Source organism: Ammospiza caudacuta, chromosome 1 (genome assembly GCF_027887145.1).
Source record: "Ammospiza caudacuta isolate bAmmCau1 chromosome 1, bAmmCau1.pri, whole genome shotgun sequence".
Taxonomy (NCBI): Eukaryota; Metazoa; Chordata; class Aves; order Passeriformes; family Passerellidae; genus Ammospiza; species Ammospiza caudacuta.
Window position 1 is genome coordinate 42,513,110 of NC_080593.1, and position 144,179 is coordinate 42,657,288.

A 144,179-nucleotide genomic window follows, 5' to 3' on the forward strand; every position below is an offset into this window, starting at 1 on the left:
CTCTCCTCGTACCTCGCTGCTGCCGGGCTGGCTGCTGCGGGGAGGTGGGAGTATTTTTGGTATCAAGGTGTAGCTGTCCCGTTCTCCCTCAGTAAATGGATCCTCTCGTCCCTCTCATGTACTTAACCCCCGGTCCCCCGTTGCATTAGACAAATTGTATCGATTCCCCGATCGGTCAATACCTCACACAGTCTTCTCATCTCCCCCTCGGGTCAGCAGTTTGACAACGTGGTTTGGTTACTTGTCCTCTTCCTCAACGGAAAGTGCATGGGCGCCGACGGCCCGATCCCCGCCGCATCCAGCGGGGACCGAACTCTGTCCGCCGGGGCTCGGCTCTGGTTCCCACGGCCTCAGAACCGGGTCGGGGCGGCAGTGCAAGTCCCTCTCGGCCGGCGGGGCAGGGGGCAGCAGGGGCTTAACTCAAGTTTCGCTCTTTCTTCTTGGGGCGTTGGGTTTTTTCCTCTTTTCCTTTAAACCTGTGCTTGTCGGGGGGCAAGGGGAAATTTCGTTTCAGTTCCCCCCTCCACTTTTGCAATCCAGAGCAGCTCTAGGAGAGAGAGAGGCACTGAAATACAGTGGCCAGGCAGACTTCTCCGGCTCCAGTCTTCCCCCGCCGACGCCTGCTCCACCACCGCATGACTGGGGGGTGGGGATGGAGGGCGGCGTTGGTGCCCACCCCACCGGCACAGACTCGCGCTGGCGGGACGCGGAGGAGGAGATGGGAAGAATAAAAGGGCTCCGAGGACGGCCGAGAAGGGCAGTCCTCTCTCTCGCCTCTCCGAGTCCCGGCTCCCGCCGGACGCCTTCCTTTGCGCGGGGCTTCCCGCGGAGGGCAGCGCCGAGCCCGCAGCAGCCCCGCACACGCGGTACCCGGCGGCTCGGGCGGCCGGTCAGTGCCGCGGGCTCGGCGCGGCTCGCACAGGCTGCGGCGGCCGGGCAGAGGAGCAGCGGCAGGTCCCCGCCGGCCGCCCTGAATTATTCATGGGGGGTGTATTATATTCGCTGGCACAAATTGGAGCCGCTGTGCAATGCTATCCGAGAGCGCTACGCTCGCCCCCTCCTCCTCCTCTCCGGTTCTCTCTCGCTCTGAGCCCCTGCAGCGCCTAGGATCACATTTCCTTTGTCATCTCGCCTCTTCGCGTGGTGTTTTATTGAGAAAACAAAAATAATATAAAACCCGAAGAAGAGGCGAGAGGAGGGGGGGCGGCGGGAGGAAAGCAGCGAAAACCAAAACGCCCGCCTCCCCCGCGATCTGCCGAGCCGGAGCCCACCGGCCTCGGGGGGTAAATTAGCAGGAATTACTCACTGATGCGGCAGCACCGTCCCAGGCGGCGTGGGATCCGGGGAGAGCCATCGCGCCGGGCGCCTTCCCCACCGGGCGGGGTGCGGAGGGCGGCCCCGGGGGGGGCGCGGGGCTGGCGGCGGCGCTGGCTCCGGCCCCGCTGCGGCCGCCGGCACTGGGGCGGCGCGGCGTGCGGGAGCCTTTTAAGCTCCGACGGCGCGGGCTGACTTCCGCCCGGCTGCGGGGGGCGGCCGGGGGGCGGCGGCGGCGGGCAGGAAACATTCGCCCTCCTCCGGCCCGACCTGCCCCCATCCGCCCGCATCCAGCCCCCTTGGCCCACCCCCCATCTTGTAACGCCGCCGGTTTCAGCGCCGGGGACCCCCCGAGCACCGCGGGTGTGACGCGCCGCCGCTCGGGCGGTCCGCCAGACCCTCGCGCCCTTTTTGGGTTTGGGATGCGAGCGGGGCTTCGGGGCCGTTCTTTGAAAGCACCGAGGCGTTAATGCAGCTTTAAACATTAAGTCTCTCGAGTAATCGAGCATTTTCCCTTTTTCTGACGCCCAGTCTAGGGGTGACGGGCTCCTCTCCGCGCTCTTGCGGTTGCCGCCGGGTGTGCCGTGCCCGGGGGGGTTTGCTTGTTGGCAGGGGCAAGCGCTTCCTCTCCTTCAAAGCGACGCATTGAAGTTAGCGAAGATTAGCTGGAATGCCATTTGCGCACTTAAAAATCCGCAACAATTATTTTGGTTTTAATGAAGCGCCCCGCCACCAGCAACGCGTGGGTGGAAAGTTTCGGCTCTGCAGCACGACCGAGTGGCCACCCTTTTGGTTAGCGGGGCTTGCGGTAGCAAGAGAGGATGCGTGGCATTGCACCCTTAACAAGGAAACTGGAGATCTGAGAAATTTTAAAACGTGGAACTGGCTTAGAGATTGGAGAGTCAAAAACACAGGAAAAGAGATAAAAATGGGCAAATGTACAGATTAGTGAATGGAAGCATCTGTAAATAACCAAAATAAACTCAAAACTAATTATTGTTCAGCAATGATAATAAATTCTCAGAACCATCACAGAACAGGAAAAGTGGTTATTAAAACATATTCAGTTATGTTTCTCCTTTGTTTAGCCCTTAGATGCACAAACAACTAATGCTATTTAGGCCTTAGATGCTCAAATAACACTGACTTAAACTGTCTACTCAAAAATGCCTTTTGTCTTCTGCTGGCAGGTACTAAACACAGCTCAAGCCATATCTCAAAAAGCCCTTCAGAGAACTCAGAAACTCAGGAGTGCTAACACCCTTATGCAAGACCAAGCAATGGGAATCATTGATGAAGTCCATGGGGCAAGACAGGTGCATTAAGGTGTAAACAAGCATGAATATTTATTATGCCCCTCAGTAGTATATTCTGCTGAGAACTTGCCTTATGTATCAATAAAGGATTTGGCTCTGGGGCTGTGTTCTTTATATTACGTATCTGTATGTTCACATTTGAGCATGCAGGTGAAATCCACCACAGCTTTGACTATCCAGAGGTTAAAAAATCATTGAGCCTTGCCTCAGCTCTGTTTATTTGTCTTGTGGTTGCTGCAGAGAGTTATGATGCTGCAGAGCTTGTCCTTTCCCTGATGAAGTCAGTTGTGAAGAGCAGGAATTCCCTGAACAACAAGCTCATGGTTGATCTGTTTGAGTTTCCCAGCTAACGCTTTGCTCCAGCTCCCTCAATGGAAACTGTCATCTTTTGTGTTCAGAAATATTTTAATTGGGCAGAAATTCCCAGATGTGTGTCTCCAGGCATATCTGACACTCCTGTCTCCCTCAGTGACAGCTGTTTGCTTTCCAGCAAGCTGGCTGAAGGGGGCAATTCTGCACATCGATGCTTCAAATGGTCCTTAGCGGGCTCACGATGCTACCTATGTGCTGTGGAAGGTCCTTTTTGCTGACAGGATCCTCTGTGTTTGTGCCAAGGCTCCTGAAGCTCGTTTACATCTTACACCCTCCCTGAGCTTGTAAAAGGCTATAAGCAATTCACTGTCCCTGAACAGAGGGTCCTTATTCTCCAGCTGTCACCTTCATATGGGAGCACCTCTGCCTTGCTGAATCACAGTCCTCCTTTTCTTCTCACCCCACTTCCACCACTGAAGGAATGAAACATTTTGAGGCTTCCTCTAATTATGGATGGCTTTCTGTCTTCACTATGAAACATGCTGAAATAAAGCTAAAGGGAACACACCAGCATTATAATCCTCCTGAAGCATTGGCTGTTGGAGCACTTGTGCACGCAACGGCACAGCAGATAGCACCGTGCATTTTTCTGCTTAATGCATTGACTCAGTGGTTTTCGATTCAATTAAGTTGTTGTGCTATAACAACGCCCTCAGCTCTCCTCAGAGTGAGGCCTCAATATATTTCATTTGTTTTCTAAGCCGACAAACACCATGAGGGAGTAACAGCGTGGGGGCGATAGGTGAAGTGCGGGAGGCTTCTCGTTCCTTGTTGGACAGCAGGATGAGAACTTATTTTTATGATTTTTCCCTGGGAAGCTAGTGCTTTGCATTTTCCCTTTTTGTTTGTTAAAAACAAAAGAACAATAGCTATCCTGGTTAGCAGGGCTATTGTCCCTCTGTGCCAAATAAATGAAATCTCCCTGCTTACGTGAGCGTCTGAGACATTTCTCTGCATTCTGCTAGTTCTCCTTTGTGTCACTCTGGTGAGGTTTCTCGCACTTTATCCCCCTTTTCCCAGTCTTTTTCAAACCATTTCTCTCATCTTTCTTTTGTCCTCCATTCATACATGGTTGCTGGTCTGAATTTGAAATGATGTGGTTTGTACTAAAGGCTTTTAAACTGTGTTGAAATCATAACTGTGTCATGATCATGTCAGAACTGTGTTAAAACATTAACCATTAAAACATTCTAACAACACTGAAACCTAGGCATGAATGGTCAGATTATCAGAGACACTTAACAAGAATTGAAATAGCTCTGATGACCTGGGCCAGCTTCTACCTAGTTGAAAAATCTCTATTTGGCAACTTTTGTCTGTCCTTGACTAACTGCCCAGCCACTGCAGCTAAAGGATGCATTAAAAATGCTTTTTTTTTTTGCTTTTTTCCCTTAAATTTTAGTGGAAAATAGACTGCACCTGAGTCATTCTCTGGCATCTGCTTAGAATACCAGGATGTGCTTTCTACTTGGAAGCTCCGTTTTCTTGAAGGAAAGCATCTGCTTTCTGCCAGCAGCACTACAGGACAAACAGAATGGTGTTCCTGCCAAAAGCAATACAGCTGGAAAACCCAGGGGTCTGGAGGTTAAAAGCTTTGTTAAATAGAACCAGGTAGAGTAATTGTGACTTTGGGGATATTTTACTGTAATTTTAGAGGCAAACATTTTCAGAAAGAGCTCTCCCCTATGCCACCTGCATGAAGTGGTCCAGCAGCCTGATGTGGTTCGCCCTTATGTGCTGAGCTCCAAGGCAGTGTTGTGAGCTCAGAAGCCCCTTGTGAGCAGGGGCTGGTGCAAGTCCCCAAATATGCACAGGTAATGTAAACAGAGGGGTCTGAACTCCTGTTGTCATTGTTGCTGTTTTGCACCTGAGGACCCAGAAAACAACTCCAACTCCAATATTGCTATACCACAGCCATTAAAAGCCAATTCAGTGGTTCATAGCTTCAAATTCTGCACAGTCTTTCCTAGGGATTACCAAGATCTAAAAGTTTCCCTGTCCTGCTGCCCCTGAGAAACCTCTTCCTTGTTTATCTGCTAACAAAGAGGCAAGAGACTCAGCATTACAACCTGCTTGGATCTTTGCCTCTCCTGCTCAAGAATTCATCTAGTAAATCAGTGTACAAAAACATCACTTACAACAGGCCTACTCACAAAGAAAGTCATTAGCAAGATCTTGATGCTGGTGTAGCCTTCTGAGATTTGGCATTTGTCAAATAGTGGCAGACAAATGAAAGAGGAAGGTTTTGTTGTTAGTTTTTAGCTAGCTGTTACTGACTTATTCATTATGCTCAGAGGAATATCTATCTTTTTTTAGGTTTTCACCACAACTGTGCTCCATGGACAACTGTGCCACTTAAGTTCAGCCACTTTAGGTCTGATTTGTGCTGGGTTTTTTTTCTTCTTTCCTCATTTTTCATCTTGTGAGCACAAACTTCTAAATTTGCCTCAGATTCCAAATTTGCCATGCCTGCTCCTGCACACTGACTCTGGCTCAACCATATATCTGTCATTGGATCCATTAGTAAGTACAGTAGTAAGCTCAACTTTCTGCATGTGTTGCTGAGCTTCCTGTAGGATATGCTGGATCTTGAGCAGGGTGGAGGGTTGGGGAGCAAAGAAGCAGTAAGTGTTGTCCCCATGGTATAAATCATTGGAAACTGGCTTGCTCAGCATATTAATTCAAGCTCTTGACACCCCCTCCTCCACCCATACATCTCCCCTAGAGCAGGGTCACCTTGAGTTTAAAGATGTGCTTGTTAGGGTGTGATGGGATCCAGAAAGGAAGAGAGAGCCTCCTCTGTGCACATGTAAAAGTGATCTATAGATCTTGTTGGTGTGCATCTTTGCCTCTGTACAGTCTTCAAGGGCTGGCTTTGGGAAACAGGGATCTTGCACTCCCAGCAGCTGACATTACTTTTAACCCCAGAGACACTGCCAGGTTTAGGCATCAGTCCTCTGTTCCCACAAAGAAGCAAGCACTTACTGTCTTGCTTTACAGCACTAAGCTCTGCAGGCAGCTGATGCAAAGATGTCATTTTTCAATGTGCTTTCGGGTTTTTTTCACTTCTATTACCATGTCTCCAAGAGCACCTTTATGCTTAGGCCTTGCTCTCTTTCCCACTGCACAGTATGCATTTGAGACAAAACTAAATTACCTTTTTTTTTTCCCCCTGTGCATTCTGATAAATTCCTTCATCTTTTCAGAAATTCTGGTTGAAAATCATCAATTTCTAACCACATAATGGGATTTAGCATCACAAGGACTTTTAGCACTTTTACCTCCCAATGACTGTATCTCTAAAGCCAGTTTTCTCTTCCAGACTTCTCAAATCTCTCCCTATTCACCATCTGTTCAATCAGATTTCTTGTTAGGCTAAGTACCTATGTTGGCTTTAATCTTTGATGATGACAGCTCAACTATTGCCCCCCAAGGATGGGCTCAAGGCCAGAAGATGCAAATGTCTGGTTCTTCTCACCCCGATTCTGTTCTAAACAGCTTTCAAATGCGATGCCTACCATTAAGAATGGTCTAAATCTATGTCTCAATCACAAGAAGTGACTTCTCTGACTGGGAGTGAAAACTGATGCTGGAGTAGTCTTGAAGGTTCTCAAACTCACCTTCAACAAAATGTCCTTTCAGATCACTTTTCCCTTTCAGGAAAAGCTTGGCAAAATAGACATACCTGGCAAACATGCTCTGCAGGTCATGAAATGCAAGCTCTGAGCAGGTGGAGATAGAAAGCAGGTGCCAGCATAATGGGCTAATAACTGCAAAAGTTTTGTTATTAGCCTCCTGCTTCCTGACACTGCTTCTGCTCCCATACCTCACTCCACATTTATCCTCTCTGCACAGTTGGCTGGGCTGTAACTCAGAAGTTCTCCTTGCCTTCGCTCTTATTCACATCTGCAAGATCCTTTTACTGGCTGGGGGAGTGCCCCTAGCAGGGAGAGGTGGTGTATGCTGACACTTAAGGGAGAGTGGCTTGTCAGCTGCTAACGCTTCCCCACAGCTGTGTAAACTCTGGGCACAGGCAGCTGTTCCCCTCCAGATCTGGAGGCAGGAGCTGGGAAGCCTGGCACCCTCAGCTATCCATTACCAGCCCCCAAACCGGGAGGTGGGAGTGTCCCCTAACAGGCTGCAGCACTGCAGTGCCTGACCTTGTGCTGGGAAGGGTGAAGTGCTTGTGCAGCGTGTTCCGAGGGACAATAGTGTCTCCCATCTCTCTGAATGGTTGTGAAGGTCACCTGCATCTTTGTACGTCTTAGGACTGCCTGCATCCAACACTGCCTCTCCCCTCCTGCCTCCTCATCATTATTCCCTGGGGGGTGTGGGCAGATGCTTCTCCCTCAGGGCCATGCAGTGTAATTCCCTGAGCACTGGCAAACCATGAATCTCAGCCAGTGGCAGGCTGCCTCAGGTGATTCCATGTAACATACAGCACTGGTCCTGACCCACATTCAGGTGCTGCTCTCTCCTGCGCCTGCTCTGATCAAGACAGGTCAGTTCCAAAGGTATAAATGGAATGCTGAGAGGGAAAGGCAGTGGTATTTCTGCATTGTCCTTAGCAGGAAACATGCTTGGAGCTAATTTGGAGCTGAAATGTTTAGGGTTTTATGTGTTAAAACCAGCACTGGTCAGGGACAGTGCATACAAAGGTAATGTGCTCCTTTACGAGAGTGAATGAACAAGCAAGCAGCCAGGCAAGGTGCTAATCAAACTTTCTGGTTCATGTGAGTATTTATTGCAGTTATAATTGTGTTTCCTGTAGGGAAAGCTGTAAGGTGGACACAGAGGAAGCTTCTGCTACCTTGCAGTATGCTATTCCTCCAGGCTCAGGTTACAGGTTGAGGCTTTTTGTGTACTCACAGACATGCAAGAGGTTGGAGTCTCCCGTCTTGGCTTCTCTGCAAAGACTCTGGGGCCATCAAGTGACCTGTGAAGAGGCCTTTCCCCTCCTCACTGCTCCACCAGGGAGCCTAGGAGGAAGAAGTTCTTGGCCTGGCCAGCTCTCTCTGGCAGTGGGAGAAGGCAGCTGCCTCCTCTCCTCCATGAGACCCCAATGGCATCCCTACAGTCCTTCATAAAAGCAGACCCACAAAAACAGCCGGTGAGTCACGTCACAGCCCAAAGCCCCCGTGGCATGCCACTGGGAAAAAAGGCCACTAAAACCCTTTGGGTGGGAGTCTTCTCCCAGAAAATGAGCCCCAAGGAGCCACAGGTTTCTTGGAGGCTATTAAATGTCCCTCCTTGCTGAGCACGGAAGGGCCCTGTGCCTGCTGGTGTAAAGCCTTCCCAGTATACCTCCACCACAGCAGCTATAAATAGGCTGGGGGATAAGACAAAGGGAAGCTTTCTTAAAATGGAGGATACCACAGGTCCTGTTTGCAGGAGCAGGAGCTTTATAGGGAAGTTTTAAAGCTGTTGATTTGGCTGACACTGTAGGTCTTAGCAAGGGCAACGCTGTCACTGAGGATCTTTTCCCCTTTTTGCTGTACTAAGGGAGGGTGCTGTCTCTTCTTTCACATAGAACCCACGTACATTTACGGTGATGGATGTCTGTGGGAAGAGAAGTTTGTATATCTTGAGTTCTCTGCTAGCTGCAGAGCAGTGGAGTTGTGCTGAGCCTGACAGCCCCTTCTGTGAACCACTGCCCGGCACTACAGATGCTCCTTTATTTAAATGAAAGCAGCCAGGGGGCTTGTGTGGCCTTTGCATGCAGACCCTGCCCTTCCAGCGTGTTTCACAACTACAGGCCTTTGGATGCTACTGCAAGCTGGAGAAGTAAAAATAAGGAAGGAGGGAGCGAGCCTCAGGAAGCCAAATCAAATGGCGGTAGCAGCATCTCAGGAAGCTTGCCCAGGGTGGTGGGGTGCAGGGCAGGTGAAGAAGATCAGAAGAGTAGGAAATCAGGGAAACAGATGTGGCGATGCCAGGCTTTGGGGAGGGAGCTCCTGAGATGCAGGGCCAGCATTCCCATCTGGCAGTGAAGGAAAGGAAATTATGTAAAGTGGAGGGGCCAGGGGCCCCCTTTCTTATTTTTTTTTTCTTCCAATTATTTTCTCCCTTCACTTCCCATGATGCAATTAAAGAGCCATTGCTGACATCATCATGTATGCACGCTGAATGCAGGCATTGTGTCTCAGCTGCAGTGCTGTACTATATATAGATTAGTTGCCAATCTCTGCTATGTATCAGCAGGGAAGACACCCAAGGAATTAAGAGAGCAGTTGCACTATAGGACTCCTGACTTTTGTCCCATGGCCTCAAGACATGGTGGACTATACAATGAAACTAGAAATAATCAAAGGTAAGTTATTTGGAGACCAAGGCAGGAAACTTTTGACTGATTGATTTGCAGCAGTGGTAGGGAACAGTCTTCTGGGTTGTGATGCACAAAGAAGAAAGACAATCTGACCCATGCATGTTGCTAGTTTCTTTTATGTAAAAATTAGTGGTTAGTCAGTAATCTGCTCTCACCAGACCCTATGCCAGGCAGTATGAGATAGCCTGCTTCCTTGGCCTTGGGTAGATGAAGACAAAGCATCCACCTGGGAATTGTCTTGGCCCTGTGGGCACTTGAGGGGACAGAGACAGTGACCTCCCCTCTGAAAGTGGCAAATGCACCCTGCAATCCTCTGTGCAGACACCAAGCAGAGCAGCCAATGTCTGCCCTGCCATTGCCAGTGGCACTCTGAGAGGACCACTGCTCTGTCTGCTGCCACTACATCCCAGGGAACCTCATCCACAATGAGCCTGCTCAAGTGACCTTGCCAGCACTAGGTTAAGGAAATTTGTTCTTGTGTATTTCCAGCAGTAGCATTTTCTTTTGCAGCCAGACAGCTCCGTCAGCTCCTTCTCCCTCCCACCCAGCCCTTTGGCAGGAGGTGACAGGAGGTGGCTGAGCCGATCTAACAGCTCAACACATCAGAAAGGGGCAAGTCCTGCTCCTTCCCTGCAGCTCCTGCTCCTTGCTGCTCATCAGTGGACACCCCAGGCAGCTGACAGCAGGGTCTGATGAGTGCTCGAGCAGAGGAGGTGATGGGATGGGGAGCTGGAGCACCAGGAGGTCGGGGGTCCTTGGAGGTAAGTAAACCTTCCCTGTTAAGCAGCGAGCTGTTAGATTGACTCAGACAACAGACAATTTGAGGGTGTAAATTGACCCTGAAAGAAAAGCTTTGATGTTAGAGGCTTTTTTCTTTCTTGTTGACTTCACTCCAGGCCAAATTCCAGCTAAACTGTGACCATAGCAGCTTTTTCAATCATTCCATGGAGTCCCATACCAAGGTGATGAGACCGAGTGTTGCTGCAGCCCCAGGCACTCACCTTCCTGCCCTTACACTGCCCATGGGCCAGTCACAGCATCTCTGTTCCTAAAAGGCATTCAGGTCTTCACTGAGTAAATGGTACTTTTTGTCACTCTTTTGGAAGGAATTTGAAAATAAGTCAGGTAAAGGTGTATTTCTTGTAGCGCCTGTGAGAGTGACTGTTGCATTGGTGGCAGGCACAGAAAATGCTGCCAGGGTGGTTTTGAAAATCTTCAGGGGTGGAGGTTCCCCAGCCTCTCCTGCTCCTGTGTCTGACCCACCCCTCACAACAAAGGCTTTTCCTTTCATCCAGGTGGGATTTTCCTTGCTGCAATTCCTGACTGCTGCCTCTTGTCCTCCCAGTCTTCTCAGGCTAAATTAACCCAGTTCTCTTAGGTTTTCTTTACACATCACACCCCAGTCTTCCAGCCATCTTAGTGTTCCTCTCCAGCATTTCCTTCATCATATTCATAACTCTCTTGCACTGGGAAGCCCACTCGGGACCCAGAAACACAGGTGCAATTTCACTGCTGCTGAAAACAAGGAAAGGATCACTTTCCCTCACCTGCTGGTTATGCACTTGGTGAGCAAACCCAGTTTGGAATTAGCCTTCACTCTGCAGTCTCACATTCAGGCCATTGCTCACAGGGACCCTCAGGTCCTTTTCTGCAGAGCTGCTCCCAGGTAGGTCCCCACTCATTCAGAGAGTTATTCTAGATGAGGTGCAGGACTTTCCATCTGCCTGTGCTGAACTTCATGAGGCGCCCATTGCCCCATTTCTCCATCTTGAACAGCAGCCCTGCTCTCCAGGGTATTGACCTCCTCCTGTTTTGACATTGTCCTGACATTGTCTCTCAGCTTGTTGAGGAGGTGTTATCCCTCAGTGTGCAGGTTGTGTATGACATTGGTGTAAATCAATCACAGCCTCAGTATTGACCCCAAAACTCACTTACAGACTGCCTGATGGACTCTGAATCTGTGACCATTCCCTCCAGAACCTAAGCATCCAGACAGTTTTTCACCTGCTTTCTAGTCCATCCATGCAGCCCATATCACCTCAGTTTGGCTACAAGGATGATGTGGGATACCATGGTGGAAACCTTGCTAAAGCCAAGGAAAGAGGCATCCACTGCCCTCCTCATCCCTGCAGATCAGGGCCCATATTCCATCAGCAGGGCAGGCAGGCTGGTCAGGCCCACTCTACCTTTGGAGAACCTGTGCTGGCTATTCATACTCACTCTCCTGTCCTTCATCATGAGATGGACATAGAGTCCCTCAGGACTTGCTTCATAATTTTCCCAGGCACTGAATTGAGTCTCACCATCTGGTCCTTCCCCAGATTCTCCTTTCAGCCTTGAGCCTTGGGTTTTTGTTTGTTTGGGGTTTTTTGTTTGTTTGTTTTTTGTTTAGTTTTGTTTTTCTTTTTTTGAAGGCAGATCTCATGTTGAGCATCGATCCGCAGATCAAACACAGACTTGGCTGAGGCTGATGGATGTACAAGGCAGCCTTCAAGTATGATAAAAGCAGCAAGTGAAGATCTCTGTGCAGAGTGAGAGCTGCTGCAGAAGCCACCACGCTCAGCGCCTCAGCAAGCATTGTGCAGCCTGGAAAACACAGCCCCCTGTTGTCTCCTCCTGGGGGACAACACAGGACAGTCAAAGTTAATAACTGCAATTAAAATTGTAGAACTTTTGACTAATAAATACTCCATGGTGTTACAGTCTATTTTCAAACAATTGAAAAACTCACTATATTGAGTTCCTCGGGTTGAAGAACTACAGTTAGTCCTCTGAAGTGTTTCCATTTCTGCTGGTACTGGTTAATCCTTTCAATTGCATGTATATTGCAGAGTTGAATGAGAGGCACAAATTTGGATATGAGAATCTGGTCCAGTTCAAGCCTTTGTGATGTGGCTATTTCAACAGTGAAGACAAAGGCAGTATCAGAGCTGTTGAGGAATACTTTGTCTTTTCTGGAGGTATGAGGGAATTCTTTGTATTTCCTGGATGCAAGCAGTATTTCTACTCAGTAATGCTGCATCATTTTCACTCATTTTCTTTTAAATCCCAGACATGAAAAAACTCTATTTTAAAAACTGATTTTATATCTTTCCTTGATGTAGCTATATACAGCACCATAAAACCTTCCACCTAACTGGCTAATAATATTTTGTTATCAAGAGAGAAATGTTTTGAACTTCCCTTAATATTAAACAGCTCCTAAAGATGCTTTGAATATTGACCAAAGGCATGACATGGGGATGATTGATTCCATGACTGTCAAAACAAAACTTCCAGAACTCCACTAGGAAACTGGGCATCTCAGGGTGCCTGACAGCAGGAGCTGAGGGCTGAGGCAGCATCTACACTGCCTTGATTGCCCTTGGGCACCCTGCCACACTGGCCCTAGCAGGTAGCTGCTCTGAACCAAAAGCATAAATTTGTCTTTTAGGATGAAGTTTTGAGCTTTTATTCTCTGATCATGCAGATCTCAAAATTATGTGAAAAAAACTGCTAAAACTGTAGTTCCCCACCGGCAAAACAGCAAAGCTTTTACCTTTGTGCAAAGCCTGAAGTGCTGACTCTGTCAGACCTGAGGGTGTCTCCAAAAGCCAGTGAGGAGCTATCTGATGCTGCCAGCAGAGATCTGCAGAGCTATGAAGCCCTCTCTGCTTTTCAGGTTTCTGATGCAAGCGCCTTGCGTAACACCACAGGCTTCCAGGTACAGGGAGCGTGGCCAGCCCACAGAGTGAGTGCATATCTTAGCCACCTTGGGGCCAAAATAACCTGACCTCTAGATGATCTCAGGAGGATGATGAATAATGTATTGCATCTCCCAGAAGGCTGATTTCTGCCCGTCCAGCAACTGACAGTTTTCCTGACATGCACCAACTCTGTCAGCTTGTATATTTTCAAAAAGGGTTCTGAGGTTATTGAGGGGGAAAACCTGTAAGGCATAGGAAAGATTGCTTGAAAAAGAAGTCAAAAACTTTTGGATCATCAAATGGGTGTGACTTTTGGAACACACGTTGGGATTCCCCTGAGCACAAAAATCTATCAAAGAAGAAATAGCAGGGCTGAAGAAAGCGGGAACTGAGAGCTAGGAGAGAACTTCCAAGGAGTTAAGTAGTGCTGTGTTAGTGTTTGTGGGCAAGCAGATGCAGTAAGTAAGGACATACATTTGTGAGGTCATTTAGAAATTCCCAAAGAAGCTCTCTTTGTTGGCAAATGCCATACTACCCACTATGAGAGATAATTTACATGTCATTCATTATGGAAAAGGCATTACAGGGTAAAAGTCCGAATCCTTTGGTTCAAAGAAATCCCCAGGACTGCTTCAGATTAGCTGCCTGCCATCTACAGCTGTTTCCTGCTTGGCTGGGCTTGTTTATGGGAGCCATTGGATCTCCAGGATCAGCTGGGTCAGGGCAGAATAATCTCCTGGTGAGGGAACTCCCTACAGTGGACAAGAGCTCTCCCATGCAAGGAAAGGCTTGTCTGCCTCGGCTCTCCCTCATCCTGGAGTTGCCACAAAAAAAGTTCAGAAACGGCAGCTTCATGTCACGAGTCACAAAAGTGACTTTTAATGCCCAGAGGGAATTTTTAGAGTGATTTAATGTTTAGAAGTTTACACTTGTTTGGAGATGGGTAAAGCTCCTAAGTCCTGCTTTGGTGCTTTTAAAAATGTGCCATGCCAATTACCTGCAGATGGGTTTTCAGGGTAAAGAAGGGTGCTACTAGACATTCCCCTGCTTTTTTCAGCTGGACCATTTCCTGTGAGCAAGCTCTGCAAAATGTCTGAGCTCTCACCCTCATGGATGGCAGGAATGGGCTGCACTTCCTTCTGGTGTGGTTTTTGGGCAGTGCTGCCCTTCAATGCTCTGTCCTGCTCCTCTTGCCATCCTTTTCCCAGTGCTCCACTGAGCTGGATGCTCACTGCAAAGCTGCGGCTGTCTTAAACACTTTTAACAGTGGGGTGGCCTTCTGTTCTTAAATGAAAATATAAACATAGACACAGCAAATGCTCTAGCTTTTGGGCAACAGCTAATTTTCAGGGTACCACATTTTCTGCCAGGATAACTTCAATGGAGTCAATGCAACATCTTTTCCAATAAAGCCTGTATGCAGGGGATGGCATCCATTATCAGGATTGGAGCTGCTTGCAAATAACAGCACAGATTTCTTTTGAAACATAATAAAAAAGAATGCTTCTGTATGATTTATTATATATTCATTATGCTCAGGCTGACAGCACTTGTGCTCCTTATGTGCTTTTCTCAATTACATTCTTAAGCACTTGTATAATTTCAAGCACCTGGAGGCCTTGGCCTGCTTTGCTGGATGCTACTTCTGTTCAGCCTGATGCTAGAGCTGTGCTGCAGTGTGTGCTACAGTCTAAACAGGTAAAACTGCTGGTTTTGACTTGTGTTTTGTCTCTTATTTCTCTTGGGGTTTTATCTTCTGAAGTGGTTCTCTGGACTAAGCACAGCTCCAAGGTCTTCTCCATGCTTTTGGAAGATAACATCCTCCTTGTTGGGACTTGCTGATTAAACAGTGTGGGAATGAAGGGCCATTTGCCTCCCCAGCTGCCTTAGGCCTGCTGTGATCCTTTAACAGCCCGGGTGACACAGCAGGAGCTGCCACTTCCAGGGTCTGCGCTGTAGTGCAGAGAAGCTGGATGCTTAACTGGAAGAAAGCAGGGATACATGAGATGGGAATTGGGTGTCTCAGCACCAAGGGCAGTGGGTAGGAAAGCAGCTCCACAAACACAACTCTGAGTATGGACAACCAGTACAGGAGAGGGTGTGTGGCTCCCCCTGTTCCTCTGACCAGCTGGTCGGTGCTCACCCCTCCCTGAGGTCAGGGTAGGCTCCCGTTGCTCCCCTGCAGGCTGCACCCACCTGGCTGAGCTCAGGCAGGGGCAAAGCTCACTCCTGGGGAGGGCTGAGGTGGACACAAAACCTTGCTCAGCCTTTTTCCAGCCAGCATCTTCTATCACAAGGAAAGATGACAAATTTTTTGTTAAATTATTTAAGCTATTACTGACTGGTCATGAATTATTAAAGTGTTTATTACTTACCATTTGGATGGCAACTCGGGGCAGAAAATCACAAGCCTTTCAGGAAACCTGAGGCCAGCCTTTGCGTGCCAGACATGCCGGGGACTCGGGGCTGAGCCGAGGTGGTGGGCGCAGCAGCATCTGGTGTGAGAAAAGGCACGGCTGGAGCCTGGAGCCTGCACTGCTGCAGATGGCTTTGCCACTGCTGCTGCAGTCTCACAACCTCCTGCCACTCCTCCCAGTGCTATTTTTGTTTAATATTTGCATGATGGCCGTGCTGGAACCCCTTTATACCAGGTGCCATAAAACCTACAACAGAGACAATCCTTATCCTGGTAGTTTGCTCCCCGTGACTGCAATTTTCTTATAGATTAAACTATCTTTAGGTACACTAGGAAGCAAGAGTGTGCTAATTCTCATCAGCAAATGTATGTTTGTTTATGGTATTGGTCTGTTGAAGATATTTGAAATTTTTTATATTGGCCTTATTTCTCCCTCCTTTTCAGTCTCCCTCATGTTTAGTGGGTTTTTTTGTTTGTTTGGGTTTTTTTGTTTGTTTGTTGGTTTGGGGTTTTTTGGGGGGGTTTGGTTTTTGTTTTTTCCTTTTTGTTTTAATTTTCCCATTCCTTGAAACTGTAACCACGTGCTGATCATTAGGACTTCTGTTCAATACATACTTATCCTTTGTGGTCAGCATTCACCAGTTGGAGGTTAGTGATCAAAGAAAGAGCATGCCTTATCTTCCAGTGTTATTTTGAGGAAGACAAAGCAAGGAGATAAGCATAGTTTGGACATGCAACTCTGCCTAACAGTGTTAGACTGCCTCCACATCAGAGTCAAGACAGCGAGGATTGGGCAGTGGTTAAAATACAACTACTTGGAGCAAAAATTCTGCTGGTGGGTTCTGACCAAATAACATGGCTGCTCAAAATTGAGAAGAAGCTCACAATTACCCTTTGGGCTGTGAGATGAGTTTGGCTTGCAGGCATAGACATATCACAGCATTCAGAATCCACAGGGTAGCCAGCAATTGCTGGAAATCTCTGAAAGTGTTTGTGAAAACAGTCAGCTGAATATGTTTGTCCTTGAAATGCACTGTTTCTTATTTAGTATCCTGTGCTCATTTTTCCTCCCTTGCAAACATTTCAGTCATTCAGCCCAGGAACTGATTAAACCACCCAGTAAACACAGTACAGATGTCAAAGTGAAAAATTCACAAGCTATTCATAACAAGCCATCTGCTGAAAATAATTTGTCTAAACTATTTGGGGAAAATTTATGAAGTAATGAAAATGCTCAGAGATATTTGGGAAGATTCTGTCTACCAAAAACCATGAAAGGGCCTAATGATATGTTTTGGATACAACTGAAACCTTCACAGCTTGCTGCAGGATTTGGGATACTAAATTCTCTTTGGCTGCTCAGTTTGGAACCACGTAAGCCTTTTTCACGTTCATGATTACCCTGCAAGAACGTGCAGTTTGGGCATAGTCCATGGTCTGATTGATATTCCCAGGGTGATAAATGGCCAAACTCCCACTCAGGCTGTATTTGGACTATATTGGGAGCTCAGCCTTTAGAAATTCAATTCATCCAAACAATACCAAGTCATACCCAACCTTTGCAGACCTTGCTCAAGAAAAGACATACCTAACTTTCAACAGTTTTTCATTCAGGTAAAATGCTGCTTTTCCTTGGCTGTTCAAATAGTTTCAGAGCTTGTGCTGAGTTCTGAAGATGGTCTCTTCAGTGTGCTACGGCTCCAGGAGCATGTTTCTCCATTCTCTGCATCTTCTCTTTGCCTTGGTTTACACACTGGTGCTTTGACAGACACCTGAGCTAGCTAAAGTGGGTTTTGTGTGTGAAATGCAGATTTGGGCCCCTGGGAGATGTATTTGCTGGTACATCAGAGATCTCCGTTTTGAACCACAAGCAATTTCCTGAAGAAGGCTTAAAGTGAAATAAGAAAGAAGTGGAAAAGATTAGTATCTCCAGGGGACGTTTTCCAGCACATCACTTAAATCCTCCTCCCAGCCTACAGGCTGAGTAAAGGTTAATCCTATAGCAACTAAAATCCCATACAATCCACACTCCCTCAATGTACACATTTCCAGGAGGAATTCCTCTGACTGAGTGTAGTTGGCAGCCTCACAGAAAGGTATCTCAGCTTAATGGCCACAAGTCAGTGGATATCTGGATCCATCAATCTCCAATGGATATAAAAGTCACACAGGGACATTGCTGCTGTGCATGTGCAGGATGGGGGCTTCCTTTGTGAGGAAACCATGTGGACCAAGAAGAAAGACCTCTCTGAAAGCCCACACCCTCTTGGGTTGTCAGACCTTTCACTCTGGGATTAATGGGCCTGTGGTCAAACAGATAGGTAGGTACTTAATGAATTTTTCAGTAGATGTTACATCTGAAGTCTGTGTTTACGGAGTTGTTCTCATGGCCTGTTTCTTCTTTTCTTTGGAAACTGTCAGTATAAATATTCCAAACAGCCTGAAAAGTCCATAAGTAAAGCTGGTTACTGAACTTCACCAGTGATGAACGCAGGGAAATTTGTTCTATGTTTGTAGTCAGAACTTCCATTTTTAAATGACTTCTGATATTGAAGTCCTAATTAGGTATTTTTAAATAGAAATGAGCTCATGCATTGTCCAGCTGCTCTTGCCACTATCCTGTGCTTGTTGATAGTTGCCCATCTGCTCTTTGCCAGCTTAAAAATAAACTAAAATGATGTTCATTTAGAGTATTATCCTCATGATACACAATCCAGTGTTTTCCATCAAAAAGCTCATTCTGTTCAACAAAAAACACCAAAAGTATGCAATAGCTTGTGTTACCAGAGGGACAAACTGAACTCACTTTATGAAAATATGTCATAAAATGTAGTTGCCAAACGAAAAATCTCCAAAACCCGCGTTAGCCTACTTCCCTCGATCTTTCGCCTTCTAACACCCCGATCCCCGAAGTTGTTTGAGTGTCGGACTCCCGTTGAGCGTGGCTGGAGTGAAGCGCCTGGGTGCTATCACAAAACTTTGTTCTGGGTCTGCAGCCTTGCCCTGCGCGCAGCCCTGACGGAGCTCCGGCACGTGCCGCCGCCTGCGCTCCCGATGGGAAACGCCGGGAAACCCGGGATCCCGGCTGCGGCTCCTTGGGCAGAGCCCCCCGTGTGTTTCCCCGGCGGTGGGGCTGGCAGATCGCGGCCCCCGCCACGGAACAGGCGATTGCGGGGAGCTCGGGCTCGCTCCGGAGGCAGGAGCAGCGGGCACTCGGCGCGGTCCCGGAGATGCTCCCGGGCAGCGCCGCTCCCGCCGGGCGCGTCCGGACACCCTGGGCGCGTCCGGACACGTCCGGGCCGAGGGCAGCGCGGCCCGAGGGGAACGGAGGGGAGGGCAGCGGCGCCGAGGGGAACGGGGCCGAGGGGAACGGGGCCGAGGGCAGCGGGACCGAGGGACAGCGGGGCCGAGTGGAGCGTGGCTGAGGGGAGCGTGGCTGAGGGGAGCGGGGCCGAGTGCAGCGGGGTCGAGGGGAACGGGGCCAAAGGCAGCGGGGCCTCGGGCTCCCAAGGCGGCGGGGCTGGCGGCGGAGCAGCGGCGGGGCTCGGGGTCCCGGCGGAGCGGCCGCCCCGGGCTGGGCGGGTTCGGCGGGGCGAGAGCGGCACCCAGCGGCACCCGGCGGCACCGGGCCAGGGCCAGGGACAGCGCCGCGGGCTCTGTGACACCGGGCACGCCGGAGGGACGGGGGCGCCGAGTTAGCAGCGCAGCGGGTGATGGGTGCAAAGCGAGGGAGGGACGGCTGGGATTGAGTGTAAGGAAAAAATTAAGGTTTTTTACAGTGAGGGTGGTGAGATGCTGGCACAGGCGGCCCAGAGATGTGCCATCCCTGGAAACATCCAGGGTCAGGGCTGGATGGGGCTCTGAAAAACCCGATCTAGCTGAAGATGTCCCTGATCATTTCAGGGGGTTTGGAACTCGATGATGATAAAGGTCTCTTCCAATCCAAGCCATTAAATGAATTTATGATTTTATGATACTGTGAGTCTGTGTCTTGGTGAGTCTGTTATTCTGTGACTCCCAGCTCCGGGAAGGCCTTGAAAACTGGTGTGGCTTTCTGCTTTTGTATTTGTTTTAATAAAAATGACACACACATGGAGGAGTGGCAGAAGCCTGAGGAAGGCAGGAAGAAGTTCTGAGCTTGCTGCTGCTGTGCTGGGGCAGGAAGGGAAAGGGAGCTACAGGCTTTGGGACCTTACAAATATTAGGGATCATGGTTTCTCTACCCTCCAGCTTTGTCCTGAGGGAATCCTACCAAGAGGGAGCCAGAGGTGCTTCAGGGCTGGACTGCATGTAGGAAACCTGACCTTTCTCTGCCAATAGCAGAAATGGAAGAGGAGATGAAAATCTGTCAGATTTAACTGTAATCCCAGCCAGTGACATTTCAGTGGAGCTGCTGTGGGCTGGAAGTACTGCACTTAAGAACAAATTTTTTGGCAAAAAGAACTTAATCCACTGCCTTAGAGTACCAAACGCCACATTAATCATGTCTAGAATGGTCTGCATGCTTGTGTGAACCAGCCACAAAGCCCACAGCCCATCCCTCACCTTCCTCCCCTGAGTCTGATCCAGAAACTGTGCCAGTTCTGCCACATTTTGCTCCAGCAGAACTCCTAAGGCAAGTGAATCTTAATCCTACCCCTGTTTAAGGTGTTGAACTTTGCTGTCTTTGTAAGAAGGGATTGTTGATAAGGATGATCCAACTGTGGGTTTGGAAATATGATAGATAAATAGATAGTGCTCAAATGGCTGCATTTCAATAGAAGTGGTGTTTGGAAAAAATGGTGTTGGAAAAAATATTTTAGGAAAAAGGCCTGTTTTTATTATTGGTTTAAATCTTTTTAGTGTGATTACAGAATGGGCAGACAATCTACTTTTCATGTGGTGTAAAAGAATCCTCCTAAATGAATAAAATATGGGATATGTTAGGAGCTCAGTTTAAAACCTAGCAAAAAAGAGGAAAGAAAAAAAGCAGAGAGAACACAGGCAAGTCCCTGTCTCAGCTCTCATTGCCATCTGAGAATTTGTGGTTGGGATCCTATGAAAGAACAACCCCTGGTGGGACAAGAATTAAAATTAGAAGAAGAAGAAAAAAACCCTAAAATACAGAGTGACCCATGAAACCTAGTCTAGAAAGAAGGAGGGCCACAAGAGGAAATGAAGTTAAGGATATGTTTGGAAGGAGTTTGTTTTCTCAAAGCCTTCTGTTTCACTGCAACTGATTTAAAACCAGGGTTGTGTTTCAGCAGCAGCAGTTGTAGGAGTGCAAGAGGGGAGTCTGCCACCTCATCCTCTGCCAGCATGCCTCACATTGAGTTGTTTCTGAAATTGGATTCAGAAGCTGTTCATGGGACCAGACCTGGAGGAAAAGCTGCCCTTTCCTTCTGGTGGCCCAAGTGATGCTGCACAGAGGCACAAAAGGTGTCCCTTAGCCTGGCTGGAGACAAACCCAGGAGTTTGTTGTCCAGCAGTTTTCCTCACTTGCAGGAATGGTCAGCAGTGATGCAGGGCTGTGCCCACCAACACAGGGATTTGTGCAGTGCTGGAACTGAACCAGATTTTTCTGAGGAGCCAGTGCAATGCCATTGTGGAGCCATCATTCCCCCATCAGCCCAGCTTCTTCCCTCTCACATCAATGGCTTCACAAGTATGCCCACTTACTTACTTTATTTACTTCTTGCCTATGTTGTGCAGACAGCAAATCACTGCATAATATAATTTTAGGGGTTTTTTTTTTTCAGGACAATTTGTCTATTCAGCTCACTCACTTTAAAACAGCACTGGAGGAGACCTGAGCAAGAAAGTCACAGAGCAGAGCTCACCCTGAAGAGCTGTGTCAGAAAGTTAGCCCCAAAATAGTGTTCACAGCAAATTCCCAGAAGGAGATTGGGAATGGATACAGAGCAGAGAAGGGGTTTATTCCAAAGGACATGGCCCTCAGGGAAGAAAGCCAAGCATGTTGTGTGGGGCTGGTGAGACAGCCTTACTCCTGGTAGTGACTTCAGTGCAGTGAGATTTCCATGTTGTAGCTACACATGGGAATTTCCTCATGGCCAAGTGTTGGTTAAAGCAATGCCCTGCTTGCCTGTTGCCTGCCTCTCCTAAACACACGGGGCAATGGGAGGGGCAGGACATCAAGCCAGGCTGAAAAACAATGTCATAGCAATTTCAGTGAAAATGTCACTCCTCCTGCAAGTGTACCTGGTTACACAACACACTCCATTCCCCCAGGGCGGCTGTTTTCCAAAGGCTGGGCTGTCACAAACTGCTAACAGCAGCGCTTTTCATCTGCAGTGCTGCTCCAGGTGGGCCACACGTGGGCTGTTCTCACCTCTGGGTACAGACCTGTTCTCCTCAGTGCAATCCCGCTACAGCCAGCATAGCCTTGCTTCTCCGCACACTCCCACTGTTACATTCTCCTTAACCACAAAACGCTTCTCTTCTCTCCCCACACTGGGAAACTCTGTGGGGACCATGGCAAAAACAGCTGACCCCTAGGGATATTGTAGCTCCTTTCTGAGTCAGGATTGTCCTGCAGTGCCAGGTGGTGCCTGCTGTTGCATCTTTCCCAGCTGATGGCAGGCATGTTTCCCAGATGTTCTTTCCGGGGGCCCAGGTTCCAGCCCCCTCAGGATGTGGTGGGTGTCCGTGATGTCCAGTGATGTCAGCTGGGGGTTGCTGACACCATGGAGCAAACACATTTCAAGGGATGGTTCAAATAAGAGATAAATTATGGGGAAGTTTCTGCTTAGCAAGGATCTTTACACCTGAAATCCTTGTACTAACCACATCTGAAAACAGCGGTGTGGACAGAGAAATATAAATTACACAGTCAAAAGCTGAGCTGAGTAAATGCTGCAGCAGGGATCTTTCAAGTCCATTAGCTCTTTACAAAGCCATGTTTATATTGCTTTGGATAGACAAGTGTCTCCAGAGAAGGGGTGCAAATCTGCCATCATGGTCCAGGGACTGAAGAGCCTGGTTGTCCCTTGGCACAGCACAGGTGCCTGGGCGCTGAGCCGCACTTGGGAACACAACATCTCACTGCTTGTCATGGCTGAGGACACTTTATTGCTTTCTGTCAACACCCCAGCACTGAGCTAGGAAGTAATATGTGCTTCTAGTGATGTGATCCCTCAGACAGCATTTTAAATCACGCTTCTGTCTGTGGGGAGGCATGAGAGATCCCGTGACACCATTTTTATTTCAGGAAGAATAAAGGCATTCATCTCTGCAACATTGGATAGATTCACTGCCTTATCCCAATAGGGCATCTTCACATAAACAGCTGAATTAAACTGCAGTCTGGAATAGCAGTCAGGGGTTGGAAACTCAGGCACTAATTTTACTTCTTCACTGAAACTATCTGTGTTTTATTGCTCTGAAGGAAGGTAGCCAGCAGTTTGTGCCATAGCTTCCAAATAATGGCACTATTTTTCCTCCAAGTCATTTTTGTTTGAATGCTGATAACTGGTGTTTAAATTTTCAAGCCCAGTCATGGCCAGGACTCTGAGAAGAAAATCAAAAGCAAGTTCCAACCTTTATTTTCATGGAATCTGGCTGACCTGTGGAGGTCAAACTGCAGTTCAAATCTTTAAAATGCGGTTTTAGTGCTAGGACAATTGCTCTAAGACAGCCAAAAGAGGAATGGTGATAACAATTTTAATACCAATGGGGACAGCTGATTCGAATTAAGCCTTTTCTCTCGAGTGAGAGACAACAGCCCTTATAAGGACCACAAGTCTGCTGTGGTGGAGCTTTTCATGACCATTCATAGTCACAACCTTCCTGAATGCCATGTAAGCTTTGAAAAAATTATCCCAATTTTACACATGTGGGACTGTGGCCCAAGCCTTGGCCTGGGACCTCCCCTGAGAACACTGAGAAATCTTGCAGTTGAGCTGTAACTTGTGAGAATCAATCCCGTGCCTTTCTCAATTTCCTTGCCCTACACCAGCATCCTCCAGGCTGGATCTCACCCTCTGCCCCTTGGGCTGATGACAGCCCTTAGATGGATGTCCATGCACTGCCCAGCTGCTTTGAGGGAGGACAGAAGAACCAGCAACCTCCTCTGGTCCTTGGACTGATTTCCTTCTCCAAGCAGTAGAAAATAAAGATAAGGAGACAAAAAAAAAAAATCAGTGTGCAGGATAGAAAGCAAAGCTGATGAAAGTTATAGGTTTGTATGCTCAGCACAGCCTATGGTGTACTTAAATAACATAGCAAGGATTTAAAAAATCCAATCTTTTAATTTTAAAAGTAAGCACCACTTGTGAATATACAGGTGTGTGAGTTACTAATTTGGTGTTATTTTTAGTTCTTTGATTTGTTTATGCATTTTGAAAGCTGCTTCAGCCTCAGTGAGTCTAACAACCCAAGAGGACAGGAAAATGTGAAGTGTGTTATCCTTGTATCTTTCCTCCTTTTTAGGTTTTGCATCAATCTGATTTTTTTTCATGTCAGTTTGCATTACATTTGGATCTGAGTGTGTCCATCACCACATTGTAAAGATGCAAAGCTGCAAAGCCACAAATGCACAGAAGGTTGCTGCCTTACCTCACCTTTTCACAGACCCGGCAATTTTCCTTATCATTGGCAGCAACTGGGGATAAAATCTGCATGTGAACTGCCTCCAGCAGGACCTGCCCTACTCACCCCATGGGACAGGACTTCCCTGCCTTCCCTCTGCCTGCCCTCTGCAGAGTTTCCAACAGTCCTGGCTCCCAGCAGCTCAGACTATGGGGGTAAGGGGAGAGCTCTGCTCCAGGCAGCCACTTCTCCCTTCTCCCAGGCATTGCTGCTGGAGACACACAGAAGTTTAGCATCTCCCACCTGGCACCACGGTTATTTATGCAACATATTCCCTCTCCTTTTGTCCAGAAAGCTGCATCCCTCTCTCCCCATGACTGGGGTGATTCCTGAGGAGCAGAAATCCAACCCCATCCTGCAGGAACTCTACCTTGCTGGGTACAAGGGCTGCAGATGGCTGCAGCTGCTCAAGCCAACTGGGACGGCAGCCGCCGGCCCCCACGCACCCGCCCCGCGGCTCAGGTGTCCTCAGGAAGGAGAGAATTAGTGAGGACTTTAATGCTGGATTAGGCTGCCCCAAGTTTTCCCTTTTTCTCCTACCACCAGCTCAGCCTGTGGAAGCAGGCGGTCTCCGGTGTGGGTTACAGCCTGGGACTGCCCCTCGGAGTGGCCACATCCTCTCCTTGACCCGCAGCCCCTCTGCCTCTCAGGCATCTTGAGGTGGCTGATGCCTGGGTGTGTGCCCCAGGGCACCCCAAGGGCACAGGGAAGGGAGCTGCTGGAGGCTACAACTTACAACCCCACTCTGTCCTCTGCTGTGCAAAGCCTGGAGTTGAAATGGAGCATTTTGCAAAGAAAAAAGGCTTTTGCCTCTTCACTGTCTTTTTCAAAACCCATCCTCCTGAACACATCCATCCTCATGGGTAGAGCCCCTTGCACTACAGATTCAAAATGTTCTCCCCTGTGTTTTTAGGCATTCCCTTTTTTGATGAAGCCCTTGGGATATCCCACCCAGAGAAATCTGCAAATCTGCTGTCCTGGCAGACTTTAATGGCCCTTCAGCCCTGGAGGACTGAGCAACCCAACGCTGTGGCCTTGCTCTTGCTCCACAGAGGGAGACACACCATTCCCCCTGTGGTCAGACCTGCCACCATTACTGTAACTGCTGGGAAGCTGGAGCTGGTTACTCTGGAGTGGTAGCTGGTAAAGGCTTCTTGGCTGGATTTAGACAGCCCAGCAGGCTGCCCTTCCATGGCAGTCATGTGGAAAGCCACAGAGAAGGTCAGGATATTGCAATAATGCCATTTTTCAGAGTCTTTTTGAAAAGCCAGTTCAGTGGCTGAATGAGCTCATGTGGATTCAGGACAAAAATCTCACAGTCATGCATCACAGAAACAAGAATTATAAAAGGCTTAATGTATGATTTATCCCTGGGACTTAGAGATTTGCCAAAACCACTGTGTGCTGAAATCCAGGAGAACATACAAGGATATCACTTTTACCCTGTTTCTCATCTTTCCTTGAACATCTGCTACTCGTTGCTGCTAGAGGGAGGTTTGGGATGAGGAGACACACCAGATCTGACCCACTGCCATAATTCTTTTGCTTTCTGCTATGTGGTATTCACTTTTTAACCCCGGTTGACTTTGAACAACTCAGTAAGGCTTATCTGCCCCCCTCCTTGGGAGCTGCTCCTCACCTTCTCAGAACTGCCCATCTGAGTTTCCTCCTGATAATTCATCAGTATTTCCCAAAGGGTAATTAAAAAGCTTTTGTTAACATCTGTCAGGTCTGCTTGCCAAATTGAACACACCTTGGAGGGTGCTGTCCTCTCATAGAAGGATTAGCAGCAGGATTTACAAGCCAGAAGGAATCCAACTACTTTTTATGGAGATACAACCTCGGAGAAACCTCTGGCCCCGGGGATTTGCTTTTCATTTTCTGCTCTACAAGTGCAAACAGAGTAGAGAAGCTGCACCAGGCTGATGGCTCCTGACCCTCTTCCTGCTCAAGATGTGAGGCAGCAGGAGCCTGAAAATCACAGTTGTGACACCACATTAATTAAGTAATTGAATTCCATCTGCCACAGCAAGAGCCATGCTCTGCGCACCACCACTTGGCTGCTGGCATATGAAGTTTCTCAAGGACAGCTGAAGTAAAATTCGCACTTTGGGAAGCTGGTGAAGGTTTAAGAGTTCATGCAAAAATGCATGAGGAAGGAATCAGTGTTTTTCAAAAGAAATGTTTTCAAGTAAGCCCAGTTCTCCTTTAGTCAGTGTGATTATCCCTCAGTATTTTCTAACTTGTCTAAACCAGGCTTCAGGAAGGTTCCATTTCCAACACATATTTTTCTTCATAGGACAAGTGAGAGGAGGTGGGGCAATCTCGTGGTACGGACCCTGACCTGAGCTACAAAGTACAGAGGCAATTCACAGCCCAGGCCACAGACCCTGCCTGTGTGTAATTGTGCCACTCAGAGCAGAACCCCAAAGGAGATGGGGCACAAACATGTTTGGCTTCTGTTGAATGTGTCAGAGGTCTGATGTTTGCATCAGATCATACCATGGGCATGTGCTTTGTGTACCAGAGCACAATTCATTGCACATTTCCCATGTTCTTGTTCCCCTGCCATGTGCTCTGCAATGCTGCTGCTGTGGGTAAATGGCCAATGCCATCCAAAGCTTTGGGAAAAACCTCAAGAAAAACATCCAGAACACAGCTCACCACCACAACTCTTGTCTGCTTGGAGAGGTCACACTGCACATCACAAGATTTGAGTCCAGCTTTCTCAGCTCTGCTTGGTTACCCTGTTCAAGCTTCTGAAGGTGGTCAGCTTGGGTAGATACAGGAGCAAGTTTTCCTTGCACAAGCAAGTCAGTTTCTGGGAAAAGTTTTCATCAAATTTTAGGAGAAGTTGCAATCTGTGCTAATAAAATTCAAAGAATTTTTTGGCCCAACACGAGGTAATCCTGTGACTTCCAGCCCTAACACAGCCCCACGGATTCCAGCAGTCATGTGGCCAACAAGACACAGTTTGGTGGACAACCCCTCACAGCTCCAGTGGGAAGAGGGAGCCTTGAAAGCCCACACAGCTTGGTAAGAGCAAGGTTTCCATCCCCAAAACAACATTCCTCACTCACCAGCAGCATGGTGCTGCTGTTGGGTGTTCTAAACCAGGACATGCAGTGCTCGAGTCCATAAAACCAGTTGTCAAAGCCTTTGGGGCACTGCTGTCCCTGGGGAGTCCTGGGAGCCCACAGGTGACTTGGTGACAATGTCCCTGTCAGCTGAGGCACAGTCTGTGTGAGCCCCTGGGAACAGGGAACAGCAGCCCCTGAGCTCCCACATCCTTCCCTGTGGCTGTGTGTGGTCTGGCACTGAGAGCTTTCACTTCTGATGCCCCAGAGATCTGGTGGAGCGAGGGGGAGTGTGTTGGCACCTACAGTTGTAGCAAGAATTGGCCAGTATGAAGAATAAAAACAATGATCAATGGATCCCATTTTACAAAATGCAGGTCAGAGGGGCACGAGGGGGTCTCACAACACTGCCTTGCCTTTCCTCCAGGGATCACATGGGGGGTTTTGGAGATGGTGGCCCACACACATCCTTTTGGACTGTGAGCGGGGGTTCCTGCTGCCTGGGGACACCTTTCAGGCTTGGAGATACCAATGGCCGTGAACTTCCCTGTGCTCAACCAGGAGTGCCGAGGGCTCATGCAACACCCGATGTCTTCAGGTACCACTTGGCACCACTGGCCAGGCTGAGCCAGTCTCCTACTAATACTTTTTCATCAGCTGCCATGAATTCCCATCTGGGTCAAGGAAACTTCCTTCTGGAAGGGCTCAGTTTTAACTTTTTTTTTTTTTAAGCAGCTCTTTGATTTATATTCTGAACTAAAGATTTTAAGGATCTTGAAGCAAATCCCACCTTAGATGGCAGATCTTGGTATTGCAGATGAAGCAAATAACCAGTCGTAAATAACATGACATGCACCAGGTTTTCCACACATCATTATGGAGGAAGCCACGTGCCCAGAAAAGATTTACGACGTACGGAAGCAGAAAACTGCAGAAGTAATGAACACTTTAAAGCAAAGAATATGCCTGTTTAATAGATAAATCTTCTTAATTAATGAAAAAGGGGTATTATTCTGAATATACACATTCAAAGTGATTTTCTCGTATCAATACTTTGGATTTTAAAATACTATCTGCTATAGATCCCCATGCATCCATCCAGGATATTAGCTGATGGCAGGACAGCTTGTGTAAAGTGTGTGCACACAGCTCCTGGAAAAATCTTGTTTTCTGTGTGACAGCCACCACCTCCCTGTGTGCCATGGTTATTTTGGGCAAGGTTGGGTGGACTGGTGTAGAGACAAGCGGCTTTGAAATCCTCCGCTGTGCTTTGTAAGGCAGGATCCCAGGGATGCAGGATGCGGGAGGAGGGCGGAGGCACAGGCAAGCCAGAAGGAAACACCGGGAACACGGAGGTGGGAGCTTTGGAGGATAAAAGCAGGGGACAAGGACAAACTAAGGGGGCAAATAAAATGCTAAAGACAGAGTGCTACATTGCTGAATATTTCAGGCATTTAGAATAACCATTCACACCTCAGAAATGCCATGGTTTATTTAGCATGTAATTTTTTGCCCTTTTCCTCCAGCCCTGAAGAGGAGGGAGCAGATGTGTGGCATCCCCAGAAACCGAAATCCTGCCCCCTCTGCCTTCTGCAGAATAAATTTGTTATGGGAGCTTTGATTGCAGTATTTGTGCTTTGCCAGCTCCTGCATCTGCAGGTCAGGACCCAGTTTGGATTTTGTCTGCCCCTAGGATTCTCTGAGCTGACAGCATCCACAGATTGGTTTTGCTGCACTGTTACATTTTCCTGCTGCAGTAAAAATTAAACCACTGAGTAAAATACTCCCAGTACAAAACATGAAAATCTGCAAATGGAAAGCAAGGGAAAGGTCTTTGTTGCCATGCCAGCCCCATATGCACTGATGAACAATGAAATATAGTGACTTCTGCAACATTCATAAATGCAGAGTGCCAGGGCAGACTTAGGGCTGGTAGAGAATAGTCTCTCTGGCTGTTTGATTGGATCCAGAGGTTGGACTGTGTGCTCTTCACTGCACAAAAAGGTAAGAGAAGGCAGAATGTGAGTCTTGACTCACCTGCACTAAGCACATATGCACAAAAAATTACCAAAGTTTTTCAGATGTTACTTGAGCAGGGAAAAAGCAAAGGATGGTGGAGGGACTTCTCACCAGTTGGAAAAAATGATAATATAATTGCAAAGATGCAATATCCTCTCCTTCCCTGCTCCAGGTCTGGAGTTCCCAACATGAAATGTGCTGCTTTATTCTTTATGATGAGGACAAAATCAATTAGAGCAGTGCAGCCATGTGGGCCAGCCATGGAAAGCCAACAATTTTGGGTTCATAAAAGGAACACTCAGTGTCCACTCCCTGCACCCACCTGGTACAGAGTGGGGCTCAAGCACCCCGAAATCAGTGTGGCTCTGGCAGGTGCTCCAGTGGAGGGGTTGGCCCTGTGAGGCGACTGCAGCAAGGAGACAGGGATGGAGCCCTGGGGGCCCACTGGTTCTCTTTCCCAGGCAAGGAAGGAGCTGGTTGCAGGCGGCAGGAAGGCGGATGGGGAGAGATGCAAAGGAAGAACCCCCCGAGCAGAGGCCACAGCTGATGGCCGTGCCCAGGGCGCGCGCCCCGGCTGCTTCTGCTCCGGAAACGCCATCGGGGGGCCCAGCAAGGGCGAGCTACGCCGGGAGAAAAGCAGCCTCAGAGCATGTCTAAGGTCATGACACTTGACCTTTCCTTTTCTTTTCCTTTTTGAAACCTGATTACATCTATTTTTAGGCCCGTGCTCGGGGAAGGAGGGGGAGCAGGGGTGGGCTGACCCTGCCCGATGGTGCAGCTCTGCTGCATTCCCTCCTTGTGCCTGCCCCTGTTTGTACATTGCAGCGATGGCCCCGTGTGCCCACGCACACTCCAAGTCACTGAGTGAGCCAGGAGTGGTACCAGGGTGCTCTCACCAGCCCCAAAACCTCTGCAGACTGAGGTCTGCTTGGCACGTGTGAGGAGCAGGAGCACATGTTACACCTGGTTTGGACAGGAGTAATGCTCCACAGTGAGCAGATTCCAAGGGGATTTGCTCTGGGTGCTGGGGAAGACACGGTTTGGTGCAAAGGAGTGAGGCTGCTGCAGATCTGTTCTGAATTGAAATAACTTTGAGGGTGCTGCTGGTGAGTGAGGGGCTGCTGGGAAGGTACTGGAGGGGAGGAGAAACTTGGGGATGTCAGAGGCAGAACACAGATATCTCCAACTTTGAGACTGATTACTGCAAACCAAGTAAGGCTTTGGGTTTTAGCTTTGGAGCAGGCCAAATCACACTTCAAGCAAAAAGGAAAAGGGTGTGAAATAATCATGGATGGTGAGATGAGCTGGTTCCCAAGACAACATTGTCTTAATCAAGTATATTGTCTATTTTATTTTGCCATTTTAGCTTGTCTGAGCAATAAGAAAATAAAAAAAACCCCGCCATAACCTTCTGGCAGACTGTTTTGCCAGGCAGACACAGTTTTTCTCCCACTTCAGCTGCCTGACTACCAGGAGCACAAAGGGTGAAAGGCAGGAGCTGGAAAGCCTCCAGCGTACTGGGGGTCCCCATGTGGGGCTGGACTTTCCCTTGTCTCCCCAGGACCTAGTGTTACTTCATCCAATATGAGTTTTGCATCCTGCAATTCCCACAGCTCTGGCCAAAAGCTGGGAGCAGCAGTGGTGAAAATAAGGGCTGGGGCTCTCCAGTACTTTGTTCTGTTTTATACATTGGTGTTTGGAAAACAATAATGGTAAGGTGACTTTGGGGATAATGCTGGGAGAGGGGTGGACTTGGCTCCCCAGGAATCAGCTCCTGTGATCATCAGTCTTCAGCTTTTCAGGGGGATGTGAGATCATGCCCTAAAGGGACAGTTCCATGGGCAAGCACTGAGAAAGTGGGCTTGGTCTTTCTGTATGGCAGAATCCCTCTCTTTCTTTTTACTTTAAAGCAAAGGTTATCCTGCCCACCCAAGGCCTGACTTGTTTCACATCACCCATGCAGCAGCATCTCACAAACATTCAACAGCAAAAAAAGTTGTGTGTCTGTTTTCCAATATGATATTTACATGTTATTTCAGATACCAAACACAGACACATACACACACACACACACACACACACACAGCTTGCTGCTTTGTGTTTTTTCTTTAAAAGGCCCAGGGTATGGTCACCAATTCTCTTGGCTGCTTAGCAACAGGCAATTGAGCCTGCCTATCAATTCTCAGTTTATAATAACCTGAGGCAGACCTAGATTTTTGTTTTCCCTTGAGCTTTTGTCTTCCCTTCCCTCTATAATAAATACCAGAAATGTAGGGGCAGCATGTGTCAGAAATCCCGCAGTGGAATATCTTTCATTGCGGTGCCGCAGCTGCTCCTCCGGCAGGACAGAGCTCCGGGTCCCACACGCCCTACTCTCCCTTGTTAAAACATTTGAGAGATTCATTCTGCATTAGACCACACCCCATTGTAGATTTATCATTCAAATAGCTAAGTTAAAATCAGAAATTTTCTTTTTTTGGTGTGAAAAACATGATCCAAAGATTTCACCTGGACAGAGATTGAATGAAACTCTCAAGATACACAAGTAACCTGGATATGTCTGTCTTTGAAGGTGCTATAAACAAAACCCAGAATATAATTAATTTTACTGGTCAGTGGAGCCCTAAACAGCATGTTCTGCACTGCTGTGAATTAAGGGGCTGGAGCTGAGGGGCCTGGCTGTGCCCCTGGGGAAATGGCAATGGCAGAGCATGAATGGATTGGGAGCAGTGTTGTGCCTTAGTGAGTGCTGAGGAACTGCTGCCTTGTGTTGGAGGAGGCAGCACGTGGTGAGGATGGAGAGGTGGGTATTCAGCCCACCCTGAGAGGTGCCTGATGGGCAATGGGTGGGATGTACCAGGGTGCCATGGCCAGCTTTGCTGTAACAGCACACTTCCTGTGGAACACTCTTGTTTTCCACTGGCAGCACCTTAGGGGCGCTGCTTGCTGACCATCACTGCCTGTACTCGGGAAGGAAAAGCAACCTGTAAGGCCTGGAGATAAGGCAAACCTCTGGATGTAAAACATGAGCAAATGGGAGAAGCCTGTTCATCCGCCTCTGCCCCATGAGCAGGCCCATTCACAGAGCTTGGCTGGGGATGGTGTGGTGTTTTCAGATGTGACCCCTCCACACCAGGAGGACTGCAGTTCTCACAGTTACCCTGTACCAAACCTAAGCATTCCCATCATAATGAAGCATTTCCAGGAGGCTGACACATTTTTTACAAGCAGGTGAGCAGCCACCCCACATGTCCTGGATCACTCTAGAAGGAATCAACATCCCTGGTGCTGGTCCACAGCCCTCAGCCTCAGCACAGCTGGGGTACACAGCTCACACAGCGTGGTGCAAAGCTGCAGCCTGCAGCACTCCTGCCCACAGCCATGCTTTCCCTGCCCATGGAATTCCTCGCCCAATCTCCAGGTAGCCTCCAGCTCTCCTGGATGGGCTCCTCACAGAGGATGAGCGTTTTCCCTCACGTGGGGAGTCCTGGTTCTTTGGGAGAGGCTTGGCACCATCCAGCCCCTCATCTTACCACAATATCACTGCCCAATGTGGGTCCCTGCACTCCCCAGGCATTGCTGGCCTGTGACCCACAGCAGCAGCAGATGCAACATCAGATGTAGCACTAATTGCTGATAACCAGTGTGATAAGAGCACAGCACTGTCCCTCTTGGCCCTTATGACATCCCAGCCCGTCTGAAGGGAGCTACAAACAACCTGTTGCAGGGGGAACTGAAATGCTCTCCTTTCAATCAGGTCTTGGCAAGTCCTGCCGGCAGACTCTCATCCTTTCCTGGCCTGCACTGTGGGCACATCAGAGGACCAAGTGCTGTTTCTCCCCAGACCTTCATGACCTGAAGGATGGTCAGAAACTGCTGGCAGTGTTTTTGCTTTCTTGATCTTTCTGTGTGGACGAATGGCTCATGCAGGTTCTGGAGATGGCAGAACTGCTGTGTCACTGACATATTTTATGAAAATCCTTTCGCTAGGATTTTTCTCCTGAGAAGCCTCAGAAAAGAAATGTAAACAGTAACTATCTGATAGTTGTGGAATGTGGTCTGGAGGTTGCTTACCAACAGTTGCATCTTTGATTGGTCTCATGTGGATTGTTTTTAATTAATGGCCAATCACAGCCAGTTGTGTTGGACTCTCTGAGTCTGTCACGAGATTTTATTATTCATTCTTTTCTAGTCTTCTGGTGTCTCCTTTCTCTTTCTTTAGTATAGTTTCAGTATATAATTTTCTTTTAATATAATATATATCGTAAAATAATAAATCAGCCTTCTGAAACATGGAGTCAAGATTCTCATCTCTTCCCTCGTCCTGGGGACCCTCAAACATCACCCCACTGCTGTGGGTGGAGAAACCCAGTAACAGGCATGGATGTCCTCTCACAAGCACCAGACACCAGAATGTTCCTCTTGCAGCGTGAGGGGAGGTCATGCCCAGGAAAGAGACCTGGGGGTCCCCATGGTTCCAGCACAGCTTATGTGCTCACAGCCCTCCCCTCCAGGCTGGAGCCTGCTGAATTATTCTGAGCTGCTGGATCATATAATTCCATCACTCAGCTTTTGTTTGCTGGAAATTTAGCAGAGGATCCAGCTTTTTACAAAACAGAATGTCTGGAAAGGAAAGATAGGCAGGCTGTAGAAGAGGACTGGTCTAGGTGTTCCCTCAAGTGTAAGTTAATGGAAGCAGCACATCACTGGGAATGCACATGGACAGGACCTTTCTCCACAAGGCATCCTTCAGGAAAGCCACATCCCTGCATGATGAATATGCAGACAAGTGAATTTATCAGTGTGAAGCTCGTGGTATGCTCTCTTCAGAGCCTTCCTACAGTGGGAGGGAAATGTCACATTGCTCTGTTGAAAGTTCAGTTGTAACAATGCTGAAGAATGTCCCAATCTATCTTCTCCTTCATGTTGTGCCCTCCTGTTAGGACAGTAAAATTACAGGACAAAACAAGCTCTTCCTTTCAAAATAGCATATTAAGGGGAAAAAAACCCAAACAACTTATCACAAAATCTGTGCATTTGACCTGTTCATAGCAGGAATTAAAAATCTACAAAGAAATCCTGACAATTGGTACAGTATTGTTTCAACAGCAATTTCTGGAGGCAAAGCATCCAACAGGGATTACAGAAATGCTGTGCAATCTCTCAGGAAAGGGGAAATTTTATAAAACACATTAGCTGGCTGTCAGGTAAATGAGAAAGAGCTCCACTGAAGTCACACAAGGACTTGTCATCACAAAATTGACAGCAATTAAACATACATTTAGTTTACAGTAACTCTGGTACAATTCCCCACTGGAAAACCACTTCTGCAACAGTTAATAAACTTTCAAAAGTTTACTTATGGCTAAGACTATATGTTTAAAAAATAGAATAACCAAAATGAAAACAAAATATGGGAACAAATACTCAGACATTAGCATTTTAGCATCCTGGATTCAACTCAGGATATTGGCTCTCAGAATATTGACATTTTCCTAGATACCCTCTTCCCATAGATCCTTGTATATTTATGCACCTGTACATCTGATGCACAAAGTGGAATGAGACCCTTTCCCACACTGAGGATGTAGCACTGGTATTTGAAGAAAACAGCTTTGCTTTACCAAAAAAGAATCAGCAACATCTAGAAAGTCCAAACCAGAATAACACTGAGGATAGAATAAATGCAACTGGGAGTGCAAACTGCTGAGAAAATAATTCATACTGAATCATTGTGTGTCCTCAACTATTTATTATGCTCATACACATGCTGATATATTAAAATTCTTGTTGGCAAAATGTCCATTCAAAATTAAATTATGCTTTAGCCTCATCATGAGGATTTTTGTTGTACCAAGTCACGTTTATAATAAACTTTATTAAATGTGATTAAATATTACGCAGCTCAAACTGAGAAATCCAACAGGGAAATCTTGTCCATTTTTGTTAAACTAAGTGGTAGAGCTTTGTCACTGGCATTAGAACAGCTCTGAGCTTTGCTAGAGATACGTTCTAGAAAATCTCCCCTTAGCTCTTAATAAATAATTGAAGACAATTTATAACCCAGACGCTTGTTTGCTGCCTCCAGAGTTGGATCCTAGAGGACCATTAAATTAATTTTTAATAACATATGCTACGGTTAAAGTTATAGGACACAAATATTCATTCTAAATATACTCATCATATAAAGAGTAATCCCAAGGTTATAACCTGGCTAGCAGGAGGTGCACAATGACTAAAAAAGCAGAAAGGGAAACATTAGCCCAGCTTACAGCTACTCCAAGTTATTTTTCAGATATCGTCTGTTTGTGCCCCTTACCTACCTGTTCCATGACTTTAACAGTGCACCATGGTGTGAATGCTCAAATTTTCCAGGGCAGTTCTTCTTGCTTTTCCTTTCACCTTTCCCCTCCAGAAGCTGGGAACTGATGAGGCCTTTTGAGTGTACAGGGTCTGCACAAGATCTTACCCATCTAAATTATTTATCAGTGAGGAGGCAATTTCTGTTAGTGCCTCAGGGTGATGCTGCAAATGTTTCACAAATTTATTGTCCAAGAAAAATTCAGTGTAATAAGTTGTCTGCAAAATAAATTTGTAGAGAACAATGTAATCACTTGGAAATCCAGCCCATTTCAAGTAATTGCTAACTGCACCTAGGCCTCCATTAATCACTGCATAATTGAGTTTCACCTTATATTAACTCCGTCCTCAGGAAAGGCTGGTTTATCTTTGGAATAAATGAACATAATAAAAGAAGGGAACAATGAGGGAATGACAAAATCAGCACAAACTTTACACCAAAAAAGAACAGAGGAGTTACCAAGTACTCTGTGCCATGGATGACTCAGTGTTTGTATAGAACTTCTACAGTTTACCATCAAGATGAGCAGCATGCAAGAACATATTTGAAGGCAGGTAGAATACATTTTGAGGGGCTGTGATAGAACATGAGGGTTTAGGACACTGTGCCTGTGGCCAGCAAAACTTTTTTTTTTGTCAGAAGCAGAAAGCAGTTTTGGAAACCCTGGCTTGCAATTTCTTTTATGCAGATATACCGTGCTCCCTGTGCAGACTTACGCAGCTTTACTTGGGTGAGAGAATATACTTTCATTTTGGTATTTGAGGGAGTATCTTCAAGAGATTTTTCAAATAAAGGCATGATTAAACGTCAAGGCTTCTAAGAGAGACCCATGAGCTGAGAAGGTCCTTTAGGACTCCTTGAAGACATCTGAAGATATCTGCAAATGCAATAAGGTCTCTGTGGCTTTCCCCTACTACCCAGTTAGGGACATGTTACTAAATTATAATTAGAAATCTCAGCTACATTAGGAAGGAGGTGGGTAAAAAGTCACAAGTGCCAAGCTGAAGCAATCCTAAACTTGGTTGTTCCTTTTCCTCACTTTTAGGCCAGAGCACAAACAGTAGATGAACAGTGGCTCCTGTCAGAGGACTACAGTTATGGTTTTTATACCCAGTAAAAAGGAAGAGAACCATACAGTAGATGTAATTTTTTTTTGACCTCCTGACTTTGGCCATGAGGGGGTTGGACCTGCAGGGCTGTTATCCCACTCAATTTTCCCCATCTCAAATTGAAGCACAGATTCCTGGCTAAAATCAGGATGCACATATATCCCTCAATTTACAGCACAGCTTATTTTCCCTCCAAAATCTGTCATGCCAGCCCAACAAAGACCTGAGCAGTGAAGAAAACTTTGCAGCCATATGGGCTTTTAAATTCTTATTAATTAATTTGATTTAATTTTGTTTGTGGTAATACAGAGTGCAAGAGACTGAGGTATTCCAGCCATCACACAAATACTGTCCAGGACAAGCTTCCCTGTTACTAAAACCTTTGTGAACTGGTTAGTCACATTTAGATTAACACTTTGTGACCTTTTAGAGAAAGGTCTTACAAGCTCAAAGATTAAACAGAGAGGAATGTGCATCTGATCATGCAATACACTAATGGCCCTGTGTTTAAATATCACCTGGCTGGAGGGATTGTATATTTTGAAGACAGCAACATCAGCCTCCAGGAATCTTCCCTTATCTGAATTATGCAAAATTGAGTCAGAGAATTGACTCAAAATACCATAAGCTGTTAATTCTGTCAGCACTGTTACAAACTCAGGTAGTAATTTAAGAAAGGCCATTCCTCACTTTTGTTTCTGTCGTTATTTTTTTTCTTTTACTTTTTTATTTATCCATTTTTTCAGACAAGCAGGGCTCCTCAGGTCACTCCACCTGGAAGGCTGCTGTGATCAGTGTCCTCCCCTGGGGCTGCACAGGCACTCCTCATGAAGACGACATTGGCTCACCTGTGGTAGCTCAGCTTCTCTGGGGCATCACCTTCACTGCCCCCTGCTAGCAGGGTGAGCCCCAAATCATAGAGTCTATGCACAGCAGTGCCCTAGCTGCCAATTGGTGAGAGAGATCAAATTGAAGTCACACCTAGTGCTCCTTGTTAAGTGCTTCATAGTGCTTTGAATTGTGTGAAACTGAAGCGCAATAAGAACGTACCCATGAAGAAGGTACCCATCTATCTTCTCCTTCATGTTATGACAGTAAAATTACAGGACAAAGCAAGCTCTTCCTTTCAAAACAGGACATTAAGGGGGAAAAAAGACCTTTTCACAAAATCTCTGCATTCCCTTTTTTTAGCACTGCATAAAAGTTGCAGCTTTGTCTCAAAGGACTGTCTGAAATCAATGCAAGCTGAAAACAGAAGTTACCCATGCCCTTGGATGATAACACAAGCAGGATTCAAAAACTCAGTCTACAACTACAACCCACTGACTCAATGAACTTGAAACATCCCATTAAAAAAAAAAAAAAAAGCTCTGAATGAGAAGTTCCCAGGAGCATGACAAACCAGTGGGTAAAATAACGTGTGGGCTGGCAAAGAACTATCAAGGAAACGCCTTGATCTTGAACTGTGGCCGCCAGATCACAGAGCAGTCTTGAGGGAGGACATCAGGTTCCCATCTGATTGCTGCTTTTATTAAATGGTCCCAGAATATCCCATTACAGAGAGAGGGTGCACACAGCTACCACAGGCATTAGCTGACTGCTCAACTATGTCCCTGCAACATAAAAAATCAAATGACAAAGGAGATGATGAAAGAGAAACAACCAAAAAGAAATTAAAAGTGACTGGTATCTTAATCTACAGTATAGTACCAACATCCCTGCCTGAATAGCTAGGCAGGGATGTTGGTACTAAATAAGAAGAAAATGAATCCCGCTCTTTTTATTTAATCTTGATGATAAGAACCATTCATGTGGCCATTGCAGCCATTACATTTGGCACAAACTTGGGCCACTCTCACTTTTCTGAAATCTTATTCCCTGTTCTGAGGAATCTTATTCCCTGTTAAAATCCAAGAGAACTTTACAAGGAGGGTAGGCAGCCTGATTTCAGGCATGTTGGGGGAGTCTGCAGTTAGCACAGTTCACAGCATAGACATTTAAACCTCTTTTGGTAAATACGTCAGCAGAAGCAAAAGGGTTAAAAATCATTTAAAGTCACTAAAATATGGAGCCACACAATAGCCAAAAGCTATGGAAATTGAAGATCACAGAAAAGACACTTTCAGAATATAAAAGCTGGCAAAAAATATTGAATTTCAGGTCTACTAAATAAAGTATCTTCTAAAGGTTTTTTGTCATAAAGAGATTGCTGAGCTCATAATCAATCAGTCTGGCTACTTAGACACAGCACCCCATCAGAGGATTTAGCAAAAATTATTCAGCACTTCAGCAATTGTGTAAGGAATATGTAGCTGAAAAGGACAAACTGCAAAACAAGATTATTTCCCCATTACATCAGTATATACTTTAGTTTTAACAGGGCTTTCCAGGGAGGTATCTAGACATTTTTCCCATGCACAGAATTGAGATCCCAGCTTTTAATCTTGCATTTTAAAGTCAAATTTCTGTAGTATTTATATGCATTTGAAAAGGATCACTGCTCTCTCAAATTTTAAAATTAACATTTTTACTATATTTACAGCTATGTTTTCTCTTTCTCAGTTAGGCTACCTTTCTATAAAAAATACCCAACAAAACTTCCTGCCCTTCTCTATTACAAATTTGCATAATGTTAAGCTTGTAAAGAAATACTAGGAAAGTCTGATCTTTATGTACGTGTACTACACACATACCATACATGAGTATGTCCAAGGAGTCACAGAGATAACACACTAAGTACTATATCTTTTCAGAAAGACAACTGGAAATTACTAAGTGTAAAAATTTCAGTTTTCTCTGAAAGGTTTTTCAAGCTGTCATGTTCACAAATCAGATGAGATTTACTTTTTTCCATGAAGAGTTTTGATGAATTTTGGATATGCTTTGATGCATCAGCTCTAATCTTCTGGAAGACTTTCCCTTTTTAAGTCTTTCTTCAGATTCATTATCAACCTTTTGAATGTCTTACAAAACATTAAAACCTGCTAGTGCTGGAGACTGTATCCCAGCTGTTAATACCCATAAGAACAATGACAAAATGGGCACTATTGCATGCAATTTCATGCAATTTTCATACACAGCTGTTAAAACACAGGCAGGAGTTCTGTAACACTGGAATTCACAAAGAACTGATACTGTAAGATGTTACACCAACACCTGACAAAATGGAAAATGTTGTTTGCCAGTGCCTGCAACTCAAGGTCACAGCATTAAACAGCATCAAAACAACTTGTTAAGGTGATAAATTTTGTCTCAAGCCCCCATCTCTTTTATTTTAGCATTGGATTTCCTTCTGGCAGCTGCACTAAAACACTAAACCACGCTGAGAGGCTGAATGACACGATCTGGGCATCACAGTTTATTGACTCATGATGGATAACCAACACACATTTCAATTCTTTGATCAGTGGTAGGGTTTCTTACTTACCTTTCAAATGTATGCTGCAAATTTCTGAACAGTAGAAAACCTCAAATCTAAGCCAAACAATAATGATTAAAACAGCAAGACATCAACTCCACCTAATTTAATATTAGGATTTGTTTTTAAAGAGGATGCTTCATGAAATTCATACCAAACGTTTTCAGCTATTGGTCACAGAGCAAGCAGGAGTGTTGTACTGGATAAAACTACAGTAGATGTCAGTACTCATTCAAATATATTTCCAGAGTTGTGACAGCACTGTCTGTTGAACAGAATTTGAGGTGTTCTGCACTATTTAAAAACACAAGAGTTTCAATTCATCATCTGTTTCCATGCTGCCATAGTGACAAAAGATTTTCAGAGTTCTAACTCCTTTTTCCCCCCTGCCATATATAAAATGTTAGAAATCAAAATGTAATTCCGACAGATTTAACCCATATACATTTACCTAAATGGCTAATTCTGTTACTTTGGTGACAGTCTTCAAAATCAATCAAACATGACCAAATAAACACCTACAACACCACCTTTTTTCCCCACTGTTTTCTAAGTATGTTAAAGAATGTAAAGAGGTCCATATGTTTGTAAAGGCAACTTGATCATTCAGCAGCAAAACCAACTTAGAGAAAGTGCACTATAAAAAACCAGTTACACCCAGACCTTACACTGCTGAATTACTGACCTACACTCACCCTTCATTTTCATACTGCTAAACTTATGAGCAGTTTTAGAGATTTCATAGTGCATCTCCTTCAGACCTCAGGGAAAAAAAAAAAACAGAAGAGGGAAGGCACACCCCCATGGCATGTGAGACAACCATCCCATTGATTCCAGCACTGGAACTCTGGTTTATTAGACCCAAGACTCTAGCCTGGAGGAACCATCAGGAAAGCAAGCTGCCATGCTACCCTTTGAGGGCTGACATATTCTGCCAGAGGATTTTGGCTATTTTCCCTTAGAAAGAATGGTGAGAATCTTCAGTTGCATCCCAGATTAGAAGTGTTCTACAGCAACTGCTTCACTGCTTCTACACTTAAGCTCAGTCCCATTCCCCTTTGTCAAGCTTTGCCTTCTCCAACCCCCATTCCAGGTCAGGGTCCCCATTACTTGTGGAAACATCCCATGCTCTATTTCATACAGGCCCTTTATGTCTTCTTCTCCAGCAAGTTCCATTTGTCCATTCTGTGTTGCATGGAAAAGGCACAGTCACTGCTTTCAGTGACATTAGCGTCAGTCCTCACAGGATGGCCTCAGGCTCTTGTTTGCATCCACTCACCTTCCTTGGACCTTTTATCTCCTCTACAGTCAAACTGGACAGCTGCTTCTTCCCTCAAGCTCTGTAAGGACTCATTCAACTCAAGCAGGAAAAACCCCACTGGTACAGTCTTCTTATTCCCAAAGACACCCTACCTTCCAAGAGCTGAATGAGGGAATTATTGCTGGGTACAGCTGATGGCACTGGCTCACTTGCTTGGCACAGGTGGGACACAGAGCAGCAGCAATGCTAGATGGACTGAGGGAGGGCATGTGCCATGGAAGTTAACTACTTGGAAGAAACTGTCAATTGATCTTCAAAACCTCTCCAGGCCTCGCCAGTAAATCCCCTGGATTGAAGGCCTTGAGGAAGTCACAGCTTCTGTCCTGACATTTTAGAACAGATATTTTTGAGATCACAGTGGGGGTTTTTGCTTTAAGTTTGACATCTTAATAAACAACTTGATACTGAGCCTTCTAACAGGAGAAAATGGAGAACCACACCAATTTCCCAGCTCAATACAAATAAAAATACAAGGCAAGTAAGCATTTGATGATTCCTTTTCTTTTTGCCAGTTATGGTAAATTCAAATCCAGAAATGTTAAGCAGTTGACCTTTCTCAAATGATATTTTGCTAAGTAGTAGTCCAAATACCAAAATGCATCTTGGCATGTATTACAATGAAAAAGTGTTGACATGCATTCACACTTTATTTCATTTTTTTTTCAAGGAAAAAAAAGTACCAGTAAGGATCCACGCATTTGCCATACTGCAAACTCCTTGTTCTTACTGAGAAGTACTTACTCTTGCAGACAATCCCACACAAATCAGTGTTTCCTTCCCTTAGATGTCACATTAAACTACTCAGGTTTTAAGTGTTGTGTATGGGATTTGCAATCTGTTATAGTGTAAGTAAAGAGGATTGTTGGTATTTATGGAGCAAATGCCAGAAAACAAAAAGAGAACGACATCTGCTTTAAGGTAACCACAGACAGTAAAACTGGCACATTTTGGAATTCTAAGGCAACAACGTTGGACCAGCATGTGAAATTCTGCTGTAGACTCCAAGTAAATGTACTGCTGTCTTCTGCAAAGGAGAACCATTCCAATGTTTTTTCCCTTGTTTTTTTCTAATTCAGTGATAGGTAGCAATATAAAATGCCAGCATTGTCACCAGATAATTCTATATTTCTGCATTCAATGAACCCCTTAAGATGGTATGTAATGCCTGGCTGGAGTAGCACACTCTTTATTTAAGATGATTTATCTGGCAATATTAATGTACATTAAAGATACACATGCACATTTTTGCAGACTTGAAATTTAATGTATTTTCAGAATTCACTACAAAAACGGGTTTCACAACTGTAACCATACACTGGGACTTCTACAGTAGTATGAATAATGTACAGATGTCTTTCCCAGGACTACCAATACTGCGCATTGTGCAAATTGTCTAGAACTGCAATCCTTCCTCAGCAGCAGTTGGAAGAAAATTTGTGAGCTGAATACTGATATCAAAATACAGATTTAAATAATTTACTCTTAAAAACATTCATATTTATAACCTCTTACAGAAAATAAAACAATTCATCTGATTATCAGATACATCCCTCAGTTTTTCCAGTTCCAAGGTATACACAGGTCTCCATCCTGCAGAACAGAGTAGAAATGCGAAATGCAAAGGTGCATGCCTTGTAGGTAGGGTAAGGATTCCTCCAGCAGCCTCTTACAACAATCTACCATCTGTGCACTGGAAACACTGGGCTCCTTATACAGCCGGTCCAAAGAAAATCTTTCTGTGGAAGTGTTGATTAGCTCCTTCTCTCTAAGCATCATCCTAGCAAATGGAGACAACACACAGTGACAAACTTACAACTGCATCTCTTAAAACCCCTGCCTTAAAAGAAGCATTTCAATACATACTGAACATATATTAAAACAAGAAATACTGAAATAAGTAGATTAAATGCATGCAAACAAAGGTGTCAATTCATATACAGATATGGTGGAGCTGAGATTTTTGTGGCCCACGACTATCAAAGAAGTCAGAGTGAACATTCTTCCATGACTATGGGCACCACATGACCATGGACTACATTTCAAAGACCATGCCTTGACATCTTTTTGCTCATTAAGTAACTGGGAAAAACACAAAAATAAAAATCCCGTGAGGCTCCATTTTTAATGCAAGGAATGAAAATACTTAAATAACATTGAAAGCTTAGGTTTTAAGCATAAAATCATGTTGATAATTACCCTGTCTTAATTAAACCAGTACTCTGTACGTCATCAAAACCAACAACTGATGGGTACAGTAAACTGATGCATATTAAGTGTGTTTGTAACTTTCCAGTTGCAGAACTTTGTTGATGTGTTTGGACCCAATGATCTTAAAATTCTTTTCCAACTAAATGATTCTATGAATTTTGAATCCAGATATTGCAGATGATTTTTTCCTTCACCTCAGAGAAATAAGACACGACATGCAAACTCAAACTATTCAGAAAGAAAGTTAATGTGTAGATTTAATAAAGGCACTGGAGCTGTGACTGATCAACTGATGAAGAGACAAGTTCAGGTTCAGCCAGCCCCACCAGCTCGGGCACTGTGCCACACGAACACAGCTGCACTTCCAAGCCAGCCTGGCTGCAGACTCAGCTCCACTGCTGACCTAGAGCACAGACCCTGTGCTAGACAGGGGAGGAGCTCCAGAGCAGCAGCACCAATGGGATGTGAATCAGCCCAAGGCAAGCACAGACACAGCTACTGACACCATTTACCTCACATGAAAATGCTACTGTAGGGACTTGCCACTACTCCCCAGAGCTCAGGATGGGACCTCTCTGTGCTTGCATGGCACTGAGCTCTGCTGAGGCCCAAGAGCCCAGCCCACTGTGGCAGTCAGAAATGAGCTGAGCCAGTGAGTTAACCCAGGGCAAGCCTGTCCTCTCTATGGACCATTTCCACTCCACCTTCCTGAGTGCATTCCCAAATACCAAGGCACCAAGCTTTCCAGTTCTGTGAAATCTTAGGCTCCCTTGAAGGAAATCCAGTCAGCTGGAGAACTGCAGGTTTGTTTTCTGTCCCTTCCACAGGGAGGCTTGCACCTTTATCACCACACAAACCTGATACTTTAAAGAAGCATGGGAAGGAGACTCTTGCATTACTACAACACTGACATTATCCACACAGATACCAGAACTTTGTAAAGCAGCATTGTTTGGATTTCCTTGTGCATTCAGGTCAGAATTAGAGCCACTCTATACTGTTTACTGCAAGCAAAACATTCAGATCCATGTGCAAAGTACAGCCAGTACACCTCAAAGTATTTTCCTTTATCACAGCGCCTTTTTAACCACCACAAGAGGCTAAGAAAAATCAGAAGGACATGAGTAAGTCCAAGGAAGCATTAAGTGGAAAAGGAGTTTCCAGCTTCGATAAAAAACAAGTAAGAGGAAATGTGACACAGCTACAAAACAAAAGCAGAGGTGATACAGAATGACTGTTTTGTATTTCCTATCACACAAAAACAAAAGAACAACAAATGACATCATCAGGCTGCGGGTATATGAATCACAGAAAACCTCCACCCTCTTTCATATACACATGCCATATAGGATTCAAATATGAAGTTTGCTGCCATTGGATATTTGGAGCCACAAAAGGCAAATCGGCTCAAAAAGTAGTAAGGTGATTAAGAGGGGGAAAAATAAAAAGTCTACTGATTGCTATTAACATGAGATAATGTTTCCACCTTCAAGTACTTTCTTGAGTGCAGTCAGACACAAACTGGGAAGGAGTATGGAGTAAAAAACCCATCACATTTTTTGCCTCAAGCATAAAGCCTCTCCATAAGCTAATGGATGATGGGGACAGATATTGTGACCCAGTATAGTTGTTTACTATTTCATACAAACCAGCATCATTCAGCACACAAGATATGCATCTTGGCTCTTACATTCTTGCAACAGAGCTGCTTTTACTCTGAGGGCACAGTTTTCCTGGATTGGTGTCTTTATGAAGTGCAGAAGGGTGAGGTTTTTTGGAGAGTTACCCAGATGCAAATGCATATATTTGCTACAACATCCCTCCCAAAATCTATGGACAATACTCTACCAGCTGTCACATGTGGACAGTTACATAGAGAGCTATTCAGTAGTTACAATTTATATGGCTAAAATTTAGCTTCCAAGCTGGACTAGGGTTGTGGAAAGATTCCAACAAATCATGTTTACTGAAGTCCACCTGCAAAACATACCTTTACAAGTAATGAGGTCTTAACAGAGATAAAACCATAGAGCCTTCAGGAAGACTCATGCCTAAAATAACTTCACAAGAACATATCTGGATCTATACATCATGTATATTGATGACAGTGTGATAGTTCAACAACTCATTAAAAGCTTTCCAAAGCAGAAAAAAAGACTTGCAGTAACAAGTCCTAAAGGAGAAGTACCACCCACTTACCTGTAACAGTACTTTATTTAAAAACCCCAGTAGCTCTACTTCATCCTCAAGGACACATACAGGGTACAAGGTCAAGAACCAAACTAACAGTTCTGATGGATATTACAGACCATGGCCCTAATATTAAGTATGGTGCTGTGACTCCCTATCATAATCACTCTCATCATCTGTGAGAGAGTACCCACAAGGTGTTTCTCTCATCATTCTTCCCCAATTTTCTTTTCCTTGCCTTGTTAGGTATTAATTAATATCTTTCTCAACTGCCTGATCAACAACTACAGATAATGATTCTCTAGTTGGTCTCAGTTATTTTGAGTTTAGATTTCACTGCTTTTTTGTCACATTTTAATTAACATTAATAAAAATTGTTCCTTTTCTTATTCATTAAGAAGGTGTTTTCCACCTTTTCTTTGAGGACATTATTGTAAAAAATATTATACAATTTTGTCTTGTGAGCAAAGATATTTTACTTCTGAATGATGTACAATTGTCTCTACAAAGGTGAAAGAGGGTATTTTCTAATAACTGCTTGCATTCCCTAATGCTGTAATTCTTTACTTAGTAAAGCTGATGGGTAAAGTTCTATTTCAGAAACAAAAGGTTTTTTTTCAGCAAAAGAGTGTGAATATATTTTAAAAAATTCTCCTTCTTCAAATAAAAAACAGGACATGCAAAGATTTTAAAGAGCTGAGTGTATCAAGTCACATGAACACTTACTCCTCCTTTCTTTTCAAATTCTCTCTTGCTTCCTGTGCTTTGGCAAAAATAAACCATTGAAGAGCTGCTGGATCACAGATGGTTGGGATCATAAAGTGTCCAAGTTCATGTAGGCTTGGTGCATATCTGTCACTAATGAAACACAATGGAAATAAAGAACAAGGTATAATTTTTTAATGCAACTATTTATATAAATTACTTTCAGAAAAAAATCTAGAGATACAAGAATATAAGTTAATCACAATCAGAATAATTGGTAAAAAGTTACCAAGTTTGGTTTATGAGAATGGATAAATATAGTTGGTTATGCTTTTTTAAAATGACATTTCAAAAAGAGCTGACAATAATACTCAAAAAACATAAACACCATCATGACAGCACAAAACTTTTGATTTAACACTCTAAACTAGACAGAATTGAGTCCAACTTGAATAAAACTAAGCAGGATTTTCTTCAATCTGATTTCTTCTTAACCCATAAAAATGCACTTAAAACCTTCAGGAACAAAAAGACTTTGACACAATGAAAATCTGAGATTACATTGCTTTTCTTCTTAGTGAGAACAAAAAGCAGTGTAACAAAAAAAAGAAAAAAGAGTAAAAGCTCTAAAAGAAATCAACCTTCCTTGCCAGCACTTACCTTTCCAGAATCATTTGCAAGCCTCGCAGACTGCGAGGATGAAAAGGTAATCTGCTGTCACGTAGTTTATTATAGAAAGAGTTCAGAGTCTCAAAGTACTCTTCTAGAGTCAACAGAGGCTGCAGTTCTTCAATGTATATTACTTGGATGCCTCCCAAAAGTTGGCTTATCCGATCTTCCAAAAGCAGCAGCCTTTTTTGAAGCTTATAATAATTTGGCAGTCTCTCAAAAATCTGTGCATACACATGAATGAACATTTTCTATGTTACAGAGCTTAAAAGTTAATTTTAATAAATTAAAAAAGTAACAAGAAACCATAAAAGAGACACTTAACAATGCAAACATGGAACCAGAGGGAAAAAATTACCATCAAAGAATACCATAGGTGAGAAATATCAAGTACATGTTTTGGGACAAGATATAATCCAACAAGCTTTTAAGTATTTTCTGTATTTATAACATAAAGGTACCAAAAGGACACAAAAACATGGATGAATATCCTCTATATATTAAAAAATTAATAGTCTCAGATAAAAAAAAAATATATATAATCTGATGCCTATATAAAACATTTATCACCACAGTTATAGTGGTAGAGCTAGTCCTCATACAGTAGTCATTACCAAACATCTACCCTGTTGATATTATTTTAAAGCAGCTTTTCATACAAAACAGAAAAAGCTGCTGCCACAACAAGTCAAGGGATTTCAGACCTATCTCTTTAGAAACTCAGGAGAACAGTAGAATAGACAGTAGATAGTTCTGCTAGTAGAGTCAGAACAGCTTTTGGTACAATAAAATTTGGTTCAGCATTTGCATTTGTTACAGAGAAAACCAGCAAAAATCTTTTAAATATTGTATCTCTGACCAAGCATCCTAGAGACTGACTTGGACAGTATTCTACTGCTTCCTTCTTCTAGTAATTAGTAACAAAAAGTAATAGCACTTAGGACTGCTTTCTAAAATGAGGTAGAATTGGACAAATATGCTCTCTAGAAACTGACCCACCAACCTCATCAAGATTTTCACTGACTTTCTGTGTAACATTTCACATAATCTTCACTGCATTTCAAAATAAAAAGCCTCTGATTTCAGGTTCAAATATATACCACACTTTTGTCTTCCCAAGCAAATACCATCACTACAACTAACTACACACATTGTTCCATCTGCATGTCATTTTGTGTGGCCTTATGATGCCTTTGGAAAAACCTGCAGCAAAGGTTAGAGAGATGAAGCATTTATCTTTTCAAGAAGTCAGTTTTTATTTTAGTATAATCAGAACACTTTATTGCAATGACTATCAACACTCTTAAATCTCAGAAAGTTTTCTATTAAATTCTGGTTTCTCAGTTTAAGTTCTTAGTAAATTGTTCACACTAACAAGCCATGGTTTGTTTCCTCCCCCCAGTGAAACATATATAGGGAAAAATTCAAAGCACCACCAAAAAAAGAAGATCAAGTGTTAACTTTTCATATTATTCACTGACTGGAATACAGAAATAGAATATTCTGATATTCTAGCAGGGTGAAATTTCCAACTATGAAATTCCACCAATAATCCCCTTTATGAATAAATATTTTTGATAGAATTATCAGTAATGTTTCAGTAACCAAGATTAAAGAAAAATTCCTCAAGTGACATGTTTATATTGCAACATATTTAGTTTTTGGTCCTTTGCATACAATGCTATCATTTAGGATGTCAGAAAGCTTATCAACTCTGAACTTTACACAAGCAGCAGCAGAATTGACATAGTCACTAAAGATAAAATTCTGCAACATCCACATTAGCTGCCTAAAAGAACAAAATAGAGCGACAGGGCTGGTTAGAGTCATTGACTGAAATTATCAGTTCACAACTCCCTTTAAATCTCATATTTATAAAAGATGGGAATAAAATCCATTAGCTCTTCATGGGAATGAGCTCTTTATAATCACAAAGTATTCTGCCAGGACTCACTGCACAGACTGGAACAGTGCATAACATATTAGTTTACTTTATCTCTAATCAGAAGTAGTACTGACTTACTAATGAAAGCAAAGATCTAGCAAAGACTGTTGTTAGTAACAGCACACACAGGATTAAATCTCAAATGCAGTGTACACTATTATGCTAAATGCTTTAGCTAAGTGTTTGCTTTACAACACTAATTGGTTATCTGCACCTATTAATATTTTGTGTTTATAGTTTAAAAAAGAATGTCACAACAAGGGGCATTTTCATTTGATTTGAAATCTTCTTACTTTGGTCCAGTGATGGTGAACATCCATGGTCCCCAGCATTATGTGACCTGCTGCACTCATACCCGAGCGGTCTGTAAATACCACCGTGCGTCCTAGAGATGGAACAAAGCTCTTTACTAATTTGGCTTACTGCAACCATTCCTACAATTGCTGAAGGCTTAACCAGGCTGCTAACATGTCACAAGAAATGTATTTCTGCAGCACAAATGCATGTGAGTAGGTACTTCTGTTATTCTTCAAATTTTGAAAGGTTCCTGAAAAGTCCAGTTTAGGAATTTTTTTCATATAAACCTGACCCAGCATTTGCCTTCTCTCTGTTTCAACTTGATAGACTTTTATTTAATTGGGCTTTTTTCTTATGACTGCTTTTAAAATAAGAGAAAATCTCATCAGAGAGGATATTCAAAGAATCTGTATAAGTCATGTATAAAGTAGGAAATGCACACTATATATTTGAAGTATATGCAAATTAAAAGTTGGTCAAATAATTATGAATAAGCATTCAACTCTATTTCGAATTCTCAGCAACATGCAAGCTGTAAGAAACACTTGCACATTATGTTTTCATTCTTTTTTAAAACAGAGACAACATAAAGGGCTAATTCTAGGTGAATTTTTAAGGGGATAAATCAGTTTTGAGTGTATGTTTTTTTAACAAAGATCTTCAAGATCTTCAAGAACAAAGTACAAAGATCTTTAAGAATTCTTTAGGGTAAAAGCACAGGCAACTATTTATCAAAATAAGCTTCCATAATTCTTCAGTGTGATGTATTAATCTACAAGAGAAGGCTTAAGTAGAAGCTCTTGCTCTTAGAAATCAGTGTTCTGAAATCCCAAAGAAAGAGCAACACTGACTTCAAGGCATCTGATGCATCCTTGTACCCTAAGGCCACATCAACTGTACTTGTATAGTTACTGATAGGTATTTATCCAGTGCATTACTACATGTCTTCAAAAATGGAGACTACATCAGGTTCACAAGACAGACTTCTGTAATGCTTTCTATCTTTAGCATGCTCAGGAAAAGAAACTAATTTGAAATCTGATACAATTTAAAACTACTACTCATTGTCCTTCCTACTCTATCTTTTGGCAAAGGATTAGGTGAACCCTCAAATGAAAGCCACTCAAAACTGGGTATCTGCAGACAGGCATAAAATGTGGAATTACAATTAGAGGAAACAGCTACTGCCACAGGTCAAACAGCTGTATGAGAAGAATGGTAGGTCAGGTTTACAGAATATTTTAGTTTTTCCTGAGAAAATACCAAATTAATATAGCTATTTTATGGAACTCATGAGAAAAGAAAGCAAGTAGCATTTTAAGGTATTCTAGCAAATCATTGCTAAGGTTAGAGACCTACTCACATTTTTGACTTGAATATACCATGGGCAACAATCTATTGCTAACTCAATCCTTTGAGAGCTTCAGTTTAGATTTTTTACTTTCATTGCTAATATTAAGCCTAGTGCCGTCAACAGACTCCACTTGCATTTATTAAGAAGCAAACTAGAAGCTGAGTGCAGTCAATCAATTCTAAGTAAAGGTCACTTTGAAAAATAGCCAGTAGCTTTAAAGGTAAGTTCTCACCAGCTTTTCTGTAAGCCTGACAAGTTTGTTTTTGCAGTTATCAAAAGAATAATTTGTAAAAAGAACTAGAGCTCCATTGTCCCAGGGGACTCATGCTCATTTCTGAATCAATGCTGTATTAGGATATATGAAACAGGAAACAGAAATACCTTTAACATTCTCCAATATTTCAGGTCGCTGTTGGACCAAGCGACCCAGACTGTGTAGCTGGCTACAGCGGTGAGCAATGCCCCAGCTTCTTTGCCACCTAAATAAAAATGTAATTGAAAGTATTTAATCCTCAATATTATTTTAAAAAAGTCACAGAAGTTGAGATGCAACTCAAAAGCCTTATAACACAAGCAAAATAGCACCTCAACAGTAATAAAAGCAAAGGCTACCCAAAAGCTGTCCATGTCATGTGCTATTTGAACTGATAAAAAGCCTAAATAAAATTCCAATGTTTCTTAAAGTGAGTCCCAAAAAACAAACAAAGAAAACCAACACCAGGAAAAAATAATAAAAATAATAAATATAAAACCAGGTAGACAGAACTCATAAATCTCTCCCCCAGAAAGAAGGGGGTTAGTAAGAGAACAGCACCAGACAACCCAGTATTTGGTTTGGTCATGGACCATGCAGTTTGTTTGGACACTGTGTAATGTTTGTCCAGAGGAGCAAATACAGTATGTAAGGACATTGTCTTCTTTTCTTTTTTTTTTTGGTTCCTAGCCCAAAACATTACCACAATTCCAATGGAAAGTTGCTATTATTAATATTTTATATTATTAAGTATTATTCATATTTTTTAGTGGAGTAATTTTTGTTAAACCATACAAGAGCCAGGTGTTACCTTGCTGGCTTTAATACACATAGTTTTGACATTTTTTTTACCACAAACCGATCAGACTGATAGCTAAGCAAATTTCAAAAAGCATCTAAACTGTGAAATCCCAGTGTATTGGAAAAATACACCTTTTTACAGACTATTAATTGATGGAAAACTGTCTCAAAGTGGAAAATTCCTTTATTGTACTGTGTTTGTCTGGAATTTATTTTCTTCATAACACTCATATTTTATATTTTATTAATAGTGATCATAACACACCAATATTTTGGCTATTGTGCAGTGCTGGCACAGTGTCCAGGTCTTTACTTTTTCCTCCCACTCTGCCCCCCACCATCTGGAAGCAGGCTGGGGTGGACAAGGTGCTGGGAGGGGACACAGCCAGGCTGGGTGACTCCTACAAAAACCAAAGGGATATTCCAGACCATATGTCATGTTCAACAGTAAATGCTGATGGAAAGAAGGAAGGGGAACCTTTATGGCTGTGGTGTTTGTCTCCTCAAGCAGGCATTACACATGCTGAACCCCAACTGCCCAAAAGTGGCTAAACACCTGCCCATCAATGGGTAACACATAATTAATTTCTCCTTTTGCTTTGCTTGAACTCACAGTTTTGCTTCATTTCAGCTATTAAACTTCTACCTTAATCCACAAATTTTCTTGCTTGTGCTCTTCCTATTCTCTTCCTCCTTCCATTGGGAGTGTATGAATGAACAAGTGGTTGTGTGGGTACTCAGCTGCTGGCTGGGATCACTCACAACATCTCATTTAGGAAAACCTAACTGGCAAAACCTCATTCTTTGGTTTGCAGAGAATGGCACTATGCCACAGCACTTGTGAGGCAATTTAATGAAATACAAATAATTCAAACAATTATTTACTGTTATCTAGCAATATCACTTTGCTTTCAGCAGCATCAGACTGGAGCAGAAAAAGGTGGCCATTTCTTCATCTGCCCTAAACTTATACATGGAATAATGCCAGTTGACCCAGCTATTTTTCAGATCTCTGTGAACACTAGCACAGGGCTCCAGAACCACAGGTCATAGTGCCCTATTAAGATACTGACTTGTCAGATTTCCAACACTCACATTCTTTTCTGAATTAAAACAATGTAACTCATGGAAGATAAATAACTCTTCATGGAACACAATAATGTTAATGTATTTTAGAAGTACAAATTATTTAAGAAAATTAATATAGGCCACGAATAAAATCAAACCTATGAGTTTAATACTGAAGACTGTTCCAGAATGTTAAAAACCCTCACCACAGAACAGTTACAGAGCATTAGAAATTGTGTTCAAAAAACCTGGCTTCAGCTTAAAGGAAACCAGGGTCTTTTGCAGGGTGAAAGTACAAAAGCATGATTTCAGAAGCTTCAACTCTCTCTTTCCTGGTTAAAAAAGTACAACATAACAGATTAGTCCCTGAAATAATCCCCCGAAGTTTATTTTTACGTTTGTGAATACCTTCACTGCCACTTTCCCCACCCTGAATATGTCACTTCACAATATTCTCACTCAAATGCACAAAAATGAAAAAAGGATTGCAAATTATTTTCTGGAAGTATTCTGAAGAATCAAGACCTCCAACTGTACTCAGATCTTTCAAACAAAGAAATCTCCTCCTCTGGAGAGTGAGAAACTAAACACTAAAAGAAAGAACATTTTTTTTATTAAGCATTCACAGGATGTCATTAAGTACCATGTGCAAAGCTGCACTTCACTGCTGGTCTAGTTACCTTTGTAGACAGTAACTTGATTTCAGGAAATGCAATTTTAACCAGCAAAACATTCAAACTAACACATACACACCAGTTCTATTTCTGTGTTTACCTCAACTGGAGCCTACACTTTCAGTTACAAATAGGAGGTCTCTCAGAGCAGATTGTAACAGGAAATTTTTGATCCAGTAGAACACTTCTAGAAATTTACTCAGTGCAGTAACACTTCTTCATATATGAAATATAGCTGTTTTGCTGAAAGAAGCTTTTAAAGTTCATAGCAGAGTATTAGACAACACTTCCTTGCTTTGACTGTCTTAATCCAAGTTCAACTGATCTAATTAATTACCTGATATCTGAGAGCTGGAGTTCATGAGAAAGTTCAATTTTTAAACGTTCTAATTCTTTTCTAAGTGGCAAACTCTTTTTCAGCTTTTTTACTGCACTTGCTGCATTATCATCTAGCCAGGACCTGAAAGAGGAGGAAAAATACTCAACAGTAGAAGCATGCTGCTGTGTGATTTATCATGTAAGCAGTACAAGTAACTCAGTTCTTACTGACAATATGTTTCAAGCCAAATTATCGGGTAAAGGGATTTTTTAAAAATACAGGATAGAAGATGAAATTGCTAAATGCTTCACCTTAAGATATCTACAAAGGAAACCCTGGCACTTAGTATCTTTGGAGAGGCCTAAGAAATCTAATAATCAAAATCACTGACAGTGTTCAAACTGTAACACTTGGATGTTTGTTTAAAAGGCAAAAAACAACAGATCACTGTGACTTCAGGGGACACCTTCAGAACTCTGATTTAATTTAAGGAGTTTCCACATATGTGCCTTTAAAAAACCCGAAACAATCCCACACACACCAAAACCTAACAGAAAACCCCAAAGTGATCATAGCAGACTATCAAATATGGGAGGTAGTACTAAAGGGCTAGGTTAGGTAACTTTTAAAGAGCTGACATGAACATAGATTAAACAGGTCAAAGTTTTATAGTTTTTTTGCCAATAATCACAACCAGGCAAACACGACTCTTTGAGTACATCTAAAATTTCAGCAGGTAATTTTGTTTCTAGGAAAAGGTTACTATTTAAGAGATTTAGTCTTTTTCATAGTATAAACTAATTTTCATACTCTAACTTTTGCAAAACAAATAGTTGCATTCTCATTTGTATTTGAAAAAAATTCAAACTCAAGTAAAAAGGGAGGCCTGATGCCAGCTGTCTGTGTATTAAAACAAGACTGTTAATACGTAACTGTCTGTGGCACTCCTTGTAAATGTGTAAAAATAAGTAAAAATATTCTCTAGCATGTTAAATCTCAGTTAAATGCTTTATAATTGTGTATTTTAGAGTAGTTTTATTTGTGAGTTGGTATGCAGGACAAGGGGCATACTTTGCTCTGAAGATCCTTCCAGCATAGTTCTGCATTCATTTCAAATGGGACTTAAATCTCATCGTTACAAAAGTTTTTCAAGGCCCCAAAATGTGAATGTGTCAGAAAATGAGCATGTACAAATTTTTTTAAACTACCAACTTTACTACAAAACATGCTACATGTAATGCAAGTTCAGCATTTATAACTACACTGTTATATTCAAGTTTTTCTGCTGAACAACAAATGAGAAGCACAACACTAAGATATAGTGTTAACATGCATATTAAAACCTTTTAACCCTAGTTTTCATGTATTATCTTCCACCCTCAACAGAATGGGATAATGAAATAGGAACCATGAAGTTAACAGCAATACAGGTTTGTGTTACAGAAGTCCTATAAGAGGTAAGGAGCTATTTGGAGCAGTGGGGCCCCTGTCTCTTTTTGAACTGCCACCAATATTTCATAAATCTGAAAAACTAGATCAATCATGATTGACCAAACATGACTGCTGGGCAAAGCGACCAGAATGCTTCAGCTTTGCTGGCACTGTAGTTATTCCAGGAGCTCATCTGAACTCTAATTATAACGAGCATGGCAAAATTACATGTTGGACAATAAGGTTTTGTATTGTTCAGAATGTTTATTGCCTACCTTTAAAAAACTCAGCATTAGAATAAGACCAATTTAGGTTTCAAAATTTCAGTTCAATGAAAGCATTACATACAGTAAAGTTGTTTCCACTCTCTGGGCTTGCTCTAGTTCCTCCTCAGGATCCTTGAATCCAGTAAATGAATAATAAGTTTTATCCCATTTGATAGGTCTGTTCACTGTGCTTTTTGCTTCCTTGTGGGGCTGAGAGTTCCCATTCAAACTCTGAACATGCTCTGTAGATAGACTGCAGGAGTTGAGAATATCTAGTACTGTGCTCAGGAGATCCCTAGTATGTAATGTAAAACTGACCGCTCGAAACCCTGTAAAAAACAAGTATTATTTAATTAAAATTATTTTAAATGCATTCCCATTTATTTCCTCTTACAGAAGAAGCTAGGCAAGGCACAGGTAGTTGAAAATTGTGATGATACTGTTATTTCAATACTCACTGCAAAATTCACATGCAGCTTAACTATGTCCCATCACTTAGCTACTGGGCCTAATTTCCCTAATTAGAAAGTAAGCTTTTGACTCAAGAGCAGAAGACAGGTTCCAGTTCAAATGTTATGTTACGGAGACCAGACATAACCCTACTACCTTCTTGAAAAACAGCAAGATTTTATTTTCTAGCATGAGGGTGCCACACAATTTGCTCAAGTGTTTTGACTGTCAGGATACAGAATGTAAAACTCTTCTGTTAGGTAAGGCATATTGGTACTGCAGAGTAAAGTCAATCAAAAGCAACAATCCAAATTTGGCAATATTTTTTGTAGTCTCAAAGAAAAGACACAATGAAGTAAATTAAAACTTCAGATATCATAGAGCTTATTCTTAGAGAGTAAGTTCCTACTGATTCTACAAGTGTCCTGACACTGTGTACTACATATGAACTGCCATGAGGACAAGGACCCAACTGTTGCTCCAGTTAAACAGGGCAATGGAATTAAAATGAGAAATATGATCATTTACATCCACCTTTTTTACTTTCTTATACTGTAACTTGACCTCAGGGCTGTAATGTCTCATTCTTTCAAGGCTTTTTAAAGCTTAAGATGTTTAATTACTTGGGATGGGCCCACCTGCCTGATCTAATACAGATTTTCATGGTTTGACAGGATTTTATTCAGTTGAAAAGTCATTACAACTGCACAGGGCTAAGCAATGGTCTGAAGGAATTTAAACACAGGAAGATACATTCTACACGACATAAAAGCACCTGAAGCACTGAAGGATTCCTGAACATTAGAAGAGTTTGGTTCTCTTTCTCTTACATAAAAAGTAAGCTGAGTTGGCTTAAAGGAACGAAATCCTGGTTTCTGTAGGTTCTCCAAGTAGCCATTTAGCCTCTTCAGAGAGTTTTCATTTACTTCCTGTTTTAAAACAAAACCAAACAAAAATTACAGATTATTAATTTGGGCATTTTTCATCTAAACCTTTTCAATCTTATATGCAGAATTAGGTTTCACAAAATGTAAGTTGCTTTTAACAAGTACTAATATGGTTCATATTCCCAGCATTTATAATCACCTTGTACAAATAAATTTGTATGGTGAACATGCTTGTATATTTGTGTACATTCCAAAACCCACTGGTTTTCAAGCTTAAAGAAATTAATTGATTCAAATACAATGCACAGCATTTCAAAGGGATAAAATATATTATGAATTCACCTGGAAGGACTCAGTACTTTCTTCATAACAATTAGAAAATATGATTAACAAATAAGGCACTTTCAAGGGACCTATCCCTGCTAAAAATAAAGAAAGTGCATCTTTTTGTTCTCTGGTACCAACCATAATTAATTCTAACGTTACTTTTCTCTCTCTGACAGCAGGAAAACTAGAAAATTTCCATCCTGGATACATGAAATATTTACAAAGAAAGCATACTAAAGTATTTTACCCTCTCTTTGGGATGCTGGCCAAAGAAATCTGGATGTACAGCAAAATAGAAAGGTCTGAGAGCATTGATGGCATCGGCGCCTGACAAAGTTCTTGACTGACGAATGCACTGCAGCAGTATCTTGTCCAGACACAACCTAACAAAGTAGTAAAATGTTTATGTATGATGTTACCAATTAAGTGACAAACTGATACAATTACACTAAAATGTGATAGAATGGAGTAAACATTTCTAGTTGCAAGTATAATAATTTAAAACTGGGGAATTTAAATTAGGAGTCTGAATTCTGGATCTTTCCCCTTGGGATTAACAAAGAGTGTTTTGACAGTGCCAATCCCATGGGTTTGAGGAATGGTGGATGCTAATGGTTGAGTAAGACCATGTAAGTAAGTACAGAAACTTTTCTCTACTTTCTCAAATATGCCTCAAATAAAAATTCCGAGTCAAGTAGTTCAAACTGGAAATACTGCTTTTAGTGCTATTTTTTGGTAGACATTGAAGCTGCTCCAAAAAGCTAACCTTTACATACCTTTACATACCTCTGAACTTCCAAGGTAAAAAGCCAAACCCAGTATTTTTCAAGCAGTGCCAAAAGAATATTAAATTTTACCCAGGAATAATAATCACAACTCAGTGAAAAAAAGTTCTGCATTAGTTTCTGAGCTCTATACTTGTGCCTATTAAAAAAAAATACCTACTTTCCTGAACATACTCTTTTATAGAAAACATCAAGTAAAAAGACAATACTTTTTGCACTTTCATCTTCATTGAATTACAAGAAACCAGGACTAAAAGAAATGTAACGGTAGGAGAAAAAGATTGTTTTACCTAAGATCAGAAGGAAAAGTTAAGTTGAAGAAGTTCTAGGAAGTTCAGAGAGTTCAAATTACAGAATGCCTGCAATTATGTAGAAATTAAACAACAGTTCTGTAAGGAGCACATTTGTGTTACAGAAGACTGAAATGGAAAGAAAAATCACCAAAATATCCTGCCATAGCTCAAAGGTAATATGCACGTTTAGCAAACTAAGAAGCAAGAGAGTATACATTAAAGCGGCAAGAAAACGTGAATTGGGAGATATACAATAGGTTTCTCCTTCAGCTGATTTCACAAGCTACAAATTGATCAGGGCAATTCTGGTGATTAACACTCATTTTAGTTTGCAATCAGAAGGGCAGACTCTGCTCTGTCAATGCAGTCTCACTCCTCACAGTGTCACTCAAACTGCAACCCCCAAATAGGAAAATATATGGCAGATTACAGACAAAGCTGCTTCCAACTCACATAAAACTAATAACTTTATTAATAATAGTTAGCAGGACTGTTTTACAGAGATCTATTTATCCAGCATCCTAGATCAAATAATCATCCTGGACACAAGACACGTGAGACTTTCCCAACTGCTATCATTAATTAAAAAAAAAAATTAAAAATCCCCAAATTTGTGCTCAGACAATAAGCAGAATGCTTTATTTTGGAAAATAATAAGAGATAATATTTGAGTTGTCAAGCAGAAGCAGTGACCCTTACTTTACCTTTTTTTCTGTCAACCTTCCCAGCTCTTCAATTAGAAACATGAAAGCAGTAAAGACTAATTTTTTCTGCCTAAGAGGTGGGCAAATATTTAATTAGCAAATCTTAAAAGTTAGCTTGCTGAAAACAGAGGTTATTGTAGAAAAGTGGGACAAAAACCTCATGATGTAAGAAAGCTGATGGAATTCCAAATCTGCTATGACTAAAAAACAATTTTCATGCATGTAGATGAAATGTAAGATTAAAAAAAAGCTAAAATATATCACTGGCAAACACTTCTACCTCTTTGTTGGCTTCATCTCAGAGACTCTAACACTAAAACTAGTCATCACTACAGCCCAAGATTCTACTCAAAACAGCAGGAGATGGTGAAGTACCACAGCAATATAATATTATTAGGGAGAATGAAAGCTCTTAATGACAAAATCATGCCACAGTTGCCCAGTGAGGCAGGAAAAACATCTCTACTAGACGAGGCAAGACAGGCAGCAAAGCACTCTGGATAAAAGTCCACTTGGTCATATGCTTTACCAGTTTGGAAGCACCAAAATAACTGTCTTGCTGAGAAAAAAAATAGTGATTTTTTTTTTCTCTTTTTTCAGGTAGCAAGTGGACACAAAACAGTAAAAAGAAAAAAATATTTGCAGCAAAGGAAAACAGTAAACTAATCAGTTACCCTTCTGATTGCAGTTGACTGACATGCAAGAAATTCACATCCTCCTAGACCAAGGTGCTAGGAGGAAGAGTAGCTCAGTTCTCTGTTCACCATTTCCCACATCCACTCTCAAGCTACCCTGCATGATGTTTCCAATAGTCCAGAAAGAAAGTTCAACATAGCTGGAAACCATTAATCATGCTTTTGAGTTTATTAATCATGAAGTTCCATCTGTTATTCTAGATGAAAAATGCCCAAGTATGGCTAACTTTAATTCCCTTGTTTTGTATCTAAACAACACTGTCATGCTAGAAGGAAGGCTTAGGATTCCAGCCAAAAGTCTATTTTGAACTTGCTTAAAAGAGAAATGCTCAAAGGCCAAAATTAGTCTGCGTGACAGAAGGAAGAATTCATTCACTGAAGGTGAAAGACAGAACTCCGAGGCATCTTTCAGCTGGAGTGACAAAGTAAGTGAATTAAAATGGATTTAGAGGGAGAAAATGTAAGAAAGATGTTTATGGCTTCACTCACAAGGAGCAAAGATTGTTCCAAGAGCTTCATTTAGATCTGAAGTGCAGAGAAAGGCTTCATATCAAAATCAAGGTCACAGCCACTTTGAGGGCAGTGCCTCTGCTTCACGAAAGACATGAAACACAATCTCTACTAGAACACATTGTGCAATCATACTCCAAGACTGATTTAATTTATTGGTTTCATAATTCCCTTCAACTTCCTTTTTCTTCACATCTCTCCAAAGTTCAACTTTTTGGCGTAAAGCTTTGGCACTGAAAAGCTCTGTTAAATTAAGTTCATAGTTACAGATGTATTCACACAATTTGAAGCACTGAGCTTTAATAACTCAATAATGCAGTAATATGTTGGATATCATATTCATATTTCTCATAATTAAGCCATTTTAAAACCCTTGTTTTGTTAAGAGCCTTTTTAATGTCTCACTTGAGGACAGGCATATGGCTTTGGAGGATTTTCAACTGTGGATGCTCTGCTGAAAGTTCCAAGCTGTAAAGATGAGAATGTCAAAGAAATAAGCATGAAACAAAAGTACCAAACCAGTTTCACAAATATGCAAGTCATAAGCAAACACTGAAACATATGCTAAAGGTAAATTAGGTCAGTAACATGCCATACCTTCTCACGGTTCTCAAGCAGCAAAACATTTCAGCAACTTATTGGTTGAGCCAAATTTCAGCCATCCACTAACTCACTTAAAAAAAAAGGAGAAAATAAAAAAAAACCTTTTAGAAATGGACATGGTATTTCCCCCTGTTACTTGCCAATGCACTTTCTAAATTTTGGGTGATAACTTCTAAAGTCACAATAGTAATACAAAATTCAGCAAGCACATATAAAACCTAAAGCTTTTTGTAAGAATTCTTTCAGTTTCCTCTACTAACAGTGAGTCTTGCCAATATTATGAGTTGTTACAGTATCTTGATTTGAGAATGAACATTTAAAGGTATTCCAGTTAGGGAAAAAGAGCTCCTAAGAATTTAAAAAGCAAACAAATAGAAGCTTTCTTTAAGCACTAACACAAGTAAACTTTTACTAAGTCCTACACCCTAACAAATAATAATACCTTAAAAACACAAGTGCCAATTACTTTATGGGAGGGTAATATAAAACCAGAGGGAAAATCACTGTCATACAGCCTGGGATTCTTAATCAAAGGTTTGCTGACATTTATAAAAATAAATCAGCAATTCTTAACCAGTAACTTAGGCAATTCTTACCAATAACTTATGCACTAGGAAACTGTAGGCTAGAGTTTGCCAACAGCCGACAAACCACTTGGCACGTCAGAGTGCAAATATACACCTAATTATTAGGGATTATGTGGTAAACTCCCTATTGGCAATGCTTTCAAGCTTTTTTTTTTTTTAATACACTTTGCACTTATCAAAATAACATGCCTGCTATATATGCCGTTTTAAAGAACCCGAGATGAACAGCTATCAGAGAAACATCATCTGCGTTCCAATACAGAATGACACTTCCTATGCCTACTTTGTAAAATACTTGAAGCTTCAGAAGTGCATATTACTAACACCAAAATACTTAATGAAGAACCTAAATTTTCACTAGAGGCAGATAGTAGGAGGCAAAAAATACACTGAGCTAAAATATCCCCAAAACATTTGGTAATTTTTGTCTTCTGATTTTCAGATAGGTAGGCAAAACAGTATCTGTGTCATTTGCACTGTCTGTAAGAAGAGTCCTAATCATAAATTAAGTTAAATACATTAACAAGCTCTCTGGTCATAAAACAGTTTTCCTTCACTGTAATTTCAGCTTCAGGCATCTGGGCAGAGGATGGAAAAAACTCAACAGTCTCACTTAATCCGCGGTGACGCTTTATATAACCAGACAAACGCATCATTGTTTCTTGCTTTAAACGCTCTATTAACAGCTTGGAAATTGGTACACGGCTTAGCTGAAAAACAAAACCTCCTGAGTTAGGCTAAGCTTCACCTGCACCCCATCTTAAAGACAAGCCCAGTGAAACACAACGAAATGTGAATTGTGTCGCAGAAGGCTTTGGCACCCCGAGGTGTCACATCGCTGGCAGCCCCGCTCAGCCCGCTGCTGTCTGTCTCAGGTGTTTACCCACACTTGAGGCAGCACGGAGACAGCGCGAAAAGCAACAAGATGACAGCGCTCAGAAAATCAGCTGGGGTGAACGTGACTCGCTCACCGCCTGGAAGGGAATCAGCTGCGGCGCTCCGAGCACTAATAATTTAAAGCACCGAAAACAGAGCCCTGTTACAATTCGCGTTAAGATCTGCTAAAGGCAAGGTCTTCCCAGAGGGCGGCAGAGCTGACCGCGATCCGGCTCTCGGGCCTTTCGCACCCTCAGGAACAAGACGCGGGATAAGAAGCGGCCGATGCCGGGCCGGGCCGGGCCGGGCCGAGCTCAGCCCAGAGCCGGGGCCGCGCGTGCCCGCGCGCACGTACCGCCGCCGGGCCCCCACCCCACCAGCGATCACCGAGCGACGCGGCCCGGCCCGGCTTCAAAGCAGACGCCCCCCACACACCGCCCAGGCACGGCCTCGCACCGTCCTGCGGCCGCCGTCCGAGCGGACCCCCCGCACAGGTGGGCGGTAGGCCGCGCTGCCTTCGCTCACGCCCTCCCCTCGCGGAGAGGCCCGCCGAGGGCCCCCGCCCGGCCCCGCTTACCGCCGAGGCCCCATCGCCCCCGCCGACGGCCCCGGAGGGGGCGGGTCCGGGGGATTCCCGCCGGGGGCGGGGCCGGCGCGCGCCTGCGCTCCCGCCCCCTGGCGGCTCCTCCGCTGAGCGGCCGCTCGGGGCGGGCGGGGCTCCCCTCGCCCCTCGCCCGGGCCCCGCCCCCGGGGCCGGACGCACGCCCCGCAGGCCCCGCCCCTCAGGGGTGCCTGAGGGAAGAGACCCCTTCCCTCTGCTGAGGCTGCTTCGCCCGTCAGTACAGCTACGCCTGCAGCGGGTCCTCACGGATACAGAAAATACGTGATAACCCGATACGGGAAAACCCCGACAAAAGGAATGCCTGCCCTTTTGCTCAGGGGATGGGAGCAATTTAGCCAAATGCTTGCGTGCGCTTCACGTAGCCTTTTGTTCTACAGAAAAAAACCCACCAAGTAGGCGAAGAAGCAGGCGTGAGCTCTGCAGTCCCCAGGGGAATGGAAGAGCTGCTTTCCTGCAGTTACACAGAATCAGTTAGGTTGGAACAGACCTCTGAGGTCATCGAGTCCAACCTGTGACCCAACACCACCCGGCCACTATTCCATGGCACTGAGAGCCACGTCCAGTCTTTGCTTGAACGCCTCCAGGGACGGTGACTCCACCACCTCCTTAAACACATTCACATGTCTAATCAGCCTTTCTGTGAAGAAACTCCTCCTATTGTCCAACCTAAACCTCCCCTGGCACACCTTAGACTATATGCTGCAATAGTAACACTCGACGTACACATATATTTACACATCTCTTTTTTTTTTTTGACATCAAGCTAGTTGGTGTCAAAATGCACCTGATACAGGGACATGGAACCTCGGAGCAAAAATGTCTATTGCTGCCGGTGTTCGAGTACAAAGGGAGATTAACTGTTAGGGATTACTGTTACTTGCATGCAATGTATTGCATTTCCAGACAAAAAAGGTTAAAAAGAGAACCGTCAAGGTTTAGGAACTATCTGTAGTTCAGTGAAGCTTTAAATCAAGTTAACATTCTCACAGCCCTTGGGGGATTTTCATAATTTCTGTAACATGCAGTGTGTTTTTCACTTTTCAACAGAAGCCAATCAGTTATGTAAGCAAATTGGCTGGACAATTATGCAAATGAAAAAATAAATTTAATTGATTCAACAGAAAAGCATGCTGTTTGTTTCACCTGGATTTTCACTTGCTGAGGAATAAAATAAATTGGGAGAGGTCATCAGCAAGTCCCAGTGCCAGATACCAACTCCACCGCTTAGGGTACGTACTTTCAAACAGAGCACCCCCATCCTGCCCCAGCTCAGGAATTAATTCCTGCTTTTTATCTAAGTCCCAACATTTCTTGTGCTGAAGGGAGTACTGTGGTTTTATCTGGCCATGATATTCCCTATCCATATATCCATACCCAGGACACATCCCACTAGCTCAGCAAGAGCTGCACAGATTTCTAAATGGAAAGCTTGTTTTATACCAGATAAAATTATCACCTGAAAAAGTTTGTATTTTGATGTCTTGAGCCCTAACAGAGAATTTTAAACATTCTTGCTTCTTAATTCTAAGTTGCTACAAGTGGCAATGGGAACTGTTTTCTCCTCACTTGTTTGTTTCTGGTTTGGTCCTTGGTCTGTGGAAGGTCAAAAAATAGCATCAGTTTCTCCAATCCTCACACATGCAATGGTCCAGAACTCTTGCAACAATCATGTCAGTATCATTCAGATACTACACATCATTCTAGTAATTAAAAAAAAAGTTATGCAGGAGTGTAGACTCAAGACTATAGAGCTGGATTTGCAAAAAAACCCCTCTCCAAAAAAACCACAAAGGTGCGAGATGCATCTGGAGAATGTGAAAGGATAAGAAATGTGAATAATTGCTTTTAATGTGGCTAAAGTTTATTAAGCTGAGGAGTATGACATTGAGATTTTAGTAATTAAACTTCTACTACTACAACAGAGATATTTAATTTTACTCTCTCTCCTCAAGTGAAACTCTTACTAACATCCATTTGAATTCTTCAGTGAACTGAGCACAGCCTGTAACCCTGGCTGTAGCCTCCACTCCCAGTTAAAACTGGAAGCTGGCCATCTCCACAGCTGGGAGTTTCAGCCCAATTTATTCATGAGCATTCGCTACATTGTGTGCTCTGGTGTGATGAAGAACCGCATAGTCTGACTGATTTCACACTTTCTTAACCTCCTCATGTGGCGTATCATTCTCCAGGCTCTTGTAGTGGTTACAAGATATTAAACTCTCCACCTCTACTTTATTGCTTGCCTATCTTGCTGCATATCTAAGAGTGTTCATTACAAAAATCAGAATATAATTAAATAATTTAATGACAATACAGACTCAGATATTTTGAATGCTTTATATAAATATTAAAAAACATTTATTAACAACTTAACAACTCCTCCAAAATGCTCCCCCTCCCTCCCCCATTGCTCTTTATAAAACACCATAAAACTATCAAGGCTCTACTTCCAGTTTCTCACCTCTGTCCTGCATCTTGAAACTCTCAAAATTATCAATATTTGAAATAAAATTGTGGTAAGTCTTCCAAACCACATTATTCTGTTTTAGTTACAAGAAACTGTCCATACCCAACAAAAATAAGCTTTCCAAGAGCATAGTGTGAAATCAGTGAAAACTGAAGAAAGATTTTCACAGAGGGAATTTCTCATGTATCCAACAACATACTGAAGGAGCACAGTGTTGTCTACTCCAAGCTGCTGAGCACAGCACAGGGAAGTTCTTATTTGCACATTTTTCCGTCTCTCTCTCTCTGTAAACAGGTAAACATACATTTTATTTCCTATATGAAAAAATGATACCAAATATGTTGTTTAATGTCAAACAGAAGTCCTTTCAGCTTAACTTATACTGGGAGAAAGCAAAAATATGGATATTGCCTACTGAGTGGCTGGCTTTGCAAAACTGCATTGCCTCTGCTGTACTAAATGTTATTCTTCGGGATACTTTTTCCATCTTTCCAGGCTCGTTTCCATTCCACAGTGGGGTCTTGTCCTGTTTGGCACATGGAATTTCTCTAACCAAAATACTGAGAATGTTACTGAGTGTTACTCTGGCCTTCTGATACACATCAAACTGATGAGAATTGCATTGTATTTCACATGGACCCAGACAGAACAAAAAGTGAAATACAGGACTTAACAGCAAACTTGTTTCAGTTGCCTACTGGCTTATCATGGTGATAAATGGAAAAACACTATATTGACACAAACACTAGAAGCCTCAGTTGTAACAAAACTTCTGGGGAGCTTGCTTTGCCTGTTAATATAAAACATGACTGAGATTACATCCTATCAGCTGAAGATGATACTCAGGAGATGGAGCCAAAACTTTGCAAATATTTTACACAGTTCCAAGTTAAGCTTGAAGGTCAATGATTAACCTTTGTCTGAAAAATAAAGCAACATTTGGAGTTTTGTTCTGGGGATGATCTAAGTGAAAATTCAAGGCTGCTTATAGACGAAAAAATTCTGCTGTCTCTAGAACATCACAAGTTTTGAAGCCACTCAAAGAGAATTTTGTCCTTCTGTGTCTGTCAAACACACTATTAGCCACATCGGGTACCACTCACAGAAATGTGGGATTTAGCTGAAGTTCAGATAGCCTATGGCTTATTCCAAGGGACATTAAGCCACAAAGGATCTTACAAGAAGTAATTAGCAAAACTGACTTTGCTTCTTACTACCAGTTTTAGTTTGTTGCAACCTTTCAAAATTGCTCTTTACACTAACACTAGAGTGCTTGCAAGAGCATCAGTTTAGATCCCTCACCTGAAACCTGATTACTTCTTACCCAGTCTTTCAGCTACTGGGAAGCAAAATCAGCAGAATCCAGTTAGATTTGACCAGGTGGACACCCTTACAAATGGCAGAGCTATCTTCATGCATGTGAAGGGGTGGAACCCAAAGTTTGTTTGGACCAGTGCCAACTGTACTCTAAGACTGAGGTGAATGGCTTCTACAGAAATGCCATCTGGTACCACTGGTACTGGATCTACCATTTTTTACAAGGCAGGCAGATGATCCCTACAGAAGAATGATACCCTGTGAAAAAACAAGAGTCTCTATCCTAGCATTTTTCTGTACAGGTGGCACAGGAAGAAAGTAGCAATCTTGGTGGTCATCAGATTCAATTCTCTCTCTTCCAGTAGCAATTCCCTAACAGACTGGATGAGAAGTGGTATTGAAAAAGTTCAGGACCTGGCCCTCAGGAGGTCAAGAATCCAACAACTGACAATCAGATTCATGACATCAGATCAATGGCATAAACCACAAGACTGGAATGGCAACCTCCCCTAAAGACAAAAACCCCTGACACCAAAACCCTCCTCTCAACCATCCAGTACTAAGGTCATGATGGCTTTCATGATTTAGAGCTGCAAAGGACATGTGAAATAATGCTGCAGGAACTGGAAAAGGACTTATGCTACTCCAAAGGAGAGAGATATGTGCCCCCATCTTAATCTCACTTATGATGGAACAGCCTAAAAACTCATGAACTTCTATACCCAAAATAGCTTAAGTGTTCAGAACAAAAGGCTTTAAAGGGGATGGAGAGCAGACCAAAAGAGCTGTATTACTGGCAAGTTTGTGAAGGCTGGTGCTAAAGATCTAAACTAACAACACTACAAAACTGGTGAGCTCAGTAAGCATCAACTTTGACAGAGGCTGTATTGTTTTGTCATGAGAGGTTTTCTGGTATTAAATGTTTGGTTCTTCTTACTCAGGCTGTAGAATGTGTCTTATGCAACTCATGCTTTGAATGTGATTCAGGATTTTCAGGTGGAAAAAAAGCAGAAATCCTGAAGAACCAGGAATGGTGAAACAAGCTTGCTAGAAATCTCCATCTCATCGTGCAGTTGGCAGAACCTAGAAGATGGGCAAACCCACCTCTCTCTAAGAGCCCGATCAAGGGAGAATGCAAGTTTTCCTTTTCAGTGGAAGCATCCATATATACAAATATGAAACCATACACAAGCTACTGTCTGCTTCAAACAAAGAGCTAATTAGATTATCAACTAAACCTTCAGCTGTGAGCAACGTGTAGGCTCTCAGTTCTGTGAAGAAAGGTATCCTAAATCAGGCATATCTCAAGTGATTTTGAAGTTATTTTATTCTCAGTGCTTTTTTATTGGGCTTTTGGAGCAAAGAAATTAAGATCTAAGGTGCAAACAGTTGGGACAGTGACCTCACAAGTTACTGTAAGGCAGACAAAAGTAAACAGGTATTACTTCTACAGACTATGAATGAATGTGGAAAATATTTCACTCAAGAACAGCAGATGCACTCAACCAATGTACTTACCTACACCTTTATCTATGCTTATATTATACTTATATGATCATCTGCTGGGAGAAAGAAGCTAAGTGCTAATTCTTTGTAAGAATGGAGAATGTAGGTTCTGAGGCTGCAGCTTCCTCATTATCTGGTGATGCCATTGCAAAACATCTATATAAGTTAGTGTGATAGGGGAAAAATTGCTATTTCTGTGCTACTCTCTGCATTATCATCAATACAGTATTAAAAACCACAACTTGAGTTTGAAACCTTGCTGTAAATCAGTAAGGCACAGTCTGAACACAGTGGAAACTGTTTGGTAACTACTGGGACAGCCAGACCTTCTCAGCCCATTTCATATTCTCCTGCAGCCATTTTAGAGCAGATGAATGCTCCAGTCTGTAAACTTCTTCCATATTAACATTCACTGTCAAATGCTTAAGAAAAAGCTTTGGATCAGATAAATGAGCTGCCTGGATCAGCCTCTCCACTGCCTCGTGATAAGCACTGCTATTCTGAACTGTATCTTCAGATCTGTAAGGGAATTTTAACAAATATAAAATTAGGTACCATACAGGCCTATGTGTCACTTGTCTATCATTTTATACAGGCAGGAAAATGACAAAAACATTAAAATAATGCCTTGTATTTTTCGCTGATAAATATTATGCTAATTTCTAGACAGATTACATTACTGTTCTGAAGAATTAAAAAGTTATAGAAAGAGTATTTTTAACATCTTTAATGGTAATGAAAAATAGTAAGCTTTAATACCAGTGCAAAGTAGCTCTGCAATATTCACAGCACATTTAATGAAAATAAAAGTCTCTGGGCTGGAAGATTCAGTAAAGGAATGCAAACCATTTAATGAACTGGATATACCAAGAATTCACGTACATGCTTGAATCCATAAGGTTCACTCAGTTTTGGCATGTAATTACTTTTGGAACAAGGCTGTGCCTAAGTGACATGCCTACATTTTTTGCAAAAGCAGAACTTACTATTTAAGAAAACAAACAGATATATACAGTAGCATACACATGGGAACAAGAGATAAAAAACTTCTCACTTATCCAAGGAACAAAAGGAAGAGATGTATTCTTTGAGAAGGATAAGGAAATCAAGATCTATTACTTACATGATCACATGAATAAATACAATCAAAATGGTACATATCTGACAACAAACCTTTTCAGTATTATTTGAAGAGTCTGGCTAGTAGTCCTTGAACTTTGAATATCACTGGCATTTGAAACAAGAAATATCTCAATGGCCAACAGCATCTCAACTTCAGACAGGTAAGAGGGAATCTTCAGAAGTCTGTGATATAAATTTCCCTGCAGCTCTGGGTAGCAACCCAGTGATAAAGCATCTGAGAGTAAATGCAGAAAATGAGGAATTAGGATTGCCAATACTGAACACAGATCTCTCTTCTGTGTGACTAAATGTGGAAAAACCCCAACCCCAAAGCCTTAATGGATTTTACTATTTCACCTATGAAATGGCCTGACTGGAGAACACAGCACACAGCATTCACACTAATATTCACAGTTGTAAAATGTTGAGATTTTTTTTCAATGAGTTGTATCAGCTATGATTAAAAAGCTGCGTCAGAAGTCTGGAGACAGCAAGTCTGTGATAACACAAGTACAATTTAGGCAGGTCAGAACAGAAGCTGTTAATCATGGTCAAAGTGAGAGAACATTTGAACAGCATTTCCTGCTTTGTTCCCCTTTCTTCTGTCAAGTGATCCCAGAAGCCCAACACAGCATTTCAGGAGAAAAAAAAAAAGAGCTGAGGAAAAACTCTAATTCCAATGTTAACAAAACTAAGTATCCATGCCAGAAAGGATGGTCTCTTAAAGAAGTCTGCTAACCACAATGATTCTAAGACAAAATCAAACAGTAAATAATGTGACTGTATGGAGAGACCCTCTGCAGAATGGCTCATCCAGTATTATCTTAGCTCAGAAATGGAGAGTTGAAAACAATTACAGACTATCAGTTTTTAGCTGAAATGAATTTTCTTCTAGTTGGGATAAAATAATTAGCTAGACTTCTCAAATCTTAAATATTAATAATTTTACCACCATAGAGATGCTGGTACACTTCTAGAGAAAAGTATCAGGAAATCTAATTTGCCTAGATGAAAATGTGAAGATGATGCATTTTTCAATCATTTCAGAGCTCACATACTTGAAATTCTGGAACTGAATGTAAAAACTTAATTTATCACAATTACATTTATTTCATGCCAGATAGTATGCACTCTTTCTTATTTTCAATTCACCATTTCCTAATAAGTATTTTTGGTTACAAATAAATTCCGGAGAGTGACACAGAAAGCACTGTTTTTCTTTTTACTCATACTGAAATGTTATGAGCACATTATCTAAAGAATGTAAGGGGAGCATATTATTCAAGAAGGAACTTACTTTTGTAATAGGTCCTAGCTTTGGACCATAAAGAACTTCTTCCCAAAGCTGTGATTAATCCTCTAAGTAAAACAAAATCAATAGCAATTTTTTTGGAAAGCATGAAGTCTACTGCAGAAGATGAGACCCCAAGGTTCTTGTTCTCAAAACAGGCATTTATCAGCTTGTTAAAAAGGCAGCTGTATTGAGAAGCATCTATAATATCTGAAATGAAATTAAAAATATTAACTACTGAATTAATGAAAATGCAAATCTAGTTGAAGGATCATTTTCTCAATCAGTACCTAAATCAGAACTCTTGCCTCTATCAGCAAGATGGAACAAGGTTGGGATAACATGAATGCTTTATTCATCAAAAGTCTTTTCATACAGTAGTTCGTTCACATTTTGAAGGACAAGTGTTAAGGTTCAAGTAACAATTTGCTGCCAAAACCAATAGAATCACATAAAAATACATTCACTTGCTCCAGCCTATAAATACAATCTTCATCTGATCTCTCAGATTTAAGATTTCCACCAATAAAAACCTCCTTGGTTTTCTGCTTCTACTCTTACTCTGAACTGTCACCTTTTTGGCAGGACTGAACAGCCTTGTTGTATTTACCTCATAACTTGAAGAACTAGGTTCCTTTCAGTATTGTCTAAAGTAGATGGTTTTCCAACCAATTTCTCCTAAAATATCTAGAAGTGGCAGTAGGCTGAGAGACCTACACACAGGAATCAGCTGAGGTTTCCTCAGTGGAGCCTAAGTAACTACATATCTCATTTTGAAGTACTCATCCAAAATTTGTCAGATAAATTGAGCCTGACAGAGCAGTTGGTTTTTAACATGGTACATAAGAGATGCTTAGGTTAACCAGCTCAGTTAAAGAAAAAAATCCCCACCTCATTCACCTGAAATTAAGATAAAATAAAATTAAAATATTCCTATTTTATCTCGCTGTATAGACTGTACAGATCCTTAAAAAATTAATGAGTCTTTCTGTTGCCCTGCGTAGTAACTGAGCAAAAGAGGACGGGTGTGTGTGCACATCCAAGAGTGTGTGCACAAGTGCAGCAAGAGCTGCAGAGCACAACACATATTTAACTGACACTATACTCTTTGGAAAACATAAACAGGCTTGTATAAACCCATCTTACTTCAGCAAATTTAGTTAGAAAACAATACAAGAACAGCACAGAATCATCTGTTAAATTTTTAGCTCTTTACACAATTATCTTTTTCTTTACTTACCAGAATGTTTCTGCAAACCCGGTAAGTTCTGCAGAACTTCAAATGCCTGCCTGTACAAACTCTTCCTCAAGTATTTGTGCACTATTGCACATAACAGATTATGTCGATTGAGGATGTCCATTTTATCACAGGGCCACAATGGTGCATCTGTGATCCACTCTGACTCTGTGGCAAACAACAGTGCAGTGTTATTTCTAGGAACTGGAACTTCTGATGTTGAGACTTTGAGCCATTAAGAATGTACTGTAAATTGTACCATGACACAAACTTCAGAACTGCACAGGAAGTGCAGCTTGACTTATTAATAATTTGTTTCTCATGACCAATATTCCTTAGACTGATTCTCTGAACTGTTATATTGCAAATCATCCCTTTTGTGAAATATCACTGCAGTAAAATGGACTTTCAGTGGCATATATGTATGTATGTATGTATCAATGTACAGCTATAAAACTGAACAGCAAATTTACATCCTCAATATCACTTTACAGCATACATTCTATTATTTTTACTTCTGAATTTCTTCTATTTTCAGCAGATCAGAGTGCCAAAAAGCCATATGTAATAATTGCATAAATATCGTTCTGTTCTAAAGCAATTATACTAAAAGAGGATCCTATGAGGTGCAAAGGAACATTGCATGGACCCAAGCCAGAAATTTGACACTGAATGTCCCCTAGTTCAAAGGAAAACTACACTCCCAGCATGGGACAGCATCATTTTCCAAGCTGCACTTCTCCTTCATTATGGCAGATTTTTAGGTAGAATGGTGTTGATACTGTGAAAGCATCTGAAAAAATTAGCTGTAATATTTCTTATACATATAAAGAAGAACATTAACCAGTAAGATGATCACCTTTCCTTTGCCTCAGTATTATTGACTGTATTTAGTAACACAGACCAGCTTGTAACTTTTATCTGAAATCTGTCATAGAAGTGAACTGTTCAAATTTAAGCCAAAATTTTAAGACAGGCTTACCTCTCAATACCCTTGTTGCTCCATCCAAATGTCCAGAATAAAGATAGATTTCTGCGGCTTTATTAACAATCTGACATCTGGATGCTGACTTCCCTGCACCTACAAGTCCTTTCAAGAGTGTAAAATCTATCTGCAGCTCATGCAGTTTATCCAAAACCTTCCTTCCCTGGTGTAAGAGGGAGAGGGAAAGAGGGAAGGTCAGAGAAAGCAATGGTATCAGTGAACACAGAGTATATTTATATAAAATATAACAGACTTAATTTGGTGACACGGATTTATAGGTATCGATGCAGTTACCTGTTCCAAACTGAGTCAGGGGTGAAGTCTAGTAGAATTTCAAATGAAGAATTTAGGGTTTTTTTACTATGTAGATAAAAAACTCTACCAACCTATTGTCGAAGAGTTCCCAACACACTATTACCCATAACATTATTTCTACTATATAATGTTCAATACAGTATTTTTAATATATTTTGTAATTTATTTTTATGTGCTTACTTTGGTTTAATATTTTTAATTTTGATTTCATTCAGTACTACACAATCTAAAAAGATCATACAGAGAATTTTCATTTTGCAGCAGAGACGTAATTGTTAAACTGAAATAATTACTCCAGCGTAAGTCAAAGAAAACACTGATGATTGTAAGCGGCAGGACTATAAATGGGAAGAAGCTGGGCCTATCTGGCCAACACTGTAACAACCAACAACTTTATCATCACATTCCAGATTGGTATTTAGACGGGTTTTCTTCAGAAACTTCATCTTAACAACTTTTTGGCTGTTTGTTGCATGTTTTTTTGAAGTACATCTGTTTTATGAAGTTTCCTTACCTCTTACAAAGAAAATTCTCTTCAGGACCAAGCAGCATACATATTTTACCCCCAAGAGCCACCAAAGCTCTGCAATAAAGGGGTTTGATGTTCATGAAGGAAAAATGATATGAAAAGCACATTTTGAGTTTCAGGCAGTCCAAAATATTCATAAAACAGCACAGGGCATGTCCTAAAGCCAAAATTAACTTGGGCAGAGCAGGAAGAGCAAATTCATTACTATCTTACTTTCTTGACTACCTTTTGGGCAAAAAAGACATGTACCAAGTAGATCCTAGTCCATCAGCCCAGGATTAGGGATTTATCTGATATATAATGGAGTGAAACAGGTAGAGAGAGGTAAGAATGACAGCTTCCTGAAGCAGAGATAAATTTGGGATCTGCCAGTTTTGATAAAAATCATTCAGAGCAGAACCTCATTCACACTCTAATATGGTGAACACAGGTTGTCTACAAAGCTTTTTGAGGATCTTGGTCAGTAATCTCTTGAGAAGTAGGTTTGATACTAACACAACACTCTCAAAGAAATAAAGATCTTTTGCTATAGACATGAAAGAAATCATAGTACTACTTTTAGTAACTCATGTTGTACAAGAATAACACTATATGTGCTTCTCACACATTAGGAGAAGAAATTAGGATATGAAGATGAATCTCCTTGAAGTATCAGGGGTTATGCAATCCAAGATGAGGCTCTCCCTTAAGATGGACTGGAAAACAGCTAAAATGCCTGAAGGCACACAAACACTATATGCTGAAGAAGAGAGCCAAAACCCAAGCCAAACGAAACTCTTCAGTGGGCATGTGAGCACTGCCACTCCTCAATGGCAAGAATTTAGATTCTCTCTTCTGTGGTCAGGAGTAGCTTAACTGCTCTAACTGCTAAGTTTTATGGAACAAAAAACCCTAGAGTTCTGGTGCAGTATTATTCAAGTGCTAATGCAAAGACCCCCTCTCCTTCCCTTTACTCTTAAACAGTACCACACTGTGCTGCAGTTCGAAAGGAACCCGCTGAAGACCATTCAACTCATGAAGGTAATGCTGCAAAATTAATGGTTTATCAGAACAGGCATCCTGTCTCTAGACCAAGCACCTCTAATATATATCTCCTTGGCTTGACCCTGGAAACAGACTGAGCAGTGGACAGGTTTTTTATATAACAGAATTCCTGAAGGGCATCCCCGAGAGACAACTGTACAAAAGACAATTTAATTCCTCGATGTGAACTACGAAGGGTTCCCTGATGGTAATTTGCACAGAAAAGCCAACCTAAAACTTCAAGAGACAAAAGGGGACTGAGAGCATTTCCTTCTGTTCATAAAAATGTATGCTAAAAATCATCCTGTATGGGATGACAAACATCCCTAAGGGCTTGGGGATTGACCAAGGGGGGAGAATTCATGGGATGCTACACATCCCACTACAGCATAATTATTAGCGGAAAGGACCAGGCACAAATTCAGAATGGGATCACTGACCAAAACACAATCTAAAATGACTGGGGGTTAATATTACTTCTTATGCTATCACTTTTCATGTTACTTTCTATAAGAGATCGAGTTTGGTATGCACTGGTTCCTTCCAGGAAGAAGACAAATTTAACATTGAAATGGATCTTACTGCAGTGAAATTATGACCAATACTGCCTGGAGCATAAGGAATGTAAAATATCCAGTCAAAAGTCTAGTCTCTTAGCCCTGGCTCTGTGTAATGTTTGATAGCAAAGATTTGATTGTAAAGGTATTTCTTTGTGACCACTGGAGTTTTACAAGACTCACGGAACTTAGATTCAGTGGAAGAAAAGCACTTCAGCAGTTCTGGGGAGCAGGGAGATGACCAAGCACAGACGTGCTATACTGACTTTCTGTCTTCCTGGCCTTATCCATTCTATTTGAGGTCAGATGCAGAAGCACCAGTGCAGGAAATTGCCCAAACTTCTCTAAATGTCACTTCAGCTGGGAGGTCTCAGAACACAACATGATTGCCAAGTGGAAGAAAGTAATGTTTCTGGGAAATAACGCCATCAGCGCCTCACCTCAGAATCTCAGGAAGGCCTGTCTCTTAGTTCAGATTCAACCTCAGCTCAGAAAAATCACAAAATGAACATGAGCAATCAGTTTCTAGGTTGTAAGACCAAGTTATGACAGGCTCCATAGAAGACTACTGCTGAGAAAGCCACGATAAATGCGCTGGTCCAGCTGGACAGTTAGAAAGTGCTAAGACAGCAGGGAGGCAGGTGGCACACCCAGTCATTCCACCAGAGAAGCTAGAGTTTAATATCCAGAACAGAAATTGCTAATTCTTTTTCTCTTTTTCTTCCAGTCAGGCTTCTGTAGAACTGCATACCTTTATCCACTGCAGTACTTTGTGATACGAATACATTACGCTTATCCCAGTTCTTCCAATGAAAAGGCTGTCTGCTTTATTATGCTGGGAATTTTTCATTACTGGAAAGAAAAAGAATAAGACTTATTTGTTTATTTATTTAACATGTAAATGCAGTTTTAAAGAAATTACACATTTCAAAAACACAGTAATTGTGAAAATACTAAATGCATTTTTCTAAAATGTTTGCCATTGAAAGCAGCAACTTCCTAAGTCTTAACATCAGAAGGAGAGTAAATAACTATAGTTTATTCAGACAGTATTTCATAGTAGTCCAAGTCATCCATAAAATGACTGGACATGTGATGGCATAATTTAGTAGCATCATTACTTGTAAAGTAAGCTTTACATTTTATGGCACTATGAAGAAATGATGGCAATTGCAGAACTGAGTAATTACAACCTCTTTGGAAGCACTTAGAATTTTTGAGCAGTGGTCTCAAAATAGGGTGTGAGTACAACAATCCATTCAGCTGTGGGAAAGAAATATTTTTTGTACTATTAGAAAATAAAAATAAGTAAAATACTTTCAAATACATTGTTTATTTAATATTTAGCTCGTATTTGTAATTCCTGTTTTTGTGTACGGTTTATAGAGAATTTAATATTTTGGAGTAGTAGCACATGTATATAACATATAAATAAATAAATTGTGGGTCACTGCTCAAAAATTTTTTACTGATGGAGGTGCCTATCAACTGGGAGACCACTGCTCTAGGAAAGACAGACTAAGTTCCAAGCTCCAACAAAATCTTCTCCTTCTGTCACAACTTGAAGCTTTTTTATGATATGAAAGTCTGTGGTCAGAAAGGACACGTCACATATCTGGAATAAATATTCATTATGTTTTAGTAGATAATACAGGTTGAAAAATATCTAAGTAATCCTTTGCAAAACGATTTAATATTCCACTGACACTTTACCAAGCCTCAGTAATCTGCAAACTCATTAGGAAGAATGATACAGATATGCAAATGAAGGGGCATAGGGAGGAAAGAGGCAAGAAAACCTGCCAGAACCATTAAAACATTGGGTTCTCAAGCACCCAGCCCTTGCAGAAACCATTGATTCTTTGGAGAATAAAATAATTCTTAAAATCCAATTTACTAAAAAAAAAAAGGTAAAAATTATATACACGTTGTAAACTGTTCAATGTGTCTTAAAACACACAAGCATATATATACTTACAGCAGTAAAGCTTATTTATGCTATTAATATGATGTAACATTTTCATGTGACACTTTACATGAAAATACTGAAATACATTTGCTGTTGTTCTTAGCATAGGCCATTTTTACTGAAATATCATGAATTCTGGGCTCTCTTTTTGATTTCACAAAACTCTACTGCTCCTCCTTCTGAATCTTCCTTATGTGTAAGCATTTTATTTCTACTGGAAAACAGCTTGTACTGAACATTACAGCTGACAGTATTTACACCTCAAAAGATTCAGAATATTGTAACATAAAATTAACTAATAATCAGAAAATGATATGAATTAATTTTTTATCTCTTTTAAAACCTCTACGAAAAGCACTTCTTGCATCTTAATTTTACCTATATCAGCAAAATCACAAAAAGGGACTCCTGGTCTGTCTGCCTCAGAATCCTTGGTTAGAATTTCAGCAATAGATAAAAACAATTTCTGAAGATCCTCAAAATGTTCACATCCAGTTCTTGCATTAAGATACAAAGCTCCCAGCTTGGTCCAATCCCTTTTTTCCTTGCAGTGCTGAAAAGGAGGTAAAGGATAAATATAAGCAAACCCGATTCCAGAAAACCAAACCAGAAAATAAAGTGAAATTTGAGATATGTACCTGGGATAAGACTTAAAGGAGAAAAAATGCAGATGAAATGCTACTGCCAAGAACATTCATGGTCATATGGCAGTTACATGTTGCCAAACTTGCATGGACTGCTAATTACTTCTATCCCTCAAGAAATTAAATTCCTTTTTTCATGTCATGACCCCAATTGAGAAAGCTCATAACTTATTCATCCTATTTAGGAACTGGCATTTATTCAGTATTTTTTTTCCCATGATGCATGCTGAGTTTATGGTTATTTTCTATATGAATTAGTCTTTTGCTTGCCAGATAACTTGATGACTTTGGTGTTAAAGGAGTAAAAAAATCAGTACTGTTTTTTCCCTTTTTATATTTCAATCTCTGGATCTACACAGTATGTGTGATAATATGCAAACTATATTAAAATTGTGCATAATGAGTAATCTGACCTTGAACATGAAAGACACAAGCATCCAAATAAAGAATGTTTTACAACATTTTCTTATTCTTTAAAGTTTTGCTCAATGTTGTCAATTGCTTTGACAATTTTCTTATCTATTTTTATACTAGATATGAATTCTATCTGCCAAATATTGTATTAAATAAATTTTTGGTGAGGAGTGATGTACCACTACCAGTTACAAGCACAACAAATGTAAAGCAGAGGAAATAATTGCTTAAGTTACAAAATCTTTCAATTTGATGCAAAATGAAGATAAAAAACTACAAGTATGTAAATCAAAAGACTGACATTACAGAAGGGCCAAAGACATTTTCTCCTGCATGTTAACTCTTTCCACACATGGCTTTGCATAAGCTCACTATATTTGATAATAAAGCTCACTAATAAAAAAATCTATAGAAATTGCTATTTCATGTAGGTTTTAAAGAAATCATGAAGAATGCACATACTGTACCTGAATTTCAGCCACTGCTAAGTTGAAGTCAAAAATCCATGTCTTTTCAAAATATCTTTCCTTAATTCTTCCATATGAAAAAAAAAGAATACTTGAATTTTAACATCCTATTGAACAATAAATTATCAAATATGAACATTAAATAGATGTGATTTTTGATCCTATTTGCTTCACATTATATAAACTGCACACTGGAAATGCTCATTTAAAATCTTGCCAAGGGAAGTTAGCGATGTATTAAACAAATAATTGAGCAGAGCTATTTTCACAGATGCTGCGTATTTGGTTTCCACTAAGAATCAAAGGTATGTTTATGAATCACAAATTTAGTTTCTCAACTTTTTTGTTTGTGTATTTGAGGCAGATGATACAAAAATGAAAAAGGATCACAATCTGGTTCAAGAGATGGTTCAAGTATTAGCAGTTTTTGAACAGATTTGACGTTTTGTCCAGCATATCCCAGCAGTACTCAAAAAATGACCCTCCTCCCTAGGGTCATTTTGGCCCAGTGTTGGCACAAATGTTTATGTAGTCACACTGTAAAGGAAACTAGAAAACTACTTCAGATTATAAGTAATCCTAGAAGGGTTGTTTATTGCAGAAGTACCATTTGCTGAAGTGGGTAAAAGATATATTAATATTATAAATTATATATTATACCACGATGTTTCTAATTTGGCTAGCTATATGAACTATCACAGCTGGCAGCAAATTGTACAATGGTGATTGATATGGAAAAACTAATAATTGTGGTCAGAATCTAAATTTTGATTTAACAGTGCTTGGTCTTTAAAACACAGTAGATTGACAGCGCTTTAAAATACAATTGGGCATGATATGATAGTATTTTCATTCAACACATCTTTTAAGGATTCCACATAAATTTATAAAAAATAGATGCTGAAGAAGGAGCTAAGCAGCTATAATTAGAGAATGGCTCCTTAAAGACATACCTGGACTTTATGTTCAAGACAGTACTCATTTCCCAACTGGAAACTTGCAACTGGCGAAGTAACTTAATAATGTAGTCAAAATGTTCTAACTCAAGGAACATACCAGCATCAATGAGCTGTAATATCAAACAAGGTAAGAAAAGTAAGCATATTAAAAGTTGTGATGACAACGTATCTTCAGAGGTAAATGGCAAACAACATTGGGAAGAATACATTGCAGTGAATCTCAGTCAAAAATGAAGGAATAAATGAAAACCTATACCACGAATTCAGCTACTCACAATAACATTTTTCATATTATTTCAGTACTGGTTTTTAAATTGATATATCTGAGTTTTCAAACAGGCAATATGTGTAAACACAGTATTCAGAAATTCCAACAAGCAGCAGTAGTACAAATGAAACTCATACCTTACAGAAGGTACTGATTAATGTAGGCACAGCATTTCTTATATTCAAAGAAGCCACATGCTCAAAAACTTTCAGAAGAACTTCTACAGCTGGCTAATATAGACAAAAATAGCACATTCAGTTTTTCAACTCCCTTCAATTAGAAAATGTAGAGATTTTGTAATAAGGTATTCTGAATTACTCCCCTCACCCAAGATTTAAGTACCAGAGTAAAAACAAACTTATTACTATAAATAGCATAGTGCTCAAAAAACTGAAATTATGAAACTAAGATTTAAAAAATATTAGAAAGTCACCTACCAGTGTCTTGATTTGTACAATTACATTCAATATCTGAAATACTTCCGGCAACAAACAGTTGTTGAGCAATGAAAGAAGAAGATCATTCAGCACTTCAGAAGCAAAATCTATACCAGGAGTAACTTCTTTGTAATACTGCACAAATATCTGGACTGAAAAAGCAATTAAATTGAATTTCACTTTGGGGTTAACTGATGCTAACTATTTAAACAAGTTATTTCCTTACATTTTAGACACAGTGTAATGATGCTTAATTATCCAAGATATTGTGGAATAGGGATAGGAGAAATATGAATGAAAGGATCCAGCTTGAATACAGAGTTAACCTTTCCAGAATCAAACTGACTATTCTGAAATATGTTGTATCATTGAGCTGAGCACTGTAAGCTCGGTAGGTTCCCAGCAAGTTCAGCTGATTTGGTGCAGCACAAGAAGAATGCACAAACCCAGGTTAGATTTGGTACATGCATCAAGGTAGTAAGGCCTTTCCAGACAGGAAGCTCTAGGAAGTGCTGTGTTACAGTGGATGGTCTTACAACCTGTTTCAGTGCCACCCTTCCTTAACAAATAAATACTGTGGCCTGCTGGCCTCCAGTGTTACCCACATTAAAACACTCATGTTCAGCATGGAACACTGCAGCACACGGAACAGCTGAATTCCCCATTCTCATTCTAGTACACTCTAAGAGGCTTTCAAAACCTTAAAGACTGCTCAGGACCGGTGTAAAAGAAATCACTGTCCAGAGTAAAAACAAAACAAAAGCCCTTTCTGACTGAACTCAAAAGCTCAGATGGGCCTGAATGAACTGCAGTCCCTAAAATGTGTTAATCATAATCCTTTGCATACATGGTGTAAGGACTAAACTAAATCTGTTGGGGATGGGTGCAGTAGCAACACTTAATTTCAAGAGCTTCCATTCTCACCTTTCTGGGTTTCTGATGTTTGGCCAGGATGTTCAAAAGCACCTTAATAAAATCTAGGTTCTGTTAAACCTCCTACCTGCCCTATTGACGTATTTCTACTCCCAAATCTAGTTACAGTCAGATATATTCATTTTATAAAGAAGTAAGATTTCTAAGAACCTCCTGAGCTAAGTGCTTATCTAAAATTCTAGCCTTACTGGGAAACAGAACCACTAAAACACAGGTATTGAATGTATTCTTTAATTTGAAGAACTTTTTATTCACTGCTGAAGTGGCAGTCATTTCTCTTTTGACAGCCTAATTAATTTGCTTAAATAAGCAATGTAACAAAGATCATCAACAGCTACTGCTATACCATACCTGCACGTTTTAGGAGGCCTGATTCTTTGATACTAATGTATGTCCTAAGAATTGCCATGCAAATCTGTAAAAAAAGAAAAAATTATAGTAAAATGTAACTTCAGTTTATGTTGAACAAAAGAACTACTCACAAGCATGAGTTCTATTCTATAATGAGCTTTACATTACTTCCATGTAAGCCATACATACTGATAAATGATTTAAGAAGGTAATGGGGTCTGTAGGCAAAGGCTCTGTCAAATTGCCAGCAAATCAAACTGAAAAATAATGCAGATGCAACGTTTGGGAAAGAGGCTGCTGGGACCACAAATGTTTGCATGTGTATGTATATACTATAATAAACAAAAAAAAGAAGAAAAAAAGAAAATTTGACAATGCAGTTACTTCAGAGCTAGCATTAATGTGGCAGACTGTAAACCAAGAAAGGGAAGCAAAAATGTGAAAGTGAAACATGATAAGTAAAAATTCCATGAAACTACCAACTAAGAAATCAAAAAATCATCCAGAAATTAAGCTGGTAACACCAATTGTCACAAAGAATCATTCATAAGGACACAGAACAAAAAGCTCAGAACTAACTTGATTTAATGAGCCATTTCACCACAGACTGAAGTGACTAAAAAAAAATCCACACCTAGATATTTTAATGTTATTTAGTATTGGAACATTCTTGTCTTAACATCTTAAGCTGTCAGCTTTGTGATACTTACACATTTTACATATTTACATACTTACACTACTCCATCTCTGCAGATGAAGAAATAAAGACTACTGATGTTATATCTTAGAATTCCAAGTTCAGGAAAACCCCCACCCCCTTTTAGAAATTCTCTGTCTCTTCTAGAACATTTACAGTCTTTCTGCACAACAGTGTAAACTGGTCATATTTAATACTATTTTGTGAAATAGTTAAACATCAAGAGACGGAAAATGCCCTAAATTAGTAGTCATGGTAATATATAACTGAATCAGGTTTACTTTTACATGCAACTTCAAAATGACACAGGATTTACTCATGAAGTTCATTATGCAGCAAATTAATTATCATCAAAGCACTGGTTTATGGCCAAGACATCTTATTTTAAAGCCATTAACCTGTTTAGAGCATCAAGCCAAAGTATACAAAAATTATACATCTAAGTATAAATAAAGCTTATTGTTTTTATTTGGAAGTAGTATTGCAATGTTGAGCTATATTCCAAGATATACCTTTCAGAAAATCATGTCATATTTTTGATCATTAATTTATGTGAAGTGTCACTTGGGAACAGGTTAACTCACTTAATCCAAATCTAAACTCCCAGGTGGCTGAGGGCATTTCCAGAATAAACTTTAGCTTACAGTAAGGAAATTAGTTTGCTTTCTTATGGAATCAATTTTTTTCCTTCTTTGGACTGACTCCCAAAAAAGGTCAAGATTGCATCTGGAGCTCTGTCTGTTCCAAGTATTGGTGAAATTGCTTGGACAACCACTTGCAGTAGTATTCAATCACGGGACATGCTGTATTACATTAATAAAAGAAACTAAATGTGTTACTCATTTACACCTTCTAGAAGGCTTCAGTTGATTTAGTTGTCCCAATTTTGAAAGGTGTTACTGCACCCACAGACAATGTAAAAATGTCAGAATCTTTAAATTTTGAGTTAGTTGTAATAGATTTTAAATGTAGGTACATGAAAGAGATTATTCCTCTTTTCAAAAGGCAGCATATATCACACTATTCTGTCATGTCAGTTGTTTCCTGACTCATTTAATATGACAATTTAATAAAATCATAATAAAAGCCTCTGTGTTTTATAGCACCAACCAACCAACTCTCCACTAAGAGCATGGTCCTACTACAATAACACAGAGGTGCTTATTCAGAAGAACAAGCACAGGAATTCACTAAATACTCCAGCATCTCCCAGCCAGTGCCCATTCTGTTGTTTAAAAAGGAAGAAACCCCCATACTGCAGCCTTTATCTCAGTAAGATCAAAACCAGGATCCTTCTTACAGGAATGCTGTGGAAGCTTTGAGATGCACAATTCCTATTCAATGTGGCTGAAACTCACCAAAAGGTTCAAAGGTCATTTAGTGGTGGTTAGAGACAGAAATAAAAGACAGTGTAGAATCACATTTCTTTAGGAAGACACATTAAAAAAACAAAACCAAAATCCACCACAACAGAAGCATATATCCAAGGCCCTGAAGTTTTAAGATAACACTAATGAAGGAAGAAATATTCCTATTTTATATACTTTTTGTTTCCAGTTAGGAGGTTCACAGGATGAAGGAAAAGGAGAATATGAAGTCACAGAAAATAAAAACTTCTTCAATAGGATAGGAGTAAAAAAAAAATTAATGACTGAGGTTCACGAAGAGAAATAAAGGCTTGCATAACAACATGTTTTGAAACCACTTATTTAACCATGAAATGATTGCCTGTGCCACACTCTGAAATGTCATTTGAGCAAAACAATTTACTGTATTAAGCTCACTGTGTCTTGTCCTTTCACTGAGGACCATGGAGTAGAATCCAGCATCATCTCCTTTACCCTCTTCTCCATCACTGACACATATTGTTAAGACCCACCCTTCCCTTAAATACTCTTTTGTTTACTTTATCTAATACAAAACAGATTTCACTGTTTGAAAATGAAAGGCATCTTTAAAAAAAAACCCAAAAAATTGATAATTTGTACAACCTGCTGAGCTCAAGAATACGCTGATTTTCAAAACATATGATGTTTTTATGAATTCAAGCATGGCTGTGTTGTGTGATCAACTACAACTGTAAAGTGTTAAATGTTAGGAAGTTATGCTTTAAAAGCATCAACCAGTTACTTAACGAAAAAGAAAAAATGTCATTATGGGGAAAGGTATTTCTCTTCAAACACTCAGTGACTATTATCACTGAGCTCTAAGCAAATGGAGTATCAGTCTGCATTAACAGTTCTCCTGAAGAGATTTATTCCTCCTGGAATAAATGATCCTGCACAAGATCAGACGCCTTTATAGCTTCTTTACCTGTTTTTCTTTTCTGTACTTTGGTGCCACCATGAGGTGCTTGGCCTATTATAATTTTTAAATGGACAGGTCTAAAAACATAAATACATACACAAACAAACAAAACTCAGGCATACTTTTAGACTACCAAGAAAGTTTGTCTAGGTTTGGTGGGTAGAAGTTTTAAAGTCTGCTGGAGTGCTGTACCACAAGTCAAATCGAATGGAATGGATTTTTAATAGTCATAGGCAAACAATTCTTTAGTGTGCCTGTAATATAATGAAGCAATAAAAACCACAATAATTCAGATAAACTAGCTGAAAATTACAAATATTCACAACAGCCTGCCAAAGATGTATCACACTTGAGAAAAAAGGAAAAATGTTCCATATAAAATAAATACAAAAGAAAAGAGAAAACATTAAGAAAAGTAAAACCAAATTACACTGATGTATTTTAAAAATTTGGACACAGTATATTTAAGATATCAGGAAGATGGACAAAGCTGCTTTAGGTGTTAATTTTTCTAGCAATCATGTCTAACAGGTTACCTGCAAGTAATTTTTTTACATTTTGATTCAGAAATTTTTTACTTACTGACATCAATGATAAAATTGCACTCATACCAGTAAGATGGTAGGTAAGAAATAAATCTTGTAAGACCTGATGAGGACAAGTTAGGCATTTGTTATTGGTTACCTGCTTTGATGTTTTTATTTACTTTCAGTTAGCTTACGAAACTTTCATACAGCAAATTTCAAAATCTTTTTACTTGTCAGTACAACTAGCTTGCCTTGCACATTTCTTGGAAGCATTAAACTCAAAATGCCTCTCTTAAATGATCTGAAAATGATTTGAAAATTTGCCCATCATTGGAAAACTATTCTTGCTTGCAAATATTATGAGAATTGCTGCTCTATTTAAGGAGATTACAGCATCTTAAAACAAACACGCCTACTGTTGCACCAAATATGCACAAGGTAATATACCACAGATGGCTTTTGGCCTTAAAAGTACATACAAAGTCTTTGCACAGGTTTGCTTCAAGTCTCTGATGCCCAGGATAGAAATGTCTCAGAATCTGCTACTCTGTATTTGTACAGCCTAATTACTGATGTATGTTAAAGCACCCACTAGTTCAAAATTACACCATGTTTAAAAAAAACTTTAGAAGATCTTGGGAGGAAGAATTTCTCAACAATTTTTTCATCCATCATTCTCTGATTGATTACTTACTTTCCACATATAAATGAACAAAGGAGATGATGCTTTGGTTTTAAAAAGTGTTCACATTTAGAATATTTTCTCTACTTCACTAAATACTTTACCTTTTCATCCCCTTGTCCTGGAACATGACAGAACCAACATTTTGTTCTTTCACACCCACGTGAAGTCATGAAATAATATCTGCAGTATTTACGGGGCAAGTTAAGTGCATCAAGGATCTGCTGGACTGAATGAGAAGCCTGGAATAAAATAAAATTACAACAAGCAGAAAAAGCCAAATAATATTTCTTGAAAGGAAACATGGTCTTTGTTTTTTTAAAATTTAAAAATATCTACAAACTCTAAACAAAAGCAGAAAATGTGATCTACAATTCAGCCTCTGAAACAACCCTCACCTCTCTACTGTACTTGCAGCATTTCTAAGATCAGTCCCTTGCCATATCACATTACTGTCTAATACAACAAAAGCCTGTCTTGAAGACCACAAACAGGGATAATATAAGAACTGCTTAATGAGATGGACAATGAGTAGAGAGGAAGGAGAAAGGTGACAAGTTCCTGGACAGCTCTGAGTCATGATCTGAGAATTCTGGGGCATCAATTTCCTTAACCCTTTTCCAGCGCCCAGCATCATGGATAAAGCAGGCTGTGTTGAACATGTGAAACCTTGTCTGCTTTTCAGTTCTATGAACACCAATAAAGCAAAAATAATTATTTGATTTTGCTTAAGCTGAAAACAGAAATCAAGAAAAATTCACTGTGAATAGCAGCCCCTTCATCACTGATTTTGTTCTTGTAAATTATACTTACTCAGTGATAGCATCTTTAAAGGCGTAAAAATATAAACATATACAGATTCACAGTTTGTGACTTGATACATGGGGAACTGTCTAAATAGCCATAAGAAATTTAGTGCCAAAGGCAAAGATTTAACAACTCACACTTGCATTTTTCTCCATCTTCCATGGCTCGAAATCTCCACAATTCTTCAATGGCAGTGAAGTACTTCTTCTCGAAGATTTGTAACCTAAAAATTAGGATGAGGGCACAAATCACATAATAAAAATGAATCATATTGAAACCATTCTCATTTATCTTATTTTCCTTTATATTTATAGTTCCTTCAAGTCACAGCAATGATTAATGAAAATTTGATTAATGCAGTCTAAAGCCAGTAATTTAAATTACAGTTTTCTTAATTATCCTAAAAGTGAGACTTTACAAAAACTTCAAGAGTAAGCACATTTAAATTAAAAACTTCACTACTTTATCCAAGGATCCTGCTCTAACTTACAGAGATAAGAAAAGGAATAAAAATATCCAGAAGTTTTAATTTCAAAACCTACCCACTTTATCAGTAATCTTTGCATTCCAACATCACTAGCCCTAAATTTAAGCTATTTTTTCTGAACTGATAGAAAACCTTTCATATTCTTATGTTTTAAGCAATGCAAGTAGAAAGTTTAAGCCCAGTATAAGTAACTGGTTTCTTAACCATGAAACTTGGTTTTAGAACTTTAATTATTATTGAATGACAGTTTTCTTTCTTTGAAAACTGAATAATGTTAATGGAAGATAAAAGTTCAAGTTTTCAACTCCATATCTAAAGACAAATGAGAGTTTTTGAATGCCCTGCATTCTAGGATTCCCATCTGGCCCCTTCAAAGAACTGAGTGCTCAAAAGACAGGGTGCTTAGCCCCTTCCAGCAAACTAAAGTTACTAAAGAGCATCCAATAATTAATGTTCTTCTATAGACTGGTGCTAGGTACATAGTTCTTAATCTCCATGTCTTCCTAACAGATAGGGCTATCCCAGGATAGGAAGCATAGAGCACAATGTAGAACAATGAGTATTAAATGCTATGTATTGTCACATTGCAAAAACTTGTGAAGTGACGGTGGGCTGCTCAGTAAGTTCAGGATTGGATACATTTAGTATCCAATCCAAGAAAACGGCTGAGAAAAGAGCTAACCACAGCTAAAGAAAAATGCCACGGGGAATTTAATCTTTCTCCAGATTCTTGCCATCCCCAAGCACAAAGTTTTTGACCAGCTCCTTTCAAGAGTTCGCATTCTCCCTTGTTGACCGTAGGTCAGACTTGTAGGGAAGCAGGCCCTAAAGTGGAATAGCAAATCCTGCCTGCACAGTTCTGGGAATAAAAGGCTGCTTTGCCCTGTCTGTCCTAGCACAGAAACTCTTACTTTGGCAACTTTCAAATTACTTTAAGAAGGAAGACTTTGAAGAGATCTTCAGAAGGTGTACTCTGAAGGCCCAAGACATGAATAGTTTCAAAAACTGGAGTCTGAAGACATATTCAAAATGTTTTTTTTACAGCATATGCTTCTTGCACTACCTGAAAATGCTGTTAAATGACATGATGATAAAATTGTTCTACAAGCTCAGACTGACAGTACAATTTGAAACTAAACAAGAACCCCTGTCACTGATCTTAATTCAATAAATCCATGTTTATAAATAGCCATTTTAGTCAATAATTCTAAAAACAATGATTTCCAAAGCACCTGTTGCAAAGAAACAGAATGCAGTATCTATCCACAAATAATTGATTCCTATTTTTCTCTATCTCGTATGCCAAATAAACCATACATTTATGCAAGGCTAAATGTCAGATTTGTTATGTTGTTATGTGCAGTGACTCCAGTTCCATTATGATTTCTCGGGTGGCACAGATATCTGTCCCACATGTGAAACAGACTGGGTCAACAAGAAGTGCTACTTATGAAATCCATATAATTATTTGATCCAGTCTAGTGAATGCCTCAAAACAATTTGAACTGGCATAAACAACAAAGTTCTGACCTTCAGCAAGGTGGGCAAACCACTTCAGCAAATCTTACTATGAACAATCAACCAACCCAATCTTCAGTCACATTCTCTGACCACAAATAAAGGGAAACAAGTTACTTGCTGATAATACATGTCAAACACAATGTGTCAGACTACTAAGAACACATGCGCTCCCCCTACCATTAAAGTATCTGAGAGGCAAAAATACCAGATAGAATTATTTCTAGAATAGAATTCTGATAAAAACCCAACCCCAAACCTCTCACTAACCCACCAAGATATCTTACAGTTTTACTTTTATATATGCAAAGTAAAACTCCAGACAATATCTTCAGGAACTGAAGACAGTCCTTACGATTTCATTGACAAATAAAGCACAAATAAAAAATTATGACGGGCTCATCAACACAGCATACAATACCATTTGTCCAGGATTTCATCTCTGTAGTTCCACTGAAGATATTTACTTTTTGGTCATTCAATGGCAATCCTGATAGCAATTCACAGTTCACTTTGTATTTACAGTCACTGTTGAATATTAAAAACCAAAATTTTGTTAAAATTAGTTTAACAAAATTTAACACGGGTTTCATTCATGTACTGCATGCCTTAAAAGAAGGATTAAGTGTATAAAAGATGAGAATTTCTTCAACACTTTATGCAACACTTTATGCAACACTTCAAAACTTGCCATAAATTTAAACAGCCAGCAGTCCCAACAATTTTACTTTCATTACTCTCATTTGCCTGGTCCAATCTGATTATGACTTTAGCTGAGATTATCCTGCCCTAGCGCATGACCATAGGAAATTCAATAAATAAGTAGAAAAAGCACCAGTGAACCACTCCCTCCACCATGCTGACAAGAAGATTGAGATGATTTCTGTCACCTCTGAAGAAGCATCTACTTAAGCTTAGTCTGTTACATACATATCTGCCAAAGAGTAAATCCCAAGGCTCTTCAAATTACATCTAAAGAGTCAACTGTTTTCTTTCCTAAAAACTGACTACTGGACAGAAGACTTAGGTGATTTCAAAGAGAACCCTAATAAAAGACTGTTCTGCTTTTATTCTCAAATATGTACATTCCAGAGAATTAAATGAGTAAAATGTGATGTTTTCAAAAATAAGATAAAAATATTGCTAGCAAAACACTTGGTAATCTCTTCTGTATTTGTAAACAAAGCCACAGGAAAAATATAATCCCCTTTCATGGGATCTTGCTCCCCTTCCCCCTTTCCATTAAGAATCCTGGTTCAGTACAATCCTGGTTTTAACCTGCTGGCTCCTCTGCAGACAGAGTTGCCACCTCCTATAAGGGATTCCAAATATTTAATACTTCTCATAACCAAGACAATTCAAATAGTTCCTAAACTTTAGGATGTTTTCAATATAATTTGAAATAAAAATGCTAATGTAGAAAGAAAGAAATTGCAGTTAACAAACCCAAATTTTTCAAGATGAATCTTTATTCTCATCAATGCATTTGGGTTGGTTTCCAGAGGGAACAAAAAATCTGCAGTTTTAGTTACTCATAAATTTCAAATTACCACATAAAATCTTATGCTTCCTCATGACGCTAGCCTCAGTTCTGACACAATAGGATTTTCATAGCAGTTTTCCTTCAGATTTCTTTAATCTAAACATGAAACTACACACTATTTTGCCAGGAACTGTAAACTATATAGATCTACAAGCATTTTTTTTAGTAACAGCATCACTAGAAGAGGAGTTTGCTAAATAAGAACAGCAACTATGTTTTCTTCTAGATAAAACTTAGCAATGGTAACATTTTTCAGTAAAACTAGAGAAAATAGTTCAACTCCAAAGGAAGGCCTCTTCTCTAACCACACAGAGTACTGCATTGCACAAACATAATTTGTTCAGCACAATCTACTTATTCTGTAATATATAGAACTATTTATGCTACTAAGGCAAATTTAAATGGGTACTTTATAGCAGAAGGAGGAGCTTGGAGCTCTCTAGTGGATTAACAAAAAGATGCAGTATTCTCCACTAACAGACTTCTGGCAGACTCAAGTCTGTCACAGAAATGTGAGCATGGTTGGAAAAAAAGCAGTACACTCTACTATGTCAGCTAAGGTTTCTTGGTTATTTTGAAAATTACTATGTCCTAGTTTCAGCCAGGACAGGGTTAATTTTTGCAGTAGCTAATTGGTGATTACTGTTCCTAAACCACAACACTCAAAAATAAGCTATTTCTCTTTTAATTACTTGAGAATTTTATCCTAAGTATACCTTTCCTACAAAAACGAATTCTCTCTTATTTCTGGATTGCTGATGAATGAAAATGTCTCAGTCTGACAGTAATTCAGGCTCGGACAATCACCCACCGTATAAAGTTCAACAAGGGAAAGTGACGGATTCTGCATCTGAGATGGGACAACCCTGCAAGTACAGACAGACCAGGGAATGAGAGGCTGGAGAGCAGTGCTATGGAAAGGGGCCTGGGGTCCTGGTTGATGGCAAGCTGAATGGGAGTCAGCAGTGCCCTGGCAGCCAGGAGGGCCAAGCGTGTCCTGGGGGGCATCAGGAACAGCATCTCCAGCTGGCCAAGGGATGGGACTGTCCTGCTCTGCTCTACACTGGCGTGGCCTCACCTTGAATATTTTGTGAAATTTTGGGTGCCACAATGTAAGAAAGGCATTAAACTATTAGAGAGTGTCCAGAGGAGAGCAATGAAATGGTGAAGTGCCTTAAGGGGAAGCCTGGTGAGGAATGCCTGAGGTCACCTGGTCTGTTCAGCCTGGAGAAGATGAGACTGAGGGGAGACCTCACTGCAGTCTGCAACTTCCTCGTGAGGGGAAGAGGAGGGGCAGGCACTGATCTCTTCTTTCTGGTGACAGGACCCAAGGGAATGGCATGAAGATGTGTCAGGGAAGACTTAGGTTGAGTATTAGAAAAAAGTTCTTCACCCAGAGGGTGGTCAGGCACTAACAGGCTCTCCAGGGAAGTGGTTACAGCACCAGCCTGTCAGACTTCAAGAAGCATTTGGACAGTACTCCTGGGCACATGGTGTGACTCTTGGCAATAGCGCTGTGGTGGGCCAGGAGCAGGACTTGATGATCCTTACGGATCCCTTCCAACTCAGCTTACTCAGTGATCCTGTGATTCTGTAAATCAGACTAAGAAATGTGTACAATAAACACTGCAAACACAGCTTGAAGCTAGAAGAACAGTAAAGCACATCCTTAACTGCATGTGACATGTTTTTAAGCACCTTTTTCTACTGCTGTACAAATATTTGTCAGTCTGAATTTGAATGAGATCTTTCAATTCTTTCATAAGCAGAAAACAAAAAGGAAAGCCTCAAAAAGCAAAAGACTTATTTATTACTATTGTTTGGTTTTGTTAAGTTCTGGTAAGTTCTATTGTGGCAAGAAATGCATCTCATGCTATGCTCACATTGAGATGCAAAAGTGAGACACTGACATGAAGTTAATATATTTTGTAACCAGTCAAAAGTCAAAATAAGCCCTATTGTCCTGTCAGGCTATGACTACACTTGTTCTGTACTTTGTGGAGTGAAATTATATTATTTCATGTATTTATTTTCTTCATCACATAGTTACAGTAACATGGAAAACTGAATTAAATACTGGTGGTTTTCAGGTAACAACATCATGTTTTATTTGTATAGTAACTGGGGAATGGCACAGGTAACATGAAAGACACACTATATATACCTTTTTCCAGCTTCACTCTTATTTTCTTCTTCAACATCAGGCACTCCATCTGCAAGCTGTAGCTGTGAAGAAATTCAAAAGTTATTTTCAGGTATAACAAAGCACTACTAAGGCTGTTATGCTTTACAGACTTAAAACTGTTAAGAGATCGTTGCAAGGTGTGGTAAGACAGCCTTAACTGTAAAAACTGTTATTTGGTGTGTAGGATTATTCCTACAACATCTTTGTTAATGAACAGACTGCTTTTATACACTGTGTACTTTAAAATAGTGATTGTTAATTGGAAAAAAAGACACTGTGACTGTCTTCACTTCTCTTTGCTCCCATAATAATCTCAGCAATTTTTATGCCCACTGCCCAACTTTAACTGTGCCTGACAGATGTGTGGAACACCACAAAAGTTATTCCAACAAGTTTAATGAAATTTAAAACTGCACTGAGGAGGAATTTAAGCCTTTTTCTCAGCTCTATGCAATCGTGGACAGTTAAAAAATCCCCAACGATATGAAGAAAAAAGACAGCACAAAACATATTTGGAGGAGAGAATCTGAAAAGACTAATTCAGAATGAAGTCAGAGAATCCTGGCTTCACAAAGTAACTTAGGACTTCATATTCTACTACAAATTGATTATAGCCAAAGAACTAGAGATGACTATGTTTTCATTGGATTTCCAAACTTTATTTTACCACTTCCTGAATAGTTTTAGCATTTTCTCCATGTGTAGTTTTTGCCCTTCTCACAGGATTATTAACTGGAAAAACCATCACAAAAGCATAATCTGAAAATCTCCCCGGATGGTAGAGTACCTGCAATAAGGGTTCTGCCATCGCATTCCCCCTGCAGGTGTGCACTGCTATTTTCTATCCACATACAGAACAGGTTTAGCTAGGGCTTAGTATGCATCTTGTGGTTTAAGTTTGGGTTGGGTGAGATTATTTGTACATATTTTCTACTGTCCAACATAGCACAGAAAAGGAAGCACTAGGACGCTGATTTTATAGAGCCACAAAGCTATGAAACAATCCAAATGGGACTGACCTGGTAATACTGCAACAAGTACCCCACCTTCAGCAAACCTTACAATTTGACAGACCCTTTTTGTCTCTCCAAAAGATCAGCAAACAAAACGGCACTGATAACTTTGTGAATTGCATGTTAGCCGCCCCAATTCCATTTGCTGAAGGAAATGCTTCTCTTCTTTTAAATAATTTTTTGCTTAAAGGGAAACTGATTCTCTGCTGTTTGATTAACTTCCCAATTACTCACCAATTTTAACCCTGTGAATTTTACAGTTTAACTTATCCAGTTAAAACCACTAGCCACTCCTGGAGTAGTGGAAAACAGTAAGCAACAATGTATGAGTGGCAGAGAGATGTAAATTCCAATTAATTATCAAAGAAGCAAATAGTATAAAACTTCAGTAAGTCTTAGAAGACCTAGACTTATTATCTAGAGGAGGGAAGACAGAGAAAGGTCAGATAAAGTCAGTAAGCATGAAAATTATTCCCTCTGAACAGCCAGAAATCTGTATGTTAAAGGCCCTTCTGCCCAAGTAACAAAGCCCAGAATGATTTTTTTTGATGCATGATGGCTGCGCAGCTCCCCAGCTTTCCAACATTGCCCCATCCTTCTGATACTGAGAGGCATTAAACAGCACATTTAAAATTAGGTATGTTATGTAAAAATGTCATACATGCAAAGCTCATAGGAGTACACTGGAACAGTAATTTTCATACCATTGGGAATACATCATCAGTTGTTACTGCAACAACTGATGTAACAATATCCTGTTTCACTTCCAATTTGAAGCTTAATTGACAATTAAAAAAAAGTCAAGTTCTGTTAAGTGAAGATTACATTGCCAATACACAGTCATCTACTAAATGCTAATATTTTTATTTCAGGAAATTTAAGATTTTGTTGATAAAACAGCATTAGTAATTAAAATTGTCCAATTATGTGGATTGTAATTTCTTAAACTATTTAAGTAGAGAAAGCATAATTTCTCAGTACCTTTTCATCCACATCCAAACTTGTCAAAAGTTCATCTAGTTTGCTCTGCTGCCTATCTTCAAGAAAGTCCTCACTAACATCTCCTGAAAGACTGCTTCCTCTGGAGGAGTTGTGGGTCTTCACATCTTCAGCTGAAAATGTATAAACGCATTGCTTTATGTGTTTCCCATGCTACAAGACAACAAAGCTTTTATTTCCTAAATACTACAAGGGCTTAGAACTAATGATATTTAAGAACTCCTAGGACCCTCTAAATGTGAAATTTATGGAAAAATATTTCATGCTTAAGGCAGGAATAATTTCAAATAAATATTAGGCCGAATCTGCAATTAAAGTTCTATCCAAGCACTATGTTCTTTAATGGTCCCTGTTGAACAGTACAACACATTTACTTATAGAATATTGAATTCAATACTTTAGAAATAAATTCAGTTAAGCTGTTTTATTAAAACACAGCCAAAGATATGTGTGGCAATTTGCTAAGCAAAAAGACTTTGCCTTTGTTACAAAAGGGCATAAGTTAATCACACTGACATGATGCAACCCTGAACTAAATATAGAAAGCTGTGAGAAACTCCAAATTCCTGTGATATAGTAAACTCAGTAAGAATTCAGTGTCAGGAAATTTCAGCACCTTTAGCAGATGCCACAGGAAATGAATGACACACCTGGCTGCAACTTTCTGAAAGGGCTCTTTAAGTACAACAGAAGAGTTCTGCATAGAAAAGAAATTCACTACTGGATCACACAAATGACTTCCAACTGCACTGTGCTGTCCAGACACAGGAAGAAAGAATCAGATTAGTCTGGAAAGGCTTTTCTCTTACAGTCCCTGGTCTCTACGATCACCAAGTACAAGACACATCTGGCTGAAGACAACATACACAAGATTTCCACTTGAGAGGCGAAGAGGATTGATGTCATCCAGAATATTTTAACTGTGGTACTTTTTCCACTTCTTAAATGGTGAAGCCACTAAGGCAAGGAGCCATGACTTCACTAACATAACACAGGACACCAAAGCAGTAACACCTATTTCTAAATAAATACATAAATAGTCAGTAATTAGCAAAACCAGGCACCCTTCTTTTGTTCTGTGCAGGTTTTTTTTAAAAGTCATGTATTAAACAGTAAGTTACTGTGTGCATATTCATCTAAGATTATGATGGGATCCTGCTTCTCAGATCTGGGAAGGACTTTAGGTACCACAAAAAGAACCAAAGACTTTCAGCCTCAAAGTCTGCTAGAACATGAAGTAAGACAACAAAGAACATGCAGAAGTTACTGAATAGTACAAAATTTGTTGCCAGGTTTGGCTTCAATCACCTCAGCATTGCAGATTCCATGGCCCAGGCCCCAATCTCTTTACATGACCACAGGCATAACTGCGAACTCCTCTTGACTCCTCCTAAGGAAACTTGCTTCTTGGTATCTGAGCTCTTAAAACCTTTTATTTTGCCTTCTAATACCTGAAGCCTGAGATCTTCTCTTCCCCTAATAGTCTCTAGTCACTCCTTTCCAGGAGGCAGTATCTGCTGAAATCACTCTTTGTAGGTGAACATACATTAATGTGGAAAACCAGCACAAGAGGTACTGCCACAGACATCTTTCAGGCCTAAAGCAAAATCAACATGTAATGTCAGAACGAAAGATTAACAACAAGCTGACAAACTGATAACAGAAGGGAAACACCATGAACCTCCAAAACCTGTCTCAGCACTCTGTATGTTCACCACTGTCAGTAAAGGGCTTCTATCTAAAGTCAAAATCCTGTTCTTCCAACCCATCTAGCAGAAACTTCTGTATTAGGTATACCTTGGTATACCAGTAGGAAACAAAACAAATCACATGCATGTGCTGCCTAGCTGGACTGTTCTGCTTTAAACAGGAAGAAAAACCCCAGTAAATCAGAAGTAACCTTATTTCATTAGAAAAAGGCATTCTTTAAAAACAAAACACTGTCTCAGTAGAATGGGCATAGCATCCACAAAAAAAAAACCCTGAAAGGACAACCTGGAAATGAACCTGACTACAAAATTCTGTGTGCTGATGAACACAACAGAACAACCACCTCCAACTCTGACCTAAATTCCAAAGCACTATTACAGGACTCAGAGTCTCACTATGATTTCAACAACTAACAGAATTCTTTGCCTAGAACTGTCAGAGAAATGTCAAAAACCCCAGAATCACAACAAAATTAAAAAACCCCACTCCAACCCACTAGTCCTACCAACAGACAAGTACTACAGAGAAGTACATGCTCCCTCTATGACTCAGGCTTGTGTCATTTTGCAAGATGTTGACTCAATATGCATTAGGAAACAAACTGCTGTAACAATAAAAAGATAATACAAAACCAGACAAGTAGACAAGTTCTTTTTTGTTTGTTTTTTTTCTTCTTTGGATTATATACCAAAATTTCCAGAGACCCTTACCTTTTAACATCAAATTACAGGAGTTTTCAGTATCACTTGACTTTCCAGATTCTTGCATGCATCTGTTTTGAACAAAAAGTGTACTTAAGATTTCCATCTTGCACAAAAGCAAAAATAATCTATCAGTTACATAAAATCAAAAGTTCTCAGTAATACTTTTAGCCGTGGACAGAACACTTACAACCAACACACTGTTTTATGACTCTTTTTAGCTTTCTCTTTTGGCTTTCTTATGTTCATCCCTTCAGATGTACACCTAAACATGTTAAGTAAAACCAAGACATTTCAAAACCCAAAATTTTCGGTAAAAGTTCATGATCTCATTTAATCTTTGACTAAAATACTGGGAAGGGAAATTTTCTCTGTATAGCAAATCAAGAAAATATTGTGCTAATGAGCCAATTCATCAGTTTCTAAAAAAAATGTGATTTACAGTAATTTTATATTCAAAATAATTTGCTTAACAATGAATCTCAAAGAGAGTAACAAAAACAACTGTTCATAGGAAGATACTTCACCTATTTCAAAGATAAGTTAGGGAAAAATAAATACTTCTTAGAAAAGCTCAGGAGGGACAAATAGATATCTTAAATGTTACACATAGAATATATAAAACATGCTCATGATCATCACACATTTTAGAAGCCTGTACCTGGTGAATGACACCAAGTGTAATGACAGCAAGCTGTCCAGTCAAGGCAAGAGAAAGTGACAAACAAAAGCCATGTGAAAAATTAGTTTTACTGCTTCAGGCCAGAATGTTTTCCCTATGCCTGGAAGTGACCAGCATTCTTCTCTAAGTAAAAAGCAAGCATCAGAGAAATAACCTGTTGAAGTCCCAGTTGTATTTGGTAAAACTAAGGAAAAAACCAAACAAACTCTCAACTCCCCCCCCCCCAAAAAAAAACCACCCCAAAAAAACCTGGACATGATCTGGTACTATCTGGTAATATCAAAAGTTACCCAACAAAACTTATTTCAATATTCTCATATTGAATAATAACAATAACAATATCAATAACAACAAGAATAATATTAATAATACTAATAATACTAATACTACTACTACTAATAATAAAAATAAAATAAAATTATTCTCATATTGAATTATAATATTAATATGTTCCTGACTGCTATCAACTATGTGTAATCATCATCTAATGATCTGCATCAAATTATGGAAGGTAAAAAGTAAAACAAGAAATTTTGCCTGTTTCTTTACCAAATGCAGGGGAAATTCTAAGAAAGAAGAACCATGCATTTTTATTTCCCTTGGCTAATGGCAAACAAATTCAACAGGTATCAGAAAGAAATGAATATTACTTCTAATAAATTTACTATGCTACAGCCTAGCTGCTTCTCAAGAAGTTGGCTGCTCCTACTACAGACTCGCTCTGTTCTCTAGAGGCTTGTTTTGGCAGAAATTTTATTCTGTTAACATCTAGAAGTTTTATATTCTCATGTTCAAAAAAATGTTCAGCACCTCAAAGAAGATTCCTTTCCTCTTTTGCACATGGGTTTAATGAAAAGGATAAGGAGAGAAGTGAGTTAGAAAAAAAAAAGAATGCAGCTACAAGGTGGTACAATCCTGAAAATAATGGAAGTGTTACTTAAAATACAGGTAGCATAAAGCCACCTAGAAAGACCACACAAAAAAAATTAGAACACCCATCCCAATAAAAAAACTAATCTTTGGAGGAAAATCTTGCATTGTTTCTATCTAAATATCTTTTTTTTTCTTTGAAAAAAATGAAAAATTCATTCTTAAAACTTTTTCACTGAACACAAGTATCAAAGCTTAAGAGAGAAAATAGGCTAAACAATAGATGACTTCATTCTATCAAGAACTACTATCTCATTCATGAAAGTTAGGTTCCACTTTAAATTTCTTTTACTCCTCCTATGACTTTTATTATCATCTGAAAACCCAGTAAAATATTAACATCTGATGATTTACACCAGGAACTTGCTGAAAAAAGATGCAGGATGATAAACCTCTGCAACACTTTAGCCAAATCACATACCTGAAAAATATTCACATGTCTGAGGATAGGAGAAAAAGAGGAAAGAAGAATGGCAGAACAGAACACTATTGTAGAGACAACCATTTACTCTTACAGACTCAAGAGAAGAATAAGCTACACCTAAAAAGTAAAAACATTTCTAGTATAATACCACTTTACAACTAAGAAAACTGCCTTCAAAGGGCTAGCTGCTATCTCAAATCAAGAATATTAATTATCTTTGTTTCTATTTTCATATTTCCCTTCATTTAAAGAAGCACTTTAGGACTACCTTGTCCTACAATTCAGAGTTTATCCCAGATCTTATGAAGAACAAATTAATGTATCTGCATTCAGAATACTGTCATAGCTCAATCAAAATTAGACACTGAAAATCAAATAAAGAAATAATTTAAACAAAAATTAGTGGAATTCTCTAAGGAAGCCTGACCATTACAACCAAAGCATATGCATATGAGATAAAAGTACTTGGGAATATTGTGATAAAAAAGGAATGATATGCATACCTGAAACTACTTTCTACTGAATATTTATTTTCTGATGTAACAGGAGACTCGGGTTTAATATACACCTTTGTGTCTTTAATGCAGTTTGCCGAGGATGCTTTCACTGGACAATTTTCACAGCGTGCAGGGGCAAGCTCCTCTTCATTACTGGTTCCAAAAAGGTCTGGGTCATCCTGAATCACATCAATGACAAGAACATCTTGGTTGTACGCTTCAAGGACGTCTGGTAAATTTTGACTTTTGACTTTTTGTGAAAAATTCCCTCTTGATTTTCTATCACCATTTATTTCTAATCCAACAAGGGGGTCGACTGCATTCCAAGAATGATCAGGAAAACTAGATTTCAGCACACACTCAGAACCACTGAAATCAGGCACAGATGGCTCTGGCTGTCCATCAAGAAGAGGATGTGGATACGTAGAGAAACTTTCAGGGAGCGCAGACGTCTCATCAGAGAGGTTTACAGAACCATTGTGCTGGAAGTCCTTACTATCAATCTCATCTGCTTTTTTCTGTATGGAAGCTGGAGATCCAGCATCATTCAAGACAGGAAGAGGACCCTGCTCAGATTTTACCAAGAAAGTCTCTTCACCTGTCTTCTGCCTTCCTGGACTAGTGCTTTCAAGAAGCTCTAGTGGACTACAAGTTTTGCTTTCAAATGAATGGACAGATTCCCGTTTCTTGGATTTAGGTTTGTTTCTGCATAAAGGAATTTTGAATTTTGTCAAGCTTCCAGAGGTTAATGGTTTAATTAGGTTTAAATCAGAAAATGTCTGCTTCACTACTGATGCTTTAGGGCTGAAGTTTGTACTGTTTGTGTTACTTGTAGAAGTACCATTCTGGACTGTCACAGACAGGTTTCTGTTTGTCACATCTTCATTTTCATCCTTTTGTTTCGTTATACCAGTTTGGACTGTTGCAGGCAGGTTTCTGTTTGTTACATCTCCTTCATTTTTTCCCTTTTGTTTTGTTATACCATTCTGGACTGTCACAGACAGGTTTCTGTTTGTCATCTCTCCCTCATTTTCATCCTTCTGTTTTGTTATACCATTCTGGACTGTCGCAGGAAGGTTTCTGTTTGTCACATCTCCTTCATTTTTATCCTTTTGTTTTGTTGTGCCATTTTGGACTGTCACAGACAGGTCTCTATTTGTCACAACTCCTTCATCTTTATCTTCTTGTTTTATTGTACTGTTCTGGACTGTCACAGACACATTTCCTTCTGTTATATCTCCTTCATCTTCATCTTTTTGTTCTGCTGCAAAATTCAAGGTTGCTTTAACTTCTTGCACATCACGTTTAAAAGCCACAGCATCTTTATCTGCATTAACTGGTGATTCCCCATTTTCATTGTTCACTGTCAAAGTCTCATAAATATCCACAGAAGAGGATTCCATTGTTTCATGTGAAGCCTGACAGTCAATATTTGGATCAATCTTTTTATGTGTAATTTCTTTTGTAATTTCTGCCAATGATGTATGCAAATCCAGCTGTCTCACATTCCCAGTCTCTGCACTACATTCCACAGCTTTAACACTGCTTTTATCAGAGGAATCCTCAAAAGCAGCCTTTAAAAGTCTTTTTCCTTCTGAGATGAACCTATGACTTTTAAGAAACCATTCAGAAGTCCTGGCACAAGATTCAACAGGCCAAACTTTTTTACCAGTCATGGGTATTGTTCTTTGACAGGTAAACTGCTGCAATTTCTTAGTAACTTTGTTCAAATTTCTTCCTGTCTTGCTTTTGTGGTGATCAGAAACATCATGGATCTGAGCTAGTACTCTAAGGCTATCTGAGGCAGCTGCATAACGTGCCACATTGCTTGAATTTTCTCCTTTTACTATTGCAGAGAGCTCAGGTGTCATCTTAAAGCCAGTTTCAAATGCAAGTAATTTGGTACTATTCTTTCTCCAGGCTGATACAGTTTTTACTTCCTGAGTATTTTTTTCTGTATCAAAATCTGATGTATGATCACACAAAGTTGAGAAAGTATGATTTAGTCCTGAAACTGAAAATGAGCTTGACATGGTAACTGCTGCTTCTGTTTGTAACTCACACTTCTTGCATTTACTAGCCATTTCTGCAGATTTCTCATTGATTTTCATCTTTTTTCTAGGCTTTCTACCAATATTCCACTTTTTTCCCCTTAAACACTTGCTGCTTTCACTCAGGCAGCATGAAACACAACCTTCTTCATTTTCATTCTTTTCTTTATTAGGTGAAAAACCACCTTTTATGAGTGATCTCTCATTCTGCATTCTACTAGTGCTGCAAATTCTATCACTCAGCTCTCCAGTACCATGGGCTACATGGAAGAATCCATTTAATTTATAACTGTTGGTAGTTCCACTAGCTGAGGGCTTCACTAACGTGTTGATGTAACAACAGTCCTGTAACACCACAAATGGATTCTTTTCAGCTGCACAGAGCAAGCCACTGCAATGGTTTAGGGCATTAGTGCCACGTTCAGCACCACATTTTGCAGAAGCATTCATCACTTCCTCAGCTGCAGTCACACTTGAACTTTGCAAGCGCCTGATTTTACCAGATCTGTGTTGCCTTTTTCTACACTGCACACCAGGCTCTTCTGCTACAGCATGGCATAGGAAGCTCTTGCTTTCAGTGTCATCTGAAGCAGAAACTCTAGAAGATTTAGAATAGTGAGATTCCTTTTCCTTAGAATCTTCTACCCTGTTTTGCTTTGTCTTAACCTTCTTTACAGCCTGTGAATTACCAGAGTCTTGCTCAATTGCTTTCAACTGCTCCTCTGCTGATTAAAAAACCAAAAAAATGTCATTAAAGAAAACTCTAAGAGAAAAAGACTATTTTATAAAGAGAATCAAAACCCCCAAACATTAAAGGCTGCTAAAGAACATGACACTATATAAGGCTAATATATTTCAGTGAAGTTTTATGACTTTTTTTTTTAAATGAAAGCTATTAGGACACTTAAGAGTAAAAAAGATGTATTACCTTCAGGAACAAATGCAAAGAGGAGCAGAACTGTACAGTGTCATAAGGACACTGGAAGTTGTGTATTTGTTGTGTACTCCACATAAGTGGAAAATAAATAAGAGCAAATCTGGCAAGAAAATGCAGATGCTGTTTGCATGCTCAGCCTTAAAACCTTTTGTTTGCACAGCATATTCTCTGTCATAGGAACACTAATTTGTAAGAGTATCTTTCAGATACACAGTCCAATACCAAATGCATTTGATTGATCAGGAAGATCCAGAAAAATTGAAGGACCTGCATTTTTAGAGACTACTACTTCTTATTTAAAAGCAAATACAGATTATGTAAAAAACTGTATATCTGAAAATCTAGAGAATGGACTCAAGAGCATACTAGTACAATGCTGGTTTTTTTAGACCTTTGTTCTCAAGGTAAAACACAATGTTAATATCTGTCTTTCAGAATATGTTTTTTAGATAAAATATTAATAATCTACAGTAAGTATATGTCATTTGAATGTATTCACTTCAAAAGCAATGTTTTTAGACAACATCCTGAAAAAAAAAAAAGACTTTAAAAACCCCTCTTTCAAAATTGTTCCAGTTTGACTCAAAATTCTCTTAAAACATCAAAACACAATCATTGCTTCTACATCTTTTGGGATTTTTCATAAAATAGCAACTAAAAAGTCCTGAGAGCAAACCCCAGCATCCTATAAAGGCAGACACTGTTAAGACAGCATCACACATAATCAAAAATAAACAGATAATAGACAGATGAATGAAGACTTGAAATTACTGCCCCCTTTCTTGCTTGTGGCTGACCACCTCTGAAGAAAGGTGGGGAATGCTTTTGAGAGAAACAAATTCCCAGCACTCCCCACCAACGGCCTGCCTGTTTCTGTCCATATCCCTTCCTCTCTCCCTTCCTCCCCCCTTCCTCTACCCCCCTGAAAGGCTAACTGGTCTCCTCTCCTTGGTGTTAAATAGGCTTCTTTTCTCGTTCAGGAAAAGCCTTTCCTCTTTCTGAAAATCTGTTGTCTTCTAAGACTGGTGGTATTCACATCACTGCGAAGCACACCCTAGCTTTTCTCAGTCAGCAGCCAGTTTTTAAAGGGGTCTTACTTCAGGAACAATTTGGGAGCACAAGTTCTGTACCTGTACCTCTACAATGGAGCTACCAGCGCTTACCACTTTCCCCTGGGCTGTCTGGTCGTTTCTGAGGGCTTGAGCTCTGCTGCTCTTCTTTCAGGCAATGCTTCTGAGTCTTTCTTCTGGTGGTTGGTTGTTCTTGTCCACTCAGATCCTGCAGCTGCTGTGACAGCAAGGCATTTCTCTTCCTCTTGCTCAGAGCTCCTTTCCTGGACTCTGGACACTGTGTATGCTGTTTTAGTAAGGCAGAACTACCCCTCTCCTTGGGACCATGTACTTTTGGTTTCCTCACCGATCTCCTGCCTTTCTTGCCCAAACACCTCTCTTCTTTTTCCTGTGTCCCTAGTGTTCTTGATTCGACTAATGGACACCCATTCAACTTCTCTAGTATGAAAACCTCTTCCTGAGATTTTGGTTCAGGGACAACTTCCTGAGCACCCAAATTCTTCCTAAAATCTGGGATTTGCATATTCTGCGTCATTGTAGAGTCAGTACATTGCACTTCAGTACTCCACGTGACATTTTTGGGTTGAAGAACTTCTGGTTCTGGAAAACAGGATATTCCATGTCTCTCTGTGCTCTCAATTCCCCTCTTCAAGTTCGGGACTTGTAATTTTACTTCCATACAGGAATGTTTGCCTTCTGTTCCTGAGCTCCCTGAACCCTTGTGGAAACCTGAGAAGTTCAGGTCTTCTGAGCAATGTTCATTCCTTTCAATCCCTGCTGAGAACTTTTTCTGCAAAGTAGTTCCTGAGAAAAACAGCTGTTGGCTTTGACCTGTCCCTCTCAGAGTCTCTTCCCAGCACATTGCTGCAGCCGTGGCTGCTGCTTGCCAATCTTCACACTCATGTGTGTCTGAAATTAGTGAAGCTACACCCTTGCTTCTTCGGGGAGACTTCCTGCGCTGGATTCCCTTAGTTTTTCTACCTGGGAATTTCTGTCTGTTCTCAGCTTGCTCCTTCTGCATGGACATATGAAGAGCAAAACACTTAAAGGAAGTGTGAGAGAGCGTGGCAGGTTGTGGAAAGAAAGGTAAGGGCTGCTCAGGCTTTCTCTTTGGTGCCAGGCGACGACCCCGCTTGACCACCAGCTTTCCCTGTGGCTCACACCCTGCCTGCGGAGAGCCGGGGCTGCTGACCTCGGGGTCAACCAGCTCCACCTCGCCGGGTCTCACCACCTTCCCTGACCTCAACTGCGGCATCTCGGTGGCGCAGAGACGGCAACAGAGCCCACAAACCCCGCTCGCCAGCGCGGCTTCCGCCGCAGCCTCGCTAGCTCGGCACCCACGATGGCTGCAGGCCCGAGCGGGGAGCGGGGGACAGCCCCTCCCAGGCTGCCGCCTCCGGGGACTGCCGGCGGAGCCCAGGCCGCCCAGAGAAAAACCACGGCCACCGACAAGCCCTTCCTGACACCCTCACTGCCCCGGCCCCCAAACACACACCCGAGGCAACCTCTCACAGACCATGGCGCTGAAGGAAGCGGCCCCGCACCTCTCCAAACTGAAGAAGGCCGCTGCCTGCAGCCTCCCGCGCCTCCTTCCCACCCTCTCCCCTTCACTATCTGCCCTCGTCTACCGATCCGTTCCCCTCGTCCAAGCACAGCCGCTCGCCCAAAGAGCCGAGCTGCCGCCGCGCCGACGGGCGAGCGTGAGGGCGGCTCCGCAGCGCGGCGAGGCGGGGGGCGGCGGGAACAGCCGCCTGGCCGCGCTCGCTCTGTCGCCGGATCGGCTGGGCCGCCTGCGCGGTCCAACCCCGGCAATGGGGGTGGCGAGCGCGGCTCCTCCGGGCGGCCGTGCCCCCGTGTCGGCAGCCCTCGGCCAAGCGCTTTGGTTGGCGCTGCGCAGCCGTCGTGCTGCCCCCATGGTGCCCGAAGCGCCGTGCGGGGTTGCGGGTCCGGCCGCAGGCTCAGGGCCGCCCAAGAGACCGGGCTGCGGTGTGGAACTGCCAGAGCCTGGGCGCAAAGGCCCAACTCGGCCCGAGGTCGGAGTCGTGTAGGTAAACACCCAGGCTCGCCCATTTCGTCGGGTGTTCCATCCCCCTCAGTGATTCCTTCTTCGAGCACAGCACTAAAGAAGCTCGCCAACACTGAGGGGCCATGCCGTTGTTTCACAGAATGGGTCAGGCTGGGAGGGACCACAGTGGGGTCACCTTGTCCAACCTCCCTGCTCAAGCAGGGCCATCCCAGAGCACATGGCACGGGATCATGTCCAGAGAGTTCTTGAATATGTCCAGTGAGGGAGACTCCACAACCTCTCTGGGCAACCTGTTCCAGTGCTTAGTTATCTGCAGTTATCTCACATTCCAGCAGAGCTTCTGTGCATCACTCTCTGGCTGTTGCCTCTTGTCCTACTGCTGAGCACCACCAAGAAGAGCCTGGCTCTATTGGCACCCACCTTTACATGCTGGCAGACATTGATGAGGTCCCCTCTCAGCCATCTCTTCTGGAGGCTGAACAGGCCCAGCTCTTTCAGCTTTTCCTTTTATGTTCCAGTTCTGTCATCAGCTTTAAAGCTCTCCATTGGACCTGCTCTAAGAGCTCCATGTGTCTCTTTGTCTGAGGACATCAACTTTGTATTTCAAATAATACAGCTTCTTAGGACTTGAGTGAGGGGGAAAAGATCACTCAAAAAGACTGTATTGTCAGAAAACAATAGAAGTTGGTGTTTGGGCTTTGAATGGGGTGGTAGATTCAACACAGATGGAGAACACCAAAGCTTCAGAACCATACACTGCATGATAATGTGAACATGTAGAAGTTAGCTTAAAAAAATAGTTGTACAAAGGCTGAATCTAAGTGGCAGGTGTTATGAAAATCCCAAATTATTAAACTTAATAAGGTGGTAGTCTAATGCCGATAATGCCATCAGCAAAATTGCACATGGCTGCTAAATGACCGTGTCCTGCAAGCAGTCTCCTTGTGTTTTCCTCAGCTGGTATCTGAGGGATGAAACACCTTACTCAAATTCATTTCACTGTGGCTTAGTGCTTTCTGGTGTTCACATTTCATACATCCTAGTTTGAGATCCGTGCAAAGAAATAAGGTGCTTTATGTCACAACTTGCTGGAAGTGCAGTCCTGTGAAGTTAAAGAGTAGTTGGAAAGGTGTGTTTTACTAATTGGCATTGGCTCACTTTATGACTTCAGCCCACGTAACTCACTTCATCTCTGTTTCTCCACCCAGAGGTAGAAATAATATATTTCAGTCCAAATAAAGACAGAGAATGTTGCATTTTTGCTAAAATCTCTCCATAGATGAAGAAAGAACAACAGGGAGGCTGGGAAATTGCTAACTTTAATTTTCTTGCGGTATTTTTAGATTGTACATACATGCTGAAGTACAAAAAGTCAGCAAATGGCTAACTAAAGCTAATAAAAGCAGAAAATACAGATTTCTTAGGCATTTTCTCCCATGGCTCAGTATTGTGCTTCTAGTCCTTGGGACAGAAAGGCCCTAATAAAAGGGAGTTAACTGCACAGTATTTATCATTGTCAGTGTTCTGCAAGGCTGATATTACATAAAACATTCAGCTCTGGTGAAATTTAGCCATTTAACCTTTCATTTCAAACCTTCTTCAGTGAGTAACAGAGTCTTTTAAGTTTTATAGCAAGATGAAGACATGCTGAAAAGCAGAAGTAAAGGAAATCTGGGAAAATGGCATATGAATTACCTTACTGCTAGCTCAAATTTTTAGGATGTTAGTATTTAGTCAGTTATTTGCAATGATGAGAACTCTCCTCAGACCAGATTTTTATGAAATTGAATAAAAATCTACTTGAAATGAATACTAATTAAAGGCATTCTTCATTAAAGTACTTTGAAAAAAGCACTAGAGCTTCAGAAAGGGCATTTTGAAGCAGCTGTGGATTATGTTAAAAAACAGCTTGCATTCAGTTTACAATACTGCTAAAAAGAGGTAGTATAAACATTGTCTTGCAAAGTGGATCAATTTAACCATCTTTTAAAAATACTTGAAAGATAAGAGAATTTTAATATATAGGCATATTTTAAAAATCCTGTGTCAAGTGTTTATTAAAACTGTAGGTTATTAAAGTGGAAAAAACTTTGACAAAATCATATAAACAGTTTATGGATGAAAAATTATTTATTTTCACATTCCAACATTTGAATTACTAATATTGCAAGGAAATGTTTAAACTTTATTTTTAAATGATATCTTGTTTAGAAATAAAGATAAATGCTTGTTCTTCTTGAGTTTTATAGTTATCTATCTCAATGCCATATCTAAATTTTAGAACTAATTCAACTTTTGCTGATCTATTGCTTTGTTTCACTGATTTCTTGTTCATTCTAGACACTTCAAGACAGTAATAGAAAGATGAGGTACCAGGTGTCTGAAAGTAAAAAGGCAATTGTGGTGCCCAAAATATTTTTTCCACCAGAATTGCCAGTATACTTAGAGATGCCTGGCAATTTTCAAGTGGGAAAAAGGAGCTTGTGTGACTACATTTATGTAAAACCCATAAATTTTTTTCTTTTTTTTTTTTTTTCTCAGAGGAGTGTATGCACTTATCTCTGCAGCTGATGTAATTTACATTGCTGCTGTGGAGAAATTGTGGCTGCAGATCTAACAATGATACATTTGAGCAATCTTCCGAAAGTTTTTGAAAGATTGAAATTTATAAACACATAATCCAGCTACATAGGTGAGATGATCATATAAATTTTTTATTGGGCTGTATTTTAGACTTTGCTAATATACTCACCTAGCAACAGGAATTAAGCTGTCTTTTTTTTTAGCTAGGGAACTGGAAAGAATTAACTTGAAAATGAACCTTTTTTCAGTGAAGCAATGTGAAAAATGTCCCCTTGGACCACTTCTTTTTACACTGCTCGCATCTTTATACTTGGCTGAGGGATAGAGTTGTTATCTCTAGCAAACCATGGTGAAAAGAGTTTGGCTGTGCTGTAATAACTGAGACTGAGCTCTGAAGAGTATGTCTAGTCTGTTGCATTCTTAAAACATGCCAAATTAAGCCCTTAAGTGATACAACTAAAGAGAAAAAGAGTTTCAGTCTAGTATGTCAAAGAAACTATCCTTTTATAACCCTAAGGATTTATTAACAATTCTGAGCTATTTGTTTTGCTAAGTTAGAACCTAAGATAGTGAATATTGATATGATTTTAAGTAACTTCTTTATCCCTTGTTTTCTGTTCAAATACATGGGTGCCTTGGAAATAGGTGTATTGCTAATCTGTTGAAGTAAGAAGTTGCTTTTTCTTTCAAGCCATTCATGTATATTCCTCTAAAATTGCTTTTGCTTTTCACTTCCAGGCTCTTGAGTCAGGAGCCACCTTTGATTTGGCATCTAACGAGAATGCTGCCCACTACCCATGTACTGGGTTTGGGGTACAATGTTCATGCTCAGCTCGTGTCCTTGGTGTCTCCCCTGTGCAGGTGTTGATCCAGCTCATACTGACAGCTGTTTCCTTGTCTGCCCTGACACTTTAACTCCATTGGACAAGGGCCAGTAGGGTGGTGAGAATAAAGATACCTTGGTGGAAATATGTGATCTGTTTTGTAAAATTGCTGAGTGATTACACTACATGGCAGAGTAGGTGAATCAACTGAGTAGCTGGATACCACAACCTTTATTTTCATGTCTGTTTTTATTATAGAGCTGTACAGGACAGATTAAAGTAACTTCATTTTCCACCAGTTTAAAATGAGTTATTGGAGGAAAAAGGACAGCTGCTATATTTTGTAATGAACCATCTGGCATTTCTTGGTAGATCCTCTCATTCCTAATTTGCTACTGAATTGTGACAGCATGAAAATCAAAATTACTGATTGTATGGAATCAGTATTTCCCTCTGGCAATTCTGTTTCTGTCAAAGGGTAGTCATAGGAGGGAGAAGGACCTCTCACACTGGGTTTTGCAAGCCTTGAAAGTCATCTGTATAAGTTGCCTTTTTTTTTTTTTTTTGTTTTTTGTAATTATGCTGCTTTATATTTATTCTGGAAGACTGATTTCCAGATGATCACATCCAATCTGAACCTTACAGAAGGTGCAGTAATCGGTTTTAAAGTTCCACAAGGGAACTCCCATGTAAAGTTTGTATTCTGTTTTACTCCCTTGCATTCATGTATCTTTAAATGTTTAAGAATAAACTAGCTAACTTCCTGGAATTAGAAATTAAAAAATACACAGTAGAGGATTAACTAGTCAAGTAGAGGACTACACATTCAGTCTCAATTTATTTTTTAAATTCTCTAAATAAAACATATCTTTTCTTTCACACAGATAATACATACCATGTACCTACCACTAAGTCTGCCTTTAGAATCAACACCTTCTAGTGGCTGGATGAAAAAGATGGAGTTAGGATGAAAGCATCTGCACACCAGCAAGTACATGACACGTCCATCTTGCTGCCAAAAAAAGATTATAAAATGTCATTTCTAGATGAAAAAGTTAAAAAAGAAAGGAAAAGAGGAAATTAAAGTTGAGTAAGTCAGAGCTAGAAAAGGCATAGGATTAGAAATGGTAGTGGTGCAGTAAGGTACAGATAGAAAGCAGTAAACCAGTAAATAATCAGGGAAGACAGTGCTAGACAGAACACAGACAAAAAAACCACGCCAAATGGCTTCAGAAAATCACTCTTTAAAATCAGGAGTGAGTGATGAAGACTAAACACAGTAATAGAAAACTTTCTTGTGGTTTAGACTGACTGAAGAAACAGTGGGGGATTGTTTTTAGCAGTGCTCCTAAGAAAAGTAAAGAGAGCCTGAACTTTGAAAAGTGACAGTGATCAATCGCAAACTGGGACCCTAATCTGAAACCTAATTCATCTTGCTGTTAGGCATTGAAAGTGACTGGCTCCTACATTCAATTTCTTGTGCCATGGTCATCCATTAAGGATGAGCTTACATCTTTGTCTGCTTAGCAGTGTCAAGGTGGCTGATGTACTGAGTGTGAAGCCTCAGAGCAACCTGCTGTGTCTTTCCATCCTTGGGTGATTCATCCATAAGCATCAGGTTGCTCCACATCCCTCAGTATGTTACATAGTTTGTATACATGGTTTTGAACCTGAGGAGTGTATTTGCAGTTACTCTGTGTTTTTAGAGCTGCAGATCTAGGAAATGTCTGCTACTTATATATTTATAATGTTTTGAGGCAGTATCGCTCTGTAGCAATGGAAGTACCTTCTACAGTTGATGAAACCATCCTGACTGTTGTGCAGTGCACTAATTATAAAGCTTCCCTAACCAAAGCAGCATGCAACCCTTTTTGAATGTATACTGACTTTACCACTGCACATTTTCCCACTGACGTATCCAGGGTAATCTATGGGAGGAGTTGCATGAAAGCTGACATTAGTGGTTCACATATACAAGAGTGCAGCAGCTTGCTGTGTAGGAAAGAGCAGAGTAGATGAGAGATTTACCTACATTTGCATTCATCTGCTTACTTCTTCACATGTTATTAATTATGCCGTTTGAAAACAACAGAAAATGATCTTCAGATAAACCAGGCACACACTAGGTGCTGTAGTGAGAGTTGGAGGTAAAATTTGTTGATGCTATGGCAAACCAAGGCAAACTCCATTCAACATGGAGTTGCATCCAGCATAGATTATTTGCTTAATATTGACATCACTTGCATATCTTCATACTTCGGTGGGCTGAGTGGCTGGATCATAACCTCTGAGTGGTATCTCAGCTATTTGCATTCTGTGTGTGAGAAGACAGTTTCATTTAAAATCTAAATTCTCCTTTTCTGTGTGTCCTACAGCATTTGGGGACAGACAAGTTTTTTTTCACCTCTTCACCTAGATAAATATTTTTCTTATCAGCATGAGGATTGTTGTTGTGTTTGTGATGACCTAAGTTTCATGCTGTGCTGACTGCAAGAGTATCCACTCTTTGGCTTGGCTGTCATTTGGTGGGTCAGACTGAGCACATCAGTGATTTTGGAAAGTATGATTTTTGGAGTCATTGCCCTTCAAGCAACTGCTCTGTTACTGTGGAGAGCTGATAGAATGCCACCATGCTTGCTGGTGTACACAAATACGTAATTACTGAAGAAATTAGATGGTTCACTGTGATAGGAGGAATTATTTGCTGGACTACCCTTCAGTCTTGTCACTTTCTAGAGCAATTTCTTTAACACAACATAGAGAAAACATTCTTTAATAATATAACACAACAGCTCTGAAATCCCATTATGAGTCACAACTCCAGTGTAGGTTTTCTGCATAATATTCCTGTTACTATTACTATTAGGTTGGTAAAATTCTTAATGAGTAGTTGTATTCCTGGTCCCCGGGTCAGTCAGCTGAGCACAACTGAATGAGCCATCTCCAGTGCTAGTTTCATGAAGATATGAAGACTTTCTGAGCAGAGACTGTACATGGATGGTTTAAAGACTTTAATTCATGATGGTAATTAAAACTGTAGTTTCACATTCACAACATTTGGCATGTTGCTCGAGATGAAAACTGGGGTGTTTTGCATTAATCATGAGCAAATGAGGTTATATATTCACACAGCGCAGGGTACAGAAACGAAGAGTAGGTCTTCTCTGATGTTACAGTATCTGTGCAGAAGTACTTTCCTTGCACCTCAGGAGCCTTTCTCTCAAATGCTGTAATTTGAAATTTCACCTGTAAGAAGGCTGGCAATAAGTGATAATTGTCAATGAATAGCAATGTTGTTGTCACCATCCAACACAAGTCAGAACTGCAAGGCGGTCAATTTCTTTTTTGGCTGCAGCAATTGTGTTACATTCATTATTTGTGTGCCTGCTTATGTCAGTCATTCCTTCCTGGTCTCTCAGTAAGTGTTGGGGAATTTTGTCTAAATTTGACTGTCATGGGATAGAGACCAGGGCTGTCAAGTTCCTGCGTATTTCCGGAAGATGGACATACATGTAGACGAGAAGTCATCCATGGAAAAAAAGGCTCACCCTTTATTAAATGAATGAATCCACAAAAAGAGAGATGTCAGACATCAGGTCTTGTCCCACTGCTTACAAAGCTACAGATTATAAGATCTTGAACATGGTTTCAGGCACGATTGGGTGGCAGGGGGCATCTTGCTTGTGAGGGGAGAGAGCTTCCATGGGAGTTAAAATTGTTGGCAGAGCTTTATGACCAGAAGTCCCTAAATGTTGTCCCTGAGGAAACAACTTCCTAAAGCAGGGGCACGCAAGCTGTAAATCAGTATTAATCCCTCTGTGGAATAATATGTTTCCTTACATGGCACATCTGAATGTTTTTCAGGACTCTTCCTTGGTCCATGGGAATTTAAAGGAAAATAATTTATATATGTAGTTTATGTTGTGTAGTGAAATTTCAAATAAATGTAAACAATATATTTATTTACATTAGACTGATATAAGTTGCTTTTGTAGACATGCAAATAGGTATTTATTTTTGCAGCTTATGTTTGAGTTTCCTACTCTGTTTTGAACCGTGAAAGAAACCAGGTATTTGTATTCATTTCACATGCTCAACAGTCTGAAAAAAGACAACTGAAATCAGTCAGTTGCCTTATCTGGGCTAAGAATGATGCTGGCAGAGATTCAGGTGATCAGGGCTGGGTGAATGCTGAACTGAAACCAATGCCTGTGCTGCAGGATACACTCAGTACCTTGTCTTTTCCCCACTCACCCATAACATTTACACTTCATCTTCAGGTAGTGGTGGTTTGTCACATAAATCTGCATTGTGGTCTTTCTGGGGGCTGTTAGCTTGTTTTTCCTGTCTGCTGAGGAAATTAGTATGTATAGCCAAAGACAAAGAGTTATTTCCAATCAGGAATCTGTTTGGATATTTTTAACTAACATTTTCTTCTTTGGAGTAGTTACAGGCTTCTGTGAATACAATATGTTTCCTTACTTTACGGGCTGTATTAATTAAAACAGAAAGGTGAATTAACAAATTGCTGCCTCATTAAAAAATTAGGCCCTATATACAGCATTTGCTTTTTCAGAGACCTGTTTTCTGATACCCTCATCCTCTTCTTTCTCTAAATAAATGTTTTCTGTGTAGTGGGATGGGAAAGTTACTGGAAAAAGTTCAGGGGCTGCACCAAGTTCTTACATTCACTTTGGAATTTGTTGGTGCTGCTGAACCTACTGCACTGCCAAGAGGCTGCACGTGGGGCTGTGTAGAGCTCTGTGATGGGTTTTCTTGGCCTTGCCCTTTAATGTGTGAGTAGATGCTAAGGACACACCCCAATGTGAGTGAGAACTGGTATTCTAACAACAAATCTCTCCATGCTATAACCTCACCTTTTCCATGTTTGAATGCTCAGCTTGGGTTTTGTGTCTGTTTTTCACTTTCAGGGTGACATGTAAACCTGCTTGATCAGTATGTGCTGGCCCCATGAGCTGGAGTGTGTGCTCTGCCCCTACAGCCAGGCTTCACACATGTACAGACATCTGAATTTTGGGAGAAGAAAAAGAAACCGCAGAAGCAGACTACAGATAGGGAAATCCTGGCATACTCTGTGAGGACACTACCATTTCTTTTTCCTTGTCTACTTGCTGCTCCACCTTGCATGAAGGCTTCAAGCCATATAATATGAATTAGTACATAACCTATAAAAAGGCTATAGTATATAGCCTGCTTTTGCTATAAAAAACAAACTAAACCAGCACGCCTCATTAGTCAAATGGAGATGCAGAGGTACTGTTCTGAAAAGGAATTATGTACACTGCAATAGTATCCACTAGGACACACAACCTATTAATTTTATTATCCCCTTCCTGATAACCCTTCATGTCATCCTTTTGGGGAGGCTTATCATTTAAACTGTAGGCTTTTGGGTCAGGGACAATTATTTTGGGTGTTGTTGATACTTGGAGTGAGGCATCAGCTGATGGGGAGTGCAAGTTGCTGCTGTGCCCTGTGCATGTGAGATAACAGTGGTGACATTAGCAGGGGCAGCTGAACAAAGAATTTTGTTGTATATGGCCTTTAAATACTGACTAATTGATTTAGCATTTGAGAAATATTTGGGGCTTGTGGATTTGTCTACTGAAACTGTACATAGCTGCTGTGAGCAGTCTCCAGCTGGATTCAGAGGATGCTGCTGGTCACAGTGACCTTCCCTCCTGTTCATTTTTTGTTACTAAAAATAGTTGGAAAAAGAAATTAATCAGGGCTGCCAGGACTGTGAATTTGGATTATCCAAATTATTCATTTGGATAATTTAATAATCTAAACTCTCTTAATTCCTATGTTAAAATGTACCTTTTGTGAAATGAAACCTTTTTTATGAGAAGGAATCTAAACGATGTTGAATTAAAATGCCAGAGGTGGTTACTAGTTAGGTATTTATATAGATTTCTACACTCAATTTTCCCTGCTATTTATTAAATCCTCATGATAGAAATTGTTTTCCAGATTTATAAAATGTTTTAGGAGAAATATAAGCTATGGCTAGTGGATTGGATTTTTCAGGAATGAATGGCTGCCCTGCTTGCAAATTCAATTGTGGAGCAAATGACACAATGGTGTAGTGACTTTGCAAATCTGAGGCCAGGTAGTGATGAAAACCTAGTAATATTTGGATTCATTGATAAACAGGGAGCATTTATTTGAAAAACATGATGGATGACCCTTTCTTGGTTGTTAATCCATAACAACATTCTCAGTGAATAAAAAGTTAATTCTCACCAAAAGTCTGAACACACAAGCAGACTTGTCTGTGCTAACTCAGTCCATGGGGTTACCAAAGAAGTGGAAGAGTTTTTCAAACAAACCAGATGAATCGGCTCTCCAAGTGCCTCTGGTCTTTAAATCTGATATATTTTGCCACTTTACAGCGTGCATAACTGCTTAGCTGATACTGAATAATGCCTACCATTCCACCAAGAATTCCTGGACGTCTTTCCTCTCTTTTACTCAGTGTAAAGATTGTACCTTAAGATGATACCATTTAGTTGAACTCACTCTAAGCTACATCGTACTAAGGGATCCTTGGCTTTTGCAGGTTTTGGGTTGCTTTTGAAGGAGATCCAAGAATTAAGGTTTTGCCAAAAATGTCCCACCCCAAAACTGTAGAACCTCCAGGAGTATCACTCTGTATTTCCTTCTGTAAGCAAAAAGTTCAGACATATTTCATTAATGTCCTTCTGGCCATGCCTGTGCCACTCAACAAGGTGGCATGAGGAGATTCCTGAGGAAGGACAAATTGAGGTATTGCCCACAACAGCAGCAGTATGGTTGTCTCAGTGTGTTGCCTAGACTCTTAACCAGCCCTTCTGAGGTTGCAGAAACTCTATCCTGCAGTATCATTTCAGGGTAAAAGTTTTCTAATTTCTATCAAAGGTTCAAACTCCTCCTGCTTTTCTGAGAGAAAAAATAAAAGCCTGCCAAAATTTTCCAGCTGGCTCTTGTTGGTAATGTAGGGAGGACGCATGGTGTTTTTCATAGCTAATAAAGATGTTGATGTCCTACTTTATAATGAAGCTTAGTTTTGACTGTGGAAATGTGTCTGATTTTCCCACAGATTTAACACTGACAAAATAACTCAGCAAGTGCTATGCTCACTAGCTTAAATCTCTCACATAGTAGCTCCTTTAGCTCAATTAACCCTTATCTTTTCTGTCTCAATTTTGAATGTCTGAAGCCAGTCTCCTTGCAAGGGTTGGACACTGAAAAACATTGCTCAGTCCACAGGGCCCTACCTCCTGTTCCTGGCTTCATTTTGGCATCACTAACCTGTAACTGTATTGAAATGATTTCTTGAACAGGACCTTAAAATGCCAGCTTTCTCTGTATCCTATTTCTTTCTGCAGAGTTCCCTGAGCTCCCAAGTGCTCAAGTAATAGTCTGATTAGCCTGTGGTGGTTAATCACTTCATATTTGCTGAAAAAAAGGGCAGAAAAGCAGGGAGGTGGACATTTTCTGTGTGTGTCATGTTTAGGACAGGTGGGGACAAACGCTGGTGCTGGAAGGATTTGTCCAAAGTGTCTGTGTTCCCAGTAGATGGTGCTGCACTGGTGGCCACGAGCGAGGGATGTGTCCAGGACTGACAGCTGCTCATTCCAGCACCATCCCCCCTCCAGCCCTCTGTGAGACGCAACTCGAGATGCAAAGTTTATTGAGGCAAAGGGATCCAGAGGACACTGGAAGTCACCACTGTGCAGTGTGGAAGTGGCCTGTGTACCCATAGGTGCTGTGCAATCTGAATTTCCCCTTGTGGTGTTTTCTTATGTTTTTCTTACTCTTTAGCTCATTTGCAGTTTTGGCTTTGTATTGTATTCCCTCAAGGTTTGCATAATTTATATAAATACACAACTTACTGCTGAGTCTAGAAATTATGGGGCACCTTCATTTTGTCAGTCCTCTTAGATGGGTCAGGGCAGTTCTCCTCTTTCATTCTTGAATCAAGGATTATAGAAGCTTTTGGTAAAGAAAGACAAAAAAATCATTCTCTCACTTCTCTCTATTTTGGAGTGATTTGTAAATGTGAACAGCACTTAGCAGGTGGGTAAGTAAAATTGCAATTTTTATAGTTTGCATTCTAAAAATCACATTTTTGCCACTGTAACCACAAAGCACTGTAATCAGGAATTAACACTAAAAAAGGAGAGCTTTCACTGGCTAGTGAAACTAGCACTGGCTGATGCTTCCTGAACAGGAAGAGGCTGGCAATAGTCAGAAATTATTTTGGAGATGTCTTCCTGCCATGTGGAGGATCATTTGCCATGAAGTGACCCATGAAGTGACTAATAGGGAATCAAAGGTCCTGAGCAGTGGGGAAGGGACCTCATAAGTGATCTCATGGCTGATAAGACCAGCCCTTGCAGAAGTAGCTTTTTAATATTAAAGTTTTCTTACAGATTTTGTCTAATAGTCTGAACAGACAAACTTTTTAGGATGGCCTTCATGTGATTGGCATCTTTTGTGCCTCATCTAAATGTGTTTCATAGTGCTCAAATGCTGTGTTTGAAGTATGTGGGAGGAAGAAAAAGCATGTGCAAAAAAGCTGTGAATTATCCTGTGCTTTGGAATATAACGTGACTTTTAAAGACCTTACTACAAAGGTCATACTAACAATATATTAGAACCCCTAGTGCTATTTAGTAGTAATTTTTTATCAATTCTGGAGTCAAAAAAACTGATTGTCTGTGTTGAATGTAATCAGATAGAGTGAGCATATAAGAAATCTTTACAAGCAACAGAACAAACCAGCTCAGTGTTTTTTCCCTTGCAAGGCCATGGCCTTTTCCTCACATTGATCACGTAGCTATAGCAGGGCTTGCAGTATTTTCTTCTTTGCCCTTGTGATTATCACTAAGCAACTGGCCCCTCACTGTTTCTGTGCTCAGATCTGGTTTAGAGAGATTTGCCTAATTTTGAACTTTTTTTCTTTTAGAAATTGCATCAGGAATTAATGGACTAAAAGGAAAGTGCCTGGGATGAGTGACATTTCTTTGTTGAAGAATTAGAAATTGCATTATCTTCTCCAGCCGTCTGTGGAGAGAACATGAAAAATGTCTCTGCCGCCCCCACAGCATCCTACTGCTGTTGAAATTTTGCAGGTTTGGGGAAGGTGAGTTCTGGAGGTGCCTACAAACAATATAGCAAATATATGTGCTTGCACATAAATGTCCTCATTCAGCAACTGAGTAAATCATATGCTGTCAGTGCAGTTCAGGTGGTTTGCTACACTGCAGCACAAGAAACAAGAGACTTTTGTGCAGAAATCCAATTTGTATAACCTGTTTCCCTCTGAGGATGAAATCTACTGAAACAACAACAACAAAAAATCCTTCTGTACTGCTCCTTTTAGGTCATTTCCTGGAAGGAGCGAGATCTATATAATCACAGAGTTTGAACTGCACTGGTGAATAGAATCACAAAATCTTAAAATGTTAAGGGCTTGGAATGGACCTTAAAGGCCATCTCGTCCCAGTGCCCCTGCCATAGCCCACAAATCTTTCTGTCCCACTCCAACCATCACACGTTAGCTATGGGAGAAATAATTTTTAGATGTATGTCTAGATTTTCTTTCTAAACACTGGGCATAAAAATGAGTGCAACAAGAAGTGTGTGTCCTATACAAGCTCTATTCCATGCTCACTGAATCTGCCTAAAAGGAGTGGTAGCTTTTTCCAGGGATGCTAAGCTCTTATATACTGCATCACAAAATTTTCAGGGTATCAGCTGAGTAAAGCCTTTTGTTAGCCTCTATTTAGTATCAACAAAGAGAGATAAAAAAAAAAAAAGGATGTCCTGGAGATTTTCCCAGGGCAGACTTCATCCCTTTTTATTCCACCACAAAATGAAGAGACGTCCCTGAAGGTACCACACATTTATGAAACAGGAAGCACAGAGATGCTTTGTAGTAAAGCAGCAAGATGCAAAAAATGATGTGCAACCCCATCACTAAGAAATGGCATACATGTCATGTTTGTAAAATGGCTGTTGCTGACATAAGTTATGTGGTTAGTACCTGGGTGAAGCTGACCACCTTCAGTGTCAAGTATCTTCAGGGAGTAGAGGAAAATCAAGTGACTCTCAGCTCCTCCTTTTTTTTTTGCGCTTTAATCCACTTCTAAATGTCATGGAAATATGGGTCGTTGTGTAGCAAAAATCTGTACTTTTAATTCAAGTTTTAATTTCATAAATGATCATGTTCTTCAGTTCATCTTTATACCAGACTTTCATTAATAAGTAGTAGGAAATTATCTAAGAAACTTCATTGCTTGATACAGATGACTGTGGCAAGTTAATTGCTGGTTCAAAATTCTCCCCTTTTGATTAAAGTTTCAGAGAGCCTCATGACACAGTTATGGGACACTGCTTTTCTTTAAGATTAGTTGTCTTTCAAGAAAGACTAGCTCTACAGTTTCTGGTATTGGGTATTTCATTTGAAGAAACCTTATTTTTTTCCCAAGCAGATAAAAGCCATTCTTCTCTCTCTGATGAGACTGAATTGAAGGGGGGCTTGTAAAGATGGTATGAAAAATCCCATTTCTGGATGATAGGCATAATAGGAAATGCCATTCCCACATTCCACAGACACACAAGGGAAAGCATGCCTTGGCCCCAGACAATCAAACCTTTAATTGTAAAGGTAATGCTGATTTATTGCAGACTACAGTGTGATTTTTTTTCCCTTGGCACTCACTCAGAATAGCCAGGTCTCTCCCCTTTCCCTTGTGCTATTCCCCGTGAATGGCATACGCCGTGGACTAAGGTAGCTGCGCTCATGCCTGGAGCCGCAAAACTTCCCCTTACAGCAGCACAGCAAGCCACCATTTATTTTTAATTGCTCCCCACCGTGTAGGCCAATTAAGGATGAAGCCAGCAGGGCAAGGATCACTGGCAAAGCCTTTGAAGGGAGCAGACCCAGCATTTGCTTCGCCGGAAGGCTGCCATTCACACATTTGTGCAAGAATGCAAACAATTGGGCTCACTCAGTGGGATCAAGTGCTATCTAGTTCAGTCTGAACCACTTTCTAGTACAGATGGCAGTGAGAGTGGCAGCACCACTGAATATTATCCTCGGGGTTAGAAACTTTCCAAATGAGATTTCCATTCGTGACCCTCCCCATTTCAGCAGGAAGCACCTGCTAAAGCAGCTTTAGGAAATGCCTCTCATTAGCAGCTTCTGTTTGAGCTCAGGTTTCCTAGCCATCCGAGTTCAGCAGGCTTAAGAACTTGATCTTTTGATAATATGAAAGGGGAAATATTAGAGGATAGTGGGTACAGCCAACATTTTGGGCTCATGTTTTTACCACCTTAGTTATTCCTTTCAAATCCTTGTTTGACATATTTATTTTTCCTAGCTTTTGAACCTCCTAGAAAAGAGGATTGCTGGGCATCCTAAACCACTTGACCATTCCCAGGAAATCCAGGAAGAAGGATGTGGTTAGATTGAAATTAGCAACCCAGTATTTTTAATGGTTTGGGGAAAGAATGAGTCAGCAAATTTAGTCATGAGTGTTGTGAGCAGTCTGTGCTTTCCCGCTTCTGCAGAAGAGACCCAGGATTTATGTGCAGGGAAATACCAGCCAGCATGCACAAACCCAAAAATCACTGCAGAAAAGTAGGAAACTCGGTTTTATCCTGGGAAAAGTTTTCAGGAGGGTTTGCTGTGCCTTGCAGTGGGCTTTTACGAGCTGTCAGTTGTGACTCACACGTCAGCCAGGTTGTGTCTGCTCAGTGTTAGGGACATAGATGCCGGGCTCGGGAGGGGTTTGGTGTCCCTTCATGTCTGAATGCATGACATGAAGGTAAATGTTAGTCAAAATAAGACCAAATTCTGTCTTTGTTCTTCTTCTCTTCATTGCACGAGGAACCTGCTGGTGTCTCCATGAGCTGGTTTCCCAGGGAAGCTTTCCAGTTACTGACTGGTTGGGATGGTGAAAGCAGTGGGTGCACACAGTGCTTCTGGCTAATAACAATGACCTGCCCTGCTGATCGTTGGCACATCTCAGTGATGCCAACTCCACAATTTTCAACCTTTAAAAAACAATGAATTTATAAATGCCTTTGTGTTTTCCAGTGGGGGAGAAGACCCTGTATGAGAGATCTTAGATTATTAACAACCAGCCTTTTAAGAATCACTTAAAATTCTGGCCAAAGCTTATATATATGCATAGGGGTCTTTTCTAGATGAAGATAGCTTTCAAAGTGCTCATTAAACCTCTTACCTGGGTGATTGTTTAGTCATCTGTCTAGGGAAGCCCTGTATGACTGAAAGGGCTGATGCCAGGTTTTAAATGCTATTCTTTATACAACAGCAATGGAAAATGTTTCAGCTGAACTGAGACTGCAGTTCCATCATGAGTAGGCAGGTTTCATTTCACATGTATGCCATGCAGCCTGGTTTTGCATGTCGTAGAAAACAGCCACTCCCTGTTTTGTCTGTATATTGGATTTCCCCGCAGAAACTCCCACAAACATCTGAGGGAGAAGGCTGGTGTGGCTTGGGTTATTCCCAGCTGCTTCCCACCTCCCCAGGCCCCTGCAGCACATCTCCCTCCTCCCTTCCCTGAGCTGCTCCTACTGCAGCCACTGCAGTCCTGCCAGCAGAAAAGAGGAGGAATTTCCTGACACATGCCCAGCCCCAGGAGCGTCGGCTCCCTGGGCTGCCGGGCTCTCACTGACATGGCATTGATGCTGAAGATGAGGGGACTGGCATGTCTCTAGGGCTGGGAAAGAAATGGAGCTTCTGGGATTACTTCTGTTCTGATCCTAGTTTCTCTCTCTCTGTGTGACTGCTTTTTAAGATTTTCCTGCATGTAGACTTCTGGGGATACTGCAGCTTTCACTGCCACATGAAGTCATTGTGAGGATCACTTACTGATGGCTTTCAAAGCAAGCCAGCTATTAACATTGCTATTTTCCTTTTTGTTGTTACATTAAATGTACTTCAGCAGTAATGTAAGATTTAAATTAAATTTCAAAGTCTTTCATGACACCAGAAAAGCACTGTTGTTTTACAAATTGTTCACATATCTGATGGGTGTAACTTAATCTTAAATTTAGAAAGCTAATAATTATATACAAAATATGTATAAAACAAATTGCTGCATTTATATATATATTTTTTTTTTTTTCCTTTAGATACCCATAACATTACTATGTTATAAGGATGGAAATTCTCAAACATTCTTTTCTGGAAAGAAATTCAGCTTCTTAATACTGTATAAATAATAACTGAAAGAAGATGTTTTTGTGCTTTGCTGATAATGGAGTAATATGGTGCCTCTGTACGCTTTAATCTTGCATTTGGTGATTGTACAGCATGGTGGTCTAACAGTCTTTAGATTTCAGAGCCTGTGCTGGATTCAGCAGCACATGCAGAATTGTTTTCAGCATGGCAGAGAATTGTAGAGAGAGAAGAGACAAAGCTGTTCAGTGTTAGACAAGGGTTTATCACACCTATTGTCAGTAGTGTATGTTTTGTAAGTTAGGATATGACTGAATGTCTATTTATATGGCTGTTATAGAAATATGTGTGTGTGTGAGTGTGTGTGTTTGTGTGTGAAATGTGATTTTTCAAAAGCAAGCTGGATATGCACTCCTAAATGTAGTTAATAATTTCGCTATGATGCTTATATCATGAAAGCTCAATAATTGTGTTACACCCCCCCCAATATTACCATGGTTTGTCTTGTTTTCTCCACAATTGATAAGTTCTAGGTTACATCAATACATCAAAAGCAAGTTTATATACTAAAATAGGAACCTGTCATTTCAGAGAAAAAAACCACTGTTAGATAAAAGTAAAGTGCTAACTTATATTCATGAGCACCTATCAGCTTTTAATAAAATAGCATTGAGTTCACAGCAAATGCCATATCCTGCCTTGTGTTGACAATGCTATCTCAGCCTGGGGATTTGACTTGTTATATTTGCTTCCCATGATTTTGTAGTCAGAAAGTCTTTGAAAGAAAACTTTTGTTCTGTTTTCTTACTGAGATGAGAATCACATTTCCGTCAACAGGGAGTGGTTGGGTCTGCAGGTGCTGCTGTAATTTTGGGTAACTTTTTGTGCCTGTGGTCTGGAAAGTGCTCTCTTGCATCTCCAGAGCCTTAATATGTGCTAGGGAAGCTGAGATGAGAAAACAGAGAGTCACCCTACCATGACTGTCCACGCTGCTGAAGGGGAGTGTAGGAAACATAGCAGGTGTTGGAGGCTTTGGGAATCACACCCATTGTCCCTGAGTCCTGTGTGCTGGGGAGGGAAGATGGCCATGGCAGTACAGGAGGGGATGGCTGGGCAGAGAGGATGGCCAAGCTGCAGGAAAGCAAGTACAGATGGAAAGAACAGTCACACTCTGGAAACAAGAGACGGGAAGAAAAGCTGGCTTTGGCTGTAACTGTGAGCAAGACCCCCAGGACTTGGGTTCACTATTTACTTTGGCCGGGGCTCCCTGTGTCATAGTGGGTAAAACCAGTGCAGTATTTCTGTCTTTCAGTCACCCATGTGCACCCAAGATGTTTCTCAAGGCTTAAGACGATCATAATGTAGAAAACCTTCTGGTCAGCAAGCTCCAAACAGCTTAGTGTTCTTTGTTTGAAGGAATTTCCTTGCTGGGGTTCTGTAGAGTTCAAGCCTCTACCCCTTTTCCCAGGAGCTGTCTGTTGCTGTCAAAAGACAGATTTGTCCTATCTGGGTACAAATATTTGCCTTTCAGTTTTCATCTGATTTTGGTAGATGGGCAACACCCACTATTCAAGAAATGTATGTTTTCTCTTGCTAGAGGGATTGCTTTTCTTTCCCCTGTTGACACCAATCACAGTATCAAATATGTTCCTGAACCCTTGCTTGGGTCACAGAGCTGTAAAACCAGCACTGCAAAGGAGCTAGCATGAACCTAAGCCCGTGCTGGCTCAAAAAAACCACAAACCTAGAGACACTCTCCAACCTCCCTTTTACATGCACAATGAGGGAAGAGAGCACAAAACTGGAATTACTGCATGTCAGCAAGTATCTGGAATAGAACAAATGAGGATGTGTGTTTCAAAGACGAGCTGAACATCTAAATCTCCATTTTGTTTAAGATTTATCGATCTTTCGTGGTCATACTGAGAAGCAGTCATACAGGGAATGCTCAGTGGTATGCCACAAGAACAGGCCAATAAGACTTTCTTTATCTGTGTATTTCAAATCCCCACTTTTATCACATAAACACTAAAATTAGAAATGTCTTCTCAAAAATCATCGTGCCCAAAACATTAGCAAAAATTATTTTTGCTAACAGTGATGCATTTAATTCTCCTAGTGCAGCCCAGCATCTATCTTACTAGCTCAAATTTGCATTTGATGTAACTGCATGCCATGGATTTTGTCACCAATTATCATTCTTTTCAAGGGAGGATGTTTGTGATTTGGGCTGAAATATGCTAATTACTGAAAACCACCGACACGTGAAGAACTCAGTATTTCAGGCTGCTCCCGATAGCAGCGAGAGCGGTGAATGTGAAATACCACCTGTCAAGCACTTGCAGCAGATACAGCGCGCATCCTGCAGTGTCCTGCGGGGTAGGAGATGTGGGAAATAAAACTGCTGGAGGGGGGCGATGCTTTGCTTGCCTCTACGATCTGTGCATGGAGCAGCCCAGCAGCGTGGCATGTCAGGAATTCCTCCGCTGAGTGGGAAAGGCAGCATCGCAGCAAGCTGCTGAGCTCGGCAATGCTTCCCGTCTCAAAGGGGGAAAAGTTTGCATGGGGATTTTTTTTTGTTTGTTTCTTTAAAAATCCATACTTGCAAAGCAGCGACTTACACACAAGAATAACACGGAGGATTATTTTGAAAGTGCTTTAAAAAGATTGCAAGAGAAGGGGACTGCTGATTGTTCAGAGCCACGCAAAGCTGTTGCAGCCTATTCATTTCATTCATCCTAAATACCCAGTCGCAGTTTAATTCCTAGATGTACTGTATGCCCTTTCGTGGATAATCAGCCTAATTTGTCTTCAGCTGCAAGCAAGTGAACCAAGATTCATTTAGCTAAGCAAGCTAAGCAAAAACATTCTTTGCTCACAGATGGGTAAGCCAGCCGATATCTTAAGATAAATGAAGGGGAATTTTGTTTTCTTTTCTTAGTTACTGTAAGGACTCCTACGGACGGAAGAATGACAAAACAAATTTTGTCCCTCCATGTTTTTAATTAGTTAAGCAGGGAAAGACTAATAGATCTCATCCTGGAATCTGGAATCCTAATTTGCAATATTGGATGTTGTTTTGACTTCAACTGGCACTTTTAACAAATAGACTTTTCACTAGAGGTTTCCAGAAAGACCGCATGTAATATTAGATGAGAGGTACTTAATTAATGTAGGAAAGTGCCAACAAACTATCAGCCAGCACTGACTTGTCTTGGATTTGAAATAAAAGGTATTTGCTCTGTGCTGCCTGCCTAGCAATTACCATTAAATGTGTGTGGATTTAGGCCAAATCTTAATGAAAAAGGGGCCAGCTCACAATAAATGTCACCCGTGTTGTCTTGGGTTACCCTGATAATGTGGTGAATGAATCAAACAAAATGCAAACATTAATCTGGCTGACCCCAGGGCAACCAGTGGGAGGCAGAGATCAGCCTTGACTCCCCTTATCCCTGTGCCCTATCTGAGGGAACAAGGCAAGAGCCAAATCTGCCCATCACACCTCCCATGTGAAGAGCAAAAAGATTTGCAGAACAGCTTCAATAGGACATCATGTTGTCAAAAGAGAGTGTATACAGAGCAAAGTGGTGGGAATTGAAACACTTTTAATCCCAATGATCAATTTGCATATTAGCAGGACTTCCTACCAAGAGAGCTGTGCAACCATTTTTCAGCCATATCCTTCCTCCTGACTGCTTGCAGGTGGGGAGGGGAGAAAAGCAAGTGAAAGCAAGTGGGGAGGGGAGAAAAGTGCACCTTTCCAGGCACTGGCATTTTTTTGGTAGAGGAGCAAAGTCCAGGACAATTTGGAATTGTCTCAGCCCTTCATCTCAGTGTTGCATCCTCACAGGGTCAGAGAATAAGTGAGCATGAACAGCTCTTTCTGCTCATCTCTGTCTTCCTGGGAGAAATTCTAGAAGGTGCAGGAGCAAGGGAGGGCATATCCTGTTCTGCCCCCAGGAACCAAGGAGCCCCTCTAACTAGGGATGCAGGGGAAAGAGGAACAGTTTGCTCTAGAGTTGATGGAGAAGGAGGCTTTGCAGTGAAGAGGTTAGTTTAGGAAAAAGGAGACAGTATCTCCCCAAGACTATAGAGGGAACCCAAAGATTGTGAAAACTGCAGAAATCCTGAGAACTCTTGTTGAAAGGATTTTGCTTGTTACAGAGCAGGGTGCTTGCCTTGGGACCAGTAAGAAACTAGGGAGCTGGATACTCTTTTCTGTCTTCCCCTCCCTGTGGTCATGAACGGATTTCTCACCTGTGTTCACCCAACGGGCAGCAGGAAGCAGGTTGGCAGCTCCCTTGAGCTTCAACATACAGCAGAGGTAAAAAATCTGCTAACTCCCCAGCCTAAAGTCTCATGTCATCATCATTACCTTCCTTCTCTTCTTTTTGAACAGTTTGCAAATAGCAGTTTAAGGTAAAGATTTTCTTTGTCATTGTCCTCTCCCTGTCTTCACCTGCTCCTGGCCAATCTCTACAATAGGCACTACAAGAGGCTCTTCTTGTGTGCGAATGTTTTTCTAATTTCAGCACGGGAGTTCAGCCCTGCCTGGGGCCAGGACTCTGCATGCCCTGCTGCTGGATAGAGCCTCTTCTCCATTTCAAGCTCCTTCAGGTCTTTCAGCTCCTCCTGGAGCAAGCATGTCCTGTGTATTGCTCCTCCTGGCAAGCACGGGCTCATCCTGAAGCAGGTCAAGGTAGTTACTTGGAAAATAAATCCTGTTCAGAGAACTTGTTATTTCTTCAGGTTAGTCAGGCACAGCAGCCAAATGGGGATTTTCTGCATAGTCTTCAGAAGTATGGGATACACTGCAGCTATCTGGGAAGGTATGGTTATATTTTGCACTGGGCACTCACAGGTGTAATCTCGCCTTCAGTGTCACAGCCTCAGCTTTTCTGTGGTAGTGGTGCTCAGCAAACCTTTCTTTTCTGAGCCAGCTTCAGGTGCACCAAAGGAGCAACCTTTGGTATCCACTTATCCACCTGCAACCCTGGTTGCCTCCCATTAATTCCCTTTGGCCCCCTGCCATTTGGATGACTTCTTTCTGTTATTACCTTTTTTTTTAAATCTCAAAAAGCAATCAGATTAGTAATAAATTGAATTACTTTTTCAGTTACCTGGTTGTTTGTGTAATTGAAGGAAGTGGTTAATTTTTGAGCACAGTAGATTATTCACAGGACTAAAATTAGTCTTTCTTTTGTTAGACCAGAGATACATGTGCCACTAACACAGTTAAGGAACAAATCAGTATTTAGATGAGAGGTGAGAAATGAAAAATGCATTGATTGACCAAAACCTTCTGTGCCACTGAACACTGTGCAGTGATCTAACCAGCGGTGAAACAAATAAAGTATCACAGCATTGGAATTGCATTCACGTATTAGGAAATTCTCTTTTTTTTTTGTTCACAAAAGGACTTGATCACATGCCATTATTCAGAGACTAGCTGAAATCTCTGCAGGCCTTTGCTCTGTAATCTAAAAAGCCCTTTGCTTTTACTATGGTAGGCTTTGGCAGCTACAAGAAAATGCAAAATGATGGCTGTGCTTGTATCGATTATCATCCTAATTCTGCTCTCAGTGAAGTCCATCACAAACCTGCCACAGCCTCCCGTGGGAGTGACTGCAGGCTGTGTATAATTGCAGTTACTTTAATACAAATTTACTTACTTGACACTTGAAATTCTGCATTCTTGCTGCAGTAATGTTGTGAGCAGCATTAAATGAACTGTCTCCCAGAAACAGGCTGAGACTGCCCATACTCACCTATGGCCCTGTTTTCTTCAGCTGTAGTCCTATTTTCTGCTGGAGGAGTGTCAATCCCTTGCCTGGAGCAGGTCCTGTAGCAGTGCAGGGCTTTCTTCTGCTTCCCCATGTCACCTGTGAGATCTCTGTGACATACTATGTCTTTGTGATGGATGCGCTGCCCACTGGCAATTGCTCATTTTGATGCTCTGCATGATATCTCTGCTTCATGTCTGGTCCTTATCTCCTTATTTATTTTGTGACCTCTCTGCCCATTCTGATCTTCAGTCACTCCAAATTCTCTTTGTTGCCTACTTCTCCTGTTTGGTTTGCTCAGTTAGTAGCCTGCATCTGGTTTTTGGGTCACGGGGAATGAACAGGATCTGGTTGAATGCCTCCTTCTTTAGGTGGGAGGTATCTATAGTTTTAAAGCCATTCAGTGCCTTTTATGAGTTCTTTGCATTGTCCAAACACAGTATGTACAGACATTGAGCTTTGCTAATGGGGCACCTTCAATTATATCTTTAATTCAGTCTGAACAAGAGGGGGTCATGAGGCTGTGGCTTTTTGCAGAGTCTATTTTAGGTTTGTGGGTTGGGCAGGGTAACAGAAATTGAGCAGTTTCTACCATCTCTTTATAAGGTACAGTGTAAACCTGAACAGCCCTGATGCTGTGTTGCACTGGGGAGTATTCACCTGCTCACAGCTGCTCTCTAAGTGTGTCACTGGAGCAAAGCCTCCTGACAATAACCCATGAATTACCTGCTTCTCCTGTGTGCCAGATCAGCAGGTGCAAGGTCAGGACCCGGTTTTAACCTTGTATTAGATCTTAGGTGCCTCCATGTACCCACTTTTTGCATACAAGAATCAGCAACTTCAAAACTGGCTGTTCTTACTGCCTGCAGTTCACCAGCTGCCTGTCAGTGCAATATCCAGGTTCTACAGAGCTGCTGAGGGAGGAGGCAGGGCAGTGTATCACAGCCTACTTGGTTTGCCTTTCAGAGAAATCTCTCTGCCCTAAAAGATCTGAAGTACCTCAGAGCATCATTTGCAGATTTAATATGGACAGTGCTGGGTACCCATGGGGTACAGGCATCCAGGTATGCCTTTAGAAAATGTCTGTCCCAAAGCTGGAGAAGTCTTACGTTTGTGTTCCCTATTGAAATTACGACCTTTTGCAAAGAAATAAATATTTTAAAGATCTCCAGCTTGTCCTGGTTTCAGCAGAGTTCATTTTCTTCTTAGTTGCTGGTACAGTGCTGCGTTTTGAACTCAGTATGAGAATAAAGTTGATAGCACACTGATGTTTGGGTTGGTGCTGAGCAGTGCTTACAGTAAGTCAAGGACTTTTCAGTTGTCCATTCTCTGCTGGTGAGGAGGTGCACAAGAAGCTGGGAAGGAGCATAGCCTGGACTGTTGCTCAGAAGTGGACAGAGGGATATTCCATACCCCAAAACAGATGCCCAGTATATAAACTGGGGGAAGCTGGCCAAGAGGTACCAGTCTCTGCTCAGTGAGGGGCTGGATATCAGTCACTGGGTAGTGAAGAACTGTAGTGTATCAAACGTCACTTGTTTTACTTGGGATTTATTTTTCTTGGGGTTGTTTTTCTACTTTCATTAATTATTAACAATAATAATAACAAACAACAACATCATCATCATCACCATTATTATTATTATTATTGTTGTTATATTTTATTTTGTTTCAATTCTTATTAATTTCAATTACTATCTCAACGCATGAATTTTTACTTTTTTCCAATTCTCCTCCCTATCCCACTGGGACTGAGGACATGAGTAAAGGGCTGAGTGGTGCTTGGTTGCCATCTTGGTTAAGCTATAACACAACTGAGTATCAGCAAGTTCTGTCTATCCCTGCAAAACCTTGGGGACCCCATGACTACTTTGGGGAGGACTTTGCAAGCACAGCTGGTAAGAGTGTTCAAAACTGTGGCCTTGTGACAAGCCTCTGGTTCCCTGGGTGAAATCCATATTTCCATGGACTTGGTAGATGTAACCAAAGATGAGAATGGTTCATGCAGCTGGTCTTTTCATGGCACACATATGAGTGGACCTGATCCCATATATCCAAGCTCCAGAGGTCCTCTCCACAGAGATCCTCTATACTCTCAGAGAGATGGGATGTGGCTGTACACTGTATAATTGTTTTTTTTTTTTTTAATTTGTTGAAAGAGTGAATTGGACCCCAGTTGATCACATTGCCTCATGGGAACTTCCTGGATGACTGGAGCAAAGAGATAGGCTTAGGAAGAGTTTAGAGTTTATGCTTGCACAGTTGCACAGAGAGTTTGCTTCACCACATCTCTTCCAGCCTGGGAGCAAAGACCACTGGTTAGTCTGGAGACATCTATGTATAGGGGTTGTGATAAAATCCAGTTTAAACAGGGAGATTACATAATTTGCACCAAACCATTTTTATATCATGATGTCACAGAATGGATAAGGCTTGAAGGAACCACTGCAGGTTACAAAGTCCAGCTTCCCCAGCTCAAGCATGTCAGGCTCATCAAGCTCAACTTGTCCTATGGTCTAGGCTCAATTATCTTGCAAAACAGAGCTTCAAACTTTGCAGGTTTAGAGGCAGAGCCCCAAGAAGACCCTGAACACAGCTGGTTTGCACCCTGCACTGGTGCTGTGACTTACACCAGCTCACACTGACAAGCACTTCATGATAGTCAATCAGAACTAAATTAGGTGTCTTTTCCTTCCTATCCCCATATTTTCCCCTTGAGGTGATCAAATACACAAATATTAATTTGACAAGACACTTAAATCTGACAGAGGGGAGAGAGTTTGAGAGAGGGTACCAGCCTTACTAGGCCTGAATTGCAGACACCTTCTGGCCTGTAGCTGAGCTCTGGAGATGCAGGAGGGTAATGCCAACGTGTTACAGGGCTCTGTCCCTGCACACAACCAGGAAAAGAAGAGGGTTGTGCACATGTATGTATGGGACTTGGTGCCTCCATAATCAGACTGGGGAGATTTTAATGTATGGCTGAGAAGCTGTGCTGAATCTATCCATCCTCTGTTGCAAATGAGTGATTTTATGAAGCCCTTGGTGAAATATAAGCCGTGATGGTTTTTTATCCCCACTCATCATGAAATAAGATTAATGTGTCACGGATATATTTTATGAAAAGTACTTTTGCTACGATTTTTCTCCTGAGAAGCTGAGAGGCCTCAGAAATTAAATGTAAACAATAATTATCTGCTGCTGTGGAATGCAACAGGTGCATCTTTGAATGGCCTCATGTGGTTGTTTTTGATTAATGGCCAATCACAGTCCAGCTGTCTTGGACTCTCTGGTCCGAGATTTTATTATCATTCCATTCCATTCCATTCCATTCCATTCCATTCCATTCCATTCCATTCTTTTCTATTCCTTGCTAGCCTTCTCATGAAATCCTTTTCTTCTATTCTTTAGTGTAGTTTTAGTATATAATTTTTCTTTTAATATAATATGTATAATAAAATAATAAATCAGCCTTTGGAAACGTGGAGTCAAGATTCTCATCTCTTCCCTTGTTGGGGTCGCCTGCAAATTCTACATTCAGGGAGTAGCAGAAGACATCAGATGAAATAGGGAAGGGATTCCATCAGGGATTCCCCATCAGGGAAGGACCTGTCCACTGGCTGCCTGCAGGAAGGAAGGAGCTGAGGGCCCAGGGTCCCATGGGCTTGTATGAGCCCTGGTCTCTGGTTCCTATTCAGCTGAGATGTCTACGAGCTCACTGAACACTGTAGAAACTATGGGTGATTCTCTGGTCGTTCAAAAGGCAGCATGTTTTTTTTATTCCACTTCAAAGTGGCCAAGAGAACTCATTTTACTTGGCAGTTGCACATTGACAAGAAATTTAATTTGAGATTAAAAGCTTCCCCTTTCAAGTTTCGCACCCTTCCCAAAGCAGCTTGAGGACCAGTGTCCCAGCCAGTCACTGACTCACCTGCAGAGGCTGAAGGCACAGCTGATCATCTGTTGAGGCTGAAGAAACTTTTTCTGGTTGAGACTTTTGGTTTTTGTTCAGCTGACAAACAGGAATTATTGGAAACTCATTTGCATTGCAAGTGTGCATTAAAATGCATGAGGCATGTAAGGCTGGGGCTGGTAGAAGAAAAATGTGTGCAATTTGTGGAAACTGTGGATTGTTATGACTCCTGAATTGGCATATTTATATGCTTCATTGTTCTTAGATTTGGGATTTTTGGTTTGTCAAATCTAGTGTGTGTGTGTGACATACATACCATGACAGACTTTTTGCTGTTTTTTCTTTAATGGAAGACCTTCCAGCACAACGAGGGCCATAGCATGGCCATCACTACTGGGCAGCAGGCTAGATGACCCAGGGGAGATTCTATCCAGCTTAAATCATTCTTTTTCAGGAATACAGTTGCCAAGCTATGATATTTCTTGAGAATTCATCATACCACAATTCACAGTTAGGGAATGAATACAAATCCTGTGTGATGTCTCCAACTGAGACAGTATTTTTAATCTTCCTTTCTCAGTTGTCTAAAGGCAGTAAAATTGAAGGCAAGATTAAGACCTGCTAAGCACAGGATCAAAAAATGTTTTTTGAGGCATAACATTAAGAGGTGTTTTTTGATTTGGGGTTCCCAAAAGCAGAGGTGCTTTGGAAAGGTAATATATGCAGACGTGTACTGACAAATGACAAGCTCATTTATCTTAGTCCTCTTCTGCAGAACACTTGGAGGAGCTTTATAGATCCTGAAAAACTTCGGATTCTTGCAGATAGAAAAATCACTGATGCAAAGAGGACCAATTTTAAATTCTTAACCACTTCTCATATGCTGCTCTATGGGACTAAGAAGTCATATAATGCCATAGCATGTAAAACAATATGTCACTAATTATATAAATTTTATTTCTTCTAGTCTCCAAAATACACAAGTAAAATTTATGAGACTGTATCACAAGTTGGATATTGCCACATAAACATGATAGATACTGCTTTTTCATTAGATGCATTCAGCATTCCTCTCAGAGAACAGATTTATTGGATAAGGTCTTTTTCATCCCCAGAATGATGCAGGGCAGCCTCACCATTACCTCCAGGAGCTCTGCAGACCTCCAGTGTACCAGCTGCAAGCTCCTGGTCCCTGTCATGCCTCAAACCACGGGGCTGTAGGGTGGGTTGCAGCACACATTTCTAGTGCCCGACAGAGAATGAGCTTCTTGGCAGCATGAGAAAAGGAAAAAGAAATTTAATACCTTGTAGTTTTTATAATACAGGCAGCAGGACAAACTGCCAAAGAAAAGAGCGACTGACTGCTTCTGGTGCTGTCTAATGCTGGACTTGGATTTCAGGAACTGGGAATATGGCAGGTGTGTGGGAACTGTGAATGGGTGAGGAGAAGAAGGAGCCAGGGAAGTTCCTTTTGTTCAGAGCTGCTGTGAGGGAGGGGCCATAAAACTGGCATTCTCTTGTGTGACAGAGGTGGTGACAGAAACACCCCACTTCTCCTGAGGGATCATAAAAAGGGAAGTTGTATAGCTTCAGGCAAAAACAAGTTATCCCTTAAAACACAGAGAAAAATACAGTACATTTAATGTTTGTGTGGCACTTTTAAGCTATAAATTGTTAAGAACACTAAATATTACGTTCTCTAATGTGTGTAATACTATTACATTCTGTCATACAAGAGCCCTTGGGATGCAAATTCAGAGAGACACAATAAATAACTGTAAAAGGAAAATAAAAAGGGAAAGAAGGAGAACAGAACCCCATTTCTCATTTCAGGGAATGTGTTGATTGACACCAGACTCATGGAGACATTTCTCCTCCCTGCTTGGGCTGCAGAGGACACACCCTGTTCAGGGAGGAGAGCAGCTGTGGATGGGCACTGCCTGACTGCAGGAACCCCCTGTGTAGAGTCCATGGTTCTGGACCAGACTCTTCCCCTCATCTATTTCAAACCAGTGAACAGAAGTGGCAATGCTGCCCAAGCCTTACACTTCCAAGCTGTTAAAGTAAAGCTCTTGGTGAGTTTTTGAGAGCCCAGCAGCAGCTTTTCCTACAATAGCTCTATTTGAAAACTGCTGCTTGTCTAAAGCAGCATCTCACTGCCACCCACTCTCCTGACTCCTGCAGGACACTGCCAGTGCTCTGGAGTGAGGGATACAGCCTTCCTTCCTCCTACACTGTGTCTGCATTCTTTTTTTTTTTTTTGCAGAGTTTTTATATAATTTGTACGTGCTGTTGTCAAATGAAATTGCTACTGGCTGGGGGAAGAGTAGCTGGAAAGTAGCCCAGTGGAAAAGTACCTGGGTGTGCTGGTTGACAGCCAGCTGAGCATGAGCCAGCATTTGCCCAGGTGGCCAAGAAGGCCAATGGCATCCTGGCTTCCATTAAAAATAGTGTGGCCAGCAGGACCAGGGCAGTGATTGTCCTTCTGGTGAGGCCACACCTCAGATCCTGTGTCCAGTTCTGAGCCACTCATGACAAGAAAGACATTGAGGTGCTGGAGCGAGTCCAGAGAAGGGCAGTGGAGCTGGGGAAGGGTCTGGGACATGAGTCCTGCGAGGAGCAGCTCTGGCGTTGTTTAGCCTGGACAAGAGAAGGGTCTGGTGAGACCTTATTGTTCCCTAGAACTACCTGAAAGGAGTTGCAGCAAGGTGGAGGTTGGCCTCTTACTCTCAGGTAACAAGAACCAGGGCAAGGTAAAATGTCCTCAAGCTGTGCCAGGGGAGGTTTAGGTTGGACGTCAGAAAAAAATTCTTCACAGAAGAAGTGATTAAACATTGGAATGGGCTGCCTGGAGAAGTGGTGGAGGAGTCACCATCCCTGGAAGTGTTCAAGAAACAGCTGGGGGTGGTGTGGCACTTAGTGCTATGGTTTAGTGGACATGGTGGTGTTCCACCAAAGTCTGGACTCAGTCTTGGAGTTCTTTCCCAACCTTAGTGCCTCTATGATTCTGTTAGTGGTTTGTATTCAGTTTTGGGGGGAAACAGGATTGTGCCTGACCAGATCCCTTGCACCTTGGTCTCTAGACAGTGGGGAATGGTGGTGAATGCCATTGTCCCTGCTGTAGCATGTTTTTGCCACAATAGCCCACACTACCCTTGTAGTGTAGCCAAACTGGTGAGATGTGGTTAGGGGATCATTTCTGGGGCTGCTACAGTTTAAAGTTCCTATCAGTGAGCTGGGTAAGGGGGCAGAGCACACCCATGGCAAGTTCTTGATGGCACTCTGGCAGGTGTCAGTTCTTACAGGAAGGGATGGTCCTGACTCAATGCCCCATGCCACTGGTGACAGCCTGGTCAAAGCACCACACAGGTCACAGCTGGGGATGTCCTGCAAGTCCTGCTGGTTGCTGCTGCTGGCTCTGCAGAGGGGCAGGGTGTTGGAGGCAATTTGCAGTGGGAAAATCCAACCCAGAAAGAGAGTAAAAGATAATGGGATTGTTTCCCTAAACCCAGATATAATGAGCAGAGCTTGATGAAATGTGCTGGGTGAGTTCGTTTTGCATGTGGCTGTTTCTACGGGAGTAATTTTTTTCATTTTGCTTTTAATTAGCCAGGCTTAAATTAGCAGCATCTACTGTTGATATTCCTCCTTGAACAGCCAGAACACTCTCAATCAGGAGACTTATTAACATGCAAAAAAGTGATTTGTTTTGATTTGAGTCTGGAAGGGTTCCCCCCCACCCCCCCGCCCAAGTTTCCATTTCAGTATCTTCTGTTCTAAATGAAGGTGAAATTGCTGTGGCCATGTAGGAGAACTTTGGTTATCTGGGGAGAGAGGAAAGTCTTGACTGAGAGTTTCAGAAACTCCCATGTGGGGGCTGGTATTTGTTCTGCTGTATTTTACTATGCTGAAACAACACTGTGCCGTGGGATAGCAGGAGACTCACCCAGGCTGCTGTGCTCTCTCACAGGGTAATTGAAATGAACACCATACAAATATTTTTGCTTCCCAAAGGTACTCAGCTATCTCCTCCTCTCCCAGCCTACAGTTTTGGATGGGAGGGAGGTGTAAGTTTCCTCACTCCATAGGTACTGAATCACTTCATTGATATGTTTACATCACTGTATTTACACTGCAGATAATTGATGCTGACCTGCACACAAAAAGACAACCCAGCAAACCTCACACATGGTGGACAGCTTCACTGGGTCTTGCTAAGAATGTCAGGTCCAAGCACCATTTCCTTGCTGTGAGTTTTTTGGGGTCATGTGGCAGCAAACTTAATTTGTTTGTTTCTCTAATCTGGAAGTCTTTGGAGAGGTGTAGGCATCAAGAGTTAAACTGGGTCAAAACACTGAGGCAGGTGGCTGAGGGGTGGTTTTGGTCTGTAGAGCATCATAGGTCTCCTCCCCAGCTTGCAGTGGTGGGACTTGCTCAGCCTCTCTGTAAGCTCTGTCCTGTCTGTAGCACATTATTGAAAGACCACAGGTCTTTAAATCCATTTCTGTGAGACACCTAGATGGGGATGGCCTGGGCTTTTTATTATCACTTGTGTGAGTGGTTAAAAAAACCATGCTGTGGGTCATAACCCCGCTGTGTTGTGTGTTACGTGTATACAGAGAAAGCTGGGAGAATGCTGAAAGGAAATCTGAAAGGGGACAAATTTCTTGGCCTTTAAAGCTCCCTTGCAGCAGGAGTGGCAGAAGGAGAGATACATGCTTGTCCACTCTGCTCCCTCATGGAGGTGACTTGGGGTACCCAGACCCTTGCCACTGCAAGGTCAGTGCAGGCAAAAGTTTTGCTCTCTGCCTTAATGCTTATTTTTGTCGGAAAAGTGTCATTTAGAAATGGTTTGGATTTTTATTTTCCTCTAAGAAAATCCCAGAGTCTGTCACTGTTAATCTGGGTTATATTCAATAACAGAGTGTCTGACTTTTTCTATCAAACTGTTTCCAATTATGGATTTTTCCTTCTATAAACATATGGGGGAAAGTACTTTTTTTTCCTTGATCAAATATAGCTATGAGACTTGGTGGACACCAGTCATGTGCTTAAATTCAGAGACTTGATTCTTCAGATGCAGAGTCAGATTTGTCTTGGGTTTGAACCAAACAGATTGTGAAAAACAGTGATTTACACAGTGCTGATCATCTGGTCTGGCACTATTGGCCTTAGGCTGGTTGTGCAATGACAAGTGTTGAGTTACAGAGCGTTACCTGATGTTCATACTCCTCCCCAGCCAGGCACACCTCCCAGCTGGAGATGTGGGAACACCAACGCAGGAAGAGAAAAGAGGCTACCCCATAACAGAGCCAGGAGAGAACTCAGTGCAGAGTGAAGTCCCCGTGCTCCCCTTCAGCTGGGGACAGCGAGGCTGCGAGCAAGCCCGAAAAACAGCAGCTGAAATGGGGCTTTGAATGACCTGGTGGCAGAACTGATGGGACAGACTGATGGACAGAAGGACAGAGGCTGTGGGTCCAGTGAGTAGAAAGTGTGCCAGGCTGCTACAGCCCTGGCCCCTGTCTGTGCCCAGGGAGCATTTAATATTCAAAAAGCCTGTGAAGAAAGAGACTTGGACTGCCAAAGCGTTGACTTCAAAAGAAGAGTTTGTGATTGAGAGGCGTAACAGCAGTGCCTCTAGGTGACATTTGCTGTGCAGGATTGGAAGGACACACTTCCAATGTGTTTTCAGTGTGCCTTTCTTCAATTGCAATTCCTCCTGACTCCAGGGAATTGGAGCCCTGTGTGTCCCTGGAAATTAAAACAAAAACTGGCTTCAGTGATATTTCCTGAAATGCGTTTTCATCTCATTGAATCTGTCCTAAGAGCAGCCCCTAAGCATCCAAGATTTCATTTTCATCTAGTAGTGATCAAAAACAACATCAGCAAGGAATAAATAGACAAAGCCATGCTGCAGGGATATTAATTCACATGACAAGGCAGAGCAGTTTGCTTTATTAAAAAAAGAAAGCTCATGTGAGGGTTTTCTTGGTCACTGAGTATTTCAGTCAGTATAAACATCTGTATTTTGCAATATGGTAGTTTTGGGGTCTTGTCTTGGAAAGAATAAATCTTCAGCTTCTTGTGAATGAAGCTGCAGCCCTGCTGAAGGTGCCTGAATTTGTGATGTGCCTGGGACACAGGCAGGCAAGGACAGGGATTGAGGGGGAAGCTCAGCTTCATCACTATGGAGGCATCAGTATTAATGGTATTTAGCCATTGGGAATCTGCTAACTCATCCTGGCAGGGACAGGGGGGCTTTTTGGTGAATGTCTCCCTTTTCCCCAGCACAAATTTAACTCCTAAAGGAAAAGAACCAACCCCAACCATGTGGGTTGTCTTTCACACAGGTTAAAACAAGCCAACTCCACCCAAAGCTGCCCAGGACTGAGCCACTGTGGCTGCCCTGGCCCTGGGGCATGCACCACCTCCCACGCAGGCAGCTGCCTGCATGCTCACTGCTGCATTGCTGTGGGCACAGAGCATTTCTACATTTCTTTTTCCTGACAGCACACACATCTCCCCCATGACAGGATGAGTGATGCTGTTCCCTCTGCATGTGCTGTTGGGAGCAGTCCCCAGCTCTGCTTCCCTTACCTTGTCATTAAGCAGCAGAGACATTGCCATTTTGAATTCAAGGCTCAGAGCCAGTATGATTTTAATTCGAGTGGTAAAACTAGAAGGGCTCTTACAGCAACACAGCTTCCAGAATGTGATTCAATACTTTTGGGTTTAGACTAGCAGAAAGTGGGAAGAGATCAAAACCCATTCCTGGAGGAAAAGAGCTGCTGCTTCTCACCAGAGACTTATCACACACTGCAGCTGACATGGGAGATGCTGTCACTTTGTGACAGGCTCTCTGGAGGTCCCCACAGTCGAACAAGAAGTTTATTTGGAACAACAGAACAGTAAACTAGATGTGTTGAAATCCAGCAAAGGGAGAGGTTATGGAGTGCAGGAGTACTTTCCCTGGTGACACCGTGTGCATGTGCAGTGGTTCCCAAGGCATTTGGGGATTTTTAATCTCCAAGAGTCTTCCACAACATATCTTCAGAGTTGGGGTATGTGCTGACCCACATGGCTGTTACTATGGAAACCATTATTCTAACAGTAAAAAATAGTCATGTAAACCCCCTAAAAAGGCTCAAGCCTTTTGCCATTTATCAAGGAATAGGACCTTTTATCAAGGAATACACCTATCCCCAGGTGTATGGGGATAGCAGCACCTTTTCCAGAAGAGCTTGGTATCAGCTGAGGGTGGTGGGCACCTGCAAAACTCAACACAAAGCTCTGCCTCCTCAGACGTCCACCAGGTCTCACATCTGCAGTGGTGAGATTCAGCCAGAGATCTGGAAATGAAACATCATTTGCAGAGTTTCAGTCCATGGCTGCCATTCACACAGAGAGGCTGCTGGCTTTCCTGAAGAGCCCAGGGACACATGCTGCCACAGCTACACATCCCCAGTGGCAGAGAGACCAGGGTTGAAAGAGTTCAGGGCATGACACCCCTGTGCAAGGAAAGGAATTAAGGTTTTGTTTTCTTAATAACCACTTCACTAAAGGCATATGGCAGGCAACGTACTGGGATGTTGAGTTTTTGACATATGCCAGAATTCTCTAAAATTGAACTTTTCTTCCCAAACTGACAAAATTTTTTGCTGAATCACGGAGATGCCATACACTCAAAGTACTAATATAGACCTCAGATATCTTCCCAGCTCTGCTTTTTTTGTGCTATTCCAGACCTGGAATGAACCAGACCATCCCAAGCCCTTGCCTCAGACTTTGCAGACAGAGCAGCAGCAGGGACAAGGGGGGCCGTCCTGCAGTGGTACAAGGAGGCCAAGCTGCAGTGGTACAAGGGGGGCCACCTGGTGCCAGCCTCCCTCCTGACACCCAGACCACATCCCTGTGAGAAGAGGAGTTTTCCTGGCATGAAGTGGGTATCAGAGTGCAGCTGGCTGGACTGCTTTGCACATCATCTTTTCCAAAATGGTCTTTGACAGCAAGGACTGTGTGCATTAAGCTTGCATGCGTGGGCAGCGCTTTCCTGCTAATGCATGGTTGGAGAACTAGGTCTAATCAAATGCAATGTTAAAAACTCGTTTATTGAGGCACAGATAGTTAGTCTTGTTAAGGAAGGAGGCAACTGTTTGTCAAAGAAGTATCATAATTTTTGGAATTTCCCATATATATAAAGACAAAGAGTATGACACAGCAAAGTCTCTGCTGCTTTGGCTTTTAAGTAGAAAGAATCTCCTTAGAGAATAGGTTATAAAACTTCTCCAAGTAGTTTATGTGATCTTCAGAGACTGCTTGCTCCCTTCTGTTGTTTACATCAACCTTTGAGTGAAAGTTATTTAGCCTTGATTATTTAGCCTGGTGATTTTTACGCTCTTTGTGGTGCCACTTCACTGCACAATGGGGATGTTCCTGACCCTTTTACGTGCACATTTGCGGCCTGACTATATACTGTGAGGACTCCTGATTTTTCTAAAAATACCTATTTAATATACCTAATATGCTGTGTTTAAAACAGTACCTGTGAACAAGCCTCTCTTCCTCCTCCTTAATGTCACCTCTTGCTCACCATTTAAAGATGCCTGAAGACTGTTTCTGTATTTTTCCCCTCCCATTGTGAAGCATTTATAGCTGAAACTGAAATAAAACCTGACTCAGGTTTGTGGGTACCAAAATTCAGCCCCACCTACTGTTTGCTTTGCAATGCTGCCTGAAATATCATTTTAATTTCACATTAGTTGCTTGCCAAAGAGGAAGCCAAATTAAAGAGACGAAGAAGAAATCTGTTAATGGCACTTTTCAGGAGGAACACCACAGTAACAAAGCAGCGTGCATGCGAACACAGAAAGTGAGAGATGGTGAGCCCTACTGTGCCTGTCAGCTTGGCTGTTGTATGCAGGGAAAAAGAGAACAAAATTTACAAGGCTGCTGCTCTCTGAAGTGGTATGTGAGCTGCTGGTGAGCCCGGGAAGGAAACAAAAAACCAATTCAAAAAAATTGAAGAACAGCGTGGATGTGCTGGGAAAAAAACCCACCGCATTCAAATTTCAAGGGGTTCAAGGGTGAAATTAAATACTATTTGCTTAGATATAAGAACCACTTTTGGAATAACAACCCTATAAAAAATGTCTCACAAGAGACTACAGCCCAGCATTTCAGGTTTGATAGACTTTGCTCTTTTCTCCACCCCTCATTGCTGAGCACAATGTTTTATTAAGGTTGTAAAATCAAGCCTTTCAACAATCTAATGGGGTATTTTTGCAGGGTAAACTTCCACTTTTTTTTACAATAATACACAAGTAGGAGAAAGGATCTGTAAAGTACCAGAAAACTCTCCAAGTTTTCTGCAGGGACCTGCCTCTCTTTTGGGGGGCTGTCCAGAAACCTGGTGAGCACCTATTTTTCCACCTCAGCATCCAAGACTGGGATTGACATGAAGATGAACTGTAGGTGCTAGTTAAGAATAACACTCCACAAATTAAAAACCTATACTGAACTATTTATTTTGTGCGTTCACCTTTCACTGCAGCACATGCCAGCTGCTGAAGGGAGCAAGCAGAAATTGGTTCCATCACCTGAAGCTGACAGTCAGGTTTTCAACCAGCAGTCCTCCTCATGAGATGACATGATTAGGCTGCTTGATGACAAGCAGGAGTGCTTGATTTTCAACAGTAGCAGAGCTGCATTATGGCCTGCATTAATTTGCTAGGAAATCACTTTGGAAGAGCATGAAGGGTGATGCATTTGAGTCAGAGTTGTAGTACAATAAATGCCCCAAAGGTACCTCTGAAGTGGGCTCTTCCCATGAGATTCTTTAACAAAAGGAGCTGAAAATGACCTGTCTCTAGATATCATAGTTGGAGAAGTATGGAGGTAGTCTATGAGGTCACCTGACAGCAGATATTAAGTGTTAATGTATTTCAAATGTTATGTGTATTTACTGACAGAAACTGAATAGGTCAAACATGTTTCTGGCTCACAATAAAAGATGAAATGGTATTTATTTACATGTATGAATAGCTGCTCACATAAATCAGTGGGTGTGCATGCAAGGGTTGTTGGGACTATTTCCTTGATGCTTCTTGTTTCTAAAGAATTTTGTGCATTGTCCCAAGAAGCAAACTCTGTAGAGAAAAGTTTCAAGCTTTAAAACAAGGTTATAACAAACAATGAGATTACCACACAGAGCAAACAGTTTGTGTTAGCAGAGAACAAGTTTATTAAACAGTGTTCTTGCATGTTGGATTCACAAATTCATAGTGCACAAACGAGAAACATGATCTAGTTTTTCCTCTCATCAATGACAAAACCCCACAGGTTGCCCTCCTAATGCACGAATGAGCCTCCCATACACCTCTTACATTGCTCAAGGTATTTGACTTTTTGCTACAAAAGGAATTCAGGGCTACTTGTGCAGAGAGTCCACCTGAACAGAAAGATTAGATGGGTCCAATGAAACCACTATTGTCACCTTTCATTTGCATTTCCAGGCTGTCCCATACTACTTCAGATATTGTGCATATCCTGACTCTCCCCTACATCTATCTCCCTGCCAGCAATAATACATCCAGAATGGAAAGTAAAATAATTTTTACTGCCATCTTCAGTCAGATGAGTTAGGATAATGAAGAAAACTTTCACAAAAACCATAATTGGTTCTATGTTACCTGAATAATTTCTCTCTGCACTTCTCCACTCTTTGCTTTAGACATATCTTGTTTATATCATACAAGGGAACAGCCAGACACACCTGAGAGCATAGAGCCATCCTGAGGGGTGGGAGGAAGGGAAAACTCACCAAAGAAAACCCCATCCTGAGACCAAGACCACATTCCTGCTTTCTGAGATCAAAACTGAACAGCATTTCAGTTTGATTCAAGGGATTGTATACCCTGGCCATCAGGTGTGTGCCAACCTCCCTGTACGTAACCCAGATTTGGATGGAAAGCGCTCTTCTGTAACCCACTCTTCTCAAACTAACATCACACTGGTGGTGTGGTACAAAGGAGGAGGCAGAGAAGAGCCTGTTTTTAAAATCTGAAGTGCACAGCACATGTTACAGGGTCACTTGGTTTGAGTGTGCCTCACTGTGTCTCTACACCTAGGAATTTATGAGGCACTGCTTTAGCAACATTTTCTCTATTTTAAGGACTGCAGTTGTTGGTACCACTTCTGGATGATGCCACCACTAATTTTTTTCATTCATCACAACACACCTAGGGCTGGTTTAGATAGAGGCACGTTGGCAGAGGCTGACCTGGTGTAGTATCAATAGCAAGGAGCCCAACCTTTTCCTGGTATGTACACGACCTTTTACAGAGCATACGTGCTTGGGTGTCGAGGTAGGGAAGGATCAGAACAAATCACAGGCAAGGACCACAGATGTGACTGTCAGGGAGAACCACACATGCAGCATGCAGAGGGGTTTTTTTTACTGTTTTCCACAGCTTAATGAAAGCTTCCTGTTCCTTAACATTGATGTGGCACGAGAACAGGCAGTGACCATGCTGCTGACAGTGCTGCCCTGTGCCTGCTGAAGCTTGTACTGCACAGCGACGCAGGGTTTTGGGGCCAGACCCACAGAGATATTTAGGGGCCAAACTTCTATTTCAGACTTCAGTGGGAGGCTGGTGCCTAAATAGGAGTTGAGCACCTGATTACCTTTGCAGGTCTGGGCTTGTGTGGAAGCAGCCAGGAGGTGCTCCACGTCCCTTGCCTGCCCACAGGAAACGCTGCTCTTCTCCAGCCGGCCGTGGAAGCGTGGTGCGGTGCGACCCTGGTGTTGTGAAGTAGCCGTTCTCCGACTGGTGACGGCCTGATTCACAACACCAGCTGCTGCACAGCACCTGAGGGGGCCCCTGGCCAGGCTCCCTGCTCCTGGGCTCCTCTGTGCTCTGTCCTTCTCCTCTGCAGTCCATCTTCTACGCCGTCGAGTGCTGGAAAGCAAAGTGACAGGGTTAGATCCATCGACCCCAGCAGTTATATACCCCTGTCTGTTTGAAATACAAACTTGTCAAGGGTGAATGCCTCCAAGAAAAAAAAAAAAAAGAAATAGAAGTGGCAAACTGGCTTGGCACTCGAGATCTAAGGCTTTGCAGAGGTGGCCATTGCAGCACAGTACTGCAAACGTGTACAGCTGCACTCCTGCAAATCATTCCCTGCACTTGTCTCATGAGAGCCGGAGGCTGGAAGGCGGAGGAAGCAACCTAGAAACTCAGCCAAGCCCTCAGAGACATGGGAGAAGCAGGCTGCTTTTTCACAGATCCCAGGATGTTGTTGAAAGGAGAGCAGGGCCCAAGGGACCGCTTCACTTCCCGAGTGCACCGTGGCCATGAACCTTCATGCCTGCACCCTGTCTGCTCCTCTGAGGTGGGCAAGACACCAGAACGTGTGTGGGCCATTCCCAGAAG

General features: G+C 41.4%; 2 protein-coding genes across 5 annotated transcripts; both read right to left on the bottom strand.

The window, feature by feature from the left end:
• Positions 1–41,833: 41,833 nt before the first annotated feature.
• Positions 41,834–62,892, bottom strand: TCAIM (T cell activation inhibitor, mitochondrial). 4 transcript variants are annotated; one of them, XM_058807510.1, is made up of 11 exons: positions 62,795–62,892; positions 60,749–60,824; positions 57,412–57,547; positions 56,726–56,879; positions 55,583–55,829; positions 53,822–53,944; positions 51,070–51,167; positions 49,331–49,422; positions 47,084–47,316; positions 46,445–46,576; positions 41,834–43,097 (listed from the first exon to the last, which is right to left on the bottom strand). In XM_058807510.1, exons 2-11 carry the CDS (start codon positions 60,775–60,777, stop codon positions 42,872–42,874), a joined length of 1,470 nt encoding a protein of 489 aa, XP_058663493.1. In that variant the 5' UTR covers positions 60,778–60,824; positions 62,795–62,892; the 3' UTR covers positions 41,834–42,871. The 4 variants fall into 4 exon arrangements, with proteins under 4 accessions (XP_058663493.1, XP_058663508.1, XP_058663515.1 ...); XM_058807525.1 differs by lacking the exon at positions 62,795–62,892 and adding an exon at positions 62,674–62,765; XM_058807532.1 differs by lacking the exon at positions 62,795–62,892 and adding an exon at positions 62,573–62,590.
• Positions 62,893–65,768: 2,876 nt separating this feature from the next.
• On the bottom strand, positions 65,769–104,652 carry TOPAZ1 (testis and ovary specific TOPAZ 1). The gene is made up of 22 exons (XM_058818760.1): positions 103,491–104,652; positions 100,250–102,115; positions 99,346–100,189; positions 96,816–96,877; positions 94,378–94,508; positions 92,363–92,424; positions 89,077–89,183; positions 86,788–86,873; positions 85,948–86,085; positions 81,631–81,694; positions 80,347–80,498; positions 80,047–80,139; positions 79,636–79,751; positions 78,683–78,749; positions 77,536–77,710; positions 75,940–76,040; positions 72,762–72,927; positions 71,783–71,947; positions 70,549–70,752; positions 69,303–69,486; positions 68,456–68,648; positions 65,769–65,852 (listed from the first exon to the last, which is right to left on the bottom strand). The coding sequence occupies exons 1-22, from the start codon at positions 104,650–104,652 to the stop codon at positions 65,769–65,771; spliced, it is 6,222 nt and encodes a 2,073-aa protein (XP_058674743.1).
• Positions 104,653–144,179: the final 39,527 nt, after the last annotated feature.

What these genes read in the sequence shown, in the direction of transcription:
- TCAIM (XM_058807510.1), bottom strand. Translation starts at nt 60,777, where the DNA reads ATGTTTTGCTGCTTGAGAACCGTGAGAAG. An exon ending in GCCAGCATCCCAAAGAGAGG is followed by an intron (nt 56,880 to 57,411) that starts GTAAAATACTTT and finishes GTTTTAAAACAG; the next exon opens with GAAGTAAATGAAAACTCTCT. An exon ending in TTGCAAATGATTCTGGAAAG is followed by an intron (nt 46,577 to 47,083) that starts GTAAGTGCTGGC and finishes GTGTTTCATTAG; the next exon opens with TGACAGATATGCACCAAGCC.
- TOPAZ1 (XM_058818760.1), bottom strand. Translation starts at nt 104,652, where the DNA reads ATGCCGCAGTTGAGGTCAGGGAAGGTGGTGAGACCCGGCGAGGTGGAG. An exon ending in CAGGACAAGGGGATGAAAAG is followed by an intron (nt 81,695 to 85,947) that starts GTAAAGTATTTA and finishes CTTTTTTTACAG; the next exon opens with ATTTGCATGGCAATTCTTAG. An exon ending in AGCTAGGACCTATTACAAAA is followed by an intron (nt 69,487 to 70,548) that starts GTAAGTTCCTTC and finishes ATTTACTCTCAG; the next exon opens with ATGCTTTATCACTGGGTTGC.